Source organism: Dreissena polymorpha, chromosome 12, assembly GCF_020536995.1.
Source record: "Dreissena polymorpha isolate Duluth1 chromosome 12, UMN_Dpol_1.0, whole genome shotgun sequence".
In the NCBI taxonomy this organism is placed as follows: Eukaryota; Metazoa; Mollusca; class Bivalvia; order Myida; family Dreissenidae; genus Dreissena; species Dreissena polymorpha.
In genome coordinates, this window is record NC_068366.1 from 61,887,118 (window position 1) to 62,031,296 (window position 144,179).

The following is a 144,179-nucleotide window of genomic DNA, read 5'->3' on the forward strand; positions in this document are numbered from 1 at the left end:
TCAAAACATGCCAAAATCTGTGAAAAGGTCCATTTTAAACGCGCATACATCCTGAAAGAAAGTGCAAACACCAGTTTATAGAATCGTACATAAACAAACACAATTCATAACGAATATTGTTCATTATTTTAATGTGAAGACATTGCGTCGGTGTCGCAGAGACATCACTTGTCAGGTAGGCTACTATGGGCAGCTGTCACACCGATGCCGTATTTTTACCTTTGAAATGCATATGGGCCGGGCTCTGTAAAAAGGGGGTTTAATGCATGTACGCACATGCTAATCAGGGACGACACTTTCCGCTTGTATGGTATTTTTCGTGTAAAGAACGTCTCTTGTTTGCAAAAATCCAGTTGAGGCGGAAAGTGTCGTCCCTGATTAGCCTGTGCAGTCCGCACAGGCTAATCAGGGACGACACTTTACGCACATGCAGTAAACACCCTTTTCACAGAGTACGGACATGGATTTTTGGCGCAAAGGTCGAGTTTTAACTTATCCATAATTTGCACACCCGATATAAGTGGTGAATATAAGCCGAATAATGCCCGATTTTTTATTCAAATATGTTACTATTTGTAGTACGCGTGCAATAAAGTAATGTATAGTTCAAATTAGCCATACATACCATAACGTAATAACACCTTACAGTGTTATACATACCACTGACCCTTGGAGTTAAGCTCTCCGTGCTGATATTGTTTATTATTCGTATTATAAGAATTTGGATTACGTAGCACGTTGATACGTGTTACAGAGCGCCATTCTCATGAGTGGTACGAGTTTCAACTTATCGAGTTTCTACTTATCAAGTGGTGAAAATATGCCATATAGAATTGTTGATATAATTTCTTATTCAGGATTAACATTAAGAATTTGTTAGGTATGCATAAATATACATTTGCAATAATTGCCATAAAAAGTAGCAAACTGTTTCTAATTTCAAAGCTACACAGAAAAATAAAGCTTGAATCTCGTTTTTTATATTGAAATATATTTTTATATGCTTACATATGTGATTTTGTTTTTTGAAATTTGTGTGTAAGCCCGTTGTTAACTGGTGTTACCTTAAGAAAGTTTAGCTGGATGTTTAGCAGATTTGTACTACAGTACTGTAAATTAAAGATCAGGTTACAAAGTAATTGACAGACCTGAGGTATAAGATGATGAAACACCGCAATTTTCCAGACCTGTCTAGTATTATCCACTTTTAAATATATACAGCTGCCCCATTTGTTCATAAATCACGAGCCATACTATTATTCCAGTAACCGTTATCATAAAGGTCCACGGTTCATGAAATGAACGTTTATGGCATATAACTTGATTATGTTAAATATGTAATTAAGCTAGAGACGGTGGCTTTTCAGTATCCACTTAGGCGGAATGAAGATTCGTGCCATTTGCAACGGATATTATTGTAAATCTACAACATCGCACATGTTTTATCCACGCCATAAAGAAGCGCAAACCGCGTTGTATGATATGACAAACATAATTAAAAATTGTTTATGTATTAGATTACTAGCAGATGTAGATGCGAACTTTTGTCAGTATATATCCAAGAAGATTTTAAAAGCATGCTTTACATTTGTGTGTGCGTGCGTGTGTGTGTGTGTGCGTGTGTGCGTGTTTGTGTGTGTGTGTGTTTTACCGCGAATACTATGCAGTATATTTGCATAATTAAAAAGTGTGCGCCTGTCAAACACTTGTCATTAATTATTTGTTGTAAATAAACGAACCGATAACCATGGACTTATTTATATCTTTCTTATCGTAATGAGTGCGTCATACTAACCTATCACGCGAGATAATTGAGTTTAACCCGGTTTTCAATTGTGATACATGTGCTATATCCAAAATCCTTCGCAAGATAAGATATTTTATGGAATAAATCGTCTGCTGATCCAGAGTGCCCGGCTTTGTCCATTTGGGTTACAAGCCACCAAACAGTCTTTCGATGCCTTCTCGCTATACATGGGTTGTATATTTTACGTAATTATTTTGTCAACGTGTTCACGTGCATGTTGAAGATATGGTAACGAATGTATGGAGATCTATTCGGACTTTATGATATCAAAAGAAAAGTATGATTTTAATTCATTTACTAAAGTAAAATAATTTACAACGCCTTAATTGCAAATGCATGCATAACTTAAAGACAGCCATCTGTATTTTATAATTCATGCAATTCAAGTGATGTTTAACAGACAGACAGACAGACAGACAGACAGACAGTTTATTCAGACTTATACATAAGTACATCGTCTTCATACACAAATATATACATTGATTTCTGTCACGCAAATAGGTTAACAATACTACATTACATAACATAACATAAATGGTCATTTAAGAATACAAATATAAATAAACACAATCAATTACAAGAATACGTAAATTCCATCAAAGCGGTAATGAATTTTTTTTTTTAAACATAACATAACATAAATAGTCATTTACGAATACAAATGTAAATAAACACTATCAATTGCAAAAATACGTACATTCCATCAAACGGTCTTTATAAATAAACACAATCAATTGCAAGGATACGTATATTCCATCAAAGCGGTAATGAATTTTTTTTTAACTTATCATAACATAAATGGTCATTTGCGAATACAAAAATAAAGAAACACAATCAATTGCAAGAATACGTAAATTCCATCAAAGCGGTAATGAATTTGTTTAAACAACATTATTTAGAATTGTATTCCTTAAAGCAAGAGCTTCCTTCAAATATATACGTACATTTGAAATAACTGATTTGTCACATGAAACTAATAACTGGTGGAATTTATATACAGATGGGTTTATATAAAATTTACGGCTTATATATTTTTTCATAAGATCAGTGTAACATCGGCGTATACATATAAAATGGTATTCATCTTCTAAATCCAAGTCATTACAACATAAACAATAACGTTCTTTTCGTGGTATGTTATTTTGGGCGTATCTCCCAGTTTGGATTCTAAAAGGATGTACAGAGACTCTTAATCTTACAAAAAATAGTCGCAGTCGTCTAGGTAGTAAATCTAAATATGTTTCATATTCCAGACAGTTTTTAAAAACTTTATAATTATCTAATACAGTACTATTATTAATTTTACCGTACCATTCTTGTTAAAAATTGTCAACAAGTCTACATTTGAACTCGCTAATAAAACTATTAACATGTACAACGTTTGGATTTTCAAAAACATAACCAAATCCAAAATATTTAACATGTTCTTGACATTTGAGACCCAGTTTGTAAAACCTTTATTACAGTCGCTCAAGGCTTGTTTGTACACAGTGTTCATTATGATATTATCATTGTTCAGAACTTTAAACCAATATTTAATAATTTTAACAAACCTGTTTACATACAATGGATATCTACCCAATTCTCCATAAACAGCAACATTACATATATCTATTTTTACTTGTAGTAAGCGTTTGCAAAATTTTAAATGTATACGTTCTAAATCATCGGACTTCGTGAAACCCCATACTTCTGAAGCATAATTTAATATCGAACCCACAAAAGAGTCAAACAACTGGCAAAATATTTTCGGTTTTATGTCAAATTCATTGCATTTAGACAATAATGTATTCATGGCCTAAAAGGTTTACCAATCAAATGCTCATGGTTTAGTTTAAAACTTCCAGTATAATTCAACACTGTGCCTAGATAGTTAAAGTTATCAACAACTTCAATAGCATTACCATTATATACCCATTTTTCGTTTTCTTTTAATCCCCCTCTCTTCCGAAATACCATTATTTTCGTTTTTGCAGTGTTAACATTTAAACCCCAAGAATTGCAATATAGGTATAAATTATCTAAATGAGTTTGAACTTCAGCTTGGGACGTCTTATGTATTGTTTAAGTTAATACAAGTTTGAAACCATTATTGATAAATCAAAATCGACTTGCTATAATTAAAATGATTAATCGCTTAAACCTTGCGAATGATGTTTATAACACGGATATTTATTGATATTACAAACTATCTTAGAAGCGCATTGTTGTAAATTCCTTAGCCTCTGTTTAAATATGATAATGCACATTTAGTCACTAGGGTAATTATAAAGTCACTGGTCATATAAGGTTCCCTGGTCTTCTCCAGAGGATATCCATGTTTTCCCAATATGGTCATTAAAACGCAAATTTTTCCACAAGAAATAGTTTTCTGGAGAAACTCTGCTGAGAGATTATGGCAGACATGTGTAAGTTTGTATAAATCCTTTAATAATTGTAGTGGCTTGCAAATTAAAACAGTTTTTCTCCCCTAAACGCCTGAACATGGCTTATTTTGCCTGATCTTCTACTTCAGGGAGCCACATTTCGCTCATTTTTTGAGAAAATTTGTCAGGATTTTTTCTACATGTAGGTCAACACCTTTGTTATCAACGCTAATACACAGTTGTTTCAAATTGGACTTTGACAATTATATTTTTTCAGATTTACTTACTTACTTACCCTATGTTAGTTAATGGTAAAATACCGAACACTGCTCCAATGGTTTTACACTGCTCACAAGGTTTCGGGTTTCCTGTGGTGTAGTGGCAGCCTGTGGACATACTAGGTCACTAGCTGTTAGTCGCCACAAACCTTGCTTCACAAAGATGCTGTTCTAATCTCATTCTGAATATATAAGAAGAATGTAAGTCTGTAACAAAATATGGGATTTGGGGAAGTTTTTATTATGTGGCTATGATGACAACTTCTGAACATTTTACTTTTACTAGTTACACGTATTGTCATCATCATGAAACTAGATAAACATTTGTGTTTAATAATATCTCAAACTAGTTTGAAATTGGTTTTATTCGTTTAAAAAAATGGGGTCGTACTCGTAGCTAGTTGCATTTCAATTAATGTTTTGCATTTTGGAGTGCGGAGCAATAGAAACAAATACTAGTAGATATGTTTATGTTTTTGTTACATGCTTAACATTCTTCAGCCCTTTTTCATGTTTTACATATATTTTTTAATATTATGTGTAATTGTTTTGCAACAAAAACTGTTGTCTTTTTTCTAGTTATAAAAGCGATTGGTTCACTTGCATGCACCTTTTAGCATATTCATAAATATGATTGCATCCATAACAAAACAAATCGGTTGATGGGAATAGTCGATTGCTAATGTTGTTTAAACTTTTGACTCAACCCCTCTGCTTTTGTACACATGCTCTTGCTCTGAAATGCCATGTAATGCATGTATGTAAAAGCAAATGGGATAGTTTTCCTCATTTCGGGGCATCTCCAAATAAGCATGTGTGGAGTGGCATTTTTATCAAAAACTTTACTTCCTTTATACAGTTACTCTACGTGATATAAACGCATTTTATTTTATTTATGCCAAATTATTCAACAACATTGTCCAATCTTCAATTAACTTTGTCAGAACATGTGTTCCTATAATGTTTCGGCCCAAATTTAACAATGGTCGTATGAAGGTAACATGACTATGTAAGAAGCCACATATAATAGTATAACCCAAGCATCGCACTGCCTTACCAAAACAGTTTAGTACCATCTGTTCTCAGGTGAGTGCACCATGGACATGTTGGCCATTTTGTTTTCATTAAAGTAATGTATCCGTTTTTTAAGTATGCTTATGTGTCACTTCAACTTCAATAATAACATAAAATATCGTTTTCCCATATTTTCCATTGCGTGAATCAAACGTCGATTTCCTCATTGCCGCTGCACTGCAGAGGTTAAAAGAATGCAACACTTACGAAAAGCGACAGGACGCAAATTTAATAAATGAGGTAAGCTAATTGCAGACGCATTCATTGGGATTTTGTGTGTATATCTTTTAACCATTTTTTGTGATCTGGTTTTGCTGCATTATTTTTTAGATTATGATTGTGGCGTTAGTGATAATTAATCAGTATGCTGACATCGCAGGTATCCTCTAAAATATTCCAAGCCCAGCAGGACGGAAAAAATACATCAAACGAACGTTCTTTGACATTTGGCGTGAAGGCAAAGCAGCTGATAATACACTGTTAATTTATATAACCATATATAAAAACATTTATTGTTTCATATTAACCGCATAAATTATAGAACAGTTGATCGTATTTCATTGTGACTTTAAAATGAAAAGAAAATGTATTACTTGCTAGTGCCTATTTAATTCTTAAGTTTTTACATTGTTTTATACCCAACACAATATTTTATTATTGATATAAATGCAAGTTTATTGAATTGTTTGAACTTATTTAATATCATACACAATCTAGTATATGTGCTTTTATTCGAGATAATAATGATATGTACGTTCTATGCAAAAAGTTTTTCAGTGTGATAAATACAAATAACTTTTTTTTGGTTAGTTAATTTTGAGGACAGACCTTCGGTTTTTTCTCTGAATGTCAACACATTCGTGGGGTTGGATGAAATGGCTATTAGAATGTCGACGGAGGCATTTGGTTCTGTATGTTTATTGGAAACAAGGGCTATGGCAATTACTGTTTAAGCGATAATAACAAATCAGTTAAACGACAAACACAAGTATACTTTTTCTAAACACTGCGATTGTCTTAAGTTTCGTGTATTCATAACTATTCATGATATGTGCACTTATACATACTTTGGCGAACTACTAAAACTAGGGAACTGATATTCGTTGTCTTCTAGGATCAAACAAAAAACAACATCATGCACATTTATAATTGACTGGCTTACCACTTCACTTACCAATTATATTCATACGAAATGCGTTGTGGCCATTCAAAACACATATGTGTTGAATCAAATGGAAAAAAACCCAAAGAAGTTAGCGTGCATTATTTATTTTGAAAGATAATGCAACATCCAGACAATGAAGCCAAATGCCATAAGGTGTTCAACTGAGACCCGAAGGAACTTAAAAGTTCTGAGCTGGAAGTATCTCACTTTAGCCATATTAGGAAAACTCGGTTAATCGGCTCGGATATCATTCGAGCAAAGGTTCTGAGCAAGTTAATTAATTACAGGGCAAACAAATATGACGTTTAGAGTGTTCATTATGTTTCACTATAATCAAATAAGAAAAAAACGAAGTTTTCACATCAGAACAATAATTTCCAATAAATGCATGTAGTGATATAGATTTAACCCATTTATGCCTAGCTTCTAGAAAAAGGGCCTTGGCAAACAGCGTAGGTCTGAGCTGTTTGCTTAAAGCAATTTTTGTAAGAAATATTCTAAATATAGAAAAAATATTCTAGACATCCCTTATTTTGGAAATAAATTGATCCAATTTAGAAGGATGGGAGAGTCTACTAGGCATAAATGGGTTAAATACATGTATATGCAAGACCGATCGTTATACGTATAAATACTTCCCTGTCTATCGATATGCTGTCAAACGAAGGATCTTTATTTTTAAGTTTCGCACGTTAAATATCCGCTTTCGACATTGATGAAAAGCTCAGTGTAAAACCACTTGTATCTTTCAATATTGTTGTATTTTGTGTGAATAATTATTTAATCAGGAAGTTCGATGCAGTTAGATTTGAAGTGTGCTTACATAAAACACGAAGTCTTAAAACTTTAATAAATATTATTTAATTAGCCTCGCTTTTAGAAAAATGAGCATAATTCATGTGCGTTACGTGTTTGCCCATGCTAATCAAGGACCACACTTTGAGTCTAAACTGGATGTTCGCCAATAAGAGACGAAAACTACCATAACAGTCGTCCCCGAGTGCGGACTGAACAGGCTCATCTGGGACGACACATTATGCACAGAAAGCCCCGTTTACAAAGAGCGAGACTCAAATTGTTTGTTTGTGTACATTTTAAACTACATCAGCCACCCGACTTAAGTTCAGAAAAAAATCTTCGTCGTTATGTTGCAGTTGTGTCCCATTATAATACTTTAAATTGTAATTGCGTCCCATTATCATACGACAAGTTGCAGATGTGTCCCATTATCATATCACATATTGCAGTTGTGTCCCATTATCATATAACATATAACAGTTGTGTTCGATCATCATATCACATATTGCAGTTGTGTCCCATTATCATACAACGTGTTGCAGCTGTGTCCCATTATCATACCACATATTGCAGTTGTGTCCCATTATCATACTTTATCATACGAATAGTTACATCTGTGTCCCATTATCATACTTTATCATACGACTAGTTACATCTGTGTCCCATTATCATATGACATATAACAGTTGTGTCCCATTATCATACGAAATGCTGCAGTTGTGTTCGATGATCATACTATAAATTGCAGTTGCGTCCCATTAGCATATGACATATTTCAGTTGTGCCCCATTATCATATCACATACTAGTATTTCAGTTGTGCCCCATTATCATATCACATATTTCAGTTGTGCCCCATTATCATATCACATATTGCAGGTGGGTCCCATTATCATACGACATATTGCAGTTGAGCCCCATTATCATACGAAATATTGCAGTTGTGTCCCAATATCATACGACATAAGACACATCAAGAACATGACCTAAAAACCTTTTTAGTAAAGCTTGCTACTGATTTTAAAGGCAACTCCCGTTCTTTGGGAGCTTTTTTGTTTTTATGTTTATATCACGCACACTTTTTTTCGATACTGACAAAAGCTACTAGTATATACATTTCCAAAGTTGTTTTCATAGTTCTTGAATGTGCGATGCAAACACATCATCGTTCGTCCGAAAGAAGAAATGGTAAACATTACATTCGATTCTCCCATTTAAAATGGACTTGTTCAAAGATTTTGGTATTTTTTAAGAGTATCATTAAATGCCTTCAAATGATATGTTTAAGCACGGCACTGAGGAGCTCCATTATAATGACACACCAAGAACAAAAACAGGTTGTATGTATCGGGGATCGAACCGGTTCCGTTTGAATAAATATGCTATTAACTAGACCACTACAAACTACTAGATATTCAGACATTATAGATTAGATATGAGTGATCCAGGTATTGAAAAAAAAAAATTAAAACAACATAATTATTCCAAATTATTAAATCGTTTTGCGTTTGTGATGCTTTTTTAATCAAGTTCTTATGATGAGAATGATAAACGACGCTGTATTGACAGTATAAGTTTTTGTCATTAGTTGTATTTACCTCACTGGTTTACAGAACAGAACAGAACAGAACATATACAGTATTTATTACGACTTGTACATAGAACATCGTCAGTCTTAACCATACTATAATACACAAAACAAAAGGTCACGTGAAAAGTAAGTGATAATACAGAATTTAGTAATATGCATACTATAAAACATAATACATGAAAGTAGGGGGAAAACCCAAAATACTTGTTATCGCATTTTTACAAAGTATTTATGCGACAGGGTGGTAATCAGCTATTATGCTATTAACATTTATGGAAAATGAACTAAATACTAATTGGTCATTTTAAGTATATAATTTGGGTTGCTTTTGTGTCCTTTTATTTTGGGTTACAAACATTTGGAAAATTGTCAATTCGACAATATGTCCCTTTAATTGACATGCTCGTCCTAATGTGCATGCATCACTTGTGTTATAGGAAATTAAGTATATCTGAAACAAATCACAACATTGCTTGCATGTAATTGTATAATACCTGTACAGCATAACAGCGCTTGTACGCGTGTATATGTACATGAGTCAGACATGTCTCTCATATATAAATGATACTGATCGGCCTGTACAGTATTCGAAACGAACAACAGCGTAGATCAATGAAGCTTTTACGAATCAATGCGCGGATATCCGTAAGGCCAAAAAAATATAATGTACATGTATATGCCAACAAGCGCGGGTGCAAAAATAAACGAACAGAGAACTAACGATATAATGTCCCAACGTCTACGTATTTTATCACAATGTACATAATGTACTTAAACTAAGAGTCCACAACATTATCTGACAATAAGATAAAGCGCACAAAATCACATGTACTTGAACACTAGTCGTCTGTAAACAAAGTCGATAGAAGGCCGGGAAACAGACTATTTAATTACTTGCACTGCATTTTTCTACCTTAAACTTGTATTGAATCGACTTCACGCACACATGTATTTATAAATTTATAAGCTAGCTGTCATGTGCTCTGTGGATTATTGAAGAATCGAAGATCGATCGTTTGTTGTATTAACTGTATAACACAGCTTTAAACATAGAGTCAGATAAAAGTGTTATTGCTACATAGGTAAAATGTGTCAGACACACAACGCGCGGTGAGACTAAGACATAGGGAAGTTGAAGATAAACTATTATGATCGAACTGTTTGATGCAAAGAACTATCAAGAAATATTGATATAATTTTGGTTTAATTATTTGTGAAATTTTCAGTTGTTTTAATAATATTTAATTATTGGACGATTAAAATAGGTTCGATGCGGACATTATTTTAGAGAGGAAAGGGATTCAAAAATGGGTAAGTAGAACATTGTATAGTTTAATTGACGTTGTTGCGTGAAATATACACGCTTGGTGTTGTTTATTTATTTTTGTACATGTTTTGTTAGTATACTAAAATAAATTATATATGTCGGCTGAACTGTGTATTGGGTTTCAATAAATAAATACCAGACATGTTTAATATAAATAAGTTTCTGATATAAAACATACTTGTAAAAAGGTCGTCTTTGTCTCGAATACTCGAATATAGTCGTTGCATACTTTGTCTCCATAACATCGTGTCATTTGCAATATTTGACTCAACAGCAACAGTTTGTAGTATTGTAACTCGTGATTGTATTAGTATTAGACAGTAGATACGTTATTGAGAAGTTGCCGATTAAAGAAAAAAACAACAACAATTAAGTATTAAATTTCCAGTAGATAGCAAGTCCCCCATATCATTATTAATTTCAACCTGCATTTATTCTTTGTATAAATTTATATTATAATCTATATTTGTTGGATATCTATCAATCAATATTTTATACGCTTACATGTATATGGGCCGTGCTCTTAGTCCGCACAGGCTATTCTGGGACGACACTTTACGCACGTGCATTAAACCCCTTTTTCACAGAACACGGCCCATATGAATATCCCAGTCAGCTGGTAATAATGTCTTCTGTGACATTCCTCTCCCACATTGTATTATTTTAGGATTAGAAGTAGTAGTAGCAATAGCAGTAGCAGCAGCAGCAGCAGAAGTAGTAGACATAGTATTATAAGTAGAAAATCTGACAATTCGTGATTTTAGGGTAAGTTTAAGTCGTTTAATGTTTAAGACATTTTAACTGTGTCTGTGGACATAAAGAAACACTTGTTGACGAATTCGCAATGGACCCAACATACTAATGTACTGATAGTATCGAATGTTATTAAAATTAACAACAATATAACACGGATTTCAATCAACCGTTACAGACCTATCGATCGTACCATATTTCAAAGCGTGACTTTTAATATACAATTGATTGTAGTATAAAAACCAATCTACGAGGATCAAACAATACAGGCATTGTAAAATAAATATTGTTACAAGTTGTCACCATTTCAATACTCGGATCTTTCATCATGGTCCGATACTAACTTTTAATAGTTCATTTACATTCAATACACGTTTGATTTGAAATTATATGCACTACACGAACCGTGTTCACTGACCGACACGGACAATTTGAATGTTTATTCGCCAAGGATCAAGACACTTTAGTGTTGGTTTTGTTAACAAGACTTTCAAAGAGAAGATTTTAGTCGATTTTTTTTCAATGGACTAAATTTGCTGCAGGCTCAATTTTAATCGCCGATTGCCAATGTTAGTAACAACTGCAAACGTCGTTTCGTTGATCGAAAGGGTTTTGTTATTATCCTTTCGAAGATCAGAGTTCACTGTCCACTCGTGTGTGAACCTGCATGACCAATTTTCTTGCCGTGTCTAGTTAAACCCACAAAATGTTGTAATATGCTGACGTTTGGTTTATTAATTAATCCGATTATAATGCATAAGGCGCGATAAAAGTTTTTTTTGACCCGTTTCATTTTCAATTCCTAGGGCATGGATTAGTTATGCTAGTAATTTGTCGACTTTTGTGAGTCTAATAGTGAAATTGTATTTATAATATACCCACACAATCTTCAAGTAGCATTTAATTCTTCAAATCCTAAACACAAACATATGAAGGTATTACAGATAGTGTACACGTTCAATACAATGCTATTATTAGAATATTACTGGGAAGATAATGTCTGTTTTATTTTGGCGAAAATGCTGTAACGAGTAATGATCGAATGTTATAAAAAATGTGTTTGTTTCCGGTTATCAGATAACCCAATTTAATACAAACAAACAAAGCTGAACCCTTCTATCTATACCACGTGAAATCTTAACGTACTCAGAAGGGCGTTTTACAAATGACTCTACGAGGTCTGTAAGCCAAATAATAACGTCTTATTATTGTTACTACTACATTTGTAGTTCCAATAAGTTGTTTTAAATAATCTGGTTCTTTGAAAACCGAACTTAATGCATGTGCGTAAAGTTTTGTTCCCGATTACTCACAAATACTCACAAATGCTCTTCTGAAAGTAGGCCATTCATGGCCTCTTGATTCAGCTCTAGAGTTTCTTCTTTTGTTGTGTACTGGGTTGGTGCTAGCCCAGTGCTTATATGTGATCTTTATTGATATTTAATATCTTGTGTGTTCCAAAATTTGTCTAAATTGTTCTCGAATGTTATAACAGTTTGACAGTTTATCACTTTCTGAGGTAGGGAATTCCACATATCAACTACTCTGTTTTTGAAGGAGTTTTTTCGAAGTTCCAAGCGAGATCTTTCTTTGTATATTTTCATAGTGTGCCCCTTGTATTTTCAGAATCTCGTATTTTGAATGTTTCGCTCACCTCAGGGTCATATTTTCCTGTCAGTATTTTAAACACCTCGATACTGTCACATCTGTAGCGTCTGTTTGTAAGTGACGGTAGTTTCAACCTTTCTAATTGTTCCGGGTAGCTAAGCTTGTCCATTCCTGGTAGTCGTTTTGTCGCCCTCCTTTGTAAATTTTCAATCGATCAAATCAATCAATCAAATTATCATTATATGTTTCATTTTACATTTATTTCATTTTAATATAGATTGTCCTATATATTAACCCATTTATGCCTAGCTTCTAGAAAAAGGGCCTTGGCAAACAGCGTAGACCCAGATGAGACGCCGCATGATGCGGCGTCTCATCAGGGTCTGCGCTGTTTGCTTAAAGGAATTTCTGTAAGAAATATTCTAAATATAGAAATAAATATACTAGACATCCCTAATTTTGGAAATAAAATTGATCCAATTTAGAAGGATGGGAGAGTCCACTAGGCTTAAATGGGTTCAATACACGTATATGCACGACCGATCGGTATATGTATAAAAATACTTCCCTGTCTATCGATGTGCTTTCTAGCGAATTACCTTTATTTTTAAGTTTCGCACGTTAAATATCCGCTTTCGACATTGATGAAAAGCTCAGTGTGAAACCACTTGTATCCTCCAATATTTACCTTGTTGTATTTTGTGTGAATAATTATTAAATCAGGCAGTTCGATGCAGTTAGATTTCAAGTGTGTTAACATAAAACACGAAGTCTTAAAACTTACATTAATATTATTTAATTAGCCTCGCTTTTGGAAAAATGAGCATAATTCATGTGCGTTACGTGTTTGCCCATGCTAATCAAGGACCACACTTTGAGTCTAAACTGGATGTTCGCCAATAAGAGACGAAAACTACCATAACAGTCGTCCCCGAGTGCGGACCGAACAGGCTCATCTGGGACGACACATTATGCACAGAAAGCCCCGTTTACAAAGAGCGAGACTCAAATTGTTTGTTTGTGTACATTTTAAACTACATCAGCCACCCGATTTAAGTTCAGAAAAATAATCTTCGTCGTTAATTTGCAGTTGTGTCCCATTATAATACTTTAAATTGTAACTGCGTCCCATTATCATACGACAAGTTGCAGTTGTGTCCAATTATCATATTACATATAACAGTTGTGTTCGATCATCATATCACATATTGCAGTTGTGTCCCATTATCATACAACGTGTTGCAGCTGTGTCCCAATATCATATCACATATTGCAGTTGTGTCCCATTATCAATTCATATATTGCAGTTGTGTCCCATTATCACATCACATATTGCAGTTGTGTCCCATTATCATACTTTAACATACGACTAGTTACAGCTGTGTCCCATTAGCATATCACATATTACAGTTGTGTCCCATTATCATACGACATGCTGCAGTTGTGTTCGATCATCATACTATAAATTGCAGTTGCGTCCCATTATCATATGACATATTTCAGTTGTGGCCCATTATCATATTACATATTGCAGTTGGGTCCCATTATCATACGACATATTGCAGTTGAGCCCCATTATCATACGACATATTGCAGTTGTGTCCCAATATCATACGACATTAGACACATCAAGAACATGACCTAAAGACCTTTTTTAGTAAAGCTTGCTACTGATTTTAAAGGCGACTCCCGTTCTTCGGGAGCTTTTTTGTTTTTATGTTTATATCATGCACACTTTTTTTCGATACTTTGCAAACGGGGCTTTATGTGCATAATGTGTCGTCCCAGATGAGCCTGTGCAGTCCGCACTCGGGGACGACATTCCCCACTTTTATGGTATTTTTCGTCCCTTAGCTGTTTGCTTAAAGGAATTTCTGTAAGAAATATTCTTAATATAGAAATAAATATACTAGACTTCCCTAATTTTGGAAATAAAATTGATCCAATTTAGAAGGATGGGAGAGTCCACTAGACTTAAATGGGTTCAATACACGTATATGCACGACCGATCGGTATACGTATAAATACTTCCCTGTCTATCGATGTGCTTTCAAGCGAATTACCTTTATTTTAAAGTTTTGTCATTGTACAATGACCCGTTGTCTTCGTCCCACTAAGAATGACTCAAGCCAGCGAATATATAACGACCCGATCTTATATTTGTGTTGTTTATGCAGAAGTCTGTTATGAGGTACTGTGTCGAACGCTTTCATGAAGTCGCAATATGCAACGTCCACACATCTGCCTTCATCTATGAAACTGGATTTCTTTAAGAAGATACTTTTTATAAACGAACAATTCCATTAAAGGGGCCTTTTCACAGATTTTGGCATATTTTGAAGTTTGCTATTAAATGCTTTATATTGATAAATGTAAACATTGGATCTTAAAAGCTCCAGTAAAAAAATCAAGAATAAAATTTAAAAAAGGAAAAAAAGTAGCCGGTACCAGGGCTCGAACCAGTGACCCCCGGAGTCCTGGAGTTAGTCTGAAGTAAAAACGCATTTGCCCTCTTGGCTATTCCGCTGGGTATATACAGTTTAAGTATTTAATACCTTATATAAGCAGTCTTCGTAGTTTCGTAAATTTAAACGACAACAACAGAACTCTCCAAATTATTCAATCGTTTCGCGTTGCAACGCTTTATAACTTTTAGGTTTTCAAATCGTCAAAAGAAACATATAATGGCTATTTTGGACTATAGTAAATGTTCAGTAATACTGCTTCCTCACAAATATCATAACTAAAACGAAAATTTGCGAATCTGAAACAACTTTTTTCAATTTTGTCAATTTACCAAACCGTGAAAAGATCCCCTTTAAGCGGAAAGGTTATTCCCTGATTAGCCTGTGCGGACTGTACAGGCTAATATTTGATGACACTTTCAGCACATGCATTAAGCAAGGTTTCCCCAAAACGAAGCTCATTTTAAAAGAAGTAGGTATGTGAGTTTGAACCTCAGATAAGTTGTTTTTAGCGAGGCTGTTTTCGGAGAAAACCCGAGGAATTGTCATAGCCTGCTCGTCGTCCGCCGTACTACGTCCGCCGGCGTCGTGCTAAAACCTTTACATTGGATCTAAAATCAAAGTGCTTCCACCTACAACTTTGAAACTTCATATGTAGATGCACCTTGATGAGTTCTACACGCCATACCCATTTTGGGTTACTAGGTCAAAGGTCAAGGTCACTGTGACCTCTAAAAAAAAATTCTGACAAGCTTTCGCAGCCGAGCGTGGCTCCCGTTATGCGGTGCTGTTGTTATACAAATCTAGCAAAGTCAGTCGTAAGTCTATAACCGGTATTGTGCAGTCTAACAAATGTAACGCTGAACGCGAAATGAGATGTATTCTCATTGGAACATTTACAATAACAGAAGTAGCTTAATATTTGCAAAGGTCTAAACTTTTTTTCTACGGTATAGTGTTGAATGATAGGTGCGACAACTAGCGACATTTTCGTTGGTAGTTATGAATGAATGATTATCTGTATGTAGCATGTGCGACCATTAGTACCACTGTAAGTAGCATGTGCGACCATTAGTACCACTGTAAGTAGCATGTGCGACCATTAGTACCATGATGCGAGTGGTAGAACCATTTTTATCATTTACATGTATACCATGGCATATCTATTTTTTGTTATCAAAATAAGTATGCGAGATAGCTCATGAAATTCAGTAACAATTGCGTATTTGCTTTTTATTGTTTATTATTCAGATCGCGATTTGAAAATTAGTGTTACAGATAGCTATCAAAAATCAACAAAAGTACATTAAATGTGTCAGTAACATCAGTATACTAGTACATGTGTCAGCCAATAAATAGGTGTTCCGCCTCAACGATTTTAAGCCATAATTGAAACATATATAACACAACATCGTCTGTAAACGCTAACCTTGCATTAAAAAAATTACGCACGGCTAATTAAAGAACGAAATATTAACCGATGAACGGTAAATGTGTGGTAATTTCAAAATTAAAATTTGCATGAATTACTAGTAGTAGAAACTCAACGCAAAGCACAGTATTATATCAAGTATAATAATACATGGGGACAGTAAACGGTCCAGGAGATTGGGCAAAATGGCTAGTAAAATACCAGTGTTTTTTTCAGGAATTGCCAAACAAATAAGTCGTCCTATTTATCTTAAACAATGGATATGGACAAGATAAGCATACCGTTATAAAGCCTATGTGTGTTTGAGCTAAGGACGCCCAACATGACAAGTCCTTTCTATGATATTTTATTTTGCACTAACTACTAACTATAATTTCGATTAATTAAACTCCTTCCAGTTCCCCTCTAACTGTCTTTCTATGCCATCCATGCTTTGATTATATTATTTCTTAACTGTTTTAAGTATCCACCTCCTTACCCGGTAACAAGGTGTCAGATGAGGCAATCTTGCACATGGTCAAGCTGCTATCGCTGTTCTACCTGCTGATCGGCGTCGGCTGCTTGGCAACTGGATGTCTTACTCTCAAATACGCGGCCCCGGACATCAGCTTCCCGTACTCGACTGGATCTGGCCTTTGGACGGGGCTGTTGGTAGGTCACGTGACGATTCTTGTAAATATTAATTTTCGAGTTTGACATTGTCTTCCACAAAAATGTGGAATGCAATTTCAGACGCTTATCTCTAGACTCATTTAAAACTTAGAACTAGTTTACATGCGTCTAGAACAACAAGATTTTGATTATTATTACTTCGAAAAATCAAACACACATACGTTCAACATTATGTGGACCCTTTTTCTTCATTAAGAAATGCTAGAGGAGACAGATGCCAACAATGTAATGGTTTGTCATATTTTAATTGCTATCTGCGGTTGCTGACTAAATAAATTACAGTTAAAAAATGCAAATATTATTGTTAAATTTAATAAAACCTGATACTGCATAAACAACTGCAAGTAAAAGCCGCGGCAAGCGAAAATGAATCGTATGCGTACAACGTAACTAGACCAATCTCTCTTTTCCGTATTTGGCCAGCTAACCTCATTCATCGCATCCGCGCACTCTGGTAAGTATCCGCTTTGAAGAAACATAAGATTTCGTGGTCTCCTATTCGGACTGTTTTGCTCCTGACCAGACTTCAAGGATGCGCTGGCTGGGCCGGACCTATGCTGGCCAAATACGACAAATTTTCGCTTGACGCGGGTCATAAGATACCGTAATAGTATGACTAGTTTTGTAGCAAACTACGCGTTTAAATTATACCCCACACACAAAGTTTAGGGGGGTAAATAGGAGTGAGCTTGTCTGTCGGTCCGTATTTAGTGCCGCTCTCTATTTCAAGTTGTTTTCATCCGATCTTCACCAAACTTGGTCAGGTGTTGTATCTAGATGATGTCTAGGTCAAGTTCGAATATGGGTGATGCCGGTTCAAAAACTAAATCACGGGGTCAAGTTCAAAAATGGGTCATGACAGGTCAAAAAGTAGGTCATGGGGTCACTTAGTGCGTTTTAAACATTGAGCATGGTGTCCGCTCTCTACTTCAAGTAGTTTTCATCCGATCTTCACCACATTTGGTCAGAAGTTGTATCTAGATGATGTGTAGGTCAAGTTCAAACATGGGCCATGCCGGGTCAAAAACTAGGTCATGGGGTCACTATGTGCGTTTTAAACATTGAGCATGGTGTCCGCTGTTTTTTTGTAAAGACAACATGCAAAATATTCTGTGTCAGTGCGGAATAAGGGGGTATTAGTCACGTCTGTGACAAAGCTCTAGTTATTATCGCGTCAACAACCGTTGTCATGCATAGAGCGAATATCTCGACCATGTCATGTTTTGTTGCTATTGGTTACAGACAGTGATCAACGCGGGTGTTGGTGGGTTTTTATGTCGGTTCTACGACTCCCGGAACCCGGCGGCAACCAAATGTCTGGTAAGACAATCAGGGCAAATCTAAGCGATATAAGAGTGTTAAATGACAGAAACTATGAACGAAATACAATATAGCAAACATAGTCCGATAAAAATGTTTAAAACAAATGTAATATCTTAAGTTTCGGTAAATCTTGTTATTCGAGAAACCTCGAGTTGGTTACCAGCTGGTTACCGCCGCAGGTACCAGTGGATGACACGATACCAAAACTGTATCTTGTTAAATTTAAAAGCATACGAGTACATTTCACTCTGCATGAGTGTATATTTCCCTTCCTCGTAAACGCATTTAAATTAACTACGAGTAGCCCTAACAGTTATTTAGCAATTTTGTGTTTACTCAGGAGGTAAAAAGCAAATATCAGACCGCAGTAGGTCATGTTTTATATCGCACAGCAATGTGTGTAATAACTTTTACTGCTAATTGTCTATTTACAGCCTCACACGTGGTGAAGTTTTCGATTGTAACTAGGGACTTAGTTGTAAATAAAGAAAAGTTGAATCATACATACCCTTTTCACCATTAAATCATCATGTACCACAGGTGTTGGGCGCAAGACCATGTCAACCCCCCCCCCCCCCTCCCCCCTCCTCCTCGTTGAATGTCTCTTTGAATCAATATGTCATGAAAAAAACATTATCATATTATAAATAATTATTCAATAATTATTTTGGTCAATGTGTTCAAAACTGTTCTTTCATTACATATTGAAAGTGTTTGAGTGAATTGGCCACGCACCATATACCTGTGTACATGTTGATGTTTTAAATTTATCAACAATGAATTTGACACTGTTTTTATCAAAATTGAATTTAACACTTTTTTTAAACGCTGACATTAAATATAGTATATATGATGATTTAACTGCACGTGGATTTTGTGACGAAATACGTAACTATTAAAATACACTAACTTTTTAGTTTTATCTTAAAACGTGTTCTTTGTGACTTTTTCACGCATGTCTTTCTTACTTGTATTTTCAGGTAATCACTTTATATACGTTGGTAATAATAGACATCACGTGCGGAACGCTGCACGTGATCTACTCTGCATTGGGCATGCGCAAATGTTATTCGGATATCCGGACTGGTCACATGTCCTGCAATCCTGAAGAACGTCCCCGCATACTGCTAACTGGCGGATTTAATGCAGCGTTCGGAATAATTATCGCAATAATTTCTATTGTGTTTACAATATACATATCTCTAAGACAGCGGTTACATATATTAACAGGATTGGTAACCAATGACGAACAGCAAGGCAAACTAGTGACTTGTTGCTTCGGAAAGTGTATTTGTTATTTACAAGGTTGTATTGTTTCACGAAATGGTACCTAAAGGAGTTTTGTCCCTTTCATTTTAGGAACCGCGATCTGGGAAAAATGGACTTAATGCCTGTGCGGATTAGCATGTGTAGTCCGCACAAGCTAATCATGGACGACACTTTCCGCTGTTATAAAAAATTTCGTTTAAAGAAAGTCTCTTCTAAACGAAAATCCAGATTAGGCGGAAAGGGTCGTCCCTGATAAGTGTTGTGCGGACTGCACAGGCTAGGCTGGGACACATTAAGCGCATGAACGAAGCCTAGTTTTTTTTTCTATAACGCGACACATATATTCATTTTGCTATGTCTGACAGAGCTAAACGGATTGGCGCTAAATAAGTTCGTCATGAACATATTGTCTGGCAACTTATCAATCGTTTGCCCTGCCCGCTTATTTTCGTAAGTAATTCGATTAAGCATCTGATGCTATCCTTTCTAGCTGCTGTGATAATTTCATTGTATTTCTCTCGTTTTATTGTCACTTCACTTATGGCATACCAATATGGCATTAATTGCATCGTTTATTTATCGTTTTACGATTTGCAACATGAATATCATTTTTGAGAGGGAGTTTGATCCATACGTAAAGTGTAATTCGATTTGTTACCAGTAGTTAATTAGACTAGGTTATTTTGAATGCATTTTTTGCACTCTACACACTGCCCGTATTTACTTCACAGTCAAGTATGCAGTCAAACATTGTTTTTACTTTCGTCGTGGAGTGTGGCATTTATATTGAGTATGTATAATTAACGAATAGCATGCATGCACAATATGTGGCTATAACTATTGTGATTAATATTTATTGCGCAAAAAAACACCAGTTTTTTATAAAATGCATTATTTCTCAAAGAATTTGCATAATATTGAATACAAATGTTGAAGTATCGGTATTAAGGCACATCCATTCTGTAATATAAAAACATATTTGAATATTAAGTGATATATTTTGATATATAATTAGAGCATTTATTGTGTAAGGCGCAACTATTATATGCTACCTTAATGTATGATAGTTCTATTATTTTATGTTTATTGTTACACATGTATTTGATTCGTATTTATTATTTTACATGCACTTATTTTGACATATGATTTTCATTTGTACTTAATCCATTGTATCTTATATATTATCAAAAGCCGATTGAAACAAAATAACATAATTACGTTTTGAAACGACTTTATTATATGAATACCGGTACATGGAATATGCGTTGCTTTATGTCCAATGTGTTTGTGTCAAGGTTACGATGGTGCAATAAACATCTTGTTGACGAAAAGTTGTGTTTACGTTAACTTTATAAATATACATAAAGGCATAAAACAGATATGAGATTCTTGAATTATTAATCATTAATAAGATGAATAATTACAACTGTGTTTGCAACTGCGTATGGTTCTTATTAAGAACCTGACAACTCAATACTGTGTGTATGTTTCTGCACTGATCGATTGAAATTTTGCTCAGTTGAATAGTCAGCCATTGTGCAAATTCGAGTCTAACATCGGTTTTACCAACCCTATCACTAATAAAGCATCGAAAATCAAACGTGTCAAATAACTCAGATTATGGTGCATGATCAGGGAAATAAACGTCTTGTGCTCATTTTGTTTACTTCGCTGACATTTTAGTATTCACAATCGCTTTCGAAACATTTGTTAATTTATGAAAAAAAAACAAGAGACGTGTTTGTCAGAAACACAATGCCCCCTTATGCCCCACTTTGAAGCCATATATTTGACATTTGAACTTGAAGGATGACCTTGACCTTTCACCACTCAAAATGTGCAGCTCCATGAGATACACATGCATTGCAAATATTAAGTTGCTATCTTCAATATTGCAAAAGTTATGACCAAGATTAAAGTTTGTGACACATACAGTGACAGACAGACAGACAGACAGACAGACAGACAGATTGGCCAAAAGCACTATACCCCAGATCATTCGATATGGGGGCATACAAATACAGCACAAAAATATGCGACAAATAGCAAAATACATTACAACGAAAGACTTTATATTATGTATTTTGTAACCAGCACCATATAACTCTACACCAATTGGACCAAGATCAAATTGAAGAACGTTCCACTGCCAGCCCCATGAGCCCGTGGATGTCGGCTGCCACTTGAATGCAGTGTAACGTGCGCGCCATATCTGCTGACGGGTCAATAGTTCCCTGAACTTTGCCAACAAATTGCAGGAAATCTTCCATAAACAGACCTGTATTAGATAAAATATGGTACTTCCATTATTTTTACTAGTGAATAAACGCAAAAAATAAAATAAATGCAAGTTATGACAACAATATTTACAACAACAACAACAACATTTAAACAGTGTTAAACTTAATTTTATAAATGGTAAAATTGGACACTGAAAACTTCATATTGATGGGTTCAAGTTGCAGACAAACATCCTGCAATCACCTGGTTTTTTGGGACCAGCTCCTCCCTGGGGAGTTGATGCAGGTTTCTCTGGGGTCTCTTCGATCACGGTCCCATCAGCTAGGGTAAATCTCATCACCTTCTCTCGGGGGGACCTTTGTTTTGTGCGACGTACGGTCAAAGTGAGATCTCTGAAGTCAGAAATAAGAGACTATTTGAATCTCATAGGTACAAACAGCGGGCTGCTGTTAAGTGTTAAATGAATATAAGAATATAACCACAAGATTTATGTATAAATTAAAATACGTAATAATATGAATCTAGGACATTTTTAATTGTATCTCATGTACATTGCAAGTTCTTTCTTAGGTCAGTCTAATAAGTGTAGCCCGATTTAGGATTTGCGTCGAAGTTCAACTCCTCACTCGCTATTGTGTCAGAGAGGTTTCCAATTCATCTAAAATCATCGGATACGCAACAACGTGCGCTTTAAAAAAGCGTACATAGCTAGAGTCTCCTTTCTGTCTGTACAAGCACATGAAGTAAATGTCAGGGAATATACAATCATGTGCCAGTATCTACCACGCGAAATATTAACCCTTAATCGGTCACTTCAAACCTTAATTTACCACAATCATCTGGTCAGCTGCAGATAGAACTGATCTTGAAGACACAACACAACACCACAATGAAACACACTGCCACAAACATATAATGTGTGTACACATGAGGTATCAATGGGCGGATCAAAAAAAGCTAAGAATGGTTAGTCAATTTTTAATTGTCACAAAACACTCAAGTTCGGTTCTTTACCAAATTGTCCGAGCTACTAGCCTACTCCTGACCCAAATGAGGCTCATCAAATGTCAAAGTCCGCGTAATGCCCTGGTTAAGGTAAACGTGCAACATCGCCATTCACTGTTACTGCTAAAGGGCTTTAATTGAAACTTCACGCATGTGTTCGGGGTTATTGTGTGAGGTTTAAGTACATACATGGGCATACTTTAACTAAATTAGGGTCTGAGTTATGGAACTTGGAAATTGACCCAACACAATTACCCTCACTAATTGTGTGAAGTTTGAATGGAATGCCTTTACAAGAAACCGTTACATTCAGATTGCGCACGTTCACCTCGACCAAAGCAGATGCCAACGCCGATATTTAATGAGTAGTATAGCCTTGACTTTTCGATGAAGAGCCTAGCTAAAAACATAGCTAGCAAAGCAGGTTTCATTAAAAGGATTTCATATGGATTTCATTTCTATTATAGTATTAATCGAATTCTATATGTACCCATTAATTATCAACTCACTACATTTGAGCAGAATCCCCTTTCATAACTAGAGTTATTGAGTGAAAACCTTTTTTTTATTTTATGTTTAGTTAAAGTATAAAAATTAGTCAGTCACAGAAGTTATTTCCCTTAAACCACCCGGTTGATGTTTAATCATTTTAGTAACAGTGACATTGAACTTGATCCAAATGGCCCCAGTGCAATAACTCCTTCAAAACTCAACTTATTAAGAAACATCTTTAAATATCGTTAAAATCCTGGTTTCAACGTGTATAAATTCTCATAGATTAATAACATTATTTGTTTTGATTCCCATTTCTGCATATAGAATCCGTTCTCAACCGATATGAACATAATGCTTCGTGGCCTGAACAGAGTGGTTTTGTGCATTGCATCTTGATTGTTATGATCATGTGACTATCAAACAATGTACGTCGGAACTACTTGTCCATCCGACTACAAAAGTTAATGAGATAATGCAATTGACTGCAGAAACATTCGGATTTCCCCCAATATTTAAAGCAAATTGTATATGCCATCATTAATTAATAAATCCATGCGACGAGAGCACAACCGTGGTCTAGCGAGACCACACTGACGTCAGAGCTAAGGGGTCGTAGGTTCGATCCCCTCCTCAGTCATATCTTACTCACTTATCTTTCACATGTGATAATTAACTGAGGTGCAGTGTACTTGGTGCTTCACAACATGGTCCCATTTCAAACGGGATGTATCCTATAGATTGCACTATTCCCCGTAACTCAAGAGACAACTCTTATGAGAGGTGGCCAAATGGGAGAATGCAAGTGCATTCAGTGGAAATTTACTACCTACCCAAGAAACATACGCGCTTGGAAGTTAAAGACAGAAACAAACAAAAAATAACAGAGCCACACATCCACATTTTTACCGCTTAACGAACTAGTTTACTTTTATTTTTTCGGCGTAGCTGTTTAACGTCACTTTTGACCTTACCTGACCTTTGTAAGTGTCCAATAAAATTCTAATTTCCCGCGGCTAGACACGAATGAATACACTTCATTTATTCCATTGGCTGATTTGAGCATACCACCAGAACATTGGAAACATGCCGCGTCTTTGTAACACTGTTTTACTGCGTGTTCAGCATGAAACAAGTTTATCTCTAATGAAATGGCTTGATAGATAGAACAGTTTTACACTCAACTCTTGACATCAATACAGTTTGTGCGTGCACCTTTTATTTTCAGAGGATTGCCAGCGCCAGAGCGTCTGTACTTAAAGGCTATGTTCTCATATTTAGTAATTACTTCCATATTCCTGTCTGTGTACTAGTATATTTAAGTTCATAACAGTATCGTTTTTCCCTATCCTGATATTCGTTTTGGCCAAACCATTTTAAATTGTTTTCGAAATTGAACAATATACATGTAAAAGTATTAAGTTTTAAACAACCCGTCGTTCCAGCAGTGGAAGCGTGGCCTCACTTTAATGCATTGCATTCCAACCCGCAAGGTATCAGGATCAGTTTTCGGCCAGTAAAATAATCGTTATATAATATAGACGCTATCGCGTGAACTTGGTGAACTGGAATTTTCTTTAGACCAGAAATATGTTAAATGAAGATATTCAGAGATACAAATATGGTATGTCAATAATAGATTCTTTATGTGTTTTCAACAATACCGTGATAAATATTATTTTGATTAATTTAACAAGAATTATTTCACCATATTGACTTATGTATTAAGCATGAGCACGATGATGCTCGATATTGTTAATAATCGAATCAAATAGCAATGCCCGACAAACCACTAAAACAGTTTGTTCGAAGAACGCGCGTATAAATATTTAAAATATGTACGGATACTTCGCGTGTGGCGGGTTGACTCATATGTTTTAATTTCACTTCCATTCTTCTTTTGGTTTTTCTGTTTTGTATCTATAGGTTTATGACCAGCAATATGTAATAATTAAGAAATAGTAAACCCCACTGAGGCCCCTATGGCATTTGGAACCTGAGTGGAGTTTACTATTTCTTATATTACACCGAAGAGTGTCCCCTGCATCATTGTACAGTGTTGTACCGGCTTTCCGTACTTATTTTTCATGCAACTGAATGCGCAAACGATGACGCATATCGCGTGACGTTGTTTCTCTGACGAAACATTCCAGTTGGACCTAAATTCTCTGGATGTTAAGGACATATCGGACGTGGTGTTTTTTAACAGTTAGTTATTTGTTTAAGGCATCGAACGAATGCAAAACGTTACGTATTTCGGATTGTGTGTTTATTATACATAATGTAAACTTCGATAGGAATACAATAAAATAGTGTGATTTAAAATAAGTTTCGATAAAGGGATGAAACAAAGAATAGAAAATGAAAGTGAATATCGTTTCGACTTTATTGTCATACACATTGGATTAACGTTAGCATTGAGGTAAGCGTGTCGTTTATTCTAAATTAAGTTTTTTTTACTCTTGTGAAAGCGTGTGAAATAGTGTAAATGCTGATCAATAAAACGCTTCAACACAGTGCATATTTAGTGGTGTGTAACCCCGAACGGTCCATACAGAACAGGGGCGTACCTAGGCATACGGCAGTACGCCCGTGCGTATAATTCAGTTTTAAACTTTAAAACATGAAAACTCTTAAAATTTGAAAAATGCTATAAAAATTGAGGGCTAAGGGGGTTAGGGGTATAAATATGTAAACAAGCAAACAAGACGTCCACTTTAAAAAATAACAGTGGGTACAAAACACAACGCAGTCTTAACTCCAAACATACGAAGTAAAATCTTTTTCACTGATGAGGGGTTCACTGTGTAATCACTGGGCAGACTTTACTCGTTTGACGACTATGTTGTCGCCCTTCAATTTTTTTTGGGGGGGACCAATATTCGGACACAGGTTCTAGATAATGTTTACATGGCGCAAATTTTCAAAATGTCGGAGAACGCTCCGTTTTATCCAGATGTTTTTAGAGATAGCGTCAGGGAAACATGTTCATTAGATGATACTCAGAAGCTAGCTCTTTTGACAGATAAGTGGGAAAATTTTCACAGCTTTACATATCCCTTCAGGTATGTCGATTGATAGATCTACGAGTTAAATAAAAGTTAAGTATGCTCGCTCAAGACTCTCGAGCTTGCTATTGTTACATTTAAAGAGCGTTGTTTTACAGTTTAATTAAAAAACGAATTTAATTTTCAGTTTACTAAATACCCCTTATCAAACCAGTTTCAGATGAAAATAATGACGGGTTTAGTTTTTGGGGCCACGTCACACCAGGTTTGACGACTCGTCTAAACAAATACACACGCCGTGGGCGTGGTACCACATTTTTACAGAGTCGCAACAAAAACACGGACATGGAAAAGGTTTCCATGGAAAATCCTTTACTTTTTTTAGAGGAAGAAATTGAGGAATCAAATTGCCAAATGTCGCTGAAAGATAACATAAAAACAAACGCTCCTTCTGCAATGAAATCCAAAATTTTCTTAGGGAGTAAGCAAGAGTCAAACATTTCCTGAGATTTACATACCCATTCCCTCGCAGTTATAGGCTTCTAGATTTAAAGCCTTGACACTCAAACTTAACAGATTATGGTCAAAAGTATATTTGCAGTTGGCATTGTTTATTGAAAATATGTATTTTTCTACTTTTTTTTTCAAGCTAAAATTTTAGGATAAACATTGCCGAAATGTTCCTTAAATGCAACACCAAATTACACCTTTTGCAAAAAAATTTAAACAAAATTCTAGGGGAGGACCCCATACTCCCACCAGCAATAGAGTTGAACACCCTCGCACACCTATGCAACTATGGATCAATTCTCCCTCGCAATAAGGCTTCTTGATTTTTAAGCATTTACACTTAAACATAGCAAATAAATTATGGTCGAAAGTATATTTACTGTTGACAATGTTTAATATAATATTTCCTTTTATCTGTCTTTTTTAAGTAAGAAACTGAGGATTAAAATTGCGAAAACGTGGCTGAAAGATACCACCAAAACGCACCATCTGCTATGAAATTTTCCAAAATTTTCTTGGGGGGGGGGGGGGGGGGAGGGGGCCCAAACCTCCCCAGCAGGAGGGGTGACCCCCTCCCGCACCTACCCCCACTCGCAGCTTCGCTGCTCCATCGTGCGTATAGCTGAAATAGCCTCAGTAACGCCCCTGCAGAAAATAGTGACCGGTCCATATACTCTTAGGTTTCTCTATCGCATTTTACAGACTGAAACCGGTCATATAGATATAGAAGGACCAATATCTCTGAGGTGTAATATATATATATATATATATGTATATATATATATATATATATATATATATATATATATATATATATATATATATATATATATATATATATATATATATATTAGGGCTGTAACGAATACACTAGGTGACGAATACTATACGTATCATGAATACAGGGTGGCGAATACGAATATCTATTCGCGAATATGAATTTCAATGAACAAAAGTAATACTGACAACTTGACATGACATTATATAGTATGAAACTATGAGTATCTGTCAATTTGATTAATTGAGTATCATTGCACACTGAAAATATGAAATATAACACTTTGAAATTTCAAAACACTGACTAGAACTGCTTAAACTTTGAACACAGTTTTGAACACATGACTAGTACCAATAAAATCCTTGAGTAGAACAATTAAGAGCCAACAGTTGACACATTAGTGACAGTACCCATTCACATTTTTGACGATGCTGCGAAGTTATCATAACATGAAAAAATTCTTCAAAATGGCGACCTGTGCAAAAGACCGAGCCAGTCCGATTGAGATAGCTCGATTTTTCTAATCGGCATACCTCGCTGATTATTATTGATAATGGTATAGCAAGCTCAGCTATAAATAGGACAGCATATTCTGGGAAAAAGATGTAATAATAGTTTGAAAATGTTAATTTTTAATCAGTTATATTCAATCCATTATATAATTATAGATCAATGAAACAACTATGCATTTTCTGTATTGTATTTGACATTTGTCGTGATTCAGTAAATAAATTGCGAATTAAAACGTGTATACCCGGTAATTAACTTTCAACGCGATCATGAGTGTAAAGAAAACGAATTATTTCGAACCTGCCATTTGTAAACGTTGTAGCGACCATGGTATATAAACAGCATAATAGCCATATGACATCTGTGAAACTCGCTTTTATGCGTGCTTTCTCATTTTGCATATTTAATAAACTTTTCAAACAGAAATTACAGAGCCAGTGCACATACTATGTTTGATAATTCATTCGTTTGTTGGATATTGTTTGCTGTTTTAAACACATTTTAGGCCATATCGCGGAGATTTAGTTAACCTTACCATGTGATCATGGGCGAACTCAGGTATCCAAGTGCTCTTACGACTATGTGCTCATAACTACTTTCGGGAATCATCATAAAATTATTGCCGTACTTAACGAACAAACATGCCTAAGCTTATTAGATTAGAGAAAAAAAACAATAATCAAAAGATAAAAATTATATGTTCATGCACATGGGCATGTGAAATCCCGTCCGTACACATAGCATCATTAACTTAGGAAAGGAAATAATGAAATATAAGTTTGGTATGATATACATGTGAAATTTAAGAGCATGATGTAATTAAAGAGCATGTCAAGTTTTGAATTTATATGCTGAAACGTTATGTTATAACCCACACACGTTTTACTGTAACAGAACGTTTTTTAAGATAAGTGGTACAGAAAATACACGTCGAATATCTTTTTAAAGATATTTCTTGTCATATTTGATCGAGAATGTAACCCGCCTCCCAGTTTCGCTGAATGGATCAAGTTCCCCACGGGTACTACTTCCCCGCACCCTTAATTTTTTGTTCGTACCCTACATTTTTCGTTCCCATTTTTTTCGTACCCAATTTTGTTTCGTACCCAAATTTTTGCTCGTATCCAATTTTTTTTTGTACCCAATTTTTTTTCCGTAACCAAATCTTTTTTCGTACCCAATTTTTTTTGGCATAATTTTTGTACCCAAAATTTTCGTACACATTTTTTTCATATCCAAAATTTTCGTTCCCACATACACAATTGTGGTGATGAAGATAAACTTAAAAAGATGCTGTTATATCAAACCTCTTCAAAAGCATCGTCACACCAGTACTGTCAGTATTTTTATTTTAAATGAGCATATGCCAGATAGGTAATGTAGATTATATTTCAATGTCACCTATCTGACATATGCTCATTTGATATATTGAATAAAAACATTGTGACAATAAAAAAAAAGTATTGAACAAGAAATAGTTTTCATTACTCCATAAATACTGACCACAACTCAAATATTCAACCGGTGCCCGCCATGTTTTTGATAATCTCAATGTGTTACATAGTGGGTGGGGTAAACATGATGAAAAACGCCGGAATAAGGAGAAGAACATTTAAATATAGGGGTTTATTGTATGAACCTTCATTTGTAAGGTAAGATGAGATGATTAAACTTTCAAACTCGAAACCACGTTGTTTGTATTCGCCAAATATTCGGTTCGGTTCGGGAGGTGGCGAATAACGAATACGATTCGTCCACAGCCGTATTTGAGTAATTCGAATATTCGAATGCATCGTTACAGCCCTAATATATATATATATATATATATATATATATATATATATATATATATATATATATATATATATATATATGGTGCATGGGTTAACTGCATTGAAACGAATCATTGTTTAAAGGAATTATTCAATTGGGCAAATAATTCTTGACAATGATACGTCTGTCCAAAAGATAAGGATGCGGCACAACCATTTCCTTCAAATTTGGATCATTAGTGTCTCGTCGCGCGCGGTAACGACCTAAAATAACAATTACCTCCGCGAAATTACATTGGACCGGAACGAAACAACAAGGATGCGCATATCCCATATAAATAGGTTTAAGGAATATCAAGTTTCATCAAATTCGGATCAGAAGAGTATGAGATCTCGCTCTGAAACGATACGTGTAGCTGACCGAAGCATGGACGGACATCAAGTTGGAATGAAACGATTATCATAGAAGAACGGATGGACATCAAGTGGGAAAGAATTATCAGGGTAATTCGTTTCAAAACCACGCAAACCACTAAATTCTATAAAAATCAGAATTCGGAGAACGGACAAAGGGGCGACTGTGGCCACTATGGTAACAAGAAACCGTCAGAAACGGGTGATGCTCCCCTAAGTTTTTTTTGTCACAATATTGCACTATATATTCAGATAAAAGGAAACGTCTTGAGGGCACAGTAGTTGGGGGACAATAATTGTTTTATAGAAAATTTCAAAAAGCCATAACTATATGAAAAATTATCCGACCAGAATCCGCTGATAATATGCACATCTCCTCTTGGTAGTGAAGCTTCCCATAAAGTTTCATTGAATTCCGGTCATAAGTTGCTGAGAAATAGCCCGGACAAGAATTGCACTATATGTACAGTTAATGGAAAATTTCAAAGGGCCATAACTATGTGAAAAATCGTCCGACCAGAACCGGCTGATAATATGTACATCTCCTCTAGGTAGTGAAGCTTCCCATAAAGTTTCATTGAATTCCGGTCATTAATTGCTGAGAAATAGCCCGGACAAAAATTGTGCACGGACGAACGGACACACGGACGGACAGACGAAGCGGCGACTATATGCAAATTGTAAGTCGCCTGCCATTTTATAAAGCTATGGAAATTGACTTACTGGACTGGTTATGTACATGTGACCGTTATTTTGAAAAACTTACGTTCGGCGTAGCTATCTCAGATGGGTTTTTACCTAAGTTTCTTGTGATTTTTTTATGAAGCGTTCATACTTTCAATGAAATTTAGTAAATTGTCAAAAGAAAGAATCATTATCAATGCGTAAAGTCAGTCTAGTACTAAATGTTAATGTCTTATGTAAAAAAGTGTTAATGTTTGAGTTTTCCTATTTTTTAAATAAATAGGGAAAAATAAAATAGCAAATTCGATCATATTTAAATAAAGTTTAATCTTTGTGTACAAATTGTTTTGCACTTTGAAAATGTCTTACCAACCCATGAATACATTATAGCTGTATGCATGTAGTTAAAAACGCTCAAAATAGAGAGCTTTTCGTCTACATTCGCGTAGCTGTATTTGACCATGTTTAAATTTCCTTTCATTATTGTGTGCAATGGTATTGTACTTGGAAACTGTCATAAAATAATTGTAGCTGGCAAGATATTAAAAAGCTCCAAAACGAGAGCTTCTTTCAGTAAATATCTCGGGGCAGTGTTCGTACAAACGCATGTGATACATGTATGTATTTATTTGAAATTAAATTAGCATCTTTATAGTTAAGACTTACGTTAAAAACATTTCGTTACATTAATAATGTCGTGACAGTAGCATTGTTCATGACGTTGTATTCATATTTTTGTGTTTGCTGCGTATTGTCTCTCGTGCTGTTGGTGCTGTGTCCACTGTTTTGCCCTTGAAATAAATAAAGATAAAGGACCACGTGCTACGGTATGGTTTCTCTCCTGATAATCAAGCTGAAATTTCAATTTGTTTATACAGATCGAGCAACAGTGGTATATGCAATTCGTCGCAATGTTTATCTATGTAGTAGCCAGAGAAATTTATATAAGCCGATGATGATAAGGGGTTCCGAGAACACTGAAGCCCCTTCGCCCTCTTCGCGGATTTTTAGCGAGACGTTGACAATCTCTGCGTTCATTGCGTTTCTTCGGTGTTTCTTCTATCATATAATAGCATTCATTTTATTGGGCAAAACGTTCCCAGCGTGTTCTAAGTCCGACCACTTTTTACTTGCGAGCAACTATAAATAGCTCTTTTAACGCGGATGACGTTGGCGGTCGCGGTTCTGACGCCAAAAGTAGGTCACTCTCAAGGTCAACAAGCAAATTCGTTGAATTGATATCCCCGCAATTTTCAAAATTTGTGACAGACGGACGGACGGAATGACGAACGAAAGGAGGAAATGTTTGACAACGTCAATGCAGTATCCCTCCGCCTATGGCGTCGTATAACAACATGTAAGTGTGATATTGGTGTGTTGATTGCTTTTATAGAAAATATTTGTGCAAGAATTAAAGCTTTTTAGCAAACGGTAGTGATGTTAAACGAAAAGCGTCATTTTTGATTAAACAATAATGTGAACCTTTGGAACTAGTCCAAGTCCCAAATAAGTCCAATCAATCTACACTTTGACCTCAAACATATTGCAACAGAATTTCTGAGTGCGCAAATATGTTGCGACATTATATGAATAATATAACAAGTCTAGAAAAATTAATGGTGGGAAGAGTTGTAAAATGTAGGATTTTTGTTTAGTTATTTTAAATATTTTGTAACTGGTCTCGACTACCGTAGATCTACGCACGAATAACATCGTCTGAAGTAGTTGCAATAATTCAACTCTGAGCTTTATAACCAAATGGGTTGCTGAGAGTTGCAATGCGCTCTCTCTTGTCCATGGGTGCAAAATGTTATCAACAATGCAAGCGTTAAGGAACACTGAAACTGCAAGAACTTATTAAAGTTTACATGTCTAAACCACAAACTTATCCAAATGGTACCATTAAAGCAAGAAATAATTGCTTTTTAGTTTTCTTTCGTACGCTGTATCCGCCATATTGGAAAATTGACCCAATATTGATTAGGTCGCACTACACCAATATTTTGCACGTCGGGTTATGTGAAGGAGCCTATTAAAGTCGATAACGATGTGGTATTCGATTCAGAATACACTGTTTCAAATTTAAACATAAAAATGTCAGCGAGAAAAGTGTGTTGAAACATCGTCGTGTTTTTATAGGGTGAATTCAAAGGATAACAATCGTAGGGTTGCCATTCAGGTAAATTAAACATGTTTATGAAGTTTATTCATTATTTTCCTCATTTTGTCTCGAACGACGTCTGTTTAGTGAAGCGCAAGGATTCCGTGCGCTGAACTGCACCCATGTTTATGAAGGGCTGTACATGGATTCCCAGAGCTGCCATAGCAAAAATTATCAAAGGCTCTGGGAGTCCGTTTATATGGACTACGTCTGCAGATGAACGATAGTGGGTTTCGATTATTTCTTAAAAGCCGGACAGTTGAATAAAATGATCAAAATTCGAATGAGAAAGATAAGTCTAGCAATATATATATCAATATATATATTTTATTAAATAATTTATATTTTAGCGTATGTACAGGATTAAACGGTGCAGAATGTCCGTAAATGAAAAATGTAATGTGTTTTCGTGTTTTCACATTATTGACAATCCAAAAACGTTTATAAAAGCATGTTTCGTCTCAAAACAGGAGCTTCAATGATCTACTTTGTGTTATTTGTTATATTTCTTCTGCACATGTATTTATATTCTGCTTTTGATTGATAAAGCTATTACCAAAAATCGATTTCTAGCGGTGGCGAGAAATTGTTGAAAAATAAAAAACTACGGAAGCCTATATCGGCCATAACATCAATAAACGGATATAAATACCGAACTTTTAAATGACCTCTTTAATGTATACATAATAATCGTTATGATTGCTTGTTAAAATTCGCATAGACGTCTAGTTCAATATACTGCTTTGTTTGTAATCTTTATGTATACATCATATACTGCGATGTTACTTGTAATATTGCTTTTAAGTTTTTATCGTAATTATGTGTATAATCAAAGGAATATTTCATGGTTGTGGTGTTCCGATGGTATGTGGGGCACTCGTTGATTGTGTAAAATTGTATTCCAATATTCCAGCAGGCTCGTGAAAAACAAAGGCACCCAATCAGTTCATGCGATATAATCCATCAGAACACCGTAGTCATCTAATAATCCTATTTTTATACCAAGTTTCTTATCTGAAACAAATACTGGTAGAATGATAGAATCCCCGTAGTTCATACACTAATTTTGTTTAAATAAAAAGGTTTACTGAATAAAAAGTGGGATAAATAGAATAATAGATTAGTTTTTTTTCTAAGCCTCCAATGATAAACCTGATTTATAATCACACTAACCTATTATTATCTATATTAAACAGGAAATGAGTGTCGATCATTGATGCTACCCTTAATTGAATTACTAGTAAAATTCTGAAAACTAACAACTGATTTTCGTCTATTAACATTTCATATGGATCACCAAGGGATGTGTTTGAACTGTTGCATATCCAGTAAATACGAATGGGTAGCTGGACAAAAACTTGATTTTTGACGATGCTGCGAAGCAGCTCGTCTAAGTTATCATACCATGAAAAAATTCTTCACAATGGCGACCTATGTAAAAGACCGAGCCGGTCCGACTGAGATAGCTCCATTTTTCTAATCGGCATACCTCGCTGATAATCATTAATAAAGGTATGGTAAGCTCAGCTATAAAAAGGACAGCATATTCTGGGAAAAAGATTTAATAATAGTATGAAAACGTTAATTTTAAATCAGTTATATTCAATCCATTATATAAATATAGATCAGTGAAACAACTATGCATTTTCTGTATTGTATTTGACATTTGTCGTGATTTCAGTTAATAAATTGCGAATAAAAACATGTATAATTAACTTTCAACACGATCATGAGTGTAAAGAAAACGAATTATTTCAAACCTGCCATTTGTACACGTTGTAGCGACTAGGGTATATAAACAGCATAATAGCCGTATGACATCTGTGAAACTCGCTCTTATGCGTGCTTTCGTATTTTGCATATTTAATAAACTTTTCAAACCGGAATTAAAGAGCCACATCAGTGCACATACTATGTTTGATAATTCATGCGTTTGTTGGATATTGTTTGCTGTTTTAAACACATATTAGCTCATATCGCGGAGATTTAGTTAACCTTACCATGTGTTCATGGGCGAACTCACGTATTCCCGCCTCCCAGTTTCGCTGAATGGATCAAGTTCCCCACAGGTACTACTTTCCCGTACCCCCATTTTTTTTCGTACACTACATTTTTCGTACTCAATTTTTTTCGTAACCAATTTTTGTTCGTACCCAATTTTTTGCTCGTACCCATTTTTTTTTCGTATCCAATTTTTTTTCCTACCCATTTTTTTTCGTAACCAAATCTTTTTTCGTACCAATTTTTTTTTTTGGCATAATTTTTGTACCCAAAAGTTTCGTACCAATTATTTCCTACCCAAAATGTTCGTACCCACAAACACAATTGAGGTGATGTAGATAAACTTAAATATATGCTTTTATATCAATCCTCTTTCAAAGCATCGTCACACCAGTACTGTCAGTACTTTGATTTAAAGGTAAGTTTGGTCAATTATCTATATCGTAACTGTCTACTTGATAGAAGCTGACAAGATGTTAATGTGCCAAGTCAACAATCACTAAGTGCTATATGTCATAAAAGTTTATCAGTTTATTTCGTTTCATATTTAGTTCTATTTACCCAAAATGCAAAGTCTATCTCGTTCAAAATTGAAATTTATAAATATACCATATAATTGTATGTTTGGTCAGAAAAGTTAGTTCTTTTACTTATAAAATAAAAATATAATTTCATGATGGATAAGCGGCAGTTTGACAACAATGCAAAGACCGTGAAACTAAGTGTGAAGGGCTGCCATGGAATCAATTATGAAAGTGAAAAAAGAAATGACAGTTTGAGAGTTGAATCCGGACAGTTTGTCCATGTGGAGTGCAGAAAAATATATTGTAACCCAAACTATATTAAAAGAGACAATAGGGATGTACAAGAAAAACTCAATACTAGTCTCTCTTTCACTCCTTTGAGATCAAAGACTGATAAGTTTTCATACAAAGAACAGTGTATATATTGTGGCCAATCTGTTATTGATAAAGGGAGAAAAAGAAAGTGTGATGTTTGGTCAGTAAGAACACTAGAACCTACTATTTTAAATATATGTTTACAGAGGAATGATGTTTGGTCAGATATGGTTCGGGCAAAGATAGAACAGGTAAATGACTTGCCTGCAGCGGATGCACTTAACCATCAAACATGCTCGTCTAATTTCAGAATAGGGAAAGATATTCAAGAAGAATTTCAGGTGCAGCCATCCAGTGATAAAAAACGAAGGATTGGTCGACCAGAAGATACCGAAGCAAGTGACGCATTCTTAAAGGTGATGACATTTTTTAAAGATAATGATGAGCAAGTGACAATTAAGGAAAAGTTCTGCAAGATAAAATGGTAAGCATTTGTGGCGACAAAGCATACAGTATTACCTATCTAAAACCCAAAATAATCAGCTACTTTGGTGAAGATGTGATAATCACTGAAATAAATGGGAAAGAAAATGTTGTGATCCTGAGATGGACTGCAACATCAATTCTGCATGATTTCTACCGCCAAGGCAAATCTGAAAATACAGAGAATGAAAAGGTGAAATTGATCAGAACAGCTGCAAAATATATACAAAAAAGTGATATCAAAGCCAAAGAAGTCGATAAAACTTTAGTGACAACTTACCTTATGTTTTTACATATGAACTTTGTGGTGTGCCCTCTTCTCTATTCGGTTCTGATGGACTTATCAGGGAGTCCCAGAAATGGCAACTTGCAAAAGCGATTTGGAATGATGGGGACTGCATGCATGAAGAAAACGTTGATGATGAAAACTACAGATATGTACTGGATGGAGGCTCATTATTACATCAAGTGCCATGGAAGACGGGATGTTGTTTTCAGAGATTTCAGAGTCCTACATCAACAATGCTGTCATTGTATTTGACGGATATGCATCTTGTCCATCTACAGAAGACACGACACATATACGAAGAACTCATGGTACATGTCTAACTGGTGCAAAGGTGTAATTCACGGAATCGACGCCGTTATCAACAAAGAAGGAAACTTTCTTAAAGAATTCCGAAAACAAACAAAACTTCATTTTTGCGCTGGAGAATTGGAGAGGAAATGGTTCGATGTTTACCACGCTCAATGGGATGCTGATGTGTTGATAGTGAAGATTGCTTTACAAATTGCAGAAACCAGCAACGTTTTCATCGTAGGCGAGGACACGGACTTACTAGTATTTGCCATATATCACATAAAGTCAATTAACAAAACAGTTGTCTTAAAGCCAGCAGCCAAACAAACGACATGAAAAGTTATTCGGATATGGGATATTCAGAAGGCCAAACAAGAATTGGGCGGAAAAAACAGAACTTTGCCAGTTTTACATGCAATATCTGGCTGTGATACAACATCCCATATTATCGGGATCAGCAAAGGCGCAGCTTTAAAAACTTTCCTTAAAAATGAAGAGTTGGTTAACCATGCCTGCGATTTTTTGTCACACAGCAACAAGGATGTTGTTATTGTGAGTGGTGAACGAATTCTGGTTATATTATTTGGCGGATTGTCCGTTGAGACACTGGATTTGTTGAGGTTAAGGATGTTTTCGCAAAAGGTCATGTCGAGCACCAACTACGTTCAGGTAAAGTCATTGCCAACAACATCTGCCGCCGCTAAATACCACAGTATGAGAACGTTTTTCCAAGTTCATGAATTGATTGAAAATGGAGAAAACCTTTTGCCTACTGAATGGGGATCCGAACTGAAAGACAATACGTTTATGCCCCAGAAAACGGATCGACCTGCTGCACCCGAGAAGCTACTGAAAATGGTGAAATGCGAATGCAAACAACACTGTGACACAAAGAGATGTTCATGTAGGAGAAAACGGCTTAGAGTGTTCTGCGGGATGCTCAGGATGTCGTGGAATCAGCTGTACAACTGTACAAAAGTTCAACGAAACCGACTCTGATATTGACTAAAACACATGTTTAATTAATGAGACGCCTATTGTACAATGACGAATGAGACTTCAAGATTAACTAAGAGTTTAAACTGTCATTATATCCATTATTGTTACTGCGACTTTTAAAACATGTTTTACACCATGTGCAGTTATTTTAAATTCAAAGATGTACTTATCAGTGTACGTAACATAATTTTATTGAAATTATTATGTACAAAATAATCAAGTTTACAGATTGTGTAATAGTTACATCGTTCAACTGCATAATATGATATTTGACCTTTCAAAAGTAAAGGTCAGCCATTGTGACCCAATGTCAATGCATTATTTATATATCTTTAAACATTTAGAAAATGTTTATGACCTTATTTAAGAAAAGCTATGTATCTTTTACTGTATATATAGAAAAATAACATGAATTGAAATGAAATTACTTTGTATAAGACTACCCCACCCACTCTTTATATAGAGATACAACACAAAGTTTAAATAAATATTTGTATAATTATGGAAATTCTGACAGATATATTCTTATCTCATATTTTAAACAAATGTATGTATGTAAAAGTCTATAGATCGATACAAGACGATGATTAAATTGTTATATTAAACACTACTCAATAAAAGCTATGTGTTATCATATAGAAATACCCCACCCACTTTTCAATTTTATATATAACAAGAGGGCCTGAAAACCCCAAAGTCGCTCACCTGAGATTCAAAGGAATGACCTGTTCTGTGCAGCATTTAAACAAATATACTGACAAAATTTTATGAAGATTCATAAGTCCATATAAGGAAAAATGCCCCGCCCAATGGTGGCCATGTTTTTCAAGCAACTGGAACCATTTTCGAACTTGCCCAAGATATTATTGGGACAAATCTTCTGACAAAGTTTCATAATGATCATACAATAAATATGGCTTCTAGAGTGTTAACAGTGTTTTACTAAAGCTATATAAGGAAAAATGCCACGCCCCCTTGGCGGCCATGTTTTTCCACCAACCGGAACCATTTTTCAAACTCATCCAAGATATCATTGGGACAAATCATCTGACCAAGTTTCATTATGATCGGACAATAAATGTGGCCCCTAGAGTGTTAATAGAGGTTTAAGGTTAATAGAGGTTTAAATAAAGCAATCTATAGCCATATTAGGAAAAATGCCATGCCCCCTGGTGGCAATTTTTTCAAAGCAACCGAAACCATTTTAGAACTCATCCATGATATCATTGGGACAAATCTTCTGACCAAGTTTAATGAAGATTGAAAATAAATGTGGCCTTTTGAGTGTTAACAATGTTTTACTACAGCCATATAAGGAAAAATGCCCCGCCTCCTGGCGGCCATGTTTTTCAACCAACCGGCATCATTTTTGAACTCTTCCAAGATATTATAAGAATAAATCTTCTGACCAAGTTTCATGAAGATCGGCCAATAAATGTGGCCTCTAGAGTGTTAACAAGATTTTACTATAGCCATATAAGGAAAAATGCCCCGCCCCTTGACAGCCATGTTTTTCAAGCAAACATAACCATTTTCGAACTCATCCAAGATAACATTGAGACTAATCTTCTGATCATATTTAATGAAGATTAGAAAATAAATGTGGCCTCTAGAGTGTTAACAAGGTTTTACTAAAGCCATATATAGCCATATAAGAAAAAATGCCCCGCCCCCTGGTGGCCATGTTTTTAAAACAACCGAAACAATTTTCAAACACATCCAAGATATCATTGGGACAAATCTTCTGACCTAGTTTCATGAAGATCGAAAAATAAATGTGGCCTCTAGAGTGTTAACAAGGTTTTACTTTAGCCATATAAGGAAAAATGCCCCGCCCCCTGGCGGCCATGTTTTTCAACCAACCAGCATCATTTTTGAACTATTCCAAGATATTATTTTGATGAATCTTCTGACCAAGTTTCATGAAGATACGACAATAAATGTGGCCTCTAGAGTGTTAACAAGATTTTACTATAGCCATATAAGGAAAAATGCCCCGCCCCTTGACAGCCATGTTTTTCAAGCAAACGTAACTATTTTCGAACTCATCCAAGATATCATTGAGACCGAAATTTCGTGAAGATTGGAAATAAATGTGGCCTCTAGAGTGTTAACAAGGTTTTAACAAGGGAGTTAACTACCGGTATTAAAAAGTATGTACAGGTTATCTTTCTTTAACAGACTGTTCACATGTTTTCACTAAATACATATATAGAGAGAAAACTGCCCAACCCCCTGGTGGTCATGTTTTTCCAGCCATCATGACCATTTTCGAACTCGTCCGAGATATCTATAAAATCGATCTTTAGACAAAATTTCATGATGATTAGTCCAAAACTGTGACTTCTAGAATGTTCACAACCTTTTATTACTATATAAATATTAGGAAAATGACCCCCCACCTGGCGGCCATGTTTTTTCACCGATCCAACCATTTTCGAACTCAACCATCGTATCCAGAAAACAAATGTTCTGACCAAATTTCATGAAGATTGGACCAAAAATGTGACCTTTAGAGTGTTCACATGTTTTCACTATAAACATATAGAGAAAACTGCCCACCCCCTGGCGGCCATGTTTTTTCACCGATCTGGACCATTCTCGAACTCGTCCGAGATATAAATGAAACCAATGTTTGACAAAGTTTGATGATGATTGGGCTAAAATTGTGACTTCTATAGTGTTCACAAGGTTTCTCTATAGCCATATAAGGAATACTGCCCCGCCCCCTGGCAGCCATATTTTTCAACGGACCGGAACCATTTTTCAACTCAACCAACATATCATTAAGACAAACATTTTGACAAAGTTACATGAAGATTGGGCATCAAATGTGACTTCTGTAGTGTTCACAAGGTTTTTCTTTTTTTTGACCTAGTGACCTAGTTTTTGACCCAGCATGACCCAGTTTCGAACTCGGTCGAGGTATCATTGGGACAATTGTTCTGAACAAGGTTCATGAAGATTGGACAATAAGTGTGGCCTCACAAGGCAAAATGTTGAAGATGGATGACGCACGACGGACAAAAGGCGATCACAAAAGCTCATCATGAGCACGTTGTGCTCAGGTGAGTTAAAAAGGGGGCAACTAGTGTGTTATAAAAGATAATATAGTTTCTGTTACTTTTATTGTCATAGTAGATTTAGATATAGCTATGTGAACATTTATGTTTTATGTAAAAATGATGGGAAATGAAAAACATATGAATCATAAGGAGTTACAAAGTAGAAAAATACATACATTCATTAGCCTATATTTGGTCTCGTTTTTTGTAACTTTCCCAAGCTTAGATTTTTCTAGACTTTTAATCTGTCATACTATATGCATTTATGATTTAAAAACACCAAAAACATTTTCTGTTGCAATTTGAGGTTTGGGGCGTATCTGAGCTAGAATGACTGGACTAAGGTCGAAATGAGGTCAGTGGTTGTGTTGAGAGTGCTCAAATAGTTACACAATATTGATTAATGTATACAAGCTTTGCATCATGTGGTATTGGTGTTATAGGAAACGAGTCATCTAGGGTTAATCCGGTAAGGACGGCCAAGTGATATTTTGGTCTGCGCATTTTAGCCGAGGAAACAGACTCGCCGTGCCTCAGTAATGCTACGACTCAGTGATGCTTCGAGGCTGCTATTCATGTTTATTAATGCACCTTGCATGAATAGCATGAAAATGCAATCCAAAGTCTACCAGTAAACTACCACCATTCCATCACAATATTACCACCAACATTTTCTATTTCTGGTTACAGTAATCTTCACCGGACTGGCCCAAAATTAAATATCAAGCTATGTATGAATGTAAGCTACATACACACACAATTTTGAGCACAATACCTCCATCCAAACTCAAGTTTTTAAGCAGAAACCGTTTTTTCATTTTAGAAACTTTTTTTAGAAACAAAGACCTTTATCTGAGTGGCCCCAAAATCAATCTCATGCAAGGTTAGCATGAATGCTACCTACACACAAAGTTTAAGCTCAATTTCCCCATCAAAAATTAATTTATCTTTGAAAAATGTTTATCAATTTATGTCACAGTGACCTTGAAAAAAAACTGGCCCTTAATTCACTCACAAGTTGGTTTGCTTGTGAGCTTGCTCATATACAAATTTGTTAAGACAAGCTAATGCAAACTCAAGTGATTGACAGGAAACCATATATTTTCAGTTTTTCTATTTTAATTAACTGTGACTTTGACTAACTGGCCCCAACTGCAATCCCAAGTTCGGTCTGGATGAAGGCTACATGCATTCAAAGTTTTAGTTCAATATCGCCATCCAAACTCACCTTGCTGAGAGGTAATAGTTTTTCTATTTTTAGTAACAGTCACTGGACCTTTACCTGCATTGCCCCAAATACAAGCCCAAGAAAGATCTTCATGCAAGCTTGCTATGTCCTATGTTTCACTAAGATTGATCAATGCTAGCTAAAGGTTAGGGGCCAAAAACCACTTGTTTAACACTATATGCCCACCCAACCTCCATACCCTAATGGTTCAAAACCAGGTACAAAAAAGAGAAGGAGACCTACCGTATGTATATTTATAACAATAGATTTACATTATACCACGAAGCGTCTATGATAAATACCTGCATATATCACATGATAACTCGGCTGTGGCTGTGAACTCTTCATCACTGACATCCAGTTGCCCCCCGGTTGCCTGGAGACGGGTTTTGCCTAGCAACTCATACACACTCTGGATCAGAGTGACATTAACACAGAATGGGCCCCCTGACTTCATAAAATCTTCTACCCAACCGTTGTAACTGCCTGCAAAGAAAAAACTGATTAAAGAAAAAGGTATACCTGTACATATTAATTACTTGTGTATAGTATTACAGATACAGTATTGTGGCTTCAAAGCATACAATAAAAAAACCTAGTTTAGTTTGAACGTACATGTACAATAGTATGTCGTACCATTTGGGTCAACAGTAGATGTAAGCACATAGTCGATAAATATATATGCCTAGCCCTACAGGTAGAACAATATTTTCAGCTTAAGCTAAAACTTAACCGAAAACATGTGTTATTAGAATTACATTCAATTCATTGGAATTCCGTCAATACGACACCAAATTACCATTCAACTTTATTTCTCCCTTCACAATGGGCTGTGAGACAGCCGCAAGTTTATCTCTCATTGACTGAAAGCCTGTGGTCAACAACGCAATATTTTCCTCGTGTAGTATAACACCTGAAAATTGTAAAAGATATATCATTTTACAAAAAGGTCCACCCTCACAGTTATAGTGTTTTTCCCAGGAGGGCAAAGGGGCATAGCGCATTACTTTGAAAAAGGGCATTTTAACGCGCAGTATAGGTAAAAAAAGGGGCAAAAACGTTCCGTGAATAAATGGTTTTAAGAGAAACATATACATTAAAAAAATATAAACAAGCACATTTAATGCTTATTGGTGTATTTAACTTACTTAAATTAATATTAATATATAACACTTGCTATGTACTTTAATTTAGCGATAAGTTGCATGCTGTTGGCGTGTTGCAGTAAACTGCACAGGCATTCGGCATTAGCTACTACCCTCCATGACAAAAAAAGTTCGTTGAATTTTTATTTTTTTTACGTATATATATAACAAGGTATGTGACTTAGACACTTGAATGGCTGATTTCGGCATACCAGCCAATTTCCGAAGCTCACTACCCCATCAATTTTCAACCGATTTGCACAATTATGGTATCAAACAATGCAGAAGACTTCATACTAAATAAATCGATGCATGTTCGCATAAGTCTACCGTAAAGCAGTCATCAAAAAACAAACTTGCAACCACATTTCCTAGAATCGATCTGATTACCACGAAAATAAATAAAGGGGTTCGTTTGAGAGGGTGGTTCCGAAATGTTTTACAATTACAATTAATATGGTGCGTTTTAACAGTATAATTAACAAAGTTCTAAACTCTGGTCAAAAATTATATTGCATTTTTATTGATAATGTTAAATGTTATGACAGTATAAATCGATCACTATTATGGCAAAAATCACCGAACGAATAAGCTCTAAAATGGTTTCCGCACTCAAAGCTATGTATTCATCAGTGAAATCAGCCGTCAGGTTAAACAATCAAACATCAGAATATATCAATTCGCATGCTGGTGTGAAACAAGGCGACCCATTCTCTATCACTATATACATATAGAGAAAAATGCCCTGCCCACTGGCGGCCATGTTTTTTCACCGATCTGGACCATTTTCAAACTCGTCCGAGAAATCAATAAAATCAATGTTTTGACCAACTTTCATGATGATTGGGCAAAAATTGTGACTGCTAGAGTGTTTACATGGTTTCTCTATAGCCAAATAAGGAAAACTGCCCCGCCCACTGGCAGCCAGGTTTTTCAACGAACCAGAACCACTTTTGAACTCAACCAACATATCATGAAGACAAACATTTTGACAAAGTTACATGAAGATTGGTCAGGAAATGTGACTTCTTCAGTGTTTACAAGTTTTTTCCTTTTTTTGACATAGTGACCTAGTTTTTGACCCAGCACTACCCAGTTTCAAACTCGACCGAGATTTCATTGGGACGAAGCTTCTGATCAAGTTTCATGAAGATCGGACAATAAATGTGGCTTCTAGAGTGTTTACGAACAAATGTGGACGGACGGACGACGGACAAAGACAGGTAACAAAAGCTCACCTGAGCAATCAGGTGCGCTAAAAAAAGAAACAAATGGAGCTTTTTTTTAGGGAGGAAGCCATCTGCAATTTAATTAAATCTAAATTCCTTTTCAATTTGAACAACAATGCTATGAGGTCAATTTTTTACACATGTTTGTTAGTTATTAATTCAGGGCAAAGTGTGTGGTTCAACACGTCTTTCAATTGTTTTTAAACCTATAATGATTAGCATTGATCTTCAAAGGCAGTGGGAGATCCCAGCTTCAATCATTTTTATGTCATATGTTGTGATGTCATGTATTTTTCTGTGTTGTATAGGCCATCGATTACTAGCAGGCGTTGAAAAGTATTTCTCTCCTGATAATGTTCTGGAGATTAATTATTTCTGTATATTGTCGCTAAATAATTCCCATAATATTATTTCAAATATTTGTGCATTGTATCACTATTTTGCTTTTTCATTTTCATATTAATTATTCCCAAAACTAAAATAAGATTTTAAAGGTTTAAACTATCTAGGTTGAATTACACAGAAGGAAAGCAGATGCAGAACTTTTTCGATCTCATTCTGTATTTATTTCAATTGAATAAATGAACAAAAAATCAGCATCAAATAATCAACTTAAAAAAGTACTTGTTACATTTCCATGTCCAAAAATAAGACATTGATTCTTAAAGCATGCAAGCAAATTCGTTAAATTGATATTCCCAGCCAAAAAAGTTTTGTGATGGACAGACAGATGGATGGGTTGACAATGCCAATGCTTTATTGCTCCATCTTTCTGGGCGGAAAGAAGTAAATACCTAACCTTTCTGTTCAGCTAGTTCAAACAATTCTCTAGTTGCCAGGGCATTTGTTGCCACTGGATATTCCACCAATACATGCTTGCCGTGCTTTAGAGCATTTCTGAAACAAGAATATTAACACATGAAGACTAATAATACAAATATTTCTTTATTTTACTTACATCTTTCTTTTACCTTTGACATCATTAAATTCACATAACATCACACATGAAAGCTTTTTAAAAAATTATATCATACTTTGCAGCAAAATCACAACATTAGATCAGAATTGCTGGTTCCTTTTCATGTAACTTAAGTGATTTATTTCCCCTACCGGTTTCACCGGAGGAACATATGGTTTGCGCTCTGTGTGTCTGTGAGTCAGTCAGTCTGTCACACTTTTCTGGATCCTGCCATAACTTTTTAAGTTCTTTTTTTTCATGAAACTTGAAACATGGAGGTATGGCAATATGGAGATTATGCTAGTCCAGTGCTCCAGCTAGGCCTTAATCGAAGGGCGCCGCGCCCTGCCCTCCCGAACCTCCGCCCTGCCCCCCCGAACCTCCGCCCTGCCCCCCCCCCCCTTCAAAAAAAAAAAAAAAAAAAAAATTTTTTTTTTTTTTTTTTTTTTTTACATATGATAATTCATAAATCTCTTATTACATTGTAATTAGTTTAATCCTCATTGTAGACATTATATTTGAATGGTTTGATAATAATGGGAATAATACAATTATTTATAACATATAAATTAACATGCAATAGAAAGCATTCCAGAAACACCCGCGCGCTCGAACGTGCCCTTTTCACAAAATACTGCGCGTTGAAAGTGCCCTTTTCACAAAATACTGCGCGTCGAAAGTGCCCTTTTGACAAAAAAGCCACCCTGCCCTTTTCAAATTCTAGCTGGAGCACTGTAGTCATTTAATTTTGTTCCTACGTCAATAATTCTGGTTGCTTTGGCAACAAATAGACTAGAAATACTGCTGAAAATGGTGGATCCTGCACACTTTTCTGGATCCTTCGATAACTTTTAAAGTTCTTCATATTTTTTCATGAAACTTGAAACATGGATAGATTGCAATATGGACAATATGCACGTCATTTAATTTTCTTCCTACGTCAAAAATTCCGGTTGCAATGGCAACAAAAAATAATAAAATCTGACAATGGTAGAGCCGGTAGGGGACATATATTGCTTGGCAATAGTCTTGTTTTTTTTCTTCTTAAAAAAATAACAACTAGGGACAAAATTTTAACAAAACCAGGCTTTCAATTTATAAAAAAAAAAAGTCTGATAAACGTAGACAATTCAAAGTGTGCATTGTTACCCCCTTGTTTCAAATTCAATCTATGTTTACTCGTGGTGACCTTGATTTCAATTTGAAAAAAAAAGTCTGATAAAGGGAGACAACTCAAAATGTGCATTGTTACTGGATGTTCATAGTTACCCTCCTTGTTTCCTTCGGAAAACCTGGTCAAAAATTAATCAAACAAGCAAATTCGTTGAATTGATATCCGCCGCCAATATACTTCTGGACACAAAAGTGTTATATTTGACACTCAAAAATTATTTTTTTCAAGATACAAAGGGCCATAACTCCGTTATTAACAGATGGTGTACAATGCCATTTGGAGTGCATCATTCGAGTATCCATATAAGTACTCATACCAAGTTTCAATGAAATCCGTCAAAGCACTTCCAAGATATGGCTCCGGACGGACGGAAAGACGGACGGAAAGACGGATGGACGGACAACGCCAAAACAATATCCCTCCGCCGATGGCGGGTATAATAAGATATTAATGCAAGTTGAAACTCCAGTCGCATCAGTAGAAGACAATATCTTGTGTCCAACAATTAAAAACAAGACAAAAATTAATTGAATTTACATGATAACAAACACTATACACTTAACATTTGGTTGTATGTTGACAGATTTAAGAGAAAAACATCTGGATGTTGGAAAAGTTACCTGATAATCCGTTCATGTGAATTATTCTCAGTACAAACAACAACTGCATTTATGTCAGCTCTTGAAAATGCCTCCTCTTCTGTAAGTCTGCATGCACCTTCTATCTCAATATCGCGTCTGAAAGGTTTAAGAAAAAAAAAATTTAAGCATGGAATATTATTTTCAAAATAGTATAATATTATTACACAATGTACTATTAAATATGCAACAAATGGTCAAGGGTACCTAATGAACAAGTATATTCAACAATATTGTCAGCTTCAAAACATAAATAAAATAGTTGTACTGGAGGGTCACCAAGCAGTTTTTGGGTGTAAATATAATACATAAATATATAAACATAATTCAAGTTTGAGTTTCAGAGACTCTTCATTGGCTTATAGCAATGCCAATATTTTACCGTGAGACAAATCCTGCAAGAGTCCATGTTCTTTCTGGAAAGTCCACTGCTCCAATGTCACGTATCCTCACTTTTCCTGCTATACCCGCCCCAAACACAACAACTCCCAGTCTAGACATCAGCCTTTGTTTACTAGTGGCTGCAAGAAGTAAAGCAAACACGACTAACGAAATATATTATTATAGAGATTTTATGTATGTGCATTATTGTTGTTACTCAACCATATGATATTAAAGCCACACACCTTGAAATGAAAGAAAATTTAAGTATAAATAAGAAACATATATTATCTATGCCAATTAGAATATACATGTATCTGGTGGTTACAAGGTAGAAATCCGTCCTTTGTGCGCTTTAAAACTTAAAAATAATCGCGTTTGTTGAAATGGACGTATACGTCTAGAAATCCTTCTTTCAGTTTAAAAAGCGGTACCATTTGAAAAATAATAAATTACTTGATAACTAGGCTATAGATTTATTTTAATGTATGCCAATTAGAATATATCTGGTGGTTACAAAGTAGAAATCAGTCATTTTTGCGCTTTAAAACTTAAAAATAATCGCGTTTGTCGAACTGGACGCATACATATAGAAATCCTACTTTTGGTTTTAAAATTTAAACAAGAGATGTGTTTGTCAGAAACACAATGCCCCCTAATGCGCCGCTTTTTTGTTGACCTTTGACCTTTCACCACTCAATGCAGCTCCATGAGATACACATGCATGCCAAATATCAAGTTGCTATGTTCAATATTTCAAAAGTTATTGCAAAACTTTACTGTAAGGTTAAAGTTTTGGGACAGAACGACAGACAGAAAGACAGGCCAAAAACAATATACCCCTAATCTATCGATCCGGGGGCATAAAAAATTAATAAATTTCTTGCTAACTAGGCTATAGATTTAATTTTATCTATGCCAATTTGAATATATATGGTGGTTACAAGGTAGAAATTCGTCTTTTTGCGCTTTAAAACTAACAAATAATCGTGTTTGTCGACATATAGAAATCCTACTTTCGGTTTCAAAATTAAAAAAGTAAAATAAATAACTTGCTTACTAGGCTAAAGATTTAATGACAATTTTGCACACTTTCAAATTGCATCTACAGTCCAACCTGCCCGAGCGACCGCCTGTAAATAGCGACCTACAGTCAATAACGACCTCACCGATTTTCTCCCGAACGATTTCACTATATATTGAACCTGCGAATAAAACCCACCTGCGAACAAAGACCAAAGACCGCCCTTTTACATTCCCAAAAGTCTATTTTGATAGCTTACAACGACCACTGCAATCATAAAAATTAACGATTTCTCAACTTTCAAAAAACTAAATGCCCACCATGACGCTGTGTAATCACGTGATACACATCTTACCAGTGGAATCGTCTGTAGCTATGGGGATATTGGCAAGTGACAGTTTATTTCACTCGATAGCAGTTGTTTATTTTACACGTATTGCTAATTGGTAGTCGCCTGCTTCTTTTATGCAATTAACGAATTGTCAAAAGTGTAAAAATTTGCCTCTGTATTTAAGTGACTCGCGATTAATGTACTAATTGCCGAAAATATCAAAGACAAGTTTGGGGCTTTTATCAACTCATTAAGGAAATTAACGGTTTCATATCAATTACGATGCCCTTAATACAAACATTTTGATAGTCATTCCCTTCTTAAATTTCTCCGTGATAAGACGTGCATAGATTATAGAAAAGTAAATTGTCAGTTCAGGTTTACCATCATGGCTTCCAAGCGTAAGTTCTTGACGTTGGAAGAACGTGTTAAGGTCATTCGTTTGTTAGGTAAAGGACACAGTTGTAGACGAGTGGCTAATGATCTTGGTGTAGAAAAAACTCAAATCCAGAACATTCTGAATTACATGTACATAAACATGTATGTCAATAGATATTTATACATGTATATGATTAATGAAATAAATAATAAGGGAATGGAAATAATAAATATAAAATCAAAACTATGTTTTCAATCCTTTATTTCATTATACATGCATAAGTATTAAAACATTAAAACAATATAGCACATACATATAGATAAGGTACCTGTTGGAAAACTACTAGCATATTTTGCAAAGTTTCAATCGACCCTGGGAATAAAGACCACCTGTGAACAAAGACCACAACGACCAAATCCCTTGAGTGGTCTTTATTGACAGGTTTAGACTGTATATGTATTTATCAACATGTATTTCATTTAAAGGTGTGGCTTTAAGGAGAATAAAGTATTTTATGAAATGAGAAACAAATCCCATAATATTATTCCCCCAAATTATCTGCATTAAAAGATAAACTGTTGATCAAGTCAGTTAACAAAAAAACTTAATAATATGTTGCCAGTACCTTGATTTCGGGAATAATAGACTTTAATGCTCTCGGTCCTTTGATAAATTTACACATGTATCATGTATGCTTCATTTACCTAATCAGAAAATCGGGTGTAATGAAAATTGCAAAGCGTCAATTTGTTTCATGATAATTTTGTTATTAAATAAATTGTTGTGGGTAAGAACTTGTGGGTAAGAACTTGAGCTTAATGTTAATTAAGTTAACTAACAAGCTCAGATTCAGAACAACATGTTACATAAATCATATGCCTGGTTTTAAAATACACTTTCGAATCTATGTGTATTTAAACATGTGTAAGGTATTATTCCATAGAAAACATCTGCAAATTATCATTTTATTGATCATGATACACTTAAAAGTGAACTGAAAGGTGTTAAACAATAAACTTCATAAAGAAACATTATAAATAAATACCTCTGATGTAAGTCTTAGTAGTTGGTTACTATAAATAGACCGGGGCATTCCTGTCAAAGCGAGGTGGTGACGTCAATACGGAAATGGGGACACCGAGAAAACAATGTATACATGACTAACGTCTCAAGCTGTTAGGCGAAGTTTATATTTTGTCACGATTTCGGATTAACGTTCTTAAGATAGTTATTATTGAATCAGCCTTATTTTATGCGTTATTATATTGCACATAGTTGCGATTTATTTCATTGTTTGAAATCAAGGTTTTATTTGATGAAATGTTGAATTACAGTATGGAATGAACAGGTGAACAATTTTAGTAAAATTGATAATCATATAGGCCGATAGGTGTGGCAGGTGCAACAACATAAAATTTTAATACACAACAACAAGTTGTGTACACAGATACAAGCCATGAAGACACTACTGTTTGGAGCTATTTTAATTATACAGGTAAATTTATATCATTTTAAACAGCGTATGAAATATTTTACATGTATTTTTCAATATCCTTTATTAGTTGTCAGGCAATTTTATTTAAATAATATGTCAACTATATATACCTCCATTTAAGTGATGTCCAGAAATGTTTCTTATCATTTATTGTGTTATGATTAATCATATTTTTTATTTTTGTCATCTACGTAAAGAAAATTGCGTATAGTTTTATAAATTTTTATTATAGATGCGTTTGTAACAAATACTTTAATTAATTTTAAAATATGTCATTTTAAAAATCACATTTAACTGCATGTAACATTGCATTTTTTTTAAATTCTCTGTTTTGGAAAATAGTATTTTAGTGGTGAAAAAAATATGTTTAAGATTGTATATTTTTTACAGCCTTGAAAACCAGTAAAAATATAAGAAAGATCACAATATTTTTCAATCAATTACAACAATCTGCCAGCGTCAGTTAGTTTTCCTGACACCAGCAATATTGCTTGTAGAATATTCACAAACATGTATTTTCCATACATCCATCTGATCAATGTATCTACAAAACAGTTAAAACTATCACTTAGCTACAACAACACATGGAGAATGATGCTTTTTTCTCACCATACTCACAGTTACTAACTATCATTTTGATGACATCAAAATGCACAAACATAATAAAGTCAAAACTACCAGATTTCCCCAATCCGAAGCTCAGCAGTTTCATCCAAAAATGGTGGAAAATTACGCTGTGATGCAATAATTTGTCACACCTTGACATATTCTCTAAAGACAGTAATAATGTTACAACAAATTTTGTTTTGTCTTAGAACATTGAATGTCTTATTTAAAACTACCAGGTATTTCATACAGTTGTCAGTATTTATCAAACTTATGCTACAGATAGTAGAAAGAGACAAAGCAAGTTGTAATGCCAGCATTCGTAAAGCAGCTGGTGATAATATTTACCTGCAATAACTGTTTACATGAATGATTCCAAAAAAGCAAATATCAATAACCACAAATGCCCGAAAAGGCATTAAAATCAGTAAAATATTACATCATATTGTTCTAGTTACATTATTAAAGCATTTAGTATGACATTGTTATGCCTCTGGGGTACAGCTGTATGAACCTTTGCTTATAATTATAATTCAACAGTGCACATTTATATTTCAATTAATACCAAACGTTTTCAAATGTGAACGTTGTAATTGTAAAATGTGCTTTATCAATATTAAGAAACAGTTTTCTGTAAAACAAACTTCAATAGTGTTCATGAAAACTTCATACATGTAAATATTAGAATTGGAATGAATTCTATTTTTGGTTGACTGGAGCTTTAAGGCAAGCCACAGACCGGAAGCAAGGACAGTTTTATTAAAAATTGATAGTATTCATAGTAAATGTTTGACCAGTTTTGTGCCTGTAAGCTATTTGTGAGAGAAGAAATTATCTTAATTCAATAATTTGTAATATAGTCCTTATGTTGGCTCATGTTGCGTATACATATATTTGCAGCAATCTAAAATTATCTTAATTTGTCTGCATCTGGTTTGTGATAAACTTTGTTATCCTTCCTATAATGGAGGACTTGCATTGTCTACAGTTTACTGTCTGAATCAAGATGTGCATTTAATATGAGTCTTGCTCTAGGAAAATGGGGCTTAATGCATGTGCAGTTTTCACAGGCTCATCCGGAAGGACTCTTTCTGCCTAAACTGGGTTTTTGCTAAAGAAGGATTTCCCTTACATGAAAACTATCATAAAAGCTCAGGGCTTTTTTCCTTTTTTTATCTGCACTTTCCCCTAGAGGTATTTTTCCCCTCTTACAGAGATTTTCCCCAAAACAATGATATCTTAAAAAAAAATATTTTTTTGGAAATCTTTAATTATATAAGTTAACCTGATCCAGTGTAGAAAATTATTGCATAATTAAAATATTTGTTGCCTTGAATTTGTTATAAACAGTTAAATATGTTCAATTGATTTTTTAAGACTTCTTATTTTTCCCCAAGATCCGGCGTTTCGCGGATTTTTTCCCCTAAAAAAAGGCCAGGCCCTTTCCCCAAAATCAGATAAAAAACCCTGAAGCTGCAAGTGTCATCCCCAAGTAGTCTCTGCGGACTTATGCACATGCATTAAGCCCCACTTTCCCAGAGTGAGGCTCATATTTATTTTAATTACCAGAACATAAAATTTAACTGCAACAGATTTCAGTTCCCTTAGTCAATAATTATCTTCAAGTAAGTTAAGTTAACCTAAAGCCCAAATGGCTGTGCATGTCTAAATCCACCAAAAATTAAAATCTAAATTTCTTAGTACTGGAAATAGACCGATAAAAACAGCAACATAATTAAAAGTGCGCATACTCTGTAACACAAAAAGAGAGCACTTAAAGACCTCCACTATAAAAGACGGGCCTGTTTTTTTTAACAATCTTCCAATTTCCTGGGCCTTGTAAATGCTGTTTATATCTTGGAGCCTGTGAGACTTCCTCCACTGTAGACAAAGTCAATTCAAATGCTAACAGTTTCCTCTATTAGCTGGCCCGACTCAGGATAAACACTTGAAGCTGTAAAGGTCACATGTTTTCCATGGCCTTTTTATATGGGCTGCCATTAACGATTTTCATTCAGTCTTTGGCCATCAATTATGTGTGCAAATGCACCAGAAAATGTAATTGCTTTTCCCACTGGCCGGATCATTCAATTTAAGGCATACTTTTTTTTAATGCCAAAATAGGAGTACCTAATGCAAATTAATTGGTGTCTCATGCCTTTAAAATCCAAATTAAGAAAGTTCATTCCAAGGTAGAAGGACAAGAAATTAGCTGTTGTAATTGGTATTGAAATCTTTAAATTACTTACATGTAATAATTAAATTGTGTTATTTTTGAAATGTGCATGTAATATACCTGAGTCATTTGTACAGGTTTTATTTTGCAAATGTTTAAGTTAAATGAAATCTTGAACAAAGCATGTTAAAATGTAAACTGACTTACTGAGCAAATTCATATGCATAAAAGTATGTTTACTTCATTCAAGTACCACATTTATATGTACATGACATTAATTGAAACACTATATAATTTCAGAAGTGATTTCATTAGATTTTGAAAAGCAGGAGTCAAATTACCCCTTGCTTTAAAATTTCAGGGGTCAGATATAATTTTCAGGGGTCAAAGTACTAAAGCACAGAGTTATTTTGTTTGTGTTTACCAATTAAACTTTATATAAATGTTTCTTAGTAAACAGTTTGTCAAATACTATGTGATTTTTATTGTGTTAAATACGGTACCCTTGGCAAGTTGCATTAACTCTTTCAGTGCGGGAACCAAATTTTGAAGGCCTTTGCAAACAGTTTGGATCCAGATGAGACGCCACAGAACGTGGCGTCTCATCTGGATCCAAACTGTTTGCTATTCTGATAGTATTTTTTGATTTTTTTTCAAAGAAATGCTAATTGTAGAAATTCAGCAGACGACATTTTAGCAGAAGATAAATTTCCCAGAATGCAAAGGGTTAAAAAGCAAGATTCTGCTTCATATGAAATCCGGGATGTATAGAATGTGAGTGTCTTTAGAAGTGGTATGAGTTATCCTGGAAAATGTCAACAATATTGTGACTGAGGAGTAAAATCTGTGTTTTACTTACAAAAACAAACATACAAGAATTATACCACAATAGCAATCACAAAGTCTACAAACATTACCAAAGTCCATTATATCTGTCATGAGATTCATTTGTATAGTTCAACATCTCATTAACAAATTAGTGTTTTTTTTGCTGTAGAACATGAAAATCCAATTAATAACATGTTTTATGTATGTTACACACAACCAATAAACTTAACAAGTTGACATTTGTAAATGGTGATCTTTTCAAAAGGTTTATGTTTTTTTTTTTATTATTATACTGTCACTTTCATCCAATCATTTTGAAAATATTTCCTATAAAATACTTTAAGTTACAACATACACGCAATAAATGTGGCCAAATGAATACAATATGCTGTGGTAATACCCTTTCCCACTCAGAAGCAAAATGAAAATGGTTGTGTGCAAACAGCATTAAACCAGAACAGCCTGCATGTAACTTGCAGTCTGATCAGGTTTTATGCTGTTTGCTGCTCATCAGTATCTCAGGGGTTGGAAATGAAACCTTTAAAACTTAAACCTAGTAAGAAAGGTCTTTGAAAAGTTTAATAACATGTAACGTTCTATTAAGGGACTACAAACACATTCGTATCTAAGTGCATGGTGAAGGGTGAATGTATAATTCTAAATTTTATTAACAAATTAGTTTTTTGTTGTAGAACATGAAACTCCACTAAATTACATGACATTTACATGTACATAAAATACAACCAATAAACTTAATAAGTTGACATTTTTAAATGTAAATCTTTTCAAACGGTTTGTTTTATAAAGTTGTCCTTTCACTTTCATTTGATCATTTTGAAAATATTTCAAAGTATTTACTACATACACACAATTAATGTGACAAACGGAATACAATATGCTGTGGTAATCTTTAAACAGGTAATTATTTGTTTTCCAAAGAAGATGGAGTTTACCCTTTTCCTCTCAGATGCAAAGTGAAAACGGCTCTGTGCAAACAGCATAAAACCAGAACAGCCTGCGAGTAACTAGCAGTCTGATCATGTTTTATGCTGTTTGCTGCTCGTCAGTATTCAATGGTTGGAATGAAACCTTTAAAACTTGAACCTAGTAAGAAAGTTCATTTAATAATTTAATTGAACTTTTTAAGGGACCACAAATGCTTCGAAATACGTATTTAAGAGGTAATATAAAGGGTTAAATGTATAAGCTGTGGATGTAAAGCTGCCTGACCGCAAAAGGCTACAATCTGAGGTTGACCTCAGTTTCATGTGTTTACTTGATAAATTCACATTGTCTGTTGTGGTGTATACTGTACTCTAATAAATCAACCATGTGTTCTGATATTGTTTACTGGTGTAGGTTTATCATTTATTGGTCACTTGATCACCTCACCTCATGGGTGTTACTTGTGTTGTTACAAAAAAAATTGACAAACATTTTTATGTCCCCACCACTATAATGGGGGACCTATTGTTTTTGCCCTGTCTGTTGGTTTGTTGGTTTGCGTCAAACTTTAACATTTGCCATAACGTTTTCAAAATTGAAGATAGCAACTTCATATTTGGCATGCATATGAATCTCATGGAGCTGCACATTTTAAGTGGTGAAAAGTCAAGGTCATCCTTCAAGGTCAAAGGTTTAATATATGGGTAAAAATAGCTTATTTAATATACACTTTTGCAATATAGAAGATAACTTGATATTTGGCATGCATGTGTATCTCCTGGAGCTGCACATTTTGAGTAGTGAAATGTCAAGGTCAAGGTCATCCTTCAAGGTCAAAGGTTAAATATATAGGGGTACATAGTGTTTCACAAACACATCTTGTTGTTTTTAATATTGATACAAATTATCAAAGAAAAGCTTTAAAAACACATTATATGTTTTTTTAAAGCATTTTTTTTGTCTGGTGTGTAATTTTGCATGTTTCAGAATATGAAATATATATTGTATACATTCTCTTTAGGATCTCAGTTGAATAAAAAAAAATTGTTATATTGCCATCTAAGTCCCTCTGATGAATTATGAACACTGTTGTCAAACAACACAAAAAATGTATGAAAATGACTGCTTTTAAAGTTATGTTTTAGAATATCATTTAGATAGGTCATACATCAGTGACATGCTATGGCCCTGGGCAAACTGAATTTTTTGGTGAAAATTACCGGAACTTGATGAAACTTAAGATAAATAATATGCGCATGTTTAAAGGCATAAACCATACAATCTCAAATGAGGCAGTCTTGTTAGTTAGTTATCAAATATACTTTCGGTGTTGATTTCAGGTCAATTTGAATTGGCCAATAGATGAACTTTTAGATAAAAGCGTGCTGCACTGTGTTTAAGTGCACACTAATTTAATGTTGGTGTTATTTAAAAACAACAATACATACATACAGTTCAGTAACACTGTATGCTTTGACCAGGTTTTTTTACCCATTGTGTTTTTGATAAATATTAAACGTTTGATGTTTTGATTCGAAGGTGGCATTATTAACACTCCCCTGAACAATTATTGCTCAGAGTTGGAAATTCTGTATTACTTTATCTCCTGTATTACTTTATCTCTAATGTTAACATATAATTGTCTGTATCAGTAATTGATATACTAACACAGGATGAATACACATTTGCAAACATCTAATATCAGAGTAAGGTGCTGTATTGTAGTCTGACAACACGCCCATGGAAAGATTGTTATATATATATATTGGCTTATACAGAGCAGAACATTCTGCAACAATTATTGATTAAATACTATCACAGGTGGTTAGCGTGTGGCTATGATATTAATTAGTGAAAACATCATTTTGAATGATAAATAATCATATTATAACGAAAAATTAACTTTTCTGAAAAAAAAAATTTCACTATCAAATATATATATAACAAGGTATGCAACTCAAAATCACCCCAAAACGGGGTGCATCGCTTTGAACAGCCATATCTTCATCAATTGTGCAGCGATTTTCACGATCTCGGTCTTATTCAACGCAGAAATGAATTTCCTTTCTGGAAATGTATATGTCTTGCAATATTTTTACAAATGCTGGGTCAACTTTTAAGAAACAACACGATACACAACACGCACTATTAGATTCAGCCATCAATTTGTGATGTTATGATGAAAGAAAGTTCTTTGACTTTTAATGATTGAAGTATACTATGTGCATATAAACAAGAAATATCTTTTAAAAAGATATACGGCGTTGATTGTGGTCGATGTTTATGAACGATCAAAAGTTATCTCTATGAGATAAAAAGTAGCGGATGCCTTTTTTTCTGCGCAGTTCTTAGCTACATCATAAGCAAATCAATTACGGGGTGTTGCGCCAGATTTCGTGGCTTATTTTGCTTTATGTGATATTATTACTCAGATATCTATATTTACAGAATAGAAAAACACAAGAAACATGAAAATAAACGATTGCATATAGGTCAGCCGGCAATACTCGAATCTTATTTAATTGCATAATTATAGTATAGTGAATTATTGTGCTCATGCTTAATAAACTGGTCTAAATGGATAAATATTTCTAATTATTTTTATCAAAATTGGTCCTTATCATGCAAATGTTAAAACCATATTAAAAATCGATGATTGACATACCACAATAATATCGCCGAATATCTTTATTTAGTATCTTTCTGATCAAAACAGACTTCAAGTGCACAAAGTTTACGAGACGGCGTTTATATAAAGATTTCTGCAACTGACCGCAAACTGACCTTGATACCTTGCGGATTGGAATGCAATGCATTACAGTCAGTACGTTATTGTCAGTAAGACCGGTGTAACACAATGATCGCAACCCCTTCTGCGAACTCCGGTGATGAACTGTATATAAACTCTGACTTTCACAAATGGCCGGGAGTTGACCCGAAACCTCGCGGGTTGAAATGCAATGCAAGTAAGTACTAAATATGACAACATAGCTACTAGTATAAACGCTTTTGCGCTGGTAATTCTCTGAAAATAAAAGGTGAACGCACAAACTGTATTTATGTCGAAAATTGATTGTAAAACTGTTCTATCTATTGAGCCTTTTCATTAGAGATAAAATTGTTTCATGCAGTAAAACAGTGTTACAAAGACGCGGATATGTTTCCAATGTTATGGTGTTATACTCAAATCAGCCAATGGAATAAATGAAGTGTATTCATTCGTACCTAGCCGCGGGAAATTTTATTTGAGTATTATTGGACACTTACAAAGGTCAAGTCAGGGTGAAAAGCTGGCTTATTCAGCTAACGCCGAAAAAATGTTTATGATTTTGGTATAGAGCAATTTTGCAATGTGGTGTTATGAGTACAATGTACTTTTCGATAGTGATGTGAAGCCAGAAAAGGTGAAAAGTAGGTCACATTCCACTTCTAAAAAAAAATCATTATTAACCCATTTATGCCTAGTGGACTCTCCCATCCTTCTAAATTGGATCATTTTATTTCCAAAATTAGGGATGTCTAGTATATTTATTTCTATATTTAGAATATATCTTACAGAAATTCCTTTAAGCAAACAGCGCAGACCCTGATGAGACAATGCATAATGCGGCGTCTCATCTGGGTCTAAGCTGTTTGCCAAGGCCTTTTTTCTAGACGCTAGGCATAAATGGGTTAGGACGTTGATACCATTTGGTACCAATTTGACTAGTCTTAACAAATATTAGGTTGCTGTGCTGGATACATCCACTAGATGCACAATAAATCGGGTCTTGATGAAATTACAAAATAGCTCCTCAGTACTCATAATTATTACCTGGCTAAGTCTTTATTTACTGAAATTTAGATAAATATGCCTTTTAGGGCTCACATTGGAAAATATTTGACTGTTTGATCTTTTTTTGCCTTTATGTAAAAACTGTCGCCATAACAAGGAGTCATTTTGTAGCCAGTGAAATAGGTTCACAGTGCAGTGTCGAACAATAAAAGATGCCTTATTTTATGCTTTCCGGTTGTTTATAGAGAAATACCAGTGAATTAAAACTCATAACTTTACTGTTTCAAACAGTGAAAATTATCAGTGAAAATTATCGATAATTTTCATTGTTTACTGTGAAATGACGTCATTGTTTTGAATAAATGACGTCATTATCCCAGCGAAATTCTTTAGTTCAACTCTTTAACAATGTATATACTTGTAAACTGTGAAAAAAAGCATAAAATAAAAAGAAAATTTGTTGGATTCGGTGAAATATCGTTTTTAATTCACTCGTGATCATAGAAAAAATATATTTTCTATGATCACTTGTGAATTAAAATCGATAATCCACTGAATCCAACAAATATCCTCTATTTACTTGATACTTGTTAACTGTGTTTTCAACTCAGGGCTTTTGTGCTGTTTGCCAAATTAGCCAATGCTTCAAAGGAGTGATTTTGGCTAATATAATGATCTCTATATGGCTGCAATATTTTCTGCATATACTTTCGTAAACGAGACAAATTTAAATGAGAACAATTTGAGAACAATTACTATTTTGTAAGGTAAATTTGGCTAAAGAAATTTGATCACTTGGCGCCATGCAAATACTGCTTTTAATATTGATAGCCCTTGTAATCCATACAAGTTGGCTAAATGATAGGTTATTTATGAGAAAAATGTCACCACGCATGCGTATATTACATATACATAATGTGATATTAGTCATTAACTACTGCTAATTAATGTAATTAATTAGGGATGGTTTGATAGATGTAGCAAGTATATTACTTGCTAACCTATAGATTCTTTGCAGTTGCACATAATTAGATGATTAATCAATGAAATTTTCAACAACAAAAAACTAACTGGTTATTTGATAGTATTGACTTCCTCAAATAAATTTAAAAAAGTATAAGTGTACATTATATATTTACTTTCAATTAATCTTACTTGCGGATGTGGTGATTAAATTATACGTTAACGTTTTACATTCATAATGTAAGCTATAATTAACAGTTAGTGTTCAATTTAATTTGTTATACATACTACTGTGAAATCACATTCAGAATGTGGAATTCGTTCTTGCATTTGGCAGGTTTTACAAATATGCTTGGTTTATATCAAACGGTAAGCTTTTCTCCCTTAACTTATTTTGTTGCTTGATTAACATACGGTTAAATTTGCATACATTATTTGGAATTGTATTGAATACTGGTGTTGTACTTTCTACGCTGAACCTTTTGCAATCCAAAACAGCACATTTATTGTTCTTAATTAAGATGTTAGCAAAAATGTTTATTGTACCAAATCTTGTGAATTCCTGTTACATAAAAATCTCTCATCCTTTATATTTTTTTAAGACATGAAGTCATTTTTCAATTTTACATGATATCAAGTTTGATCAGATATGAATAGCAATTGTTTTTACAATATACCGGTAATTGTATTGAGCAATATTTAGTCTGGGAATCTGGAAAGTTTGAAATATGGTATGTTCTAGTTAACACTTATACCATAAATGTGGTTGACTGTCATTTATCATGATAATGTAGTTATCACTCATTGAGATCAATTACCTTGGCAATTATTACAGGTAATATTATTTATTAAATAGTGTTACAAAAGCAGAGTTCTTGTGTTTGTGTGGCTTGCATGGCCAGTCCGTTTTGAAAAGATAAGTATTCGGACTTTACAGAAAATTGTAGTCAGACAACCTAAGTAAGTTAAGTGTTTAATTTAAAAAAAATAGCCTTGTTTTTTTTTACGCATGGAAATGACTTGGTTGATTAGTATCCATTTAAAGATGATTTAAAAATAAGTTTTAATCTTAAGTTATTTCTAGTTGTGGGGCCAATCCCCATATTATCATCCTGTTAAAAAAGTTACACATACATCATCATCTTTGTACCAAGCACCCAATTGCTTTTTTAATTCAATAGAAAAGTCTGCAACTGCTAAGACAATTCTTTGTTCTTTAGTTTTATACTGCTTCAGTATAGAGCTGTACTTATCCTAGAAAGTGCCTTCCATAACAATTTTGTTTGCTGATAACATGAGCCGTTTCCTGAGAAAACTGGGCTTAATGCATGTTTGTAATGAGCCGTGTTCTGAGAAAACTGGGCTTAATGCATGTTTGTAATGAGCCATGTTCTGGGAAAACTGGGCTTAATGCATGTTTGTAATGAGCCGTGTTCTGAGAAAACTGGGCTTAATGCATGTTTGTAATGAGCCATGTTCTGAGAAAACTGGGCTTAATGCATGTTTGTAATGAGCCGTGTTCTGAGAAAACTGGGCTTAATGCATGTTTGTAATGAGCTGTGTTCTGAGAAAACTGGGCTTAATGCATGTTTGTAATGAGCCATGTTCTGAGAAAACTGGGCTTAATGCATGTTTGTAATGAGCCGTGTTCTGAGAAAACTGGGCTTAATGCATGTTTGTAAAGTGTTGTCCTAGATCAGTGTGGATTTTTAGTCTAGAAGAGACTAAATTTAAATGAAAAATTCCATCAAAGCAGAAAGTGTCGTCCATAATTAGCCTATGTTGACTGCACAGGCTATTCTGGGAGACACTTGATGCACGAGCATTAAGCCCCGTTTTTCCAGAGTGATACTAAAACGTATATATACAAAGTTTAACATTCTATCAGCTTTATAAACAATATAAACTAGTTAATTCTCAGTACAAAAACTTATTTTGTGCGTATGTTATTGCTGACTTGCATTTGGTATGTCCTGTTTAAGTCAGTTATGTCAGTATTTGTAGATATACAGGCTATGATGACATTAGAACATATGCTACATGTATCTTTAAGTGTCTGTGTATGTTGGTGTGGTTACTTTGAGTTGGCTATAATATAAGTTTAGTAGATCAGTTGCAATGTGATACAATGGAAGACATACTTGGGATGTTCAGTGAAGCTCTCTATACATTGACCAAAGCCCTTCCTAGATATTAGAAATGTGCATTATAGCAAGATAGTTTTCCCTGCCTTAAACAGTAGGGGGGTGTTTTAGGGCACCATCACCTAACTGTATTCCTTTTAAATTAGTGGTAGTTTTCATTGAAAACTGATCTTACCCCAGGTTTGTTTCTCCTAAATCCTGCAGTGAAAATATTTCCCCAAAATTACATTAATTTTCTTTTTCATCATTATAGCACTAAGCTATTGATCCTAAAGAGGTGAAAAGACCCTGATTTGTGTGAAAACACAACCACATATAACACAATTCAGTCATTATTTATTATTTCTTTGGATCTGTTGAAGACAGAAACATTGTCCCTAATTTATATTTTTTTATATAAAATTATGAATTTTTGAACTTTGATTCAAATGTTCAGGAGTCTTATGGAAGGGGGACATTGATTACATGTTTAAATGTGTTTGCATCATGTGTCAGGTGTTAGATGATGTTGTAAACATTTTGCCTGTGGCATGGGAAGTAAGGATCGTCCTGTCATGATTCACTATTTACACATGGAAACACTGCACATGCAATAATCATCAGTTTTAATAAAGACAGGTTTTACATAACTTATTCAGATATCACATAACGTATTTATCTTTACTATTTCCCTTTTGATTGATTAAGTAATGCTATATAATAGTGTATAACTTTATGAGTGTACAGTGATATTTTTACAAATTTTCTCATCTGAGTCCTAAGACTCCATAACTTGCAAATCTATGAGTCCCCGTATTGAAAGAATGAGTCCAAGTATTAAATGATATTTTTATGGAGAAATTTAAATCCATTTTTGGGACTCACATACTTTGAAACTAATTTGCATCCCCAGAGGTTATTGTGAGTCCAGGACGCAGGACTCGCAGGTACAAAAAATCACTGAGTGTACTCCTAGTATTATAAAGATAGTTTGAAAATAGTGATATTGTTTATTATTAATTTAATTCATTCATGCTGTTGATTTATTCCAGTCATCATCTTAGCATATTACATTTATGCTTTACAAAGAATTGCAATATTGCAATTATTAATAGGTTGTAGGATTTCGAAGTGTATGATTTGAATCCCACCCATCCCACTGGCAACTCCCAGAGTAAAATACCCAGATCTATAAAATTATGAGAATGGTCTCCGAGAAGACAAGGCTTAATGCATGTACAACTAGAAAAGCCGCGGCCGACGCGTATCCCCACGCCGCATTTTTGATGCTCCCCGAAATAAAAGTTTGGCGGAGCATATAGTTGCCAGTTTGTCCTTCTTTCCTTACTTTCGTCACACTTTTGTTACCGTTTCTCATAGAGCCTTCAATACTTTACCAATCTCTTTCATATTTGGCATGTAGGTACCTTGCATGGACCTCTATCTTTTGATGAGGTTTGAGGTCACTGGGGTCAAGGTCAAGGTAACTAAGGCTAATAATAATAGATTTTCCGTCACACTTTTTTAACAGTTTCTCATAGCACCTTCAATACTTTACCGATATCTTTCATATTTGGCATGTAGGTACCTTGCATAAACCTCTACCTTTTGATGTGGTTTGAGGTCACTGGGTTCAAGGTCAAGGTCACCAAGGCTAATAATAATAGATTTTCCGTCACACTTTTGTTACAGTTTCTCATAGCGCCTTCAATACTGTACCGATCTCTTTCATATTTGGCATGTAGGTACCTTGCATGGACCTCTACCTTTTGATGACCTTTGAAGTCACTGGGTTCAAGGTCAAGGTCACCAAGGCTAATAATAGATTTCCGTCACACTTTTTTATACAGTTTCTCATAGCGCCTTCAATACTTTACTGATCTCTTTCATATTTGGTGTGTAGGTACGTTGCATAGATCTCTACCTTTTGATTAGGTTTGAGGTCATTGGGGTCAAGGTGAAGGTCACGGAGGGTAATAATAGATTTTTTTAGGTGGTTATAAACACATAGATTGACAAAGCGCATCATCGGGGAGCATCCATCAGTTTCACTAATATTCTTGTTGACCCAGGGGTCAGATCAAAATTCCAAGTTTCAAGGTTCTAGTGCTAATAGTGTAGGAGGAGATAGTGCCCAGGACGGAAGGACAGACGGCGGAGATAACAACTTAATCCCCACCGCTCCAATTCAGAGCGTGGGGATAAAAAGTATTCTCGCCAATTGGCAGTCGCAGTCCATGCAAGCTAATCAGGGATGAAACGTTCGGCTTTCGCGTAGTTTTTGTTTAAAGAAAGTCTATTGTTAACAAAAATCCAGTCTAGGCAGAAAGCGTGTTCCTTTATAAGCCTGTGCAGACTGCACAGGCTAATCTGGGACAATACTTTCCGCACATTCATTAAGCCCTGTTTTCCTAGAGACAGGCTCATATACAATACCTGTGCCTTGTAATACGTATTGAGTCGCGCTCTGAGAAAACTGGGCTTAATGAATGTGCGTAAAGTGTCGTCCCTGATTAGCCTGTGCAGTCTGCACAGGCTAATCAGGGACGACACTTTCCGCTTTTATGGTATTTTTAGTTTTAAGGATGTCCCTCCTTAACGAAACTCAAGTTTAGGTGGAAAGTGTTGTCCCTGATTAGCCTGTGCGGACAGCACAGGCTAATCTGGGATGACACTTAACGCACATGCATTAAGCCCAGTTTTCTCAGAACAAAGCTCTATTGATTACCCAGAAACCGGAAAACGGAGGGCTGGCGGAGTTCAGCTGAGGCTGGACTAGTATCCTAAGCTATTTTAACTTTTGTGAGTTCTCATTTGCCATGTGTGTCTACGCAAATAGTAAAACATGTTTTCAATCCAAATATATCACCTCTGTATGAAAGTAAGTTCCATTACCAAGAATTTTCAGGGAACTTTGAATCAAAATGTTGCCATACATGTTCAACATCAGGGATAGTAGTTTATATTGAATAACTTTTTTAACAGAAACATAGCAATTCAAAAGAGAAAACTTTAATATTAGATTAAGGCTTAGATTCCCAGGCACATTTAGTCAATCAAGAACTTTGTTTGATTCAAAATGATTCAAAATATAATTTACCGTAATAACTCAAGTTTTCTGACCCTCTAAGTTTTTGGACACCCTTTTTTTAAGCCAAGATAATTATTGATTGTGACTCCCAATTTTTCGGACACAGTCATTTTCCCAATAATTAATGACTCTTAATGTTCTGACAGTTGTATTTAACTAGAAATCAGCCTATTTTGGTTAATCTGTTGACATATCACACGTGTGCTTTACAACCTGATAACGGTAATAAAACCTGGGAGATAAATGTTAGAAGTCACCGTCTGGACCGTTACATTTGAGTTATTTGGGTGAATATGCATAATATACTCAGGTAACACAAAAGGACTTAACCCGATAATTAAAGTTTATATGTTCCTTCTTTAGTTTGACAAATTGGTACACATTTTACACCCCTCCAAATTTATGTGTATAAAAGACTGGGAAATAAAAATTATCGCAGTTTGTTTTGGTGCAAATGAAAAATTCTTCCTTCAGTTTATTAGATGCTAATAAAAAAATCATCATACGACGTGGTCAAAATAAGCCTTGGAATATCTTTCAGTAAAACAAAATGAAATGTAATGAAATCATTTTGAATTTATTGCAAACATAACCTTAAGTAATTAATACTTAACAGTGTGGTATATACACATACAAGCACAGGCTGTTTTTCATTGATAACATAATGCTCAGGATTATAATGGACATCCATTTCATTTGGAATATTGCCAGTGTGTCTCTTAATTGTTAGACACTGTATTTTCAGAACATTATTGAGTATCTTAATTTTTGGAAACCCAAAAAAAAAAATTTAAGTGTCCCACAAGTTAGAGTAATTACGGTACTTGTTTATGCTCTATAAATTTCCCCCTCCCGCATTGACCTGCACATAATGATTCTGAAAATAAACCAGAGCAAATTGGGTTGACGATATGACCAGTATTTAAAGGAAGTAACAAGTATGCAAATTAGAAAAACATAACAATTGTTAAATTGTCTTAATTAGTTTTTACATAATTATATTTTCAGTTGTATAGCCTGTATGGAGCCAATCTTACATACAGCGTTACAGAATACACCATCAATTTATCATGGTCGGAACCGGATCTCAATTCAACCTACAAGGTCATATATGGGGTTGCCAAGGAGAGCAATGTTACCATGGAGACAGTACAGCTCCCTAGCAACAATGATACGCTGGTGCAGCATACAATATATGGGCTATACCCTGGCCAAACATACAGCGTTAAGATTGAAAAAGATGGCACCAACGTCTTCAGATATAATATAACAACCAGTGAGTAATGGAGCATAATATTATTTTGGTCACTTTAACGCTCAGGTTTGCACACAGAAATTAATATTTTCATTTATGTCTACCAAAATTCAGTTGAAACTTGTCTTCAGGGTATTTATGTAAGGTCTTTGATGGAATAATTTATGGTATCAAAGCATCATGTATAGTTGTGCTCAATGTTCTAATAGAGCTATTGTTTTGCGAAAAACAATTTAAATCTGTGTTAGAATATCAGTTCACAACATGTTATGTGGCACTATCAGTCAATTCTAACATGATAATCATAATACAAATGAACTTGTATATAATTTATATAATGTAGTAAAATTGAAAGGAAGCAAAAGTATAACTTAATGTGTTACATTTTAGAACCACTACCTGTGAAATCAGTACAAGTTACCACCGCTACCTCAACAATGGCAACATTTATTTGGTTACCTAGCAACACAAGTATCCAAGACTCCTATCAGTTGGTTCTATCTGGTAACCAAGGTAATCCGGTCCATAGCAACGAGCCAACAGCCCTGGTAACGGGATTGAATCCAGGCACCAGCTACACTGTGGTTGTGCAAGCAATTAGCGGTGGAAAAGTGAGCAATGCGTCGGCATCATTCACCATGAATACAGGTAATTGGTGGCGAATTTTAACAAGGTCATGTAAAAGAGACAATTCAAAATGTTGTCAGATATGACTTTGATTACCCAAGAGGAACAAATTTCAAAAATCTCACTTTTATATGAAAAAACAAAGCACTGCCCAAATGATGACTATGATGTCACTAATGTAAAAAACATTCTTCAATTTAATAGAGCAAACCACTTATAAATGTAAATGTATTTCAAACCGCAGCATGCTCCAATATTCTTGTTTACAAACTGATATTTTAGTTGTTAATCTTGCCATTACTGGTCAGCTTGTGGATATACTCTAATTTACTTTATTTTGCTATAGTCTACCAGTTGTTGAGATTTTGTTTTAATAATTGCCTTTTTTTTGTCCTTTTCCTTTATAAGGTTATAGATTTGCTTGAAACAGCAAAATATCTAAATGTATTATTGACTGTCCTTCTAAAAAGAAACTCACATGTTGCTTTGTCAGTCTTTAAGAATTCTTCTTTCAAATTTTAGCCCCTTCTGCTCCAAAGGAAGTGAAAGTGGTTGCCCTTGATACCCAGAAACTGAATATTTCCTGGAAACCCGATGAACAGTCAAATCAGGTAACCATAGTATTAAACCTCCTAGGTATTCAACAATACTTCTGCAGTGTTTTAATTTGATGAGAAATATTCAATATAGTTGCTATGTAATCACTGTTGTGCAATTAAATATGTATATTTATCATAGCATGGAATTCTGTGCAATTTCCAATAAATTATTGTTATCCTTAGAGCAATAACCCCATATCTGCAGTTAAAAATATGAGCACAATTTTTATGCCCCCGGATCGAAAGATCGGGGGTATATTGTTTTTGGCCTGTCTGTCATTGTATGTGTGTGTGTGTCCCAAAACTTTAACCAAAACTTTAACCTTCTTCATAACTTTTGCAATATTGAATGCAGCAACTTGATATTTGGCATGCATGTGTATCTCATGGAGCTGCACATTTTGAGTGGTGAAAGGTCAAGGTCATCCTTCAAGGTCAAAGGTCAAAACAATAATTCAAAAACTTTAACCAAAACTTTAAGCTTCTTCATAACATTTGCAATACTGAACGTAGCAACTTGATATTTGGCATGCATGTGTATCTCATGGAGCTGCACATTTTGAGTGGGGAAAGGTCAAGGTCATCCTTCAAGGACAAAGGTAAAAAAAAAATCAAAGCGGCGCATTAGGGGGCATTGTGTTTCTGACAAACACATCTCTTGTTGTTTATTGACATTGGATGTTATAGGTTTTTTATCAGTTATTTTAGCACCTTGATTATAGTTGTCTCATATCTTCTATAATCAGTTATTGGCAAGTTCAATTACAGTATTTCTGTGTTCCCTTAGGTATATTGCCTTCATTTTCCATCAATTTGTGTTTGAAATGTTGTTTATTGTATTTTCATTATTGGAGAATTGGAGAATGTGGCTTTTAGTTGTCTTGTTTGAGAAAGTGATGCACTATTTCAAAGTTTATTAGTTCAGTTATGAAAATGAACTTGTGTAGAATACACATTAATGGAAAAAAGGTGTCTCTACTAGTGGGCAGGGCAACATACTTAGTTTTGACTGATTTTGAGCTGAATGTTAGGTTTTCAATAAAAAATTCCTAAACTTTGTCACAAAAAGATTTTGTTTGAGCAAGTTCTTTGTATTCTTAAGTTTGATGCCGACGCAAATACAAAAAAATTATTAGTTCCGAGCTAAATGGTGAAAAATAAAATAATAATTGAGCCAAGCTGTGAGAAAACAAGGCGTTATGCATGTGCCTATAGTGTTGTCCCAGATTAGCCTGTGCAGTTCACATATGCTTATCAGGGATGAAACTTTCTGCTTATATGTCTTTTAATGAATTTACTGTTAAAAGGGTCTCTTCCAGTTCAGACGGAAAGTGTCATTCATGAATAGCCTGTGCAGAATGCACAGGCTAAGCTGGGATGACACTAAGCACATGAATTAAGCCCTGTTTTCCAAGAATGTTGCTCAATTAGATTTGAATGTTTCAGGATGGTTATGTTGTCACCTATACCTACAACTCCACCAGTGTGAACAATGAGGTCACAGTAAATGTAACCTGTCCGACCTTGGTTGACCTCTACTGTGTGGTCACAGTTCATGACATACCGGGTCAATCATACCTTGTTCAGGTATACAGCAGGCTAGGAAGCACCATAAGTCTCCCACTGGCTACAACGCACTCAACAAGTAAGTGGTCAGAAATAACTTACTATTAAACAAAACTAATGGAGTTTAGCATCACTTTAGGCAAATAAATTGAAGGTCAGGATATTTGTGTTATCTGACTGTAATTAAACCAATTAGCTTGTTAACTTATATGAATATGCAAAAAGTTAATCATAACTAAGCCTTGCTCTGGTAAAACCGGCATTCATGCTCATGCGTAAAATGTCCTCCCAGATTAGATTGTGCAGTCTGCACAGGCTAACTAGGGATGACACTTTCCATTTTGACGGTATTTTTTCGTTTAAAGGAAGTCTCTTCTTAGCAACTATCCAGTTTAGGCAGAAAGTGTTGTACCTGATTAGCCTGTGCTGATAGCAAAGGTTAATCTGGGAGACACGTAGCAAACATTAATTAAACCTAGTTTTTCCAGTGCGCGACTCAAATGTATTATTTAACCCTTTGCCCATTATAAACGCATTTAGATGCATTTGAAGTCCTTTAGAAAATCAAATTAAATTTAAGTCCTTTCTTAATTTATTTAAGTTTGAAAGACTTCATTTCCAACCCTAAGATAATGATGAGAAGCAAAAATCCATAAAACAGCATAAAAAACAGCATAAAACCTGAACAGACTGCAAATTACTCACAGGCTGTTCTGGTTTAATGCTGTTTGCACATAGCCATTTTCACTTTGCTTCTGAGTGGGAAAGGGTTAATAACATCGTAACCAAGATTTAGAAAGCAATCCATTATCAGTGAGAGTTTGATGTATATTTAAGAAATATTCAGAGGACATTATCTACTGGTTCTATGCAGAATAGGAATCCAAACAGATTTTGACACAATCAAATGAAAATTATTGAGTTAAAACAACACAACTATTTACCAAACAAAGTTTGAAGAAAGAGAACCTAATATATTTTATTTAAAAGATATGTAATTATGTTTTCAATCTTATAATGCTTTCTTTTCAGAACCTATGTCTGTGGTGTCCTTGAATGAAGTGGACACCAATGTTACAGCGATACGTCTGGAGTGGTCTATAGACAACAACACAATCTTTCAGCAATTTGACGTGGAAGTGGCAAGCCAGAACGGAGTTCTTAACACAACCGTTGGTCCTAATCAGTCGTCCCTGTATCTTACGGGTCTGAACTCTGGGACTTTGTACAATGTGTCAGTCTACACATCAACAGGCTTTGAACGAAGCGTTCCACTGACTAAGAATTTTTACACATGTAAGTTCAGACGGTGCAGATTTCATATGGGCTGTGTTCTGTGAAAAATGGGCATAAGGCATGTGCGTAAAGTGTCGTCCCAGATTAGCCTGTGCAGAACTGTCCGCTTTTATGACATTTTTCGTTTAAATGAAGTCTCTTCTTAGCAAAAATCCAATTTAGATGGAAAGTGTTGTCCCTGATTAGCCTGTGCGATGACACTACGCACATGCATTAAGCTCCGTTTTCTCAGAACGCGTCTCAAATACGTCTCAGTCCAGGAAAACTGGGCTTTATACCTGTGCGTTAAGTGTTGTCATAAATTAGGCTGTGTAGTTCGAACAGGCTTATCAGGGACGACACTGTCCTCTTTTATGGAATTTTTTGTTTTAACCCTTTGTATGCTGGGAAATTTGTCGTCTGCTAAAATGTCTTCTGCTGAATTTCTAAAATTAGCATTTTCTTCGATTTTTTTCAAAGAATATTATCAGAATAGCAAACAGTTTGGATCCTGATGAGACGCCACGTTCTGTGGCGTCTCATCTGGATCCAAACTGTTTGCAAAGGCCTTCAAAATTCGGTTCCCGCACTGAAAGGGTTAAGGAGGTTTTTTTAAAACAAAAATCCAGTGAAGGCGGAAAGTGCTGAAACAACACTTTACGCCCTTGCATTAACACCAGTTAACAAGGCATCTATAATGATTTAATATATAACTTTTTAGATAATATTTCAATAATGGGTTGTAATCATATGTTTCGCATATATATTAATACATTTTTGTGTACTGAATTGTTATTTTGTTATTTTATCTATGCTTTTACTTCATCTCCACTATATCAAATGGCTTTTTTGCACTAATTCATATCCTGCTGAGTAAAGAACTTTTTCTTAGTACTAAGTACTATTTTTACTTCAAGTAAAAGTTACTTGGCAAACCAAAGAGAAAGAAATGTGCTTTTCAAGTTGTTAGTTATTTTTCATTTTCTGCACATTCAGATCCGTATCCCGTGGCAACCCTGACCAGCAACCTGCCTGCAGATGTGACCAACTCAACCCTGACTGTACGATGGAGTGTCCAAGTCAATGCCGGTCTAGATAACTTCTCTGTCAGCCTCAAGTCTGGGCAAGGGAGCAGTGACAATGTGGCCCAGTCAGTGTAAGATTACTTTTTTCCTTTTTATTTGCATTTTTAACCCTTTTCCACTCAGAAATTCACTTTGATGCATTTGTAGTCTCTTGGAAAATCTTATTAAATTGAAGTTTTTTTTTACTAGATTCCAGTTTTAAAGGTTTAATTTCCAACCATAAGATACTGATGAGCAGCAAACAGCATTTAACCTGAACAGACTGTGAGTTACTTGCAGGCTGTTCTGGTTTTATGCTGGTTGCATATAGCCATTTTAACTTGGGTTCTGAGAAGGAAAGAGTAAAAGTGGACTCATAAACGCATAGCTCCCTAAAAAAGCACAACTGAAGTCGTCTATTTTGGTAAACATTTCAGAAAGGAGTATTCTAAGAAGAACTTCTGTTTTGTATTTGAAATCAGGACAGATAAAAATTGCCATTTGTCTCATAGGAGCATCCTATGAAAACAACATACACTTATTATTTATTTTATTGAATTTTGTTTGTAGGTGCCACTTTTATGAAACATTATTATTTCAGTACATTGGACAAAAATAATCTGAGTCATATCTTCACTAACCTGACAGCTGGCGCCTCCTACTTGGTTACTATAGTAACACAGTTTAAGGAAAAGACAAGTGAGCCTGTGATAAAGACGTTCAGGACAGGTTTGTATTATCAATATACTTCTGATTTTATTTATTGATTTTATAGTACATTTTTGCTTTCAATAATGATTGATTTTCTGATAAGATCAATGATCTTGAAATTTCTTATAATGTTGTGTAAACCATATACTATTTAATGTTTACAAATATGTTCAAAATGTTGCATGTGATCAATATATAAAACTAGCTACATACTTGTAAAAAAAATGTACCTATGATGAGTTTTAATTTGAAATTTGTTATTTTTAACTATATGAACCATACAATTTCGTCAGCATTGTGTTGTCCCGTTATATTTCATTCTTAAAGTATTCATTGCGAAGACCATGTAAACATTTTTTTATTCATACCTTCAGTTCCCAACAAACCAATTGCTGTAAATGTTGTTGCCAATGCAACAGAAGCAAAGGTCACATGGCAAGCACCAGTGGGTCACGTTGACCTCTATCAGCTGACCTTGACCTCTGATGGAACCACTGAGCCGAAAATTGTTACACAGACTGGTTTAAGTTTCACATTAATGGGACTGGTGTCTGGAACACATTACACATTGAAAGTTATGTCACAGTCTGGTGGAATATTCAGTGAAGCAGTGAACACAAATTTTACTACAAGTAAGTGTGAATGTTTATTAAAATTTTAGGTTTATGGTTATTTAATTAACATGCACATGTGTGTTTTACATTCTATTGCACATAGACATTTACTGGCATTTTGATTTTACAAAAAGTATATTCTTCACTTTATTTCAAGTAAAAGAAGTTTAGTCTTGAAATGGGCTCATAATAACCTTAATATTCAGTGGTTATTGAATGTTATAATAGTTTCTACAAAATATATGTACCTGTGTGTCTTTGAATGGTGTCAGTTTTGCTCTTGTACTAACACTTTCTTACCTGTTTGCATATATTGTTTAGCCCAGAAAGGTAAGCCAAAGTAATTGTTAACATGATAAAACATTTGTATCAATGAAGGGGTACATGTAAACAGTCTAACCTAACCTAGCGGTCACCTTGAATAAGTGGTCACCTCACATGGTATAAGTGGTCAGTGAGAATTGCTTCTCTTTTACACCTGAAACTTATGATCATTTGCTGTTTTCAGTGAGCTGCCAGCATTTTAAAAAACAAAAACATAACATACACTAAATACCCTGTAGTCTATAAACTACATTAATGTGTATTTTTATATTCAAATGGTATGTGTTTTAATTTAGTTCATCGTTTTGCTGCTTGTATGGTGTTTCAGCTGATAATGAATTTATGATATTTATGAAAGTAAATATTTTTCGTTTCTGTGTAGATTAAAACATATGTAACAATGCAAAGAATTGAAAATCCCTTTAGCATCAAAATGCCACTTTTTTAACTTCCTGTGACTGGATGCTTTACACAGGTTAGACTGTATTTTCAACCATCAAAAAAGTTTCTTTTGTTCCATTTAAGTATAATGTAAAGTCAGTTCCAAATTTAGTATTAGTATTAATATGATAGCAAAAAGCTTCTTTTTTTATTTTTTTAAACTTTGATTTCTTATTGGACGCATCTTTTTAAAAAATATGATATTTTTGACATGCTAAAATTTGTTTGCAGTTTTTGCATTAAGTTATAAGTTTCCATGGCTTAGCGGTAAAGGTCAATTACCAAGAAGCTTTCTGCTTTTTTTGTAAATTTGTTCTCTTACTTTCAACATATTATAAACAAATAGTTCTAGAATAATAGTTGCATAATGCTTGAACAGAGTTATACATTTTTTTATCATGATCAAAGTGTTTTACCTGTTGTTTCTTTCTCTGTATCAAAGTGTTACACCTGTGGTTTGTCTTTCTGGGTCAGAGTGTTTGGCATTCTCGAAGTGTCATACCAGTGTTTCTATTTTCCAGTATTTTATTGTTACACTGGGTTTTTCAAAAAAAAATACAGGTTTTACCAAGAAAAGAGATATGAGAACACGTTTAAAAATAACCAAGATTGGTTGAACAAAATTATCCATTGTTTAAAAATTATTCCTGATTATGTAAAATGTCTTATAAAATTTGAAATTCCTTAGTTTTAGTACATGCTTTTATTGATATTATTGCAAACATCAATCAAAAATGTTGCTTTGATATGCTTCTTTTTTAATACGCATAAAAACGAGCCGTGCTCTGTGAAAAAGGGGTTTCATGCATGTGCGTAAAGTGTTGTCCCAGATTAGCCTGTGTAGTACTCACAGGCTAATCAGGGACGACACTTTCTGCCCTAACTGGATTTTTGCTAAGAAGAGACTTTCTGTATTATAAAAATACCATAAAAGCGGATAGTGTGCAGACTGCACAGGCTAATCTGGGACGGCACTTCATGCACATGCATTGAACCCCTTCTTCACAGAGCACGGCTCCATTTGTTTCTACATTTAATATTATTGTTTAATATCTCTTAAATGTTTCATGTTTTGTTTACATACTTTGCTTAATTAACGTCATGTTATATTCTCCTTTGATATAGGTATACCTTGTGTATAAGGCAAATACACTACATAAATAAATTAAATTGAATTTGTGTATCCTGAAATCAAATTTTCGACATATGCTATATAATTTTTTTCGATATATGCTATATATTAGTCTGATGTTTTACTTGTTATTTGAACATATTAAACTTACGTTATAATATTATCAGGTAACTCAAATATAATTGCCATCGGATCACTGATTTTGCCATCCATGTCTTCAACAATCATTATGTAGTTGTGAATTGTGTCCTATATGTCCTAGAGACTTCGTATGTGTGTGACAAAATGTATAACTCAACTTGAATATTACTAGTTATACTTATAAAAATTGATGTATAACTGACTTAAAAAAACTCCAAGAATAATATCTATAAATACAGGTTCCTAACCATGATATCAGTCAGCTTGAAAAGATAACATATTCTTTATGAGCCTGCCCCTTGTAGAACGGGGCATTATGCATTATGACTTAAAAAAACTCCAAGAATAATATCTATAAATACAGGTTCCTAACCATGATATCAGTCAGCTTGAAAAGATAACATATTCTTTATGAGCCTGCCCCTTGTAGAACGGGGCATTATGCATGTGCATAAACCCTCATCTCAGATTAGCCGGTGTAGTTCTCACAGGCTAATCAGGGACAACACAATCCGCCTTTACTTGATTTTCCCTTAAGAGAGACTTCTTTTTAAGGGAAAATTACATATAAGCATAAAGTGTCGTTTCTGATAAGCCTGTGAAGACTGCACAGGCTAATCTGGGGCAACCCTTTATGCACATGTATTAAGCCCTGTTTTCCCAGAGCAAGGCTCATATCTATTGTTTAATCACCTTTTCTAGACCCTACAGCAGTGGAGATTCTACGAGTGACAGAGGTGTTCAGCCATTCCGTGTCAGTGACCTGGTTGCCCCCAGCCAATACCAACTACACAGGCTACCAGCTGACCATCGAGCCTTCTGACGTCACGTCACCTGTGGTGGTGAACAAGTAGGACATCAATCATTGAGCCACGCTCTGGCATAATGGGGTTAAAAGTATCTGCATAAAATGTTTACCCAGATTAGCCTTTGCAGTTTGCGACGGCTAATCAGGGACAATATTTTCCGCTTTTATTTGATTTTTTTTGTTAATGGAAATCTCTCCTGATGATCGAGCCAAGTCCAGTTTAGGGGGAAAGTTTCATCCCTGATAAGCCTGTGCAGACTGCACAGGCTATTGCTGCGTGACTCTCAACACACAGGCATTAAGCTAGGTTTTTCCAGTGCCAGGCTCTATTTCATGTCAATAAAATTATTATGGCTCTTTTTGGGGATGTCCATTTTTAGCTCGGCTGTTTTTGGAGAAAACCCGAGGTATTGTCATAGCCAGCTCCTCGTGTCCGTCGTCTTGTCATCTGCGTCGTGCTTAAACCTTTACATTTTGTCAAGGTTTTGAACATTGGCTCTAAAATCAATGTGCTACAACTTTGAAACTTGGTATGTAGCTGCACCTTTATAAGTTCTACATGCCACACCCATTTTTGGGTCACTAGGTCAAAGGTCAAGGTCACTGTGACCTCTAAAAAAAATAATATGAAAAGCTTGAATTTATTCACAACTTCACCCGCAGTCGAGCGTGGCACCCGTTATGCGGTGCTCTTGTTTTATTTGTTGTGTAGTTAAATTGACTGAGCAGCTGATTTTGCTTACTTAATGGGTTATATACGAAAGAACACTTGCATTTTGTGCCACAAAATTTCAGAAAAGGAGTATAGAAACTCCAGACACATTATCTAAGCAGAAATTCTTGTTACCAAATGTAGTCTTGAATTTCATGAGACTCTCCGATACAGTACTTAACAATCTTAACATTAAAGTGATTTTAACTAGGGTCACCACCTTTGAATGATCAATGTATAAAAACACACCAGGGGGGGGGGGGGGCTTTAACATGTGAAATGCTTGCCAAAGTGATGAATTAGCCCAAAACTAATTATTAATTTGTGTATGTTAAAAAAAGGCCAGAAAAAAGTGAGTGATATATCTCTGATCCATATTTCACCTCTTAGCAGAAAATAAAAACAATGATTTTTTTTGTTTGTTTAATCCTGTACCACTCAGACACTTACTTTTACACTCTTGTAGTCCCTTAGAAAATGAAATAAAATGTATCATTTTTATACACCCGTTTTTAAAAACGGGACGTATTATAGTTTCACCCTTGGCGGGTGGGCGGGCGGGTGGGCGGGCAGCGTCCACAGCAGTGTCCGCTCTCTAATTCAAATAGTTTTCATCCGATCTTAACCAAACTTGGTCAGAAGTTGTGTCTAGACAATATCTAGATCGAGTTCCAATATGGGTCATGCCGGGTCAAAAACTTGGTCATGGGGTCACTTAGTGCATTTCAAGGATTAAGCATGATGTCCGCTCTCTAATTGAAGTAGTTTTCACCCGTTCTTCACCAAATTTGGTCAGAAGTTGTGTCTAGATGATATTTAGGTCAACTTTAAATATGGGTCATGCCGTGTCAAAAACTAGGTCAAGAGGTCACTTAGTGCATTTCAAGCATTTAGCATGGTGTCCGCTCTCTAATTGAAGTAGTTTTCATCTGATCTTCACCTAATTTGGTCAGAATTTGTGTCTAGATGATATGTAGGTCAAGTTTGAATATGGTTCATGCCGGGTCAAAAACGAGGCCACGAGGTCACATAGTGCATTTCAAGCATTTAGCATGGTGTCCGCTCTCTAATTGAAGTAGTTTTTATCTGATCTGCACCAAATTTAGTCAGATGTTACATCTAAATGATTTCTAGGTCAAGTTCAAATATGGGCCATGCCGGGTAAATAATTAGGTCTCGAGGTCACTTAGTGCATTTCAAGCATTGAGCATGGTGTCTAAAACCATCGAACGGGCGTATCTTGTGACAGTTTGGCACTCTTATTCTTACTAGATTCAAATTTTAAAGGCTTCGTTTCCAACCCTAAGATACTGATGAGCAGCAAACAGCATAAAACCCGAACAGACTGTTACAGTCTGTTCTGGTTTTATGCTGGTTGCATATAGCCATTTTACTTTGCTTCTGAACAGGAAAGGGTTAATTGAATTGAAATCCATTACAGGACGCAGCTCTCTCACCAGTTTACGGGCCTGAGTCCTGGATGTCTGTATGTGGTTGCCGTGGTTACTGTGATGGAAGAACATGTCAGTGAAAGATTTGCAATGAAAGTTGTCACATGTGAGTTGTGTGTGCTGAGTGTTGTTTTTTATGGCTTTTGCTGATATATTACACAAGAAAATTCAGTGGTTTCTAATTGGTAATTATGAATCTTATCATAATTATAATGCATGTCATGATATTTATTCGCCTGATACGAAGTTGAGAGGGGTATTAAGGACTTACCTTGTAGTCTGTCTGTCTGTTAGGCCTTCCATTGATAGTCTTAAAGAAACTTCGGATATTGCAAGCTTGCATAAAAACTTGAGGCATTTCAGATCAAGGTCAAGGACAAGGTCAAGGACAAGGTCACTGTTATTCAAAATAGAAAGAACCGTCTCCGCTCAATAGGCACAAAAAGCAACAAAAACAGTGAACAAATGTTTTAAAAATGACCATGACATTGTTATAAACATGTCAAAATCATAATAATTCCCGCTAAAAAAGCAAAGTTGTAGAGATTATATTTAATTATATGTTTTGAAATGGGTTCATAGAGGTATGATAAACAGAAACATAACCCTCTCCTTGGTTTTATTCTAAGGCTGCTGATATATAACACAACAATAGGGTAGTGACCTGTTTTTCCTTTATATAATGTAATATTTGATTAACCCTGATTTAGCTCCCTTGCCAGTCCAGGACCTTGAAGCAGAAGCCTTTCAGACTGGTTTGCATGTTACCTGGCAACTACAGAATGTGACAACCAGTCAGTCGGGATTTGTGGTACGTAATGGCAACCACATTCACAGATTGAACTGAGCCAGAGCCCAGGAATGAATTAAAAAAATGCTTATATGAAGTCATGTGACCATATTTATAGGCTATAAATACCATTCTGGATGATCATATATTGAATGTGCAGACAACCGTAACACTTTTTTTTTTTACTTGCAATTTTTGTGATCTCCACACGTCAGTACAGGGTGTTTCATTAGTTTCAGAAAAATTGGCCGATCATTCGGGTTTATTTTTATGCCCCCAGTAGGGTGGCATATAGTTGAACTGTCCGTCAGTCAGTATGTCAGTATGTCAGTCAGTATGACAGTCAGTCTGTCCATCTGTCCGAAAAAAACTTTAACATTGGCCATTACTTTTTCAATATTCAAGATAGCAACTTGATATTTGGCATGCATGTGCATCTCATGAAGCTGCACATTTTGAGTGGTGGAAGTTCAAGGTCAAGGTCATCCTTCAAGGTCAAAGGTCAAAGAAATAAAAATATATAATGTTTAAAAAGCGGCGTTCTAATGAAGCTGCACATTTTGAGTGGTGGAAGTTCAGGGTCAAGGTCATCCTTCAAGGTCAAAGGTCAAAAAAAATAATTCAAAGCGGCGCAATAGGGGGCATTGTGTTTCTGACGAACACATCTCTTGTTTAAAGGCTGAGTTTGAACTGTTTTATGTAAGGTGAACAATTGGTTGCAGGTCTCTATTCGACTTACTTATTAATATTATTTGTGAATTCCTCATCACGTGAAATCAGGCTCTAGGACCTTATGGACACTGATGCTCATATTAACTGACATTATATATATATATAATATATATACATGGAATGTGCTCCGTGAAAAGGGGGTTTAATGCATGTGCGTAAAGTGTCATCTCAGATAAGCCAGTGCAGTTCCTTAAGGCTTATCAGGGACGACACTTTCCACTTTTATGATATTCTTTGTTTAAAGAAGTCACCTCCAAACAAAAATCCATTTAAGGCTGAGCATGTCTTCCTTGATTAGCCTGTGCAGACTGCATAGACTAATCTTGGAAAACACTAGAGGCACATATGCATTAAGCCCAGTTTTCCCAGAGCACCACACACATCATTAACTGTGAACCCCGTAGTGATGGCAAGTTTAATATCCTGCTCCTCATTTCTTTAAAATTCCTTAGTCTTTGTTGACATAATTAGCTAAAGCTTACTTTTATTGCACACTTGCTCAGGTTTCCTACAAAGACTCCCCGATGGGCGTGCTGTCGTACCTCCCGCCCATTTTCTCCCTCCCTGACCAGATGACCTACTCCATTGACATCCTTGACCTGTCACGAGGGTCAACGTACATTGTCAATGTCCAGGCATGGCAGAACGTGTCAGGGGTCACGGCAGGGTCAGCTGTGGAGACGGTGAATGCAACCACCAGTATGTCCATCCTTTTATTAAAATTAGGAAATTTAGTTGTTGTTTTTTTCTGTTTTTTTTATGCCCCTGGATCGAATGAATAGATTGTTTTTGGATTGTCTGTCTGTCATTCTGTCCCAAAACTTTGACCTTGGTTAAAGTTTGGTTAAAGTTTTGAAATAACTTTTGCAATATGAAGATAGCAACTTGATATTTGGCATGCATGTGTATCTAATGGAGCTGCACATTTTGAGTGGTGAAAGGATAAGGTCAAGGACAACCATCAAGGTCAAAGGTCAAATATATGGCTTCAAGCGGCACAATAGGGGGCATTGTGTTTCTGACAAACACATCTCGTTTAATATAAAATTTAGAAAAAATGTGTTTTAGCATCTTTGCAAAGGTTAAGCTAAAAACATAAGATAAAAAGATAAACTGAATATTGCAATTCGTAAAAAAAAAATTGGAAACTTTCAATTTGGAATTTTGGGAAAAATGTACCATTTTTTAGATTGGGAGTTCAGGTTAGAATTTGGCCAAAATTTTGACCAAAAAACAGTTATTCTTTAATGACTTTAATTATATACCTGCAACAAGTTGGTTCATTGTAGTGACTATGTGGGTTTGTAAGTCGGTCATTCTGTCAGTCTGCTAGCATAAGTTTGTGAATTCCACATTTCTGAAGGGATTCGGTTAAACCTTGAAATATGTCAATGCCATAGAATGATATGCATGAGCCACTTTGGTCATTTTTTGTGATCCCACTCGTTCTTGAGCTATTGAACATTGCGAGCTGACCTTTGTGTATATAATAACACAATGAATTAATGTGTAAATAAGTTAACAACACAATTTATAACACATTTTCTGGGTTGATTGGCAATTTAAATAAAATCTAATCAATATTAATAAGATTTTTTAAAAGGTACATTTAAATGAACACAAATATTTGGGGACAGTATTTGAACTTATTAATTTTTGGAGAAGCATTCTCACATTAAGAAAGCAGTTTAAATGTTAATTTTATCAGCAGATTAAAATTAGTCTAGATGGGAAAATGGGGCGTAATGCATGTTGATGCCTGACATTCCAGATTAGAAACAACACATTCCACCTAGGCTGTAATTGTTTCAGAATAGACTTCATTTCAAAATTTGGAAAATCCCATATAAGTGGAAAGTGTGATCCCTAATAAGTCTGTGCAGACTGAACAGGCTAATCTAGGACAACACTTTACCCACATGCATTATGCCCTGATTTCCAAGAATGATGCTCAAATATATCCCCAAATCTGCATGAATTGTTTCTATTGATTACTTATAAATATTCTGTGTATTTATTTTTATCATAGAGCCACTCCCAGTTCAGAATCTGAGCGGAGTTCTTGTCGGTGAAGACGGGGTTGCACTGACCTGGAGCCACGCGCCAGGCAGTGCCTGGAAGTACTACCTCGTGAAACATCGGCCCAGTCTGCGCGAGAGCAATGCATTGTGGGTGGTGAACACGACTTTCACTCCAGGAATCACCCTGACTAGTCTGTTTCCTGGAGAGCAGTATGAAATAGAGGTTTATGCCGTCAGCGGAGATGTGAACAGTGACGAGAGGACGTTGACGAAAGTTGTTGGTAAGATACTGGAATAGTTGTTTTGTTAGTGTCATTACTCAATATTGTGAAAAAATAATATAATATTCATGAGAATAATATGATAAGTGATTCTGTAAAAAATGAGATATTGGAAGTATTATTTCCCTACCTAGAGAAGTGTTGTATCAAGGCTTCAAGGATTAGTATTTTAAACATGTGTACATAATAGGAGCCTGTTTTTATGCCCCCGGATCGAAAGATTGGGGGTATATTGTTTTTGGCCTGTCTGTCTGTCATTCCGTCATTCTGTCATCAAAACTTTAAACCTTACATTTAAGTTTTGCTATAACTTTTGAAATATTGAAAAATAGCAACTTGATATTTGGCATGAATGTGTATCTTATGGAGCTGCACATTTTGAGTGGTGAAAGGTCAAGGTCAAGGTTATCCTTCAAGGTCAAAGGTAAAAAAAAACACACAAAAACTTTAACCGTACATTAAAGTTTTGCAATAACTTTTGAAATATTGAACATAGCAACTTGATATTTGGCATGCATGTGTATCTCATGGAGCTGCACATTTTTAGTGGTTAAAGGTCAAGGTCAAGGTCATCCTTCAAGGTCAAAAGTAAAAAAACAAACTTTAACCTTATATTAAAGTTTAGCAACAACTTTTGAAATATTGAACATAGCAACTTGATATTTGGCATGCATGTGTATCTCATGGAGCTGCACATTTTGAGTGGTGAAAGGTAAAGGTCATCCTTCAAGGTCAAAGGTAAAAAAAGCGGTGCATTAGGGGGCATTGTGTTTCTGACAAACACATCTCTTGTTAGTTGATGTCTCAGTAAATGTTTAGTGATCTGACCCTGAAATTATTGTGTTTTCCCTTCATATAAACTGGTTTGATTTCAGATAAATGGAAACCGTAAGCATGTCATTTGTTTTGTTAACATGCATACCATTTTCAATTCATTATTCTCCCCCAAAATTTATTTTGGGGGGGAGCATATAGTCGCCGCTTCGTCTGTCCTTGTGTGCGTCTGTCTGTCTGTCCGTACGTCCATCTGTGCACAATTTTTGTCCGGGCTATTTCTCAGCAACTAATGACCGGAATTCAATGAAACTTTATGGGAAGCTTCACTACAAAGAGGAGATGTGTATATTATCAGTGGGTTCTGGTCGGATGATTTTTCACAGAGTTATGGCCCTTTGAAAAATTTTATAAAAAAAAATCTTGTCCCCCCAACTACTGTGCCCTCAAGACGTTTCCTTTTATCGGAATATATAGTGTAATATGGTGACAAAAAAACACTTTTGGGAGCATCACCCGTCTATGACGGTTCCTTGTTCACTTAAATTTGGTAATATCAACTACAAAAGGAGATAGACATTATTATCCTTTTTCTGATACAGAGCCAATACCTATTATTCTGAGTACCTTGTAATGTCGTGTTATAACTTGTATTACTCTGAATACCTTGTCAGATCATGTTATGGGTCCTATTTCCCTGAATACCTTGTTATGTCTTGTTACAAATACATTTTCCTTGAATACTTTGTTATGTCTTGTTACAAGTCCTATTTCCCTGAATACCTTGTTAGGTCTTGTTATGAGTCCTATTTTATATTGCAGCACCCTTGCCTCCTCCAAGTGTGTCCACACTGACTAATCAGACAACAGCATCCTCTGTGAAACTACAGTGGTATTACAACACGAGCGCCACCTATGTGGAGCGGTGGGAGATCAGTTACAGTGACTTCAAAGATTATCTGCAGGTTCCCACTTCAGGCTCAGTTATTGAGGCTGTTGTCATGGGGCTGGTACCAGGCTTCAAGTATAGCATATCTATCAGGAGTGAAGTTAAAGGTGTCTTTTCATCTCCTGTCTCAGCATATGCAGTAACTAGTAAGTGTTTTTTGAACATGGTGTTTTTTTGGCTGATCATTACATTAACATATTTGTGGATTTTTTAATAAATAGTTTGATAAATAATTTATTTTTGAGATTAACACTGAAAATAAGATTCTAAATTTATATATCACTCACATGACAACTTGCTAGGGACATTTCTTATAAATCTGTGTATGTATTTGCATGTATTTGATGAAAGATAAAATCTAAAGGGTAAATATATATGAAAATATATTGAATATTGATACATTTTATCTATCATAATTTTAATTTTCAAATCAGGATGGTATGGAAGCCATGTCCAAAGCTTACAATTTAAATTTGCTTTTGATATCAAAGTCTCATCAAGAAACCGAAACTTCAGAAAATTAGCAACGTGTATTCAACATTGAACATTCAAAACTTTTTCAGAGCCCATTAATAATGTGAGCAGCAAATTTGTGAAGCAACCTACAAACACTTCCTTCATAATAGACTACAGCTTCGGGGAAAGCGACATATTCGATGAAATAGTGTTCACTTTGACCAGCCCAAACCTTGTGATCAGGCGTAGTAAATCTGACACCCCCAACCAGGTGGAGTTCTCTTCCCTGATGCCTGGGAAACTCTTCACTGTGGAGGTGCATACAGTCAGTGGAGAAGAGGAGAGTGAGACAAAAACTGTCAAGGCTCAGACACGTAAGTTTACCTGCAAGCCTTGCTCAGGGGAAACAGAGTTTTAATGCATGTACGTTAAATATTGTCCCAGATAAGCTTGCACAATCTGCGCGGGCTGATTAGACAACACTTTCCGCCTAAACTGGATTTTCAGTGAGAAGAGACTCCTTTTACACGAACAATGCAATAAAAGTGGATAGTGTTGTCCCTGATTAGCCAGTTCAGACTGCCACACGTTACTCACATGCATAAAGCCCGGTTCTCCAAGAGTCGGGCTCATTGTTTTGTTTCTTTGTTTGCAGGTAATATATTCATTTGTATTTTACCAATGTAATTAACATTGCTGGAAATCTAAAATGCAGGAGATCTATTTTACTTTTCAAACATAATTCTCCAATTTGTTATTTCAGTGCCAAACAAGGCTGCAGTAAGTGCCACTGAAACCGCAACAACGATTTCACTGGAAATACAACATCCCACCGGCAGTGTAGACAAATACACTGTGACCTGTGTGGCAGGAGGTCAACAGGTCAAAGTCGTTGTAGTGGAGAACATCACAAATCCTGTCAAGGTCACAGTGAGTGATTGCACGCCCAACACTGTGTATCAGTGCAGTGTAGCCACACACTTCGGGGCTTATACTGTGGAGACATTAGCAAAAGTGTCAACATTTGAGGCTGGTAAGTTAATACACTTTGGCAAGGGGTTTTACATCAGCATTTCATTGTAAGGGCCTTCAGATGGTTTATATTTAGGGGTTGTTTCCATAAATATGGCGATCAAAAAAGATACGCATTGAATTGAAGCATGATTAAATAACGTTAATTTTATATCTAACATGTAAGATACAACAATTAATTAGACAAAATCATTTATTGCTTGGTATACAAGTTTAAAATAAGGAGGGATCATGACTCGTAAATAAAACATATTTAAACCAGAAAATATCTCCCTGAATTTGCAATAACTAATGTACACCTTATATTAAGTGTCTGTTTTTAACCAGGTTTTCAATTAAATGAGGCAATAAAACCTTTCAAGACTTAATAGTTGACAATGTATATCTTGACCAGACTGTGCGATTGTGCATGCTTTTCTGGAGCCTTGCAGGCCCCAGATGCCATAAGACTCATTTTATAATATGAATATGAAATTGTTATCCATACAGCCCCCTCATTAGTTCGCAATGTGGTTGCGGTAGAGACGGCCCCCACCCAGGTGACTTTGACCTGGCAGTTACCACAGCAACAGAATGGGGTCATCTCTGCGTACATGATCACATATGTGGCGAGAAAAGATGTGAGTGTCTCATACCATTATTGACATTATTATCCTTTTACTGTTCAGATATGTACTTTGCAGACTGCACAGGCTTATCTGGGGTGACACTAAACGCATATGCATTAAGTCCCAATTCCCAGAGCATGGTTTCAAAGCTATATTAATGCAGTATCATTTATGAATTCTGAGTTTCTGGAAAATTGATTACCTACTTGAATACTATTATAACCATCAGATAAAAAGCATACATAATGGATTCATTTTTTTAGCTCATCTATTTTTTTTAAAAAAGTTATGAGCTATTGTCATCACCTTGGCGTCGGCGTCCGGTTAAGTTTTGAGTTTAGGTCCACTTTTCTCATAAAGTATCAATGCTATTGCATTCAAACTTGGTACACTTACTTACTATCATGAGGGGACTGGGCAGGCAAAGTTAGATAACTCTGGCTTGTATTTTGACAGAATTATGTGCCCTTTTTATACTTAGAAAATTGAAAATTTTGGTTAAGTTTTGTGTTTAGGTCCATTGTTTTCCTGAAGTATCAAAGCTATTGCTTTCATACTTGCAACACTTACTAACTATCATAAGGGGACTGTGCAGGCAAAGTTATGTAACTCTGACTGGCATTTTGACAGAATTATGTGCCCTTTTTATACTAAGAAAATTGAAAATTTGGTTAAGTTTTGTGTTTAGGTCCACTTTTTTCCTAAAGTATCAATGCCAGTGCTTTCATACTTGCAACACTTACTAACTATCGTAAGGGGACTGTGCAGTCAAAGGTATGTAACTCTGACTGGCATTTTGACGGAATTATGGGCCCTTTATACTTGAAAATTTGGTTAAGTGTTGTGTTTTGGTCCACTTTACCCCTAAAGTATCATAGATATTGCTTTCATACTTGGAACACTCGCAAACTATCATAAGGGGACAGTAAAGGAAAAGTTGCATAACTCTGGTTGTCATTTTTACGGAATTATGGCCTTTTTTTTTACTTATTAACTTTGAATATATGGTTACATTTTGTGTTTAGATCCACTTTACTTCTAAAGTATCAAGGCTATTGCTTTTAAACTTCAAATACTTTCATGCTATCACGAGGGTACCCCCCCCCCCCCCCCCCCCCCCCCCCCCCCCCCCCCGAATCCCCCCTCAATCCCCCCCATTATTTTTGTTTTAAATTAAAGATCATCTAATAAATGACCACCATACCCTCACACTATACCCCCCCCCCAACCCACCCCGGTAGGGTGGCATATAGCAGTTGAACTGTCCGTCAGTATGTCAGTCAGTCTGTCCGTCCGTCCGAAAAAAACTTTAACATTGGCCATAACTTTTTCACTTTTGAAGATAGCAACTTGATATTTGGCATGCATGTGTATCTCATGGAGCTGCACATTTTGAGTGGTGAAAGGTCAAGGTCAAGGTCATCCTTCAAGGTCAAATTTATGGTATCTGTCCGTCCGAAAACTTTAACATTGGCCATAACTTTTTTAATATTTAAGATAGCAACTTGATATTTGGCATGCATATGTATCTCATGGAGCTGAACATTTTGAGTGGTGAAAGGTGAAGGTCAAGGTCATCCTTCAAGGTCAAATGTCAAATATATGGCGTCTGTCCGTCCGAAAACTTTAACATTGGCCATAACTTGTTTAATATTGAAGATAGCAACTTGATATTTGGCATGCATGTGTATCTCATGAAGCTGCACATTTTGAGTGGTGGAAGTTTAAGGTCAAGGTCATCCTTCAAGGTCAAAAAAAATAAAATATATTCAAAGCGGCGTTCTCATGAAGCTGCACATTTTGAGTGGTGGAAGTTCAAGGTCAAGGCCATTCTTCAAGGTCAAGGTCATCCTTCATGGTCTAAGGTAAAAAAAATTAATTTAAAGCGGCGTTATCATGAAGCTGCACATTTGAGTGGTGGAAGTTCAAGGTCAAGGTCATCCCTCAAGGTCAAGGTCATCCTTCAAGGTCAAAGGTAAAAAAATAATATATATAAAAATTCAAAGCGGCGTAATCATAAAGCTGCACATTTTGAGTGGTGGAAGTTCAAGGTCAAGGTCATTCTTCAAGGTCAAGTTCATCCTTCAAGGTCAAAGGTCAAACAAATTAAATCAAAGCGGCGTTATCATGATTCTGCACATTTTGAGTGGTCGAAGTTCAAGGTCAAGGTCATCCTTCAAGATCAAGGTCATCCTTCAAGGTCAAAGGTCAAAAAAATATTTCAAAGCGGCGTTCTCATAAAGCTGCACATTTTGAGTGGTGGAAGTTCAAGGTCGAGGTCATCCTTCAAGGTCAAAGGTAAAAAAAATATATAAAAAAATTCAAAGCGGCTCAACAGGGGGCATTGTGTTTCTGACAAACACATCTCTTGTTTTTTTCAAACATGGTTAAAAAACACAAATATTTATTTTCTTATTTTATTTTTGAAATACCGTCCAACCATCTCACCCAAGAATCCCCCCCCCCCCAAAAAAAAAATTTTTTTTGAATTATTTTTGCATTTTTGGAAGATAATGTAATAAATGACCACACCCCCACACTATACACCCCTCTCCACTCCACCCCTCCCTCCTTTGTGATTGAGATAGGTCCCTACACCTTTAAAAAGAAAAATATATGAGAGGTCTGCACCCGCAAGGCGGTGCTCTTGTTTTCATTTAGGTTATTAATGGCTAAAGTATTGACCATCACCAATAAACTTTGACTTTGAACTTGATCTATATTTAAAAAAATCAAATACCAGTTTATTTAATTTAACTACTAACACATTATTATGTCAAATTGGAATAAGGCATCACTCTTGGTATAAACAAATCATGGAAAAATTCTTACAAAACTTTAAGTATAAAAGAATACCAAAATACATCCAGAACTTGAATTGAACATTTTTCATGAGAAAATTTCCCAAAATATTATCCATTCCAAGTTTAATGTGAACAATTCACATTTTTCTGTGTCTAATGAATGTGTTTGCATGTACCATATTTATGTTTTGTGATATCAACCTTACTCTACCAATGTTTCTATATATGAGCCTCGCTCTGGGAAAACAGGGTTTAATGCATGTATGTTAAGTGTAATCCCTGATTAGCTTGTGCGTTCTACAAAGGGCTAATTAGGGACGACTTTATCCGTCTCAACTGGATTTTGGCTGTGAAGAGACTTCATTGAAACGTGGCGTCTCATCAGGATCCAAACTGTTTGCTATTCTGATAGTATTCTTTGAAAAAAATAGAAGTAAGTGCTAATTTTAGAAATTCAGCAGACAACATTTTAGCAGACGACAAATTTCCCAGCATGCAAAGGGTTAAGGATTAGCCTGTGTTGACTGCACAGGATTATCTGGGAAGACACTTTACGCACATGCATTATGCCCAGTTTTCTCAGAACGCGACTCATATTATTCCTGATGATAGCATGACAGAGGTTATTCATTCTTTTCAGAATGAGGAATCACAGGATCAGTTGAATGTGTCTGCTGCAGAAACTACGAAGGTGTTCAACAACCTGAGAGCAGGCTACCAGTACACATTCAAGGTATAGGGCAAAACCATCTTTGAGTCTTAACCCTTTACCACTCAGATACGCACTTTGAACTTTGACGTCACGTAGTCCATAAGAAAATCTAAATTAATTGAAGACCATTCTTACATATTCAAGTTTTAAAGGCTTTATTTTCAAACCTTAGGTATTGATAAGTTTAATGAAGTTGCTATCTTCAATATTGCAAAATATATGGCAAATGTTTAAGTTTGACACAAACAAACCAACAAGCAAACAGACAGGGCAAAAACATTATGTCTCCCAGTATAGATCGGGGGACATAAAAATGTGTGTTTATTTTAAGAATAAAAGAAAACACTACTGTAAAAAAACATGGAAAGTTTACTTTTATGACAAAACAAACAAAAAATGGAGTCATAAAATAAATATCAATATGATTTCATAAAATAAGAAAATGATGTCATGAAATAAACAACAGTGTGCTTTCATTAAATTAACAACAAAATGATGTCGTCATAAAATCACCAAAATATGATTTCATGAAAACATAAAAAAATAAATAAAAACAAAATGATTTCATAAAACAAAACAAAATATGATTTCATGAAACAAACAGCAAAATGATTTTATAAAACTGAGCCTGTTTTTAAAAACAGAAAATTTTATCAAACAGGCTGTTATTTCATCATCTTGGGCTAAATGATGGTAAAAATATAAGATAAAGTTGACAGTATTAATCTCTCCTTGCAGGTTCAAGCCATTACCATAGCAGCGGGTCCTGCAGGCACGGCAGTCATTGAGTTGAAAACATACAGTATGTAGTGTAGTGCCTGCCTTGTTGCATTTAAAGAAGCAGTTTATTAACATGGTTAAAAAAATCTTAAATATTTTTTTATGGAAATCTTTTCATTCAGAATACATATAAAGATATAAAATAAGTAAATGATTTTTTTTTTCAATTTTGATTGTATAGTTTCTGGATATGACATCTGGTGATTTGTTATTGTTTTTATGCCCCCCTTCGAAGAAGAGGGGGTATATTGCTTTGCTCATGTTGGTCGGTCTGTCGGTCGGTCGGTCCACCAGGTGGTTTCCAGATGATAACTCAAGAATGCATGGGCCATGACTCGCAGATGACCCCTATTGATTTTGAGGTCACTAGGTCAAAGGTCAAGGTCACGGTGACCCGAAATAGTAAAATGGTTTCCGGATGATAACTCAAGAACGCTTATGCCTAGGATCATGAAACTTGATAGGTAGATTGATCAGGACTCGCAGATGACCCCTATTGATTTTGAGGTCACTAGGTCAAAGGTCAAGGTCACGGTGACCCGAAATAGTAAAATGGTTTCCGGATGATAACTCAAGAACGCTTATGCCTAGGATCATGAAACTTGATAGGTAGATTGATCAGGACTCGCAGATGACCCCTATTGATTTTCAGGTCACTAGGTCAAAGGTCAAGGTCACGGTGACCCAAATTAGTAAAATGGTTTCCGGATGATAACTCAAGAACGCTTATGCCTAGAATCATGAAACTTAAAAGGTAGATTGATAATGACTGGCAGATGACCCCTATTGATTTTGAGGTCACTAGGTCAAAGGTCAAGGTCACGGTGACCCGAAATAGTATAATGGTTTCCGAATGATAACTCAAGAACGCTTATGCCTAGAATCATGAAACTTCATAGGTAGATTGATAATGACTGGCAGATGACCCCTATTGATTTTCAGGTCACAAGGTCAAAGGTCAAGGTCACGGTGACCCGAAATAGTAAAATGGTTTCCGGACGATAACTAAAGAACGCTTATGCCTAGGATCATGAAACTTGATAGGTAGATTGATAATGACTTGCAGATGACCCCTATTGATTTTCAGGTCACTAGGTCAAAGGTCAAGGTCACGGTGACCCGAAATAGTAAAATGGTTTCCTGATGATGACTCAATAACGCTTATGCCTAGGATCATGAAACTTGATAGGGAGATTGATCATGACTGGCAGTTGACCCCTATAGATTTTCAGGTCACTGTATCAAAGGTCAAGGTCACAGTGACCCGAAATAGTAAAATGGTTTCTGGATGATAACTCAAGAACGCTTATTCCTAGGATCATGAAACTTCATAGGTACATTGATCATGACTTGCAGATGACCCCTATTGATTTTGAGGTCACTAGGTCAAAGGTCAAGGTCATTGTGACCCGAAATAGTAAAATGGTTTCCGGATGATAACTCAAGAACGCTTATGCCTAGGATCATGAAACTTCATAGGTACATTGATCAGGACTCGCAGATGACCCCTATTGATTTTCAGGTCACTAAGTCAAAGATCAAGGTCACAGTGACAAAAAACATTTTCACACAATGGCTGTCACTACAACGTAGAGCCCATATGGGGGGCATGCATGTTTTGTAAACAGCCCTTGTTTCTATAGAAGTTGATCAAATTTTATGCACAAGCTAGAATTTGCGTTCAACTATTACGAACCTTCCAAATGTTTCAGAACCATCGTACAAGGATGGCATTGACGAGATTTCCACCAAACCTAGGTCAGTGTCATCGAGCGTGGCAGTACCAAACCCTCACAAGATCACGGTGAACTTCTCAAACGTTTTCTCCGACAAGTATGGGGAGATTGTGGCGTACACAGTGATTGTCAGCACGACCGACAGTCTCGGAGAGATGAGTGAGCTGGCAGTCTTGCCCGGCTGGAAAGAGGCGCGCGAGAAAAATGCAAAGGCTTATCAGGTGGGGGCATGGTTTTGGTAAAGTTTTGGTCCCCCCTTGCCCTTATTCTTATGCCCTCGGATCGAATGATCGGGGGTATATTGTTTTGGCCTGTCTGTCTGTCTGTCATTCTGTCCCAAAACTTTAACCTTGGTCATAACGTTTGCAATATTGAAGATAGCAACTTGATATTTGGCATGCATGTGTATCTCATGGAGCTGTACATTTTGAGTGGTGAAAGGTCAAGGTCATTCTTCAAGGTCAAAGGTGAAATACATGGCTTCAAAGCGTTGCAATAGGGGGCATTGTGTTTTACAAACACAGCTCTTGTTTAAGAATGGTGTGGGGTCATTATATGATGCCCCTGTGTGCAAAGGTCAATCAGGTGGGATCAAGGTTTGGTTAAGTTGTTTACCTCTCACCCTTCACTTAATTTTTGAAGGATGAATTTGTTTCATTATCCCTTTACCGCTGAAATAAGCACTTTGACACGTTTGTAGTCCCTTTGAAAATCAAATTAAAATAAGACCAGTGGTCATTTTTTCAGTTGAGTCATGGTCACATACCAAACAACCTGCATAATTATGTGCTATGGTTTGGTTGTAGTGGCCTTGTAGTGCTCAAGCTGCTTCATAACAGAATGTGAAAATTACAAAACAGAACAATTTTTATACGCCCGTATAAAATACGGGACGTATTATGTGAAACCCCTTGGCGGCGGGCGGGCGGGCGGGCGGCGGGCGGCGGGCGGCGGGCGGAAGGCATCACTTTGTCCGGACTCTAATTCAAATTGTATTCATCCGATCTTCACCAAACTTGGTCAGCAGTTGCATCTAGTTGATATCTAGGCCAAGTTCGAATATGGGTCATGCCGGGTCAAAAACTAGGTCATAGGGTCAATAAGTGCATTTTCAAAGGGGCCACTTTGTCCGGACTCTATTTCAAATTGTATTCATCCGATCTTCACCAAACTTGGTCAGCAGTTGTATCTAGTTGATATCTAGGCCAAGTTCGAATATGGGTCATGCCGGGTCAAAAACTAGGTCATAGGGTCAATAAGTGCATTTTCAAAGGGGCCACTTTGTCCGGACTCTATTTCAAATTGTATTCATCCGATCTTCACCAAACTTGGTCAGCAGTTGCATCTAGTTGATATATAGGCCAAGTTCGAATATGGGTCATGCCGGGTCAAAAACTAGGTCATAGGGTCAATTAGTGCATTTTCAACGGCGCCACTTTGTCCGGACTCTAATTCAAATTGTATTCATCCGATCTTCACCAAATTTGGTCAGAAGTTGTGTCTAGATGATATGTAGGTCAAGTTCAAATATGGGTCATGCCGGGTCAAAAACTAGGTCACGAGGTTACTTAGTGCATTTCAAGCATTTAGCATGGTGTCCGCTCTCTAATTGAAGTAGTTTTCATCTGATCTTCACCTAATTTGGTCAGAAGTTGTGTCTAGATGATATGTAGGTCAAGTTCGAACATGGGTCATGCCGGGTCAAAAACGAGGTCACATAGTGCATTTCAAGCATTAAGCATGTTGTCCGCTCTTTAATTGAAGTAGTTTTCATCTGATCTTCACCAAATTTAGTCAGATGTTACATCTAAGTGATATCTAGGTCAAGTTCAAATATGGGTCATGCCGGGTCAATAACTAGGTCTTGAGGACACTTTCAAGCATTGAGCATGGTGTCCAAAACCTTCGAACGGGCGTATCTTGTGACAGTTTGGCACTCTTGTTTTTTTTAGAATTATGAAGACATGATAATGTTAAATAGAACTGTATTAAATAACATAGTTGACACTTTATTTAAGTTCCCAACTCCCTGGTTTTGTTTTTTTAAAGAATTTTTTATGCTCCCCCAAAAAATTTTGGGGGGAGCATATAGTCGGCGCTTCGTCTGTCCGTCCATCCGTGTGCACAATTTTTGTCCGGCTATTTCTCAGCAACTAATGACCGGAATTCAATGAAATTTTATGGGAAGCTTGACTACCAAGAGGAGATGTGCATATTATCAGCGGGTTCTGGTCGGATGATTTTATGCTCCCCCCAAAAAATGGGGGGGGGGGGGGGAGCATACAGTCGCCGCTTCGTCTGTCCGTCCGTGCACAATTTTTGTCCGGGCTATTTCTCAGCAACTAATGACCGGAATTCAATGAAACTTTATGGGAAGCTTCACTACCAAGAGGAGATGTGCATATTATCAGCGGGTTTTGGTCGGATGATTTTTCACAGAGTTATGGCCCTTTGAAATTTTCCATTAACTGTACATATAGTGCAATTCTTGTCCGGGCTATTTATCAGCAACTAATGACCGGAATTCAATGAAACTTTATGGGAAGCTTCACTACCAAGATGAGATGTGCATATTATCAGCCGGTTCTGGTCGGATGATTTTTCACAGAGTTATGGCTCTTTGAAATTTTCCATTAACTGTACATATAGTGCAATTCTTGTCCGGGCTATTTCTCAGCAACTAATGACCCGAATTCAATGGAACTTTATGGGAAGCTTCACTACCAAGAGGAGATGTGCATATTATCAGCGGGTTCTGGTCGGATGATTTTTCACAGAGTTATGGCCCTTTGAAATTTTATATAAAAAATTCTTGTCCCCCCAACTACTGTGCCCTCAAGACGTTTCCTTTTATATGAATATATAGTGCAATATTGTGACAAAAAAAACTTTGAGGAGCATCACCCGTCTCCGACGGTTTCTTGTTCACAGAGTTATGGCCCTTTGAAATTTTCCATTAACTGTACATATATTGCAATTCTTGTCCGGGCTATTTCTCAGCAACTAATGACCGGAATTCAATGAAACTTTATGGGAAGCTTCACTACCAAGAGGAGATGTGCTTATTATCAGCAGGTTCTGGTCGGATGATTTTTTCATGGAGTTATGGCCCTTTGAAATTTTATTAAAAAAAATTATTGTCCCCCCAACTACTGTGCCCTCAAGACGTTTCCTTTTATCTGAATATATAGTGCAATATTGCGACAAAAAAAAACTTTGGGGAGCATCACCCGTCTCCGACGGTTTCTTGTTTAACAATGTCTTCCAGAATCAGTTTGCTTGCAAACAATAAGATCAAAATAACAAGCTGTTCAAATTGTTAATTATGTCAGTGACGTAGAAGTTTAAAATGTATGTACTAAAAGCCATCTGATAGGAAAATGTTGGTATTTTATGCAACTTGTCTATATTAGCAGTGCATTCATATCTTAGTGACACATCTCAAGCAATTTTGCATGAACAGCAAATATTAATTTTCTTAATTTTTATCACATATTTAGGTTGTTATTTTGCCTCTGTGACTGTTGACATAACGTAAATATGTAAATATAGTTTACATTTATTATGCTCTTTTAAAAACCAAAGAATTTAACAGGGTTTTTGCATCTGTTTTTTTCTTAGATCATAGCCAATTGTTCCAACTTCTTTGAGCCTGGGTCAAATTGCAACGGCCAGCTGGAAATTAGACAAAAGAGGGCCATAACACAAGCAGCGTACAAGATATTTGACATTGGCTCCGAGACCAGCTGCGAGAACCGAGTGTTTTGTAACGGCCCCTTGAAACCGGACACAACCTACTATGTGTCACTGAGGGCTTATACCACCATGCAGTTCAGGGATACTTTATTCTCCGAGGCTGTAAAGACAGCTGCCATACGTATGTTGTTTGTGTGTTTGCAGTTATGACAATCATCACCTGTATTTACAAAGCTCCCTAAGAAAATAAATTCAAATTTAAAAAAATATGTCTTTTTGTTTTAAAATAGTTTATCATAAAAAAATATTTAATGTAGCTTTTGGGATTTTTTTTTATATTGCTTACTGAAGAAATTGGATTTTGCATGGGACATTGTATGTGAAATTTTGACTTAGGTATAGCTTGCATTTATTTTTCCCGCAAATGCCTGGTAAATACTGGCCCTTATTAAAACCTCATGCAAATCCACTGCTTCAGTCATGATATATATTCAACTGTAATTTTATATTGCATGCTTTTAATGCCTAGAAAAATTAAACTTCCAAGAACATGTTCAAATTCTAGAAATTCAGATGATGTAAAGAGTGAGCATTTAATGATAATAATGTAACTTACAAGTACAATTAAGTAAAAGTGGCGAATGTTATTGATTATTTAATGAAATGTTTATCAGAAACGCTCGGTAACAAAAAATGACAAGTCAGTATTGCTTGCACACAAGTTGGTTTTGGCGATGAGAATGAACAAAATATCAATATTTCTACTACTCTTTACAGTCATGAATACAAAACTTTTTTTTTTATCTCTTCATCAGCAGTAAAAGAGGGCTCCAGCAACGTGGGTGCAATAGTGGGGGGCATCATCGCAGCTATCATCGTCATAGCAATCATTATTCTGGTGGTGCTGTTGCTAAGGAGACGAAGCCAGATGAAGAGCAACATGCAGCGCCACCGCATGGGGGAACCCCTCTCTAATAGGATCTCCCTCACCAACAGGAAGTCATGGTAATTCTGCAACTAGGGATTTAGCCAGACTAAAAAATGAGATCATTTGATTAGCTTTTTACTTTTTAAGTTATGTTATTGTGCTGTTTTCAATTATGTGTTTATGTTTAAGCATTCATGCAACATATTATTTCATTTGTTTTGTTCCTTATTAATAATAATTTGATGTTAATACCAAGTAATGCTGTAAGCAACTCTACAATTATCAATGGTCTACACAAATGGAGTGTCTGTAATGACAAATGAAAGAGGGACTTAAAAGGATGGGGCATATAAATGGAAGGGGTGGGGAGGGGAGGCAAGTATTTTTGAAGGATTAGACATAAAAATGGAGGAGTGCTCTTTCCAATCTGCTTTAGCTAACTCCCTATGAAACTTATAACAAGATAAATATCTTATCAGCAAAAAACACGACCTTCTTCTTGATTTCTCCTGACTTCCAAATTAAACTACATCACTTGATCCTATGAAAAGTAGTTCACTTTTTTTATCTTAAACAAAGACAATCATTTGCATACCTTTGATCTTCATAAATTTAACATAGGCAAAACAATGTCAATGTCATTAAACAAGAGACATGTGAAAAAAGTGTTTATTACATTGCTCAATTATAATCACAGTTATATGCATGCATTTACCTTATATTTCAAAAACTAAGCATTGTGTTGCAAAAGTGGTAGCTCCTGACCAGACAGAGCAAAGGCACAGGATCGTCTGGAGCTATGATTGCCTCACTTTTCATAAGACCCAATTTCGCGAGACTCAGCTCATTGTTATTTTCTCCAGCTGCCCAGTCTATGTGGCGGACTTCAAGGAGCACATCGCCTACATGAAGGCAGATTCAGACTTCAAGTATGCGGAACAGTTTGAGGTGAGGTTACAAAACATAAAAAATATGAGCATTGGTCTGGGAAAATGGGGATTAATGTGTGTGCCTAAAGCGTCGTCCAAGATATAGCCTATGCAGTCCGCACAGGCTAATAAGATACACTTTCTTCATAGACTTGAATTTTATCTACAAGCGACTTCCTTAAAACAAAACATTCCTTAAAAGTGGAAAGTGTTGTTCTTAAGCCCCATTTTCCAGAGCCAGAGCAAGGCTCACTTATAAATATATGACATGGCATAAAGTATTTTAACTAATCGTTATGAGGATTTTGCATATTCCAGTTTGTAGTGTTGTTGGATTATATATATTGTGGTTATTTGTTTAGTGTTTTAATTAGAGAAATGTCTAATTTTGTTTCTATTCATATTATTTAATGTGTGTGTATTTTCATTTATCATAAATATTAATTTAAGTAAAATAATTTTTAAAGAACAATTAAGTTAACAAATAATTGTATGAATCACGTCATCAAATTTCTTTGTTGTAAGGTATTATTCATTGTAATTTAATATTTAATAAATAATGTTGCTTATGTTGCTTCAAAGTTCAAATGTGTGGTATAATTACCTATTTATGCTTATAATGTAAAACATAAAGAGAGACTAAGTTAATTTCATGTACAATCCACAGTCTTTCCCACAAAGTGCGTTGTAAATAAAATAATTTTTTACATTTATATCTTAGATTTAATGAATTTCAATAATTAAGTGATTTTTGACCATCACATTTACTGATTGTTAACCCTCAGGACCTGAAGGAGATTGGACGAGGGCAACCAGTGACCGCTGCCGAACTTCCGTGTAACCGTGGGAAAAACCGCTTCACAAACATCCTCCCATACGACCACTCCCGGGTAAAACTACTCCCCATTGATGACGAGGAAGGTTCAGATTACATCAACGCTAACTATATCCCAGTAAGTTGTTTACTTAGAGGTCAAAGGTAACATTTGGGTATACTTTAGCTTGTCCAGTCTGTAACTTTGTCGTACATCATGCAATATAATCGTACATCATGCAATATAAACATAGCTTAATACAAATATTCACCATGTGGAGATGGCTTGCCACATGTTAAACCTATCTCTCGGGCACAAAGGCATTTTCAGAGGTCAATAGTCAATTTGGCCACAAAACAGGTAGTTGTGCAAGATTAACAATTAAGTCTCTTTTGTCATTATTTGAAGTGCATGTGGTCAGAAAAAATTATTTTATGCAGCAAAATAAAAACTTGATGTTTTGTTTACTACTTACCTTATAAAAAAACACACACATTTGACCTGACCTAACCAATGAAAAACAAGTATTTTTTTGTACGAGGTAAGATAAAAGCCATACAAGCATTTAATTACAGTGTATAATGATAGAATTAGGTATGATTTTTCCAAACTTGCTTTTTGCCCATTGGAAGGACATGATTTTCAATCCTATGTTTGGGAGCAATTCAAAGTGTCTTCCTTGTGAACACACCCAATATGTTACAATAGGCCTCAGAAAGTAAGGAAAGCTTTAATGGAAACAGGTGTAATACAAATGTATTTAGATTCATTTACGTATTTTCTATTGAATGCCTTCTTTAGCAACCTTAAGCCCGGGGTAGGGATATACCAGTAAAAGATGTACGTTAAGCATGAATAAGGCATGGAATTATTAGTTATTTATTTTTCAATTATTTTTTTTGGAAGGGGGGGAAACTCAAGAAAGCAGTATGTAGATGATACATCAGATTCTATTGCTGACAGCTATTTTTAACTTGTCACTTACAGGGCTACTCGTCAAAGCGTGAGTATATTGTCAGTCAGGGCCCACTACCGGCCACGCGGGAGGACTTTTGGAGGATGATGTGGGAGCAGAACGTTCGCAACATTGTCATGCTCACCAAGTGTATGGAGAAAGGACGGGTATGATTACCTCCCTTGGTCGTGAAACCATTGGAGACTTGCTCTGTGAAAAGGGGGTTTTATGCTTGTTGGTAAAGTGTCATTGACAACACTTTTTGCTTGTATTGAATTTTCCGTTTAAAGGAAGACTCTTCTTTACGGCAATCCAGTTTACACAGTAGATATCGTCCTTTATTAGCTTTTGTGGACAGCACATGCTAATCTGGGTCAACACTTTACCTACATTAAACCCCATTTTCACAGGGCGTAGCCCATATAAATTGAATGCTTGCATGACATGAAAACTTTGCCATTCAGAACATTTTAAGCAAGACATTGATATGCAATTTTAATTGGTGTTTAATTACTGATTAAATTTTGTATTTTCATTTTCTATTTGCCTGTTATTTATGAAATCAATGCAATTGGTTGCTTCTAGGAACGATGTGACCGTTATTGGCCGTCAGGGTCTGAAGCCGTGTTTTATGGTGACCTCCAGGTGGCAGTGCTGAATGAAACCCTCTTTCCAGATTGGACTATAACGGAGTTCAGAGTCTCACTAGTGAGTTACAAGCTGATTTGAGTTCAGAGATAGATAAAGTACTGGTATAACTTGTATGGAAAGTACTTTTATAATCCTATGTAAGATTAGAAATTATATTTACGGTAATTTACGGTAATTCCACTACCTCAGATTGAAGTACAGAATTTGTCAGTTACTGGCATAAGTATGGGCACTAAATACTAAGACAGGCAAATTTAAATCGTTTTCAGATATTTTCAAGCTATATTATGATTCTAACACGCTTTTCAGGGGGAGCAATCCCGGCAGGTGCGTCATTTTCACTTCACGACATGGCCCGACTTTGGAGTCCCCAAGAAGGAGCAGGTGCTTGTAAGATTTGTGAGAATGGTGCGGGAGAAACTGTTCAAGGACGCTGGGCCCATTGTCGTTCACTGCAGGTTTGTAAATAGCAAAGTTAATGATTTGATTATATTTTGCACTAAATTTATCAAAAACAGTTCTTTAATTATAACAAAAAAACACACACACTGTAGAAACAGTCTTATCTTAAAAAAAATAAATATATATAATTAATTCTTTCTAAATGATACCTTCCCGACCCAAATGTAAAAAACACAGAACTTTATTGGATATTGGTTCATAATTACAATTTAGTAATTATAAAGGTTCTGTCCATATGATGTCATGAAATGCATCTTAAGAAAATCAAACGTTCAGAGTATAAGGATGCAGAGGTAAATCTTCAGCTATGCTCTCCTTAGGCCCATTTTTGAAAAAAGCAGCTCAAATAATGTGGCAAGACAATTTATCCCGAGTATTTACTTGTGCTTGGTGAAAACTGATCTTATACATGTGCGTAAAGAGTCATCCCAAATTGCACAGGCTACAGTAATCAGGGACGACTTTTCTGTGTAAAAGGATTTTCTCATCTCCATCTTCATTTAAAGAAAAATGCCATAAAAGCATATAGTGTGAATAAAGTGTGAATAAAGTGTGAATATAGTGTGAATATAGTGTGAATATAGTGTGAATATAGTGTGAATATAGTGTTAATATAGCACAGATGATCTTGTGCTGACTGCTGCAGCGTATTTAAGATGACACTACGCAAATGCATTAAGCCCTGCTTTCCCATATCACTGGTGACTTGATCCCAAGTATGTACTGTGTTACAGCGCTGGAGTAGGTAGGTCAGGTACCTACGTGGCTCTGGACAGGCTTCTGCAGGAAATCAAGACCTGTGAGACAATTGACATCTTTGACACCATCGCACAGTTGAGGAGGGACCGCGTATGGATGGTGCAGACAGAGGTAGGTGTTCATTACACGTAATGAGCTCTGGGAAACTGGGGCTAAATGCATGTTTGTAACATAGTGTCCCAGATTAGCCTGTGCAGTCTGGGACGACACTTTAAGCACATTTATTAATCCTAGTTTTACCAGAATGAAGTCTTTGTGCTGATGATTATAATAATGTTATAAGTTTATTATAACCTCACACATAGGAGTGTATTGGAGTCACTCTGACTGTTGGTTTGTCAGTCTGTTTGTCTTTCTGTTTGTCTGCATACAATGTTTCAAGTTTGTGGAGTGAAATACTCCATTAATTTTCAAGTAATTGTATCAGAAATTCAAATATTTATTCACCATTAAGTGTAGATTTTTATATCCCCAGTGCTCCACACATTCCTTATTTATTTCCCCTAAAACATAGCTGACAAAACTGTGAGGATTTGGTCACGTGTGCATGACCTCTGTAGTAATAAATGAATATAGAAACATCTGTGAAGAATAATTTCATGCAGAAAAGAAACGTTTATCGATGTAAAAAGTTGCGCAGCAGCAATATTTATAGCACAACTGTATGTCTGAGCAACACTTGCATTGACCTGTGATATGATACTTAAAATGCAGTTTTAAATATTCTGTTGAACACTGGATTAAGTTTTACACAAAATTGTTTAAATTTATATCACAAATATACAGTTTTTTAGTTTGGTTGTACATATTTTCAATTTATTGAGATAATTGCTTTTAAATTATTGGAGGCTTATCTGGGATGACACTTAACGTGCATGCATTATGCCACATTTTGCCAGTGCAAGGCTCATATATAAAAAAGATCATTTATTATTTCCAGCAACAATACATCTGCATCCATAACTGCCTATTGTGCGTATTAGAGGGGCGGGAAGATGAACATATCTATGACAACGTGGGACACTCCAACATCGCTTTTGAAGGTGACATGTTAAAACGTACCTTTCAGCGTGTTGTAATAGCTTGTTTTTGTGTTTCCTCATCCAAGAGCCTATATTCATTGATTGAGTTTTATCTTCCAGCAAATATTTTCTGTTTATGATCATTTGAGCCGCATTGTGCAAAAATGGGTCTTATGACATATGCTGCAAGCACAACTCCAGACCAGCCTGCTCAGTTTGCTTAGGCCCAACTCTGGAAACTAATGAGACCACAGAACCTTGCAAAGACTTTATAGCTGACAGTGTATCTATCCCCTGACCAGACTGTGGGGATGGGCAGGCTGGTCTAGAGCTACACTGGTGTATCTATCCCCTGACCAGACTGTGGGGATGGGCAGGCTGGTCTAGAGCTGACAGTGTATCTATCCCCTGACCAGACTGTGGGGATGGGCAGGCTGGTCTAGAGCTACACTGGTGTATCTATCCCCTGACCAGACTGTGGGGATGGGCAGGCTGGTCTAGAGCTGACAGTGTATCTATCCCCTGACCAGACTGTGGGGATGGGCAGGCTGGTCTAGAGCTGACAGTGTATCTATCCCCTGACCAGACTGTGGGGATGGGCAGGCTGGTCTAGAGCTGACAGTGTATCTATCCCCTGACCAGACTGTGGGGATGGGCAGGCTGGTCTAGAGCTGACAGTGTATCTATCCCCTGACCAGACTGTGGGGATGGGCAGGCTGGTCTAGAGCTGACAGTGTATCTATCCCCTGACCAGACTGTGGGGATGGGCAGGCTGGTCTAGAGCTGACAGTGTAACTATCCCCTAACCAGACTGTGGGGATGGGAAGGCTGGTCTAGAGCTGACAGTGTATCTATCCCCTGACCAGACTGTGGGGATGGGCAGGCTGGTCTAGAGCTGACAGTGTATCTATCCCCTGACCAGACTGTGGGGATGGGCAGGCTGGTCTAGAGCTGACAGTGTATCTATCCCCTGACCAGACTGTGGGGATGGGCAGGCTGGTCTAGAGCTGACAGTGTATCTATCCCCTGACCAGACTGTGGGGATGGGCAGGCTGGTCCAGTGTATCTATCCCCTGACCAGACTGTGGGGATGGGCAGGCTATAGCTGACAGTGTATCTATCCCCTGACCAGACTGTGGGGATGGGCAGGCTGGTCCAGTGTATCTATCCCCTGACCAGACTGTGGGGATGGGCAGGCTGGTCTAGAGCTGACAGTGTATCTATCCCCTGACCAGACTGTGGTGATGGGCTGGCTGGTCTAGAGCTGACAGTGTATCTATCCCCTGACCAGACTGTGGGGATGGGCAGGCTGGTCTAGAGCTGACAGTGTATCTATCCCCTGACCAGACTGTGGGGATGGGCAGGCTGGTCTAGAGCTGACAGTGTATCTATCCCCTGACCAGACTGTGGGGATGGGCAGGCTGGTCTAGAGCTGACAGTGTATCTATCCCCTGACCAGACTGTGGGGATGGGCAGGCTGGTCTAGAGCTGACAGTGTATCTATCCCCTGACCAGACTGTGGTGATGGGCTGGCTGGTCTAGAGCTGACAGTGTATCTATCCCCTGACCAGACTGTGGGGATGGGCAGGCTGGTCTAGAGCTGACAGTGTATCTATCCCCTGACCAGACTGTGGGGATGGGCAGGCTGGTTTAGAGCTGACAGTGTATCTATCCCCTGACCAGACTGTGGTGATGGGCAGGCTGGTCTAGAGCTGACAGTGTATCTATCCCCTGACCAGACTGTGGGGATGGGCAGGCTGGTCTAGAGCTGACAGTGTATCTATCCCCTGACCAGACTGTGGTGATGGGCTGGCTGGTCTAGAGCTGACAGTGTATCTATCCCCTGACCAGACTGTGGGGATGGGCAGGCTGGTCTAGAGCTGACAGTGTATCTATCCCCTGACCAGACTGTGGGGATGGGCAGGCTGGTCTAGAGCTGACAGTGTATCTATCCCCTGACCAGACTGTGGGGATGGGCAGGCTGGTCTAGAGCTACACTGACAGCATATGGCATTAGACTCATTTTAGCTAGCTCATTTGAATGTAAGCATGCTTCAAGCTTTTTTTTTTCAAGCGTGAGTGCCATAGATTATGATCATAATTGTTATTCAGTTTCAGTATTTCTGTGTCATTAGTAAATGAGCTGAGCTCTGGTAAAATCGGGCTGAATGTCTGTGTGTAAAGAATTGTCCCAGATTTTCCAGTTTAGTCTGCACAATCAGGGACGACACTTTCCGCTTTTATTGAATTTTTCATTAAATAGAAAACTCTTCTAAACAAATACACAGTCTAGCTGGAAAGCGCCGTCCCACATTCCTCTAACTTATATGGGCAGATACTTTATGCACATGCATTAAACCCTGTTTTCGCAGAGCAAGACTCAACTTATTACTGTGTGAATGGCATTAGGAATAGATGCATCCTAAACCACCCATGTATGTTATGTGTGCACTGTAGATGTAGTTAAATGTATCAATGTGTGTTCTTACTTTTACATCACAATGAAAGTATGTTTAAATCAGTAGCAATTAATTTATCTGTATGGGCAGTGTTCTGTGAAAGGAGGTTAAATTAATTTGCGTAGTGTTGTCCCAAATTAGCCTGTGCAGTCTGCACAGGTTAATCAGGGACGACACTTTCAGCTTTTATGGTTTTTTTCGTTTACAGAAATTCCTTTCTTTTCAAAAATCCAGTTTAAGCAGAATGTGTCGTGGCTGATTAGCCTGTGCAGACTGCACAGGCTAATCTGGGATGACACTTTACGCACATGCATTATGCCCAGTTTTCTCAGAACAAGGCTCATATGATACGTCTTAAACCTCATGGTCCAAAACATTTCACTCAAGTAGAATAATTAACATTAACAAGTTGATTTTCTAGTCACTGAGGTGGTTGGTCAGTCTGCAAAAGTGTGTGGGGCAAACTTACTCCACTTTCCTCAATCAGTTAAATGTGCTTTTGAGATATGTCCTAACCATAAAGTGTAAATGTACCAAATACTTTTCATCTCAGTATTCTACACATTTCTGAGTTATTTCCTCTGGCAAATACCTGACAAGTATGTCTGGGTGTATTAGTCACATGTGTAGTAAAGCACTTATAGTGTTAAATAAATGCAGTTCATTTTCAAAGTAACTCCTGCTAAAAAGTAATTGGTAAACATCCGTTCATTCAAAGGGGCATTTTTACTTTGATTTTTCATCTATTGTTCAGTATTTCATTAGATTGTATTTTGATTTTTTTAAAGATTTATCAATCCATTTTTCAACAAAAGTATATATGCTAAAAAGTATATTGATTCTTTAATTATTTTAAAAAGTTGTTACATGCATTTGCTCATAAGATTGTGCCAAAATATATGACACCATTTTTATCGTATTGAAATCATCTTATGTAAAAATGCCTTTGTTGTTTACATACATTTCAAATTGTTTAGGACTGTAACAAACTCTTTGTTAATTTGGAACTTTGATGAGTTAAGTTTATTTGTTCTGAATATCTAAACAATTTTATATTTTTTAACTCACCTGATTGCTCAGGTGAGCTTTTGTGACCGGTCTTTGTCCGTCGTATGTCCGTCCGTCCATAAACATTTGCTGGTAAACACTCTAGAGGCCACATTTCTTGTCCCATCTTCATGAAACTGGGTCAGAAGCTTTGTCCCAATGAAATCTCGGCCGAGTTCGAAACTGGGTTATGCCGGGTCAAAAACTAGGTCACTAGGTCAAAAAAAAGAAAAACCTTGTAAACACTGTAGAAGTCACATTTCATGCCCAATCTTCATGTTACTTTGTCAAAATGTTTGTCTTAATGATATCTTGGTTGAGTTTAAAAGTGGTTCCGATCCGTTGAAAACATGGCTGCCAGTGGGCGGGGCAGTTTTTTTTATTTGGCTGTAGAGAAACCTTGTAAACACTCTGGAAGTCACAATTTTTGCCCAAATTTCATGAAAGTTGGTCAAAACATTGGTTCAATTGATGTCTCGGACAAGTTGGAAAATGATCGAGATCGGTGAAAAAACATGGCTGCCAGTGGGCGGGGCATTTTTCTCTATATGTATATAGTGGCAGCTTTCCCTATTTGGCTATAGAGAAACCTTGTAAACACTCTAGAAGTCACAATTTTTGGCCAATCATCATGAAAGTTTGTCAAAACATTGGTTTTATTGATATCTGGGACGAGTTTGAAAATGGTCCGGATTGGTGAAAAAACATGGCCGCCAGTGGGCGGGGCATTTTTCTCTATATGTATATAGTGAAAACATGTGAACACAGTAGAAGTCATATTTTTGGCCCAATTTTCATGAAATTTGCTCAGAACATTTGTTTCCTTGATACGAGAGTTGAGTTCAAAAATGGTTACGGTCAGTTGAATAACATGGCTGCTGGGAGTGGGGAAGTTTTCTCATTATGCCTCCCCCCCCCCCTTTCCAACAACATGGGGTATATTGTTTTGCTCATGTTGGTCCGTCTGTCCACCAGATGGTTTCCGGATAATAACTCAAGAGCGCTTATGCCAAGGATCATGAAACTTCATAGGTACATTGATCATGACTCGCAGATGACCCCTATTGATTTTCAGGTCACAAGGTCAAAGGTCAAGGTCACGATGACCCGAAATAGTAAAATGGTTTCCGGATGATAACAAAAGAACACTTATGCCTAGGATCATGAAACTTCATAGACACATTGATCATGACTCGCAGATGACCCCTATAGATTTTCAGGTCACTAGGTCAAAGGTCAAGGTCACGGTGACCCAAAGCAGTAAAATGGTTTCCGGATGATAACTCAAGAACGCTTATGCCTAGGATAATGAAACTTCATAGATACATTGATCATGACTCGCAGATAACCTCTATTGATTTTCAGGTCACTAGGTCAAAGGTCAAGGTCACGATGACCCGAAATAGTAAAATGGTTTCCGGATGATAACTCAAGAACACTTAGGCCTAGGATCATAAACTTCATAGGTACATTGATCATGACTCGTAGATGACCCCTATTGATTTTCAGATCACTTGGTCAAAGGTCAAGGTCAGGGTGACCCGAAATAGTAAAATGGTTTCCAGATGATAACTCAAGGACGCTTATGCCTATGATCATGAAACTTCATAGGTACATCGATCATGACTCGAAGATGACCCCTAATGATTTTCAGGTCACTAGGTCAAAGGTCAAGTTCACGGTGACCTGAAATAGTAAAATAGTTTCCGGATGATAACTCAAGAACGCTTATGCCTAGGATCATAAAACTTCATAGGTACAATGATCATGACTTGCAGATGACCCCTATTGATTTTCAGGTCACCAGGTCAAAGGTCAAGGTCATGGTGACCTGAAATAGTAAAATGGTTTCTGGATGATTACTCAAGAATGCTTATGCCTAGGTTCATGAAACTTCATAGGTATATTGATCATGACTCGCAGATGACCCCCAATTGATTATCAGGTCACTCGGTCAAAGGTCAAGGTCACAGTGCCAAAAAACGTATTCACGCAATGGCTGTCAAGGTCACGGTTACTCAACTTAGAAAAATGGTTTCCAGATGATAACTCAAGAATACTTACGCCTAGGATCATGAAACTTCATAGGTACATTGATCATGACTCGCAGATGAAATAATGATGAAACTTGACCAGGATGTTTGTCTGGACAATATCTAGGTCAAGTTTGACATATGGTAAAGATTAAATGAACCGACTCCTCTCAGGTGAGCGAACTAGGGCCATCTTGGCCCTCGTGTTATTATAATTCATGGAAATAATGTTTGATGCACATTGTCATCATGTTTACAATTATACAGATAATATGAAAGAAGAAGTGTTCAAGATTATTCTCCCATAAAGTAATTGTTCTATTAATTTGCATTTAAATTCAGTTCGCATGCTCTTTTTGAATTACATTTAGCATTCTGACCATGTTACAATGTTTGTATAGAGGCATGAAATATGAAAACATAATAATCATTAATAACAACTTATTTCTGTTTGTTATTTTCACAGACCGAAAAATGTACTTTCACTATAATACATTCATCAATGACACATTCCTCAGTAAGATATATATTTCAATGTACTATTGACTTCTTTTCTTATTGCCAAGGTAAAGCTTTTCCTGCCTTCTTAGATACCATGATGCCTAAATGAAATAAAGTTTTTCTACTTTAAAAACATTTGTCGGTATAACGTATACGGGTTATGTTTATTTGTTAAAAATCCAATATAGTTCAAACCAAACAAATATAAATATGTTATCCCCAGCCGCTTATCAAAAACATTAAAACTTCTATAAAGTAAATAGTCACGGTACAGTATATTTTCAATTAATATTTTCACTATGATATAGAAACGGTTGCAGATGACCACCACAAAAGAAGCTCAGAGCATAATAAAGAAAATGTAACTAATGTCCAACACAAAAGTCATAGTCGCTGAGAGACTGTACAACTAAAGCGGATATAGCTCTTTCAGTGCTGGAACTGAATTTTGAAGGCCTTGGCAAACAGTTTGGATCCAGATGAGACACCACAGAACATGGCGTCTCATCAGGATCCAAACTGTTTGCTATTCTGATAGTATTCTTTAAAAAATGGAAGAAAATGCTAATTTTAGAACTTCAGCAGACACCATTTTAGCAGACAACAAATTTCCCAGCATGCAAAGGGATAGGGTTTTGTATGCAGTACTGATGGTCTTACAGGCCTCTGGTTTGGTTGTCTAAACCCCATAGGTTACAAAATTACAAAATCAGCCTGTTTCACTTGAGTATAGTATTGGCAAATAATACATCCAAAAAAAATGAACCGTGCTCTGAAAAAAGCAGGCTTAATGTATGTGGGCAAAGTTTCGTCCCAGATTAGCTTGTGCATACCACACAGTGTATTGTGGGACAACACTTTCCGCTTTAACTGGATTTGAGTTAAGAAGAGCCTTCCTTTAAATAAGTATAAAAACAACTTAAAAGCGGAGTGAAGTGAAAAATGAAGACCCTGATTTATTATATATAACCTGTGCAAATCACTGTTAAACTAAGTAGAAAAAACAAGGGCAGGAGAAGCTTTACATCTCTATCTATGCCTGGTGCCACTTTACTTTTGCTTTGCACTTAATTTTGTTATAGAAAATTGCTTTACATTTGCATAAAAGTTCTTAAGGAGAACTTTAATGGCAGTTGAACTACCATGTTGACTAGAATATCTTCAATAAAGATCATTCCGTTTTAAATATTGTTTAAGTGGCATCACAGCTCTTTCTGGTTTCTTTAGAAACCTGGATCGATAATTGCAATGGTTTGTTCACCTTGTTGATAATGCATGATGTTGTTACATGTATTTGGATAATTCTTTTTCTAAATTATGCTATTGTACTTTTTACTTTATATCAGCATTTACTGCATTTTTATCATATTAAAGCATAACATTTAAATATCACAAAGCCTTTTTTATCGCTTTCTTAATATTTTGTCAATATTTATCTTCTTTTTTTTTAATAAAAAGAAAAGAAAACAGTATTTGTCTTCACTATTTTTTTTAATTAAAAAAAAGAAGATAAATATTGACAACTTTTGCTATAGAAGATTTTGTACTTCATTAAAATGCAAACCAGTAATATTTCAGATTCTTGTCTTTCGCAGACGTAAATTGTTTGTTTGTACATTAAACCAGTTTTTTTTTGCATTTCAATCTTATTTTAGGCAATTATTGAATGCAAAATAATAAAATAATGTTTTATTATATAACTAGTGAGTGTATGTCCCACAAGATGTATATCACTGATTGATTTCTATTATTATGTCCAAACAAGCTAACATTCAAATTATCAAGGAGACTGTTATTACAAGAATCCTGTTCTGGGAAAATTGCGCTCAATACATGTGTGTAAAGTATTGTCTTAAATTAGCCTGTGCAGTCTGCATCGGCTTATAAGGGACGACACTTTCCACTTTTATGGTATTTTTATGTTTGAAGGAACTCTTTTCTTTGTGAAAATCTGGTTAAAGGCAGAAAGTTTTGTCCCTGATAAGCATGTGCGCACTGCACAGGCTAATCTTGGAGACACTTTAAGCACATGCATGAAGCCCAGTTTTCATAGAGCTGAAAAAGAATATTTGTTGGTAAATAATTTTATTTTTGTTGGTAATTGGATATAAAAGAGTTCAAACAAATCTGAGATATCTGCATGTAAAAGACTGATTTGAGGGTTAGCTTAAACAGAACTGTGCAAGGAAAGGATCACTATTTCAATCTTATCAGACTAATACTTTCGGAATCAATAACAGTTATGTTTTATTCAGTACTAACAGTTTTAAATGGGTTTATATCAATAGTAAATTTGTAATTGTACTATATTAAAGGAATGATCAATATATGAGTTATCTTATTGCCAGTGTAAAATTATTAGCCATAGTTTCATATTGTACTATTTTGTGAGTGGCAAAATTCTACTATGTATTCATCCGCAAGGCTGTCACTTTTATGAACATGTAACTTCGATCGATTACAAGCTATTTGTTTGTATCGTCAATATATAGCAAATGGTATTGCAAATATTTTTGTAAATTTCTATGCATTAACAATCAATCAATATTTGATAATTAGAATAAGGTAATAATATGTATTATATATTATAATAAAAATTACAATATTCAGTACTATATATTGAGATGTCATATGTATGTTAAATGTTGTTGTTGAATGTTAGACACTTATCTTTTATTCTCAAACTATTGATTCTTTCAAAAATTACTTTTTCCCTTTACATACGAAATAAACATTTGTGGTTCTTATTTCGACTTTCAGATGATGAGGGTGTGGATCTGAACTGACTAGCACCACCGCAAACAAGAACATTGGGTTTGAGCTTTCACCCTGCTGAAAATGCAACCTCTGCATAACCATAGGTGGATGTGGTGTAGCCTTTATTTTTTGGTTGTAGCCTTAAAGTGGTAGACATGTTGTCTTATGTGGGTTACATATAGCCTTATAAAGATGGGATGTAGCCTTATTTGTGGATTGTATTTAGCCTTATTGGGTGGGATTCAACCTGTTTTGTGGGGAATGAAAAATCTCGCCCAAGGTCTATCATCTGCTTGTAGAGATGAAGATGGGATTGTCATATATAGTACATATATAGCAACGAAACCTCAATTTGAACAATTTTGATGCAGATGTACATAATCTGTTTTAAGTGTCGATTTTGTTACTTTTTTCATTAACCATGAGAGAAAAATATTTATTTGAAATCTTTGTTTGAAATAAAATGTTATGTATTTGATATATGATGAACAATCATGCTATGATGAATACATGGAAACCTGTCTAAACTGGTCAATGCAGGGACCAGGCTGGTTGTTTAATTATCTTGTGTTGTATAATTATTTTACTGTTGTTTTTTGTACAGTATTAATTTGCTAAACAGGTTGCATTTCGAATTATTTTGACACAGGGAAATCGATCCTGTGTGCCTCGTTGTATTCCAATTTAATGCTAAGTGTGACCAGTTTTCATGAACTTGGTACAGGCAGAAATACTTGTATTTACTTTTATTTGTTCAATAACCTAGATTTTGTATTATATTGATGCTTGTGTTCAAATCAAAGTTATTTGTAGTTGTTAATTTCCATGCCTTCATTATTTTTATTATATTGTGTAAAGCTTCCGATATATGATTTGGGCCGTGCTCTGTGAACAGGGGGTTTAATGCACGTGCGTAAAGTGGCATCTCAGATTATCCTGTGCAGTCCGAGGGTCAACACTTTCTGCTTTTATTGTATTTTTTGTTTAATGGAAGACTCTTCTTGACAAAAATCCAGTTTATGCAGAAAGCATTATCCCTGATTAGCCTGTGCGAACTGCATGATATATTTTGATTCAATAAGACCTGCCAGCATATATCTAGTCTTATTGTTTTACAGTTTCGTGATAAATTTGTACCTTTGATATTAAGAAGAAAGGTATTTCAAGTATACAATACAAGGTTGTCAATGTATTATACATTGTTTATTGATATTATATGTAGAATTTCCAATTATTTTACATTGTATATGTTTTAAAATTTTGCACTGATATTATTACTGATACTAGACAGCGATAGTTGGTTGTTGTTAAAAAAAGAAACTATGCATTTTGTATTATAATGGATGTGATATGTTATGTGTATACTTAACATATGTATAATATTGACTGCAGCCTTGACAGTTCTTACATATTGCTGAACAAATAGTAGTGTGCCTTAAGTATATGGATTTTTTTATATAATATGAAATTACAGATTTTATTTTATTAAAATATTGTTGTACTTTAAGATAATATAAAACAGTCTATAATGTTTTATTTTTGTGCTAATGGTTAAAACGGTTTTGCTGAGTTCTTTGTGAGAAATATATCATTGTTGATGTTAAATAGATATTTTTATACTGTTGATTTCATAGTGCTAGCTTATGTATAATAAACGATAAACAAGCCTTTGAAAAAGAACTATTTTTTCACAAAATGTTTTTTGTATTTTATTTTCAATTGTATGTTTGCAAACTTTGTGTTGGTAAAGCTATGTTTTAGACAAATATTGCCAGGCCTTTTACAGTTGTTTGATGACAAGCAAGGTATGTTGAGTACAATAACAAATTAATGAATCTTCTTACCTAAATGTATGTGTTTAAGTTTAAGGCATTCTAAATTTACTTTTTTCTTTGCTTTGTTTTCGTTTTTTTTTTAAGTTCATGGCTTAACAATCTTAAATACAATACATACAGTTTGTTCAGTGTTAGTGAGCATTAAGAGTTTTAAAGTCATTACAAAATTGCTTATCAGTTTACATGCTATATATACCTTGATTTGAAACTTGTGTTTACTTTAGTATTACTTGTATTTGGCTTATACATCTTTTTAAATACATGCTTGTGACATTGTACTACAAAGTGGGCATTATTGTTTAGAAGTTTAGTCTAGTCCCTGGGTATCAACCAAGCATGAATCTCAGATATTTACTAATAATATTTGCAGGTTTAATTTAATCCATGTGTTCTGCATTTAGAAAATGCATTAGAAACTGGTATTTTTTCTTCAGTTATTTAGTTGAACGTTTACATTGAGTTTTACATTGTGTATTTACTAACAATTATGGGTTTTCTGTTTATTGTTAGCTATACAGAAATTATACAAATAAGCCTCAGTCTTGAAAAAATGGGTTTAAATGCATGTGCTTAAAGTGTTGTCCCAGTTGAGCCTGTGCAGTTTGCACAGGCTTAGCAGAGACAACAATTCCCGCTTGTATGGAATGTCTCCACATTTGCGCACATGCTTTTAAGACCCGTTTTCCCAGAGCAGGTCTCAATTATTTTATTCTATTAATGGCACAAAAGACCTAAAATATGTGTGCAAGTTCTTGTAAGCATGAACATGTTGTATCTCATACACAAATGTTAAGCAGGTACGACGGTTCACAACTTACCTCGGTTCACACCTTACTTCGACTTGTGTTCAAGGTACCATGCATACTTTTGCTGCTGCCACACTTTCCATTTTTGAAAAGTAAAACATTGTTGAATTGTTCTCTTCATCATGTGAGCCTCCCTGTGGGAAAAGCAGGCTTAACGCATGTGTGTAAAAGTGTCATCCCATATTAGCCTGTGAAGTCTGCACAGGCTTATCAGGGATGACGCTTTCTGTTTTTATGGTATTTTTTTGTCCAAAGGAAGTCTCCACTTAACAAAATCTATATTAGGCGGAGAATGTGGTCACTGATAAGCCTTAGCAAACTACGTAGCCTAATCTTTTATTACACTTTACGTAGATGCTTTAAGCCCATTTTTCCCACAGCACAGCTTGCATTAAGAATGTTTACTGAAATATTGCTACTGATGAGGCGATTATACTGTCCAAATGAAATGAGGACAAATAAGTTTTAAATTAGTTAACAAAAATAGTGAATCTATGGTAATTATTATGTTAATTTGTTTGTGTAATCAAATTATTAATTATAATGAATACTTAGTATATTTGAAAAAGGACTGTTTTTACAATGTTGTAAATATTTGTATATACATGTACATTCATAGATTAGGTTATTATCTATCTGATTAATATTATTAGAAGGTATTCTACTTCTTGCATATATTATTGTGTATAATATTCATATAAGGCAACAGAATGCAACCTTAAAATCATACATTTGACAACGAAATTTGAGAACTGTTTTGTATATGATATTGTAGGTCTAATGGAACTTGAAGACTACATACATTCCAATACATTGTGTACTCGAGTAAAACCATATCCTAAAACTGTTTTGTCATTGTTTTCATTGTTTTATGAACAATCCGGAAAGTCTGTTATGTATTAAACTATATATTGAATGCACATTTGGTTGTTCTATTTCTAGCTGGTGTCATAAACTGCGGACCAGCCAATCCATAGCATACGGCTGTATTTTGTTAGAAATGACGTGTCTATGCTACAGTTATTTTATTCATGGATCAGGGGGTTTGGTTGGGGACTTAAGAATGACTTGGTCATATATTTAGTATACAGTGTATAGTCCGTACAGGCTTATCAGAGACGACACTTTCCGCTTTTATGGATTTTTTCTTTTACAAGAAGTCTTTGCTAATCGAAAATCAAGTTGAGTCGGAAAGTATTGTCCCTGATAAGCTATGTAACCGTAATCTGGGACGACACTACGCATATGCATTAAGCCCCGTTTTCCCAGAGCACGGCTCATATATATTAGTTCATGTTATTGTTAAAAAAATACAAGATGGCCGTTGAATTGGGATGACATGGTATTTTATGAATCCCATTCCCGATATGAAATTCTTTTTTATGCACTAAATCAGGTCATAGAAGAAATGAGTGAGTGGTTGGTGGTTAACAGTGGATTTAACTACGGATATTCCGGGTTCACACCACACGTGAAGTCCACACCGAAATTAAATACATTTAGGTAAAACATAACACAAATTATATAGAAGGAAATAGCAGCTTCGTTCCTTCCGTGAGCCTAGTAAAATAATAAGGTAGATCAGGTCCTCTGGTAATGCAGCCTTGAGCGCAAAAGAACCACATAAACTTTTAAACACACACTCTGAGATCGAGCGCCTCCGTAAATCTTCCGATGCAATTAGTTTCGGCGAGCTTCTCACAGGCTCTATATATTTCACCGCCTTAAAGCTAAGTTGTTTTAGTTAAGAAACGGTCGGTGCTTATTCGACAATATATTTAATTTTGCCGTGAACAATATGAAACGTCATTCATATGCTTTCGTAGACTATCCTTTTTATTTGTGTGCAATTGGGAAAAAACCAAAATCTATAGAAATATGTCCATACAGGGACCTATACTGTGTTTGTATAGGTCCCTCGGTCCGTAACAGGTAATCGACATATGACAGTACTATATTGGAGGAACGCCCAATTTCTTAACTACTATTGGAACTATCGATCTTCCGGATACTGCGGTGGACACATCGATTTCGCTTCACTCTAAATACTAGATTCCAAAGAACGCGATTCTGTGTATGGCAGAATTGTTTTTCAATAACAGAACGCCAAAGCATGGAAAATGTGTGATACACAAACCTGTGCGCAGCGTTCTTTGTAAATTGCAGTATTCGTATGATACTAATTACATTTATGCGCAAAATTTGGCAAGAGTTGGAACAAAGGATTAACCAACAGCAGCCGAAGAATTGTTCTAACAGATGGTGAATACATTTTGTTATCAAGAAGAACATGGATCATTTACATTAAATGTTTCTCGTTTTTTCGCAGTGTGAATGTAATTCTTTCGGATTTCTAAATGACTCACATCGATATTAAGGAAATGGCATGTAAAATTGTTGATGGTTTTTGAAAACGTTTAGGGGAAATTGGATTTACAGAGAAAGCTAGAACCTGGCTCATTGCGCTTTGCAACAGATTGTAGTTTTCAGTGCATTGTTTCGGCGTTTATTGGTATTTTTTTCGGAGTAACATTATTCGGTGTAAAGTATTGTCTTGATATTTTTTGGGAGTCATAAATATTTGCATTGAGATTACAGCGTTAGAGTGTGGAATAAACCATAGCTGTCAGTAAGATATCAAAATTTGCAATTGCAATTTAAAATACGTAGCTATTTTACTAAAAGGGACGAACGCACATACAAAAGTCTCAGAACTTTTACAATCACTCTTATCCCTAATTGTAAGTTAGATCATGACAATTGGTTCTGAAAATGTCTAAACCCGGAAATTGACGTACAAGTAATTATCAGTGATTATATCCCATTATACTTTTGCTGAAAAAGTTGGATTATATCGAATTCTGACGTAACGGTGACGTCACCATGGATGTGACGTATTCGTTCTCCAAGCAGCCGTCGTGGGGCAACAACGCACGTGCCTTCCTGACACAGTTTTCTGACGTCTTCAGCGCGTTTGGGAAGTACATCGCGCCAACGTATAAGCATGACCGATGCGAAAGGTTGTTATACTTATGTTTATCTTGAATTATACATTATGGTTACTTATCGAACTATACAGATTCACTTAGATTATAGTTTTATTTATAGAAATAAAACAATTTATACATCAATAATATATTTACGTTTATAACAAGACAACAAAATATTGCTAAATTGGCAATAGTATGATAAGATGAGTATTTTCCTTTATGGTTAAATGTAGGATTTATCCGAATGTCAGCTGCTTAACAATGGCTTTGTCCGTAAAATCGGCGTCAGACATGTTTGTGCAGTTCTAGATTATTAAATGTTTTTCCTGCAATCAGAATCTTTTTGGCAGTATCGGTTTTTGCAAATGTTTTCCAAATGATAGACCTATATCCCAAGCCATTTTGTGATGTTTATAGGCGGGTACGTCACGATTTTCTCCCGAAGTGATTGTTCAAGAAATAATCGACGGGTAACCGTTGGTTATTACCGCAATAACCAACGCTTACACGTCGATTATTTCGATTCTAACACGATTTCGTTAATATGTTATCCGCGATTTAAAGGTTATAAATGATAACTATATTAACAGTACGTCATCCACGTTTCCGCGTAAACGTGGCGTCACCACAACAATGACAATTAAATGACGTCGTCTTCATTCATAAACAGGGCGCGGACAATCAAAGTGACGTCATACTTATCACCGTTGGTATATCGGGGTAATAACCCACGGTAGTTTTCCTTCTTTGTATATAGAAAACAAGTTACGTGTCGTGGTAGAATATTATATATATGTCTGTTGCATTGCTTTGACATGACTGGAAATTACCTGACATAACAACGAAACATGCATGAACATATAATTGAAACGAGTCCATGTAAATACATGTATTTTTGGCAACCCATTTCAAAATATAGTTTTATTATTGTATTTACCGGTAAACAACATTATTAAACATGGCCATTAGATTATAATATATCGATACTATGTGTTTGTTTGGACAAAGTAGCGCGCATATTCTCTATTTGAGAATCGCTTTGTGAAAACGTGGTTTAATGCATGTGCAGAAAGTGTCGTCCTAGATTAGCCTGTGCAGACCTGATCTGGGACGACATTTAGCACAGTTTTACCATACCGAGGCTCATTTACTTTCGATTACGTTCGGTTGATATTCAAAAACCTGCCTGTCGACGCATTAATAATTCATGTTTGTTTTAATTAAATGGATCGTACGAGGCGCATAAAAATTAAAAAGACATATGTCGTTTTCTCAAAGCAGTCTTCTAGTATTGGGGATGAGCAGACGTGATCAATAATTAGAGACAGTTTTTACACATCTTCCTACAGACTCGGAAAGTCTGTAGTCTAATAATTAATTCTGCAGATTTTTTTTTATCGGGAATGTGGCAGCGAAGACATAAACTTGTCGATTCAGTGGATTTTGTCTTTATAATGGTGATGCAATAAACATGCATATCCTCTGCACCAAAGTATTATATTTCATTCGATTCAATCCGTTGACTTGATCAGAAAAATGCATGCAGACGACATAAAAAAACACATTTAGTAGTAAATAGTCGATATCTTGACTGGTTCTGCACATGTAATATATATTTATTGGTTATAGAAAGCAATGAAAAGACCCAGTCTGTCTGCTTGGGCGTCATCTGTTTATTTACAAATAATTATTTTTCTTTTTATCTGTTCCTATTAGCAAATAACAACATGGCAGTTGCTCCTGAAATTGAACAGTAAGGCTAACTTTAGAACGGATATACCGTGCAACACGAACATTTCTTAACGACGATGTATAAGCGTCTTAAGAAAATGTTGCTTATTTTCCGGATAGTTTTATTTCGGACAGTTTTGTTTTCAAGTATTACTTAAATATAGAGTTGCTGCTTTCACAACAAAGTGTACAGAGACTCTACGAGACATTGATACAAGTACCTGTGGCCCGGTGCAAGCTCAACATTACTGATCCTTGCACTTGTCTACATAATTATGAAAGTTGTACACAGGATGATATCTAATCTCCCCTCCCAACCACACAAAAAACATGGTAATTTTCCTGATTTTTGCTTAATAGAGTGATTCTTGTTCAAAAACGAGGTAAATTAATGGGAAGTGAAATAAAATTCAATACAACTACAGGGCTTTTTTCCCTTCTTTGTGAAGCACCCATCGCCCCCTCATTTTGTGAAGAAATGAGTCGCGAACTGTTCAAAATTGTGTAAAAAAGACTCACAAACTATTCAAAATTGTGACAAGAAGAGTCACACATTTTTTAAAGTAAGAAAAATTGAGTCGTGAACTTCTCAACTTTGTGAAAAACAACCATTCTCTAAAAAGGAAAAAAAGCCCTGAATTATTATCAATAAAACCTGCAACAGGAAAAAAACCTATTCCTTCATGTTTATTAATGTTGCTGTTGTTGTTTTCATACGACCTGGCACTTGACATAACTTAAGGGAAAGTTTATTTGTATTTCACTGTGTGCTGTACATGAAGCCAAAATCTATGTCTAAGATAATACAGGATTAAAAAGGGAAATCACATTCCATCCACGTTTGAATTTCTTCAGGCAGTACATATAAGTGTAGTCTAAATTCAAAGTGGAATAGCTCATGTACATATGGAGATATGGTGATGTAAAAATACATGATCTTCAAATATAATGGGTATTTGGGCCATTTTTTTCTGCTTCTAAAACTGGATTTTTGGTACTCCTCAAATTTTTCTCTAAACAGCAGTAAACTATGCCTTTTATCAGCCATATAGCTCAGGGCTTGACACTAACTTTTTTACCTACTGACCCAAAGGACCACCAGCTTTCAGAAATTACTGGTCCTCCAAGATTTCAAGTGGTCGGACAATTTCTATGTTATTTTACCTAAATTTTAACTTACTTTCCAGACTATCCACAATCTATTGTGCATTTATAAAAAAGATAACTATACTATCTACTAAACTATTTCTTATCCTTTCAATTTTTTACTGTACTTCAAGCTTCTCTTCATTAGTTTTAGGTTTTTTAGGCGGAGGTTGTTTAAGGTTTTTTACTTTTACAGGATTTTACTTACCCTGAACACTAGCATGGAACTCTACCATCAGAGTTGACAAGGTTGCTGGTTTTTATCCAGCATAATTCCACGGAAACAATTTGCCATGTTTACCGTAATTGCTCTATGTTTTCGGACACTTAAAAATAATTAATTTTTTTCGTGTCCGAAAACTTAGATACGAAAAATATTCACAAAATACAGGTGTCTGAAAACTTAGAGTCGAAAATTCAATTGTGTGCAAAAAGCGTCAATTGTATCAACGGCTACCGGTAATAGCACGCGTTTGTAAAATACCATGCCGTATAGTAAAAATTACAGTTATATATTTTTGCACTGCATTTTAAATAATTTTAAATGCTTTATTTATTTGACAGAAAGTTACTGCAAGGTTTTACTTTGACCAACGAGTTCAAAGATGAGCATGTGATGTACCGATACTCGCTAGTATGAACCTGTAATTAACGCATTAAAAAAGCAAACTATGAATTCTTTGTTTGGTCATTTCCAATAATTATTGTCTAACTCCTTCCATTGTTCGTTAAACTTGCAATAGGGTGCATCACACTTTGAAGCGTTTAGTATTTGTCACAGTTATTTTACTGAGAAGGGGTGGTACAATTTCGGTAGATAATTGAACTGTTAATTGGCACTACCCATGGTTATTGTCATAACGCTTATTATACTATCGGGCGAAACCATTGTTTAATACCAGCTTACAAGGTTATTTATTCAATAACGCAAATGTAATGGTCCGTTGCCCTCAAGCATGCACCTGCCATGTTTTAAGATGTTAATCTGGTTGTAAAACCCCTTGAACGAAGTGTCATTAGATATCAAAAACAGGACCGAAATTTGGTAAAATAACGCTGTAAAATATACTGTCCGAAAACTTAGAGACATTAATTATGGACGAAAACTCGTGTGTCCGAAAATTAAGAGTCACGAAAAATAATTATTTTTGCTAAAAAAAGGGGTGTCCGAAAACTTAGAGTGCCCGAAAACATAGAGTAATTACGGTATATAACAATAATTAAAATTGAGCTATAGAAGAGACTTTTCGGCAAATATTATATTAAACATATTTGCTTTTTATTTTAAGATCAGTCCAGATGAGGCTGTATTCACTGAACAAGCGCCAGTTTGTGATGGTGTTCGTTATCTTCTTTATTTGCTTTGGAATCACAGTTCTCATTGGCATCGCAGGTAATCATTTATACCATGTTTATTTGCCTACATTTCATAGTCTGTGGCTAACAAAACTGTAATGCTTAATAATAACAGTTCATTCATATTCATACATACGAGCTTCACTCTGGGCAATGGGGTGTAATGCATGTGCATAAAGACTAAAGTGTCTTCCCAGATTAGCCTGTGCAGTCGCTCAGGCTAATCAGGGATCACAGTTTCAGCTTTTTTGGATTTTTTTGTTTATAGAAAGTCTCATCTAAACACAAATCCTTTGTAGGCAGAAAGTGTCGTCTTGATTAGCCTTTAACACTTTATGCACATCCTTTTTCCCAGAGCACGGCTAAAATAATTTGTTTGATTTCAGTTTACTTTAGTATGTCTAAGCTATTTACAATGATCAGTTTTTATTTTCTCTCTCAGTAAGTTCAATACATGTATCATTAATCATAATCTTAATTTATTTCTATCTTACAAGGACCACCTATAATTGAGACAGAAACTTACAATCTGTCTTCCTTGGGTCAAGTGGAATCAAATGTCAACATGATGGTAATGCTTGCTTTTATTTATCATTAATGGGTACTTTAATGTTTAATTTCGTTTAAACTAGGGATGGCAAAATTATTTGAATATTCAATTGAAAGGTCAGTATTTGAATAACAGAATTGATATTCTCATATTCGCAATTTTTTATGCTGCCCCAAAATTTATTTTGGGGGGAGCACATAGTCGCCGCTTCATCTGTCCATGCGTGTGTGTGTCCGTCCGTCCGTGCACAATTTTTGTCTGGGCTATTTCTCAGCAACTAATGACCCGAATTCAATGAAACTTTTTGGGAAGCTTCACTACCAAGAGGAGATGTGCATATTATCAGCGGGTTCTGGTCGGATGATTTTTCACAGAGTTATGGCCTTTTGAAATTTTCTATAAAAAAATTATTGGCCCCCCCCCCCCCAACTACTGTGCCCTCAAGACGTTTCCTTTTATCTGAATATAAAGTGCAATATTGTCACAAAAAAAAACCTTTGGGGAGCATCGCCCGTCTCCGACGGTTTCTTGTTTATTATTTTTAATGCTCCCCTTCGAAGAAGAGGGGGTATATTGTTTTGCACATCGGTTGGTCCGTCCGTCAGTCGGTCCGTCGGTCCGTCCACCAGATGGTTTCCGGATGATAACTCAAGAACGTTTAGGCCTAGGATCATGAAACTTCATAGGTAGATTGATCATGACTGGCAGATGACCCCTATTGATTCTCAGGTCACAAGGTCAAAGGTCAAGGTCACAGTGACTCGAAATAGTAAGATGGTTTCCGGATGATAACTCAAGAATGCTTAGGCCTAGGATCATGAAACTTCATAGGTACATTGATCATGACTGGCAGATGACCCCTATTGATTTTCAGGTCACTAGGTCAAAGGTCAAGGTCACAGTGACTCGAAATAGTAAAATGGTTTCCGGATGATAACTCAAGAATGCTTACACCTAGGATCATGAAACTTCATAGGTACATTGATCATGACTGGCAGATGACCCCTATTGATTTTCAGGTCTGTAGGTCAAAGGTCAAGGTCACAGTGACTCGAAATAGTAAAATGGTTTCCGGATGATAACTCAAGAATGCTTACACCTAGGATCATGAAACTTCATAGGTACATTGATCATGACTGGCAGATGACCCCTATTGATTTTTAGGTCACTAGGTCAAAGGTCAAGGTCACAGTGACTCATAATAGTAAAATGGTGTCTGGATGAAAACTCAAGAATGCTTACGTCTAGGATCATGAAACTTCATAGGTACATTGATCATGACTGGCAGATGACCCCTATACATTTTCAGGTCACTAGGTCAAAGGTCAAGGTCACAGTGACTCGAAACAGTAAAATGGTTTCCTGATGATAACTCAAGAAAAATTAGGCCTAGGATCATGAAACTTCATAGGTACGTTGATCATGACTGGCAGATGTACCCTATTGATTTTTAGGTCACTAGGTCAAAGGTCAAGGTCACAGTGACAAAAAACTTATTCACACAATGGCTTCCACTACAACTGACAGTCCATATGGGGGGCATGCATGTTTTACAAACAGCCCCTGTTTTTCAAACCCAATTGCCCTAATATTTTATGACTTGTGAGCAGCTTACTAATTGGCATCCGAAATCATTTGGGATTAACATGTTTGATGTGATGTTCTTCGTGTCAAACTGATAACGTGGCCAGTATCAGCGTTGATTGCGCAATGCAATATACACACTCAAAGAAAGGCCCCGAATTGTTGTTTGTCAATGGGGTGCCAATTAACGGCTTCAATTGACTGGCAAATAATAATTAAGTTTCTGTGATCACAGTATGAACAGCCATTAAAATGTGTGAATTACTCAAATTGCGCAATGCAATATACACACTTTAAAAAAGGGCCCGAACTGTTGTTCGTCAATTCGGTGCCATTTATTGGCTTCAATTGACTGGCGAAGAATAATTTAGTTTCTGTGATCACGGTTTGTGTAGACATTTAAATATGTGAATTACTCAAATTTAACAAATGATATAAATTCAAAAAGTAAATTTTTGGTATTTTGCATCCCTTATTGATATGTTTCTTTGTATAAACGTACATGCTATCGTTACAAAATTCTATGATATGATGTTTTTCCTTCTACATTGTATTTGTGCAGGATTACAGTATCGGTCATAGTATTAGCCGACAGCGATACAATTATGTAATAGCAACGTTAATAAACAGCCTCGTATTCAGCAAATGGATATAAATGACAAAACAATTAAAGTTAACACAGAACAAGTTTCACTCTTTTCTGATATATTTTGCCTAAATAGGCTTTTTAGCTCATCTATTTTTTGAAAAAAAATTATGAGCTATTGTCATCACCTTGGCGTCGGCGTCCGGTTAAGTTTTGCGTTTAGGTCCACTTTTCTCAGAAAGTATCAATGCTATTGCATTCAAACTTGGTACACTTACTTACTATCATGAGGGGACTGGGCAGGCAAAGTTAGATAACTCTGGCGTGCATTTTGACAGAATTATGTGCCCTTTTTATACTTAGAAAATTGAAAATTTTGGTTAAATTTTGTGTTTAGGTCCATTTTATTCCATAAGTATCAAAGCTATAGCTTTCATATTTGCAACACTTACTAACTATCATAAGGGGACTGTGCAGGCAAAGTTATGTAACTCTGACTGGCATTTTGACAGAATTATGTGCCCTTTTTATACTTAGAATATTGAAAATTTGGTTAAGTTTTGTGTTTAGGTCCACTTTATTCGTACAGTATCAAAGCTATTGCTTTCATACTTGCAACACTTATTAACTATCATAAGGGGACTGTGCAGGCAAAGTTATGTAACTCTGACTGGCATTTGGACGGAATTATGGGCCCTTTATACTTAGAAAATTGAAAATTTGGTTAAGTTTTGTGTTTTGGTCCACCTTACCCCTAAAGTATCATAAATATTGCTTTCGTACTAGGAACACTCGCAAACTATCATAAGGGTACAGTAAAAGGACAAGTTGTATAACTCTGGTTGTCATTTTTACGGAATTATGGCCATTTTTTGACTTAGTAACTTTGAATATATGGTTAAATTTTATGTTTCGATGCACTTTACTTCTAAAGTATCAAGGCTATTGCTTTCAAACTTCAAATACTTTCATGCTATCATGGGGTTACTGTACCTGGCAAGTTGAATTTTACCTTGACCTTTGAATGACCTTGACTCTCAAGGTCAAATTAATAAATTTTGCTAAAATTGCCATAACTTCTTTATTTATGATAAGATTTGATTGATACTTTGACAAAACTACTCTTACCTGACATACCACAATAGACTCCACCCAAACCATCCCCCGTGTCCTCCCCCCCCCCTTCCCCGAATCCTCCCCCCGCCCTATTTTTTTTTTTTCAGATCATCTCACAAATGACCACCACACCCTCACACTTTATACCCCCCCCCCCCACCCCCCCAATTTTTTTTTTTTTAAACGGTTAAAAAACACAAATATTTATTTTTATTATTTTATTTTTGAAATACCGTCCAACCATCGCACCCAAGAATCCCCTCCCCCCCCACCCACCCCCCCCCCACCCACCACCCCACCCCCGATTATTTTTTTTTTTTTCATTTTTTTTTGCATTTTTGCAAGATAATGTAATAAATGTCCACACCCCCACACTTTACACCCCTCTTCACTCCACCCCTCCCTCCTTTGTGATTGAAATTGAGAGTCCCTTCACCTTTAAAAAGAAAATAGATGACCGGTCTGCACCCGCAAGGCGGTGCTCTTGTTCAAATTTGTTTTGACAATAAAGCTACATTTTTTTTCTATTTCTTCAACACAACAATTGTATATTCAATTGCATTTCTGTGTCAATTTATATTTAATATCCCTACTGGATACCAAACTGAGTTTGTTAAATCAATCCAGCCGTTTTATGCGAATATTTGTATATTCGATTGAATGGATTTGCGAATATTTGAATACCGATATAGGTATTGGATGCCATCCCTAGTTTAAACTATATTTATTTCATCAAATATACATGCAAGCATCAGAAAACAAGCATACATGGTAAATTTGACAGTAACATATTTCATATATCAATACTTCAATATGAATTTGTAAAAAATACAACATGAATAGCGCAAACTGTGATGATGCTAAATAAAGTTAGACAGAATAAAGAAGGCAGCATAAGGATAATATTTAAGTTTATCTTATCTTGTATTTGTGTAGTTAACGCCTTATTTGAAGTCATTTGAAGTAGAAATTGATCTCTCATATTTGTTGACTAATAATTATCATTTAATTGTATATTTCACCTATACTATAGCAAGTAGCCTTATTGTAAACAAATCTCATTTATTCCTTTCCCACTCAGAGACAAAGCGAAAAAGGCTATGTGCAAACAGCATAAAACCAGAACAGCTTGCGAGTAACTCGCAGTCTGTTCCGGTTTTATGCTTTTTGCTGCTCATAAGTATCTAAGGGTTGGAAATGAAGCCTTTAAAACTTGAATCTAATAAGAAAGGTCTGTAATTAAATGTATCGTTCTTGGGGACTGCAAATGCATCAAAATACGTATCTAAGTGGTAAAGGGTAATAACACTCTGTTATGTTTTACATCAGACAGGTCCCTTTGCTCTGAAGTCACCTCCCATGTCCACCTTCCACCAGCAGCTCTGGCTTATTGCTCATATTCTGACAGACAACAAGCAAGGTACACTAGTGAGGACCAATTGGTGCAGGATAGATCTATATGATTATAAAATTATGGGCCTTGCCTTGTGAAAAGGGGGGTTAATGCGTAAAATGTCGTCCTAGATTAGTCTGTGTAGTCTGCACAGGCTGATAAGGGACGACACTTTTATGATATTTTTTATTTGAAGAAATTCTCTTCTTAGCAAAAATCCAGTTTAGGCAGAAAGTGTTGTCCCTGATTAGCCTGTGAGATCTGCACAGGCTAATCTGAGAGGACAATTAACGCGCATGCATCAAACCCCATTTTCACACAGCAAGGCCCATATATGTTTGAGATATATGTGCTCACCCCAGTAAAATGATGTGCCATTCAGAGGTCTTTTCAGATTATTTTCTTTTAATTACAAAAAACCAAGAGGCTTTAAAGAGTTAAGTTGGAATTTTATTCATGAATTTTGGTAATTATACCAATGATTTTTTTTGGCTCTGAAAATGTGACATATTTATGCGCCCCTTCGAAGAAGAGGGGGTATATTGCTTTGCTCATGTCGGTCGGTCGGTCGGTCGGTCGGTCGGTAGGTCGGTCAGTTGGTCTGTCCACCAGGTGGTTGTCGTATGATAACTCAAGAACGCTTGGGGCTAGGATCATGAAACTTCATAGGTACATTGATCATGACTCGCAGATGACCCCTATTGATTTTGAGGTCACTAGGTCAAAGGTCAAGGTCACGGTGACCCGAAATAGTAAAATGGTTTCCGGATGATAACTCAAGAACGCATACGCTTAGGATCATGAAACTTCATGGGTAGATTGATCATGACTCGCAGATGACCCCTATTGATTTTGAGGTCACTAGGTCAAAGGTCAAGGTCACGGTGACCCGAAATAGTAAAATGGTTTCCGGATGATAACTCAAGAACGCATACGCCTAGGATAATGAAACTTCATGGGTAGATTGATCATGACTCGCAGATGACCCCTATCAATTTTGAGGTCACTAGGTCAAATGTCAAGGTCACGGTGACCCGAAATAGTAAAATGGTTTCCGGATGATAACTCAAGAACGCATACGCCTAGGATCATGAAACTTCATGGGTAGATTGATCATGACTCGCAGATGACCCCTATCAATTTTGAGGTCACTAGGTCAAAGGTCAAGGTCACGGTGACCCGAAATAGTAAAATGGTTTCCGGATGATAACTCAAGAACGCATACGCCTAGGATCATGAAACTTCATGGGTAGATTGATCATGACTTGCAGATGACCCCTATTGTTTTTGAGGTCACTAGGTCAAAGGTCAAGGTCACGGTGACCTGAAATAGTAAAATGGTTTTCGGATGATAACTCAAGAACGCATACGCCTAGGATCATGAAACTTCATAGGTAGATTGATCATGACTCGCAGATGACCCCTATTGATTTTGAGGTCACAAGGTCAAAGGTCAAGGTCACGTTGACCCGAAATATTAAAATGATTTTCGGATGATAACTCAAGAACGCTTTTGCCTAGGATCATGACACTTCATAGGTACATTGATCCTGACTCGCAGATGACCCCTATTGATTTTCAGGTCACTAGGTCAAAGGTCAAGGTCACAGTGACAAAAATCGTACTCACACAATGGCTGCCACTACAATGGACAGCCCATATGGGGGGCATGCATGTTTTACAAACAGCCCTTGTTTGAATACCATTTTGTTGGAAATAGACCTGTAACAGACATACTTATTGATCTATTTTTACTACTTCTACTACTTCTGACTGTTGTTATTATCTTTTGAAAACTTGGCCTAATGCATGTGCGTAAAGTGTCGCCTTTGGAGTCCACATTGGCTAATCAGGGAAAACACTCTCCTCTTTAATTATATTTTATGTTAAAAGGAACTGTTTTCTAAATGGAAATCCAGTTTGGATGGAAAGTGTTGTCCCTGATTAGCCTGTGTGGACTGCACAGGCTAATCTGAGAATACACTACACTCATGCATTCAGCATTGATTTCCCAGAAAGCGGTTCTTTAAAGCATGATTTCTTGCCCCAGGTACAAGGATAGAGCAGACGTTCACTGTGAGCGTGCTCATAGGCGGCATAAAGGTCACTGAAGACAGTCTGGTTCAGTCAGATAACCCGGGGCTGGATGGAAAGGCCCACAACAGGACTAGACTGCTTTCCTGTCAGCAGGTACAGGCTAGAGTGTACTAAATAACTCTACAGCATTATTTTGATCTCACCTTAGCACAATGTGCTGATTATGAGTTATTGTGATGGATGGTGTTCTGGTGTTATACAATCTTCTCTCAAGCAAAAAGTCCAAGGGGTATAATGTTTGGCTTGTAACATCAAAAATGGCCACACCCAAGAGTGACATGATATTATAAGCTTATATAATAAATAACTTATAAACTCTTCTCCTGGAAAACTGCAAATGTCGGGGGTCTAATATTGGGTGTGTCATGTTGTCTAGTGGTCCTCTACTAAGTTTGTTCAAATCATGCCTTGAGTCAAAACTTACTATGCCCCAAGGGTTACATGATTTATATGGACTTGTATGATAAATAACTAACTGTTTTTCCATGTAACCATGAATTCCACAACTTTGATATTTCGTTCCAGTTGGTATTATTTGTAATATTTAGAATTAAATGCTCAATAACGTACAGTTAGTCAATATGTCATAATAATTATGCAAAAAATAACATAATTTCTTAAAAGCTCGTGTATATACTGTTTTAATAACCCAGTTGGTTTCCTTTCAGGAGTGTAGTGACCTGATTCTGTTTCATCTCGGTTACCTTGACTACAACTACTACATCATCAACGTCAGGTTTGAGGGGTTGGTACAGCAAACTAACTTCAACATTGAGAACATTGTCTTCTATGTAAGCGTTTACTTCTTTTGGCATAAAACCCAATTGTGTTGATTTTTACACTGATTATTTTTGTTGGAGAATAGTGACTCAATAATTAGCTATTTTGATTTATTCTTTTTCCACTCAGAGGCAAAGTGAAAATGGCTTTGTGCAAACAACATAAAACCAGAACAGCCTGCGAGTAACTCGCAGTCTGTTCAGGTTTTATGCTGTTTGCTACTCATCATTATATAAGGGTTGGAAATGAAGCCTTTAAAACTTGAATCTAGTAAGACAGGTCTTTAATTTTATTTGACTATCTGAGGGACTTCAAACACATCAAAATACATATATATACCTGGTAAAGGGTTAAGAGCCTTCATGTACTATCAAAATAATTCTTGTGGATATTGTTTGTTAAGATTTAGTTTTGATACTTTTTATGCTCTGCATAGAGGGTGTTTATTGGAGTCACTCTGTTGATGGTTGATAAGTTTGTTCTCATTCAATATTTCTCAAGTGATTAAACTGAAATGTCATCACCTTAAATTGTAAATGTGCATGACATAAACCCCAGTATGAGTGATTTGAACATTTCTGAGTGATTTGCTGAGAAACAAACTTGTTACAAAGTACAAAAGTAAATCACAATTAATTATACAATATTCAAATATGCACGCATTCTTGCTTAATTATTAAGTTCTTGCATCAGCAATTTACACAAGTATTCATAAAAAGGTTTTTCCCTTTTTAGCTCGACTATTATATATGAAATATATATAGTGGAGCTATCCTACTCACCCCAGCGTCGGCGTTTCCGTTTCCGTTAGCGTTAGTGTGCAAATGTTAAAGTTTTCGTATTACCCCAATTATTTTCATTGTCCCTTGACATATTGCTTTCATATTTTTCATACTTGTTTACCATCATGACCCCAACCTATAAACAAGAGCAGACAACTGTATCAAGCATTTTGACAGAATTATGGCCCCTTTTATACTTAGAATATGCATATTATTGATAAATCTATGTTAAAGTTTGCGTACTACCCCAAATATTTCCTGTGTCCCTTGACATATTGCTTTCATATTTTGCATACTTGTTTACCAACATGACCCCAACCCATAAACAAGAGCAGACAACTGTATCAAGCATTTTGACAGAATTATGGCCCCTTTTATACTTAGATAATTGAACATTTTGCTTAAATTGCCATAACTTCTTTATTTATGATCAGATTTTATTAATACTTTGACAAAACAACACTTACCTGAATACCACAATGGATTCCACCCAAACAAAACTCCATGCCCCAACCCAGAATCCCTGCCCCCCCCCCCCACCTCCCCCCCCCCCAATTTTTTTATTATTTTTTTTTATTTTTTAAAGATCGTCTAATAATATGACCACACCCCATATTATACCCCCCTCTCAACCCCCCTACCCCCCCCCCCCCCCACACACATTTTTATTTTTTATTTTTCCTTTTTTTATTTTTGAAAGATCGTCTAATAAATTATTGAATATGAACATTTTCCCCATGATGGCTTACGTTATACTGTCAAGCACTCGAATAGTTGAGCGCGCTGTCCTCTGACAGCTCTTGTTTATTTTAGAATTTCTATAATTTATTTGTATTTTCGTGTTACGTGTTACAACATTTGGTGTAGGGAAGCATTTATTACTTCTGAGGCAAGCTCTAGGTATCCCCATCAAAGGCGGAGGGATATAGTTTGGCATTGTCTGTCAGTCAGGCTTTCTGTCCATCTGTCTTTTCGTCCGTCCAGAACACTTTTGTGTCTGGAGCAGTGTTCCAGCTAGGCCTAAATCGAAGGGCGCCGCGCCCTTCCCTCCCGAACCTCCGCCCTGCCACCCCGAGCCTCCGTCCTGCCCCCCCCCCCCCTCAAAATTTTTTTTTTTTTTTTTTTTTTTTTTTTTTTTTTACATATGATAATTCATAAATCTCTTATTACATTGTAATTAGTTTAATCCTCATTGTAGACATTATATTTGAATGGTTTAATAATAATGGGAATAATACAATTATTTATAACATATAAATTAACATGCAATAGAAAGCATTCCAGAAACACACGCGCGCTCGAACGTGCCCTTTTCACAAAATACTGCGTGTCGAAATTGCCCTTTTTACAAAATACTGCGCGTCGAAAGTGCCCTTTTGACAAAAAAGCCCCCCTGTCCTTTTCAAATCCTAGCTGGAGCACTGCTGGAGCCATATCTTGGAACAGCTTGGTCAACTTGTGTTTAAAAATTTGTATAATTGTATATATGAATAGACAATGATGCAAGTCAATCCATTTGCAAATATCAGAATTATGGCACCTTTTGACTTTAATATAAGTACACTTTTGTGTCTGGAAACATATTGGAACTGATTTGGCAGATTTCATGGAAACTTGGTACATGTATGAGTGTGTATATTGATAAGAGGAAGATGCACATCAAATAGCGACACAAACAATATCAGAGTAATGGCACTTTTTGAACATAGGCTTTTTTCTGTCTTGAGCTGTTTCTCAAAATCATAACTGCCACAGCAATGAAACTAACCACAGTTGTTCTGAATCATCTGGGTACCCATTACTCTAGAGCAAGGTTGAGATCACACATTGAGGTAAAAGATCACAAATTGAATGAATTATTAATAATTAAGCCATTACTGTACTATGCATCAAGGGGTTCTGTAAAAACTCTCTACAATTGTTCTCCTTAATAAGACTGTGTGTCAAAGGAAAGTCTCAGTTCTCTAGGGTCAAGTTCACACAGTGAGGTCAAATGTTATATATATTTGTAACTAGATTTTCCAAAGGAAAAAAATGGTAATTAGATTGGAGAATGTCGGCGGGTGGGCGGGCGGGCGGGCAGAATGAGCTTGTCCAGGCCATAACTATGTCATTCATTGTGAGATTTCAAAATCATTTTGCCCATTTGTTCACCATCATTGGACGGTGTGTCGCAGGAAAGAATTACGCCAATAACTCCAAGGTCAAGGTCACACTTTTAGTTCAAAGGTAAAAAATGGCCATAAATGATCTTGTCCGGGCCATAACTATGCCATTCATTGTGAGATTTAAAATTACTCGGTACATTTGTTCACAATCATTGGACGGTGTGTCATGAGAAAGAATTATGTCGATATCTCCAAGGCCAAGGTCGACACAACTAAAAATAGATTGAATTTGACACAAGGGGGGTAACTAGGAACAATCAGTAACAATGCACATTTTAAATTGTCTCCCTTAATCAGATTTTTTTTTTCAAATTGAAAACCGGGTTTTGTGACAATTAGTCCCTTGTTGTTTGAGTATATTAGATTTAAACTTGATTCTGAATATATACACAGATAGATGAATGGGCACAATAACTTTCTTAAAATGCCATATTTTGATGACACCACCTTTTAATAGCATCATTTGTTACTTAAAAACATTCAACTTCATTTTGGATTTGTAAATGCTGAGCTTTTATAGGTTTCATTAAACCTTTATTAAGTGTATCAATGAAGAATTCTACAGTTGTGTACATAGTTCGGCAATGCAAGGAATTTGAGGGGGATATAAATTTAACGAATTTGCTTGTTCTATTTCAGTTTAAGTCTTACAACACCTCCTTCACAAAGCTGGAGATTTGGCTGCGCTTCACTTTCCTGACCTGCACATTCATTGCAGCTGTGAGTATTTGTATTCAAAGATTAGAGATAAATTTTTTGTAGCTTTGAAATTCTTATGATAATTATGTTTTGAAAAGTTGTTATTTGTACTGGGAACGGGATGGGGTGCATGACTCTGTATATTCACTTTACTAGGTTGACACAGGAACATGTGAATTTATGCATCATTCTGCAAATAAAAACAAAACAAGAAAACTTTGCAAAAAAGGTTTCTAATCGACACTTTAACCAGCAAGTATACAAAATAAATTGCATTGAAATTGGTAATGTAGTAACAGTTGAGTAATTATTAATTGTTTAGTGTTGGTACATGTAAAAGCTTGTGACACCTCTGTAGTAAATAGAGTAAGTAAAGTAGGTTCATATAAAGTGTTGTTAGAATGAATCCATTCCCACTTAGTGCTTTTGAACATAAACATTATGAACTTTTTTACAATTTGAATAGCCTGAGGGAAATCAGCATCATTCATTTATATTTCAAACATGTCTCTTGACGTTTGAAACACACCTTTTGACCTTTGAAACATGCCTCTTGACCTTTTGATACTTAGTAATTTAAGTGCATATATTCTGAGTCAATAAGGGAGTTCACCCTTAAGTTCTATACTTTCTTATTTCAGTGCATGTTTACCCACTCATAGTGGAGGTTTACCCTATAATACTTTCTTATTCTATTGCATGTTTACCCACTTGCAGTGGAAGTTAATCCAATAATAATGTCTTAATCTATTGCATGTTTACCCACTTATTGTGGAAGTTTACCCTGTAATACTTTCTTATTCTAGTGCATGTTTGCCCACCAGTGGCTGCAGAAGTTACCTAACCCTATAATACATTATTATTTTAGTACATTTTTGCCCACTTAATAAGAGAGTTCACCCTGTAATACTTTCTTATTTTAATGCACGTTTACCCACTCATATTGGAAGTTAACCCTATAAAACTTTCTTATTTTAGTGCCTATTTTCCCACTCCCTGAGGAAGTTCACTATGCAAGACTGGTCCATAGAACAGAAGTGGATGGCAGTGCTGATGCCACTGCAGCTTCTGTATAATGGTAAGGCTCTGGATGTCTGTGTGATAGTGTTGAATACGCGTTCTTGGAAAACTTAAGCATAATGCATGTGTGTAAAGTGTTGCCCCTGATTAGCCTGTGCAGTCCTAAACTGGCTAATCAGGGATGAAACTTTACATTTTTATGGATTTTTTTGTTTATAGGAAGTCTCTTCTAAATGAGAATCAAGTTTTGGTGGATATGGTCGTCCCTGATTGGTCTGTGTGGACTGCACAGGCTAATCTTGGACAACACTTAATGCAAATGTATTAAGCCCAGTTTTCCATATCAGAGTCTGAAAATATGCTTTTTGCATCGATGAATTGAAACTTAATTTATTATAAAAATGTTTTGGTAAACATTTATAGTCGCAACTTGTTTTTTACTTGTAAAAACATTTCACAGCAAAATTAATTTTGCAAGCTCTCATCACCAGCATATATCAGACAAAAAATGAGCAGCGTTTTGGAAACACTGGTTTTTATGGATGTTTGTAAAGTGCTGTCCCAGATGAGCACAGGCTAGTCAAGGACGACACTTTCTTCTTTTATGAAATACTTTGTTTATAGCATGTTCTAAACCCTGTGTGTGTATCTTAAAAACCCCCTGTTCCCTCTGACATTCCTGGTGGACAGCTGTCTACACCACTTGTGTTAATCTTTCAGAACCCCTGTTCCCTCTGACATTCATGTTGGACAGCTGTCTACACCACTTGTGTTTATCTTTCAGACCCCCTGTTCCCTCTGACTTTCCTGGTGGACAGCTGTCTACACCACTTGTGTTAATCTTTCAGACCCCCTGTTCTCTCTGACATTCCTGGCGGACAGCTGTCTACACCACTTGTGTTTATCTTTCAGACCCACTGTCCCCCCTGACATTCCTGTTGGACAGCTGTCTACACCACTTTTGTTTATCTTTCAGACCCACTGTTCCCTCTGACATTCCTGTTGGACAGCTAGAAACCACTTGTGTTTATCTTTCAGACCCACGGTTCCCCCTGACATTCCTGGCGGACAGCTGTCTACACCACTTGTGTTTATCTTTCAGACCCACTGTCCCCCCTGACATTCCTGGTGGACAGCTGTCTTCACCACTTGTGATTATCTTTCAGACCCACTGTCCCCCCTGACATTCCTGTTGGACAGCTGTCTACACCACTTTTGTTTATCTTTCAGACCCACTGTCCCCCCTGACATTTCTGGTGGACAGCTGTCTACACCACATGTGTTAACCTTTCAGACCCCCTGTTCCCCCTGACATTCCTAGTGGACAGCTGTCTACACCTCTTGTGTCTATCTTTCAGACCGGCTGTTCCCTCTGACATTCCTGTTGGACAGCTGTCTACACTACTTGTGTTTATCTTTCAGACCAACTGTGTTCTTCTGACATTGCTGGTGGACAGCTGTCTACACCACATGCGTTTATCTTTCAGACAGGCTGTTCCCTCTGACTTTCCTGTTGGACAGCTGTCTACACCACTTTTGTTTATCTTTCAGACCCACTGTTCCCTCTGACTTTCCTGTTGGACAGCTGTCTACACCACTTGTGTTTATCTTTCAGACCCACGGTTCCCCCTGACATTCCTGGTGGACAGCTGTCTTCACCACTTGTGTTTATCTTTCAGACCCACGGTTCCCCCTGACATTCCTGGTGGACAGCTGTCTTCACCACTTGTGTTTATCTTTCAGACCCACGGTTCCCCCTGACATTCCTGGTGGACAGCTGTCTTCACCACTTGTGTTTATCTTTCAGACCCACGGTTCCCCCTGACATTCCTGGTGGACAGCTGTCTTCACCACTTGTGTTTATCTTTCAGACCCACGGTTCCCCCTGACATTCCTGGTGGACAGCTGTCTTCACCACTTGTGTTTATCTTTTAGACCCAGTGTTCCCCTGAAATTCCTGGTGGACAGCTGTCTACACTACTTGTGTTTGTCTTTCAGATCCCCTGTTCCCTCTGACCTTCCTGGTAGACAGCTGACTACTCCACATTAATTATCTTTCAGACCCCCTGTTCCCCCTGAGATTCCTTGTTGACAGCTGGATTCCGGGCATGCTGGACGGACTGTTTCAGGCCACCTTCCTCTGTGCCCTGCTGCTGTTCTGGCTGTGTATCTACCATGGAGTCAGACAGGTACTGGGGGAAATGTCTGTAATTGTATATGAGCCTCATTCTTGAAAAACGGGGTTTAATGCATGTGCTTATCATCATCACAGATTGAACCAGTGCAGTCCGCACAGGCTAATCAGGGACAACACTTTCCACTTTTATTGTGTGTTTTTTTGTTTGAAGAAAGTCTCTTCTAAGTGGAAGTCCAGTTTAGAAGGAAAATGTTTTTCATGATAAGGCTGTGTTACTGCACAGGCTAATCAGGGTCAACACTTTATGCACATGCATTTATCGCACTTTTCCCAGAACAAGTCTTAATATATTATTTGTTAGCACATTTTAAAAATATCCATATTTTTAATCCTCTGCCTGGTATATTTTGTGGATAATCATGGCCCATTGGTCAAAGAAGTGGGGTTACATTCCCTTGTACCTACAGGACAATGGCATGGTCGGTTGATCCTTAGAAAATTGTGGTTACTGGTGATTAAAGGAAGAAGACTCGTGCTTTTCAAGAGGTCAATGATAAAGGTAACAGGGGTTAATAACATAAAAACTGAGACCAGTTTGTTTCTGGAGGATATCTAGACATCTTTGACGTAGGATCATCAAAAATTATGTGCGGGTTATTTATGAGAATAGGTTGAAACCTATCAGTTTTGAGATAAAAAGATGGAAGATCAAGGTCACAGGGTCATTTATTATCTAAAATTCTCTTAGCTGCAAGTAGGGAGTTAAGGTGTATATGTTTTACAAACATGTTCGATGCCACATGCAGCCTTTAAATGTACGGATATCACCACAAAAGATGCAAACAGGCCATATACACTGGAAGTTGATGCAATTTATTGGTATAATAATATATGGGCCTGTCTCTGATAATGCATGTTAGTGAAGTTTTGTCCATAATTATCCTGTGCGGACAACACTTACCACTTTTTTGGTATTTTTGGTTTAAATTAGGTCTCTTTTTAATGAAAATCTAGTTAAGGTGGAAAGTTTTGTTCATTAGCACAGGCTGATCTAGGACGATACACCATGAGCGAGGCTGACATGTTTTACATTGTTTGCAGACAGACCGCCGATTCTGGAAGTTCTACTCCCTCAAGGTGCTCATCGTTGGCATGATCTGGATCTCCGCGGTAACGCTCTCATCCTGGCAGGAGTACAATGAGCTGCAGGACCCCACATACTTCTACAGGCTCGACACCAGCAACTTCATGGTAAGAAATACATGTCCCTGTGATGATGTCGTATGAGTCGCGATCTGGCAAAACTTGGCTTTAATTAAAGCGCTTAAACACTCAAAATCAAATAATATTTCGTGCAATATTTCTGAAAAATAAAGTTATCACATAAAAATCAATGTTCCTTATAGCAAAAGCCAAAGTTTTAATGATGGATGTGGTCTGGTATCATAGATGTAACGCAATTGAATACAAAATTCTTGTTTTTAGTGTTTTTTTTGTCACAATATATTCTGTGTGAATTTCCAGCTACATGTACGATATCGGAACATGTACGAGTGAACGCGAGATTGGCTTAGGGCAGCTTTGGAAGCACGACCTAGTTCCCATTAATTTCAAACTGATCACACCCAAGGATGTTTTAATTCTCTTGATATAAAAAAACCCTCTGCTCTGGAATGCCATAAAGAATGCTAACTGTACCCATAACATGAGGGTTAAGTGCCCAATCCTCAAGAGCTGAAGCAAAGGTTCTGCATCTCACAAACTGAGTTTATTACTGATTTCAAATTCTGTACATAATTGTCTATTGGTCAGTCTTGTTTAACCAACCCTTAATTTTAGTTTTCTTCTTACGGGATTTTCATGATTACCCTCCATCCACTATGTCTGTCTTTCCCTCTGTCTTTCAATAAGTCCATCCATCAGCAAAAAATGGTAATTTTATTTCTCAAAAATGTATTAAGGTTATTGAATGAAACGTGGTTACTTGGACTCCTGTATTGCTTGCAGTACTGTCAAATACTGGTTTTTAGCTCCACTGGCCAGAGGCCAGCGGGGCTTATGTCATGGTCCTGTGTCCATCGTGCGTCCGTCCGTGCATGCGTGCGTTAACTTTTCCTTTAAACATCTTCTTCTCCTAAACTACTGGTGCAATTCTGATGAAATTTCTCAGGAATGTTCCTGAGGTGAACCTCTTTCAAATTTGTTCAAATTATGCCCTTGGGGTCAATTTTGACCCTGCCCTGTGGGTCACAAAATTGAAAATTTGCTTATATAAGGCCTATTTTGTGAAAACTTTAAAAATCTCTCGTCCATATCCATCGGGTCTAGGGCTATCAAATTTGGTATGTAGAGACATCTAATAGTCCTCTACCAAATTTGTTCAAATTATGCCCCTGGGGTCAAATTTGACCCTGCCCTGGGGGTCACAAAATTGAACATATGCTTATATAGTGCCTATTTTGTGAAAACTTTACAAAACTCTCGTCCATAACCATTGGGCCTAGGGCTACTAAATTTGGAATGTAGTGGCATCTTATAGTCCTCTACCAAGTTTGTATTATGCCCCTGGGGTCAAGTTTGACCCTGCCCCGAGGGTCACAAAATTGAACACATCCTTATATAAGGCCTTTTTGTGAAAACTTTAAAAATCTTCTGTCCATAACCGTATGGCATAGGGCTACCAAATTTGGTATGTTGTGACATGTAATAGTTCTCTTCTTAGCTTGTTGAAATTATGCCCCTGGGGTCAAATTTGAAACTGCCCCGGGGGTCACAAAATTGAATATATGCTTATAAAGTGATTATTTTGTGAAAACTTAAAAAAATCTTTCTGTCCATAACCATTGGGCCTAGGGCTACCAAATTTGGTATGTAGTGACATCTTATAGTCCTCTACCAAGTTTGTTCAAATTATGCCCCTGGAGTAAAGTTTGATCCTGCCCCGAGGGTCACAAAATTGAACATATGCTTATATAAGGCCTATTGTGGGAAAACTTAATAAATCTTCTGGTCCATAACCGTATGGCATAGGGCTACCAAATTTGGTATGTAGTGACATGTAATAGTCCTCTACCAAATTTGTTCAAATTTTATCCCTGGGGTCAAATTTGACCCTGCCCTGGGGGGTCACAAAATTGAACATATGCTTATATAAGTCCTATTTTGTGAAAACTTCACAAATCTTTTTGTCCATAACCATCCGGCCTAGGGCTACCAAATTTGGTATGTAGTGACATCTAAGAGTCCTCTACCAAATGTGTTCAAATTTTATCCCTGGGGTCAAATTTGACCCTGCCCCGGGGGTCACAAAATTGAACATATGCTTATATAATGCCTATTTTGTGAAAACTTAAAAAAAATTCTTGTCCATAACCATTAGGTCTAGGGCTTCACAATTTGGTTCCTAGTGACATTGTATAGTCCTCTACTTAGTTTGTTCAAATTATGCCCCAGGGGTCAAATTTGACCCTGCCCTGGGGGCCACAAAATCGATTATATACTTTTATAGTGCCTATTTTGTGAAAACTTTAAAAATCTTCCTGTCCTTAACCATAAGGCATAGGGCTACCAAATTTGGTATGTAGTGACATCTAATAGTTCTCTACCAAGTTTGTTCAAATTATGCCCCTTGGGTCAAATATGACCCTGCCCAGGAGGTCACAAAACTGAACATACGCTTATATGGGGCCTATTTTGTGAAAACTTTAAAAATCTTTTTGTCCATAACCATTGGGCATAGGGCTACCAAATTTGGTATGTAGTGACATCTAATAAGCCTCTACCAAATTTCTTTAAATTATGCCTCTGGGGTCAACTTTGACCCTGCCCCGGGGGGTCACAAAATTGAATAAACGCTTATAAAGCGCCTATTTTGTGAAATCTTTAAAAACTTCTTGTCTAAAACCATTCGAACTATGGCTACCAAATTTGGTATGCAGTAACATCTTATAGTCCTCTACCAAGTTTGTTCAAATTATGCCTTTTGGGTCAAATTTGACCCTGACCCGCACGTCACAAAATTGAACATTATAAACGCTAATATCTTGCTTATTTTGTGAAAACTTTTAAACTCAAGGACCTAGGGCTACCACATTTTGTATGTAGTGAGATATAGTAGTCCTCTACAAAGTTTGCTCAAATTATCCCCTGGGGTTAAATTTGACCCAGCCCAGGGGATCACAAAAGTGTACATGTGCTTAAATAAGGCCTATATTTAAGTATTTGCACATGCCGAGAATATTTGTTTCAGACTTTTTTTCAGCAGTGGAGCGATACAGGGCTATCATGGCCCTCTTGTTATTAGATAATAGAAAAATCAGGTTGTGAGTGTTTTAATTAATAACAGCTCAATTATACATTGTTTTTTGTTATATAACTGTGTTTTTAGCTCGGCTGTTTTCGAGGAAAACCCGAGGTATTGTCATAGCCAGCATCCGCCATCCGCGTCGTGCTAAACCTTAGAAGTGCGCCAACCTACAACTTTGAAACTTCATATGTAGCTGCACCTTGATGAGTTCTACATGCCACACCCATTTTTGGGTCACTAGGTGAAAGGTCAAGGTCACTGTGACCTCTAAAAAAAAAAAAAAAAATCTGACAAGCTTTCATTTATTCACAACTGCAACCGCAGCCGAGCGTGGCACCCGTTATGCGGTGCTCTTGTTTTATATATACTAGGGATGGCAAACCTAGGCAAATCCGTAAGCGGTTAACCTGTTTTGATATTCGAGCGGTTAACTGGTTAACCGCCTGTCTTTGTACCACATAAAAAAACAACATCCGAAAAACGTACGAGTTTATAAACAATTTTTTATGTGCTTGTCGGTGAACTGTGATATTTCTTTGTTGTAATATTAGCTTCATGTCATTTACACATAATTATTGTTCTACATCTCGATCAATAAAAGCTAGTGCAGAATTTGAATTGTGTTGTGTTTTATTTACACCCATTATCCTTTAAGAATTACATGCATTAACAGTTTGCCGATTAATAACAGTTGTCAATTAGCGTAAATATATTTTGCAACGGGCAAAGCGTAAAAGTTTGCAATAGTTGTTAAAACAACAGTGATCGGGTGTAATCAGTGTCACGCTTTATTGATTTTATCAAGAAATGGTAGTCAAAACAATGGCATACTTCACGGCACGTGTAAATTGTGACATATCATGTGTTAATGCAATAAAGACAACAAACAAACACAAATGTTCATTTTTTTTTTTTCATTCATTTGATTCATCATAATAAATCGTAGTTCACATGTTCGAATGTTAATCATTACAATTTATTGCATGAAAGTGAATATGAAAGCATACACCAAAATAATATGCAAGTATTGCGAACAAAGTTCTGGATAAAACAACAACAACAGGCATATAGCACTTTCAACATGAATCCTTTACCACCTTTATAACTCACATGTCCTCACACTCGTCACTGTATGCTGGCACAACGTTCTTGTTCAAAAATATGATGTGGTCTTTGAGATCTGCGGCTAGCCTGTTTCGTAGCTTGTTGATCAGTATGCCAGCCGTTGAGAAGATACGCTCAGATGGGACGGATGTAGCGGGAAAAGCAAGAATCTTCTTCGCGATTCGGGCTATTCTTGGGAACCGATTTTCATGTGCTTTCCACCAGTCGAGTGGGTCGCCTTCTTCATCTTGTGGTTCAAGGAGGTATGACTTTAGCTCATCCGTCTGTTTCTTGGCAGGGTTGGCAATCATGAATGCCAGCTCCGGCGTTTCGATGGGGCAGGTTTACATTCGGCACTGTTTTCTGTGTGCGTCTTGAGGGGGAGTTCGTCTAAAAGATTTTCTAGCGCCTCGATTGCTGCATTCTTCATGTCACTTTCAATGAACCCAAGTGTTTTGTGGTGGATGTCGAGGAGTGACGCTAGAATTAGCAGTGAGGTGGCAGTTTTCTGAGAGTATGGCTGAAACATCGTAATGAGCTGCTCACGCAATAACTCCTTCGCCTTCTTGATCGTGGTGCTCTCTTCTGCAGTTGGTGGCAGGACAGTGCTCAATAGCGAACATATAATAGGATATGTATCAGAGCAAGACACATCACGTTCTTCACATAAGTATGTCGATGTGTCTGCAAAGTGCTTTAGCAACACTGACAAATCACGGATAGTGTCCCATTCCTCATCTTTCAAGAGCATACCGGTATCAGCCTTTTTGGTGACGTTTTCGTCCAGCATTATGTCCATAATAACGCGCCGCTGCTCATACAATCTTTCTAGCATTGCCTGCGTTGAATTCAAACGTGTGATTACATCCTGCACAAGTTCATGCTGCGGTACATTGAGGAGTGACTGTCTTCGTTTAACTTCTGCGCTGACTGTGGTGGAGTGTTTAAAATGCCCAACTAGTTTCCGGCATCTGGATACAGTCTTGGATACATGCGGTATACCAAAAACAGGTTTGATACACAGTTGGAATGTGTGTCCAAAACACCCAATGTCAGTCCATTCCTCACATATGGCACCTGCAGCTTCCATGTTGCGGGCATTGTCGTGAACACACGCGTTTATTTTGCCAGTCAATTCAAATTCGGACACACACTCTTTGAGTCTGTTGGCTAGATTAGTTCCCGTGTGGCGTTCCGGCATAGCTCTTGTCAGCAGCACGTTGGCATCCATCTCCCAGTCATCTGTTATATGGTGTTCCGTGACGGTGATGAAACTTTCACACGACGTTGACGTCAACGTGTCAGTTGTGATCGCCGCTCCGGAGATGTTCTTAAGTCTCTCTACGAGACGGGCCTTTTCATCCCCATAGCATTTGTTGATGCGCGCTCGGATGGTGTTCCTGGATGGCATGCTGTAGTTGGGTGTTGCAGTCTTCATTAAGTTCCGGAATCCCTCTGCCTCTACTATGGACAGAGGAACATAGTCCTTGACCACCATGTCAACGATAGCGCTTGTAATTGACTCGCTTTCTGAGCCAGTCATCTTTTTCGGAGTATTTACATAGCAGTCCAGTGATGTCTGATTTACTGCAGATGGCTCACATCGAAATTCAGCGGGGTGTTTAAATCTCATGTGATTACGGAGATTGGATGTACCCCCATGCAACGACAGTGTCGTTGGGCATAGTATGCATGTAGCTGATTTCTTGTCAGCAGCCCGTTTGAAAAATTTCCAGGCATCTGATGATAGAGACATGGTTATAGATTGTAGCTTTACTTTTTAAATACGTGCTATCTGAACAAGTTCGACAGACTTTATACTGAATATTCACGTTGATGTACTATTTATAAAAAAAAGGACATATCGCAGTCAAATGTGCTAATTGACAAGCCTAATTGGTCGGTTTATAATTTAAATTTATCAATATTTGAATAATTGAAACACAATAGACTGTAAAGACTGTAAACACACTGCAGAGTAGGAGCTAATTGCTTGTGTGCCTGCTCATGAATCCGCTGCACCCCGTTGGTTAACAACTCTAATCGCTTTTATATCCACAGGGGGGCATCACGGGGTGGTAATTGCCGATAATTTGCGATCAGATTAGCGGATTAGCCAATACAGTGAAATGAAGTAAAACAAAACTAACGAATTTAGCATTTATTTCGTTCAACAAAAAAATGCGTTTTCTGAAAGAGTAACCGAATATTAATTTTGTAATCGGTTAACCTCCTTAAGAAACGGATAACCGGTTAACCGATTAACTGTTGCCATCCCTAATATATACCAATTGCAGTTTAATTAACTTTGACATAAAACCTAGTTAAACCTTTAATAGAAGTAAACTATTTTTAATGGATATTTACAATATTTAACTTTATCATTTTGATGTTGATTCACTCTATGGCATACAAATATGAAATATTTAAAGATGAAACATTTAAACAAATGCTTGCTAATTTAGCCTTGTTCTGGGGACATTGGGCTTCATGCATGTGTGTGAAGCCTTTGCAGTCTGCACCGGCTGATCAGGTACGACACTTAACGCTTTTATAGAGTTTTTTTGTTTAAAGAAAGTCTCTTATAAACAAAAAATCAGTTTAGGCAGAAAGTGTCGTCCCTGAT

The 144,179-nt window shown here is 36.2% G+C and overlaps 4 protein-coding genes across 10 annotated transcripts in view; 3 read left to right on the forward strand and 1 right to left on the reverse strand.

Moving 5' to 3' along the window:
• Positions 1-9,915: 9,915 nt before the first annotated feature.
• Positions 9,916-21,258, forward strand: LOC127853290 (uncharacterized). Its single transcript, XM_052387677.1, has 4 exons — positions 9,916-10,389; positions 17,127-17,314; positions 18,578-18,655; positions 19,639-21,258. The coding sequence occupies exons 1-4, from the start codon at positions 10,386-10,388 to the stop codon at positions 19,990-19,992; spliced, it is 624 nt and encodes a 207-aa protein (XP_052243637.1). The 5' UTR covers positions 9,916-10,385; the 3' UTR covers positions 19,993-21,258.
• Positions 21,259-21,993: 735 nt separating this feature from the next.
• Positions 21,994-51,094, reverse strand: LOC127853288 (biliverdin reductase A-like). The gene is made up of 8 exons (XM_052387675.1): positions 51,002-51,094; positions 48,224-48,362; positions 47,824-47,940; positions 45,871-45,968; positions 43,497-43,610; positions 43,000-43,183; positions 22,412-22,560; positions 21,994-22,205 (listed from the first exon to the last, which is right to left on the reverse strand). Exons 2-8 carry the CDS (start codon positions 48,340-48,342, stop codon positions 22,054-22,056), a joined length of 933 nt encoding a protein of 310 aa, XP_052243635.1. The 5' UTR covers positions 48,343-48,362; positions 51,002-51,094; the 3' UTR covers positions 21,994-22,053.
• On the forward strand, positions 51,095-114,928 carry LOC127853273 (tyrosine-protein phosphatase 10D-like). Of its 3 annotated transcripts, none has more exons than XM_052387640.1 (32): positions 51,095-51,451; positions 66,967-67,234; positions 67,604-67,861; positions 68,363-68,451; positions 69,886-70,084; positions 71,038-71,301; positions 72,277-72,436; positions 72,946-73,073; positions 73,430-73,687; positions 76,410-76,557; positions 78,669-78,784; positions 79,389-79,489; positions 80,704-80,899; positions 82,230-82,502; positions 84,099-84,371; positions 84,789-85,055; positions 85,445-85,714; positions 86,203-86,333; positions 89,766-89,858; positions 90,576-90,639; positions 92,330-92,574; positions 95,975-96,230; positions 96,865-97,054; positions 97,841-97,925; positions 98,692-98,859; positions 99,709-99,843; positions 100,262-100,384; positions 100,637-100,785; positions 101,524-101,659; positions 102,489-102,591; positions 108,377-108,418; positions 111,371-114,928. In XM_052387640.1, the coding sequence occupies exons 1-31, from the start codon at positions 51,413-51,415 to the stop codon at positions 108,415-108,417; spliced, it is 5,226 nt and encodes a 1,741-aa protein (XP_052243600.1). In that variant the 5' UTR covers positions 51,095-51,412; the 3' UTR covers position 108,418; positions 111,371-114,928. The 3 variants fall into 3 exon arrangements, with proteins under 3 accessions (XP_052243600.1, XP_052243599.1, XP_052243602.1); XM_052387639.1 differs by lacking the exon at positions 108,377-108,418 and adding an exon at positions 108,576-108,626; XM_052387642.1 differs by lacking the exon at positions 108,377-108,418.
• Positions 114,929-118,626: 3,698 nt separating this feature from the next.
• The window catches only part of LOC127853280 (transmembrane protein 181-like), a 48,579-nt gene continuing 23,026 nt past the window's right edge, over positions 118,627-144,179 (forward strand). For all 5 annotated transcript variants that reach the window (XM_052387659.1, XM_052387658.1, XM_052387655.1 and 2 more), the window contains exons 1-10: positions 118,627-118,751; positions 121,165-121,268; positions 121,729-121,802; positions 126,397-126,487; positions 128,511-128,650; positions 129,226-129,348; positions 132,927-133,007; positions 133,965-134,064; positions 136,068-136,195; positions 137,245-137,394. In XM_052387659.1, coding sequence (XP_052243619.1) covers positions 118,726-118,751; positions 121,165-121,268; positions 121,729-121,802; positions 126,397-126,487; positions 128,511-128,650; positions 129,226-129,348; positions 132,927-133,007; positions 133,965-134,064; positions 136,068-136,195; positions 137,245-137,394 — 1,017 coding nt within the window. In that variant the 5' untranslated portion in view covers positions 118,627-118,725. The remainder of the gene's footprint in view (positions 118,752-121,164; positions 121,269-121,728; positions 121,803-126,396; positions 126,488-128,510; positions 128,651-129,225; positions 129,349-132,926; positions 133,008-133,964; positions 134,065-136,067; positions 136,196-137,244; positions 137,395-144,179) is intronic.

What these genes read in the sequence shown, in the direction of transcription:
- LOC127853290 (XM_052387677.1), top strand. An exon ending in GCCTTTGGACGGGGCTGTTG is followed by an intron (nt 17,315 to 18,577) that starts GTAGGTCACGTG and finishes TATTGGTTACAG; the next exon opens with ACAGTGATCAACGCGGGTGT. An exon ending in CGGCGGCAACCAAATGTCTG is followed by an intron (nt 18,656 to 19,638) that starts GTAAGACAATCA and finishes TTGTATTTTCAG; the next exon opens with GTAATCACTTTATATACGTT.
- LOC127853273 (XM_052387639.1), top strand. Translation starts at nt 51,413, where the DNA reads ATGAAGACACTACTGTTTGGAGCTATTTTAATTATACAG. An exon ending in CCGATGAACAGTCAAATCAG is followed by an intron (nt 68,452 to 69,885) that starts GTAACCATAGTA and finishes TGAATGTTTCAG; the next exon opens with GATGGTTATGTTGTCACCTA. An exon ending in GACAATGTGGCCCAGTCAGT is followed by an intron (nt 72,437 to 72,945) that starts GTAAGATTACTT and finishes TTATTATTTCAG; the next exon opens with TACATTGGACAAAAATAATC.
- LOC127853288 (XM_052387675.1), bottom strand. Translation starts at nt 48,342, where the DNA reads ATGTCTAGACTGGGAGTTGTTGTGTTTGGGGCGGGTATAGCAGGAAAA. An exon ending in TCACATGAACGGATTATCAG is followed by an intron (nt 45,969 to 47,823) that starts GTAACTTTTCCA and finishes TTCTTGTTTCAG; the next exon opens with AAATGCTCTAAAGCACGGCA. An exon ending in TTATCATGTGATATATGCAG is followed by an intron (nt 22,561 to 42,999) that starts GTATTTATCATA and finishes TTCTGACTTCAG; the next exon opens with AGATCTCACTTTGACCGTAC.